A 144,179-nucleotide genomic window follows, 5' to 3' on the forward strand; every position below is an offset into this window, starting at 1 on the left:
TGGCACGCTTCTTGTTCCATCTTCTACAGGACTCATGCTTTTCTGCACTAGTGGTCAGCAGTCTCCAGGGGTGGAGAACACAGGAGTTCAGGTAGAGAAAAGTTTAAAACACCTCTTTTTCTATTATTTTTTTATTTGTTTGTTTGTTTGGCCACTAACACAGTCTAAGACAGTCTGTACCAATATCAATTCAAAACAATGCTACAAAAACAAGGAATTAGGGAAAAATACACATGGATATTGAGGTGGAATATCTGTACAAATGTTTGGAGCTTCTGATGTGCATTGAACAGGAATTGTTTTTCTCAGTGGCACAAATATAATTTGTGTGGCATCTTATTGCATGTAATAGCCACAAAAACACCTGAAGCATTTTCTGCATTTTAATGTGAATTGTTGTATATAACTTTGTTTATGCTACATTTTTATATATTTTTGAAGTTTACAATTTATATTTGCATTCTAAGTTATGAAAATGGTTCGTTAAAAATATTTATGGTTTTCACAGTAAAAGAACTAACTTTTTTCTGATTCGGATATTATGTTTTGGGGTGAATTTGGGGTCACTGTTTTAACGCAGTATGTCAGAATGAAATAAAAACTGCAAAGTCACACAGGTGAGGTTGTGATGAAAAAAAAAAGACCAAAAAAGGCCAGGTAAACAGTTTTTTAAGGTAAATTATGAAAGTAAAACCAAAAGTAGTCAAAAACGCCAAAGACTCCAGAGGGTTAATTACTGCCCTTTTTAGTGGATATGCCTGATCAATCTCTTCCATAACCATAACCTTTTATAACAGTGTGAAGGAAGAGATAGATGGAAGTTTGAGTTCATCTATATAAAATGTTGATTGAAGCACCATCAGATGACAAACAATGTTTTCCCATTTTTTTGTTTGAGACAGAAATGGAACGTGGTGATGATATGGTGTTAAATGTGTTTCGCATCAGGGACAATCCTTTGACCGGTCTGGCTTTTGAAAGATAAGTTTATTGGTGGAGACGTGGACGAAACTATGCAGTGTAGTCTATAGATATGTAGCGGAGGCCTGGTGTATGTGGTGAAGGCTGTTGGTATGCAGTGGAGGCCATATGTATGGGGTGGAGTCTGTACGTAAACAATGGAAGCAGGAATCACTGGTGTGTAAATGTACATCTGAGCTTTCCACATGTGTATGAGCTTTGCATGTATATAAATATGTGCAAGTTGTGAAGAAGGCTAAGGTTCTGAGGAAAAAGCCGCTCCTCAGTCTGTTTGTTAGAGGTCTGATTTGCCCTGTACTATCGTCAGGGTTGGGTACGATTACTTTGAAATTTAATCCAAAAGTAATCAGATTACAAGTAATCCAAATGTATTTACATACATACATGCAGTGGTGGGCACACTTCCGATAATCCGATAACAGATAATTATCGAAGATAATGTTTTCATTATCGGATTATCTTTTTAGATAACTTTAAAAACCATTATCGGACTAATTATCTTCAGATGAATTGTTGTCCGATAACTTTTAGACCGATAACATAGTAAACCAAGCTGAACAGCAGCAAACATTTTTGAAATTTAAAATCAGCTGAGACCTACCTATTGAAAGTTTCCTAAGAGATGTATAGTTCTACTCTCTGCAAAAAGAAGCAAGCTAGTTTCAGGAGAAATCACTCTATCCTCTGTAGGCAAAGAAGAACTGGTCACAAAAAAAATAAAATAATTTCCTTTAACACCATACTGATACGCTGGCAATATCACCCAAGTCATCCAGAGGCATCCATTTTTAACTTATGGTTCAAATTTTAACCAAACTAATTTTGGACAAGTTATTTAAAATTACTGTCATGCCTGAAGTTTTATAAAGTGAAAACATCAGATATATGTTTTAGTTTTAAAGTAATGTGCTAATTTCTAAGGTTTTGTGAGCACATGCTGTGCCCAGCAGTGCATTATGAGTAATCTCAGTATGTTCACGACAGGACAAATGCATTTCAGACACTCTGTTCAGGCTCCACGGACAGCAGCATTAAACTCTACTGCCTAAAACGCTCGTGAATATATTCTCTGGGTTTATAGATGTTGTATTTGCGTTTGTTAAATTCCACACATCTTAAATCAATGTAGCAGACACGGATTATCTGGAATTTTGTTTTGGCAAGTTTTCAAGGCCTCTACTGCCATCTACTGGCCAGTAGTGTTCATGGAAGTATTCGCCCTAAGTACTAAGCATCTGGGCACCAGTAGATGGCAGTGTTCTATTTATTTGGACCCCAGTTATATCAGATGGTTGTGATATCAACTTTTTGGCTTTGCAAATGGCTTTTTTTTTTTCTTTTTTTTTTATCTTTATCAAAGATAACTTTTCAGTTATCTGATTGTTATCGAAGTTAATTTTTTGGTTATCTGTGCCCACCACTGCATACATGTAATCCACATGTATTCTTTCAAAGTAATCCTACCCAACCTTGACTATCGTCCGGATGTTGGCAGGTCAAAGCACCATTGGTTTGGGTGTGAAGTGTCCCTGATGATGCGCCAAGCCTTCTTCTTTTATCGACCAGCAAAGACATTTTCAGTGCTTGTGAGGTCAGCCCCAATGAGCGGCCTTCACCACATACTATTGGTCTTTCCATTCTGCAGCTGCCAGACTGTAGAAGAGAATTGTCTTCATTACACTTTAATAGTACCTCCTAAGGATGTCTTTTGTACAATTACATTTACTTGTACCTCAGTGGCATGACTACTTTTTTCTAGTCCCTCATCAGAGTGCCTCCCTGTATTTTGTTTTTCCATCTCTGTGCATTTGCTAGACTCATCCCCCAGTCTGTGAAACCTCCTCCACGGGAGTCAGAAACAACAGACTGCCTGACATACAGGCATTTTTGAATTATAGCCATTAGAGAGTGCTGTAGAAATTGTGATGTAATGGTTGCATGCAGCAAAGTAATTAATCAGCTTTGCTGAGTACTCAATCTTAAAAATAACCAAGTTAGATTACTAGTTACAGCACAGAAATGATCTGAGATAGCAAGTACAGTTCATCTGCCTGGAGTTAAATGACTATTTCTGACTTGTTGAACTGTGAGGAAGTGCTCTAATTGCACTCAGGGGGATAGCTGCTTGGGAAAATACAATGGATGATGTGTGCTTTTACTTGGCCTGTTAAGGTAAACTCGTACATTAGCAATAGCAAATAAGTTCATATTGACTGACTTACTTTATAAGCAGACATTTTAAAGACTGGAAAAACAAACATTTCATCATCATGGTGTTTTAATTTTTTTTTCAATTTATTTTCTTTTATATAGTGCTAAATCATAATAATGTTGCCTCAAGGCACTTCACACAAGTAAGGTCTAACCTTACCAACCCCCAGAGCAACAGTGGTAAGGAAAAACTCCCTCTGAGGAAGAAACCTCAAGCAGACCAGACTCAAAGGGGTGACCCTCTGCTTGGGCCATGCTAAAGACACAAATTACAAAACAATTCACAAAATTCACCCTCTCTACTTTTAAGATTAGGCTTAAAACTTTCCTTTTTGCTAAAGCTTATAGTTAGGGCTGGATCAGGTGACCCTGAACCATCCCTTAGTTATGCTGCTATAGACGTAGACTGCTGGGGGGTTCCCATGATGCACTGTTTCTTTCTCTTTTTGCTCTGTATGCACCACTCTGCATTTAATCATTAGTGATCGATCTCTGCTCCCCTCCACAGCATGTCTTTTTCCTGGTTCTCTCCCTCAGCCCCAACCAGTCCCAGCAGAAGACTGCCCCTCCCTGAGCCTGGTTCTGCTGGAGGTTTCTTCCTGTTAAAAGGGAGTTTTTCCTTCCCACTGTAGCCAAGTGCTTGCTCACAGGGGGTCGTTTTGACCGTTGGGGTTTTACATAATTATTGTATGGCCTTGCCTTACAATATAAAGCACCTTGGGGCAACTGTTTGTTGTGATTTTGCGCTATATAAAAAAATTGATTGATTGATTGAAAACGAACACACAGATAATGTTGCCCGTGCACAGGACGGTTTCCGGAACAGATACCACAACCATCTCTGGATGATGTCGCATCTCAAACAGAGACCAAGAAAAAAAAGCAGATTCAAGCATCAGAAAGACAAAAAGCATTAAGCAACAAGAAAAACAGAAGAAATACTAAGGTGATTGCCGGCCACTAGCCCTAAGCTTCACGAACAAACCCAGAATTTAGATAAAGTTGAGGGCGTGGCACGCTCCATTTCCTAATAAAATGAATTCAAAGAGTAAAAAGCATAGAAACATACTATACCAGTATGCTAGCCATACGAAAGGGAAAATAAGTGCGTCTTAAGTCTGGACTTGAAAGTCCAGATCTCATTGGGACAGGAAGCGAGTGAAGAGATGTCAAAATGGGTGTAATGTGGTCAAACTTTCTGCTTCATGTCAAAAGTCTGGCAGCAGCATTTTGAACCAATCAGAGACCCCTCATGCTGGACTGCAGTAAACCAGAAAATAGAGCATTGCAGTAGTCCTATCTAGAAGAGACAAATGCATGAATCAGGGTCTCAGCATCAGCCATAGACAGGATGGGATGAATCTTTGCTATATTTTGCAGGTAGAAGAAAGCACTCCTCATAATATCTCTAATGTGGAGGTCAAAGGACAACGTAGGATCAAACATTACTCCAAGGTTCCTCACTTTGTCAGTGTGATGTATGACACACAAGCTAAGCATTAACTGGTCAAATTGATGCCGATGTCTGACTGGAACAATAGGTTCACTTTTTAGCCAGTAATGCATGCTTATAGTCTAAGATAGCATCACACCACACAAAGTGGAATACTTCTAATTTTGAACTATGCCATTTCCATTCTGGATCTCGAGCCTTATGCTTGAGGTCACGAAAGTAGTCAGTGAACCAACATGAATGTGTTTTGGGGGGTATGGTTTTAACACAGGTGGTGCAATCATGTTGAGTGTAGTTTTGAGCACTGAGTTTAAACTATCCACAAGACTGTCTACTGATTGGGCATTTGCCAAATGTGAAGCTAAGATATCAGTCAGTCTAGCTTCGAGTTCAGTCGTAGTTGAGGAGTTGATGCATCGCCGTAGTGATAAATAAGGTTGTTGTTCCACTAAACATGGCAGCAAAACTGTAAACTTAATAAGTGAGTGATCAGAGACCACCGAAGTAACAGGCATGATGTCAATATTCGTATTTCCACGAATGTGCATCGAGTCCTGAATGCAGTGCTGAAATCCTAATGCATCCACAATTTCCATAAATGCAGAGGGGATCAGAAGGCTTATTTATATGAATATTATTTAAAGTCACCAATAATCAGAATGTTATCTGCACTTGTTGACAAGTTTGAGATGAACGCACCAAATTCATCTAAGAATCCAAAATATGGGCCAGAGGGCCCATATACAGTGATAAAGTGACAAAGTAATGCGTGATTTTTATTCTTCTGACCTTGGCAATACGTAGCATTGTGGGCAGAGCGGAGAATCAGATGCTCAAATAAGTTATATTTGTGACTCCGAACAGCTAATAAGCTAAACCTAGATTTATAAATAAGAGCAACACCCCCGCCTTGCTTTGCATCCTTAGGGACATGACTAAATGTGTACGCCAGTGGGCAGGCCTCATTTAAGGGCAGGACAGCTGTAGGTTTAAGCCAGGTTTCACAACCCAATAATATCTAAGTGATGATCCATAATTAGATTATCATTCAACAATGATTTTGAGGATAGTGATCTTATGTCAATCTTATGTCAATTTTTATGGACACGTCTATGGAGGCAGGCCACAGTCTCAACTTGTTGAATTTCCCTCCCTGGCAGATAAACTGCACTATCACCATAGTGGATTTTCGGCACTAATTTCCCTGCCAAGCTAATGGATTTCACGTCCACATTTGTCATAAACCTTGCAGGGTCTCTAATCACCTCCGTGGCCTGCTGTAAAATCCTAATGTCTCCCTCCCTGTAGAGCTCTATATATGTTCGCTGACAAGATGGCGGTGCCTTCCCCAGTAGGGTGAAGGCTGTCCGGCATCAGCAAGCCACGGCAGCCCCAGAACAAAGGCCAGTTATCAATAAAACTAAAGCCTTGCTGTCTACAAAATTGCACCAACCACCTATTCAACAATGTCAGCCTCCTAAATGCCTCATCATTACCCCGGGAGGAGAGGGGACCAGAGACTATTAATCAATGCTGACACATCTTTCTGGCAAGGTCACAAGTCCTCTGTATGTCCATTTTTGTGACCTCTGAGTGCTTCATCCTGACATCATTGGCACCGACGTGAATATCTATGTGACTGTATCTTGTGTCATGTTCCTTTGTCTGTCTACCCTTCTGCAACATCAACACCCTAAGATGGGAAGCCAGCTGACATCTGTAACCTGACTTTGCGAGTGATAGAATCCCCTATCACTAAAGGCTGGCATTTCAGCCTGGAGATAGGAGTGGAAGTCATCCACGGGCTCAAAGAACTCACATCAGGCATATTACCTCCTTCTTTATGGTCTCACGTTTCATCAGAGGGCAACGATATGCATGCTGTTTGATAGGAGCAGTGGAACCAACATCTATGTCATGCTGAAGTACAGTAGTGCGAGAAGGAATGTCACCAAATAAAGAAGGGTAAGACTGTAACAGAGCCAAGATATCACAAAACTGATACTCACTGAGATATGACAGATTGACACCTATACTGGACATAAACTCAGAGTTGGACAGCCGACCACATTGCTGGGCCACACTAGGTTCTTCCAAGTCTCCCTGAAATGGCACATCTGAGAGCATAGGAGAAAGACAAGGCACAGCTAGTAAGGACTGCGCTGGTTTCTCATCCCGCACAAAAAAAAGGCTTTAACATGTTTACATGACATAGGCGGTAGGTTTTCTCCTCCTCTCAGGAGTAAGAATGAGATAGTTCGTATCTGATACCTTTTTGTCAATGACATAAGGTCCTGCAAAACAAGCTGAGAGAGCAGAACCAAACGTAGGAAGCAGCACCAACACTTTATCACCAGGCTGGAAAGGTTGAACCACAGCCTTTTTATCAAAATGCTCCTTCATATCAGCTTGAGAAGAAGAAAGAGCTTCTTGAGCTAGTTTAGCGGCCCGCTGTAACCATTCCTTAGTCTTAAAGACAAATTCTGACAAATTCCCCTTTGGTATTTTCCCAGTCAAAAATTTTTCCTTGACCATTTTCAAGGGGCCACGAAGGTTATGACCGAACACAAGCTCGGTTGGGCTAAAACCAGTGGATTCTTGAGTGGCATCCCTAATAGCAAACAACATGAAGGGAAGGCCCTCATCCCAATCTTTTCCAGTCTCAAAACAAAACTTACTCAACATAGACTTGAGAGTTTGGTGCCATCTTTCTAGTGCACCCTGTGACTCTGGATGGTAAGCACTAGACACGGAGTGGGCTACACCAAATGACTATAATGTCTGCCCAAATGCTCGAGACAAAAAGTTTGTTCCTTGATCATTCTGAACATTCTTTGGGAGACCAAATGTAGTAAAAAAATTAATGTGCTTTTATAATAGAACGAGTAGTAACACACATCATAGTCAACAGAAATTGGTTACCAGATTTGGTTTTCTGTAAGGGGCCAACACAATCCACAAGTACATGCTCAAAAGGCTCACCGACAGCAGGCACAGGGCGAAGTGATGCCGGCGGTACCACCTGGTTTGGTTTTCCACAATCTGGCAGGTACTACAGGATTTACAAAAATGAGCCACATCAGTTTTCAGACCAGGCCAAAAGAAATACTGTAAATCAAATTAAATCAATCAAATCAATTTTATTTATATAGCGCCAAATCACAACAAACAGTTGCCCCAAGGCGCTTTATATTGTAAGGCAAAGCCATACAATAATTACGGAAAAACCCTAACGGTCAAAACGACACCCTGTGAGCAAGCACTTGGCGACAGTGGGAAGGAAAAACTCCCTTTTAACAGGAAGAAACCGCCAGCAGAACCAGGCTCAGGGAGGGGCAGTCTTCTGCTGGGACTGGTTGGGGCTGAGGGAGAGAACCACGAAAAAGACATGCTGTGGAGGGCAGCAGAGATCAATCACTAATGATTAAATGCAGAGTGGTGCATACAGAGCAAAAAGAGAAGGAAACACTCAGTGCATCATGGGAACCCCCCAGCAGTCTAAGTCTATAGCAGCATAACTAAGGGATGGTTCAGGGTCACCTGATCCAGCCCTAACTATAAGCTTTAGCAAAAAGGAAAGTTTTAAGCCTAATCTTAAAAGTAGAGAGGGTGTCTGTCTCCCTGATCCGAATTGGGAGCTGGTTCCAGAGGAGAGAAGCCTGAAAGCTGAAGGCTCTGCCTCCCATTCTACTCTTACAAACCCTAGGAACTACAAGTAAGCCTGCAGTCTGAGAGCGAAGCACTGTATTGGGGTGATATGGTACTATGAGGTCCCTAAGATAAGATGGGACCTGATTATTCAAAACCTTATAAGTAAGAAGAAGAATTTTAAATTCTATTCTAGAATTAACAGGAAGCCAATGAAGCACAAGTTGTTGTTTCCATTTTAGGACATCACAATCAGCCATAAGGTGACCAATTTTATGGCAATAAAAACACTGCCTTTGCATTTCAGGCCTGGCACTGACTGAAAAATTAGTCTGTGAAGGTTTGTCAATTGGTTTAGAAACAGACTCGCGTGTAAAAGTTGCTTTGTGTGTAAGCGCAAACTCATCTGCCAAAACAGCAGCCTGCTGGAGCATAGTTACTTTCTGTTCATTAAGATAAATTATAATATGCTCAGGTAGAGAGTTTTTAAAGTCTTCAATCAAAAGCAACTCACACAATAACACATAAGTGGACACTTTACTGGCGGAACACCACCTGTCAAATAACAAGCTTTTTCCACGGGCAAAATCCACAAAACTTTGGGTAGACGATTTCCTTAGCCTCCTAAAACGCTGTCGGTACACCTCTGGGACCAACTCGTATGCGTGAAGAATAGCGCCCTTCAGTTTATCATAATTAAGGCTATCTGAAACCGACAATGACACACACGCCTCTACCGCTTTACCACTCAATTTGCCTTGCAGTAAAATAGCCCACACATCCCGCGGCCAGTGTAAGGCGACCGCAATGCGCTCAAAAGCTCCAAAATGCAACTCCATCGTCGCAGAAAACTGGAACAAGCGGAATGTTTTTAGTGACATAAAACGCATCACGCGGACTGACCGGGGGAGGTTCCATAACCGAACCCCGGACCTGTAGCTCCAACTGCTGCATTTTAAAAACAGACTCTGCTTCCAACTTTCTCAACTCCACTTCTCTAGTGGTGGCAGCTTCTACCTCAATGCGCTTCAACTCTAGCTCACGTCGGAGCTGAAACTCGTTCTTTTTCCTCTCTTTCACTTTTAAGACGCACCATGCGCACGTCCACACGCACATCACGAGCAGACGTTTCCGCACCAACTCCCCCAGGAGAAGGACTAAACTTATCCTGCACCTCAGACACACCCACGCCTGAGCTCACCTGCGGCAGCGGTGTGCTATCCTGACCGAGACGCACCGGGGGCGCCACTGCTCCCCCCGCAGTCACTTCAACACTCACAGAATCATCACACTCCGCCAAAACAAAAACTCCTCTGCTCACCAACACGGACAGCACAGCTTCCCTCACCTCACTCACACGCAAACCAGAGGAGACGGGAACATCATAATGCTGGGCAATTTCAAGTAAATCACACTTTCTACAGGCGTTAAACATAGAAATTGACGGTTGTGCCACAAACTCCTCCAAATTAAACGTAGCCATCACTCACCAAACCACAAAACCGTCTCCAAACAAGCCACAGCTAATCACTACACAGCTGATCCCACTCACAGCCGATTACACACACAGCTGACCCACCAAAACGCTAAGCACAAAACCACGAAGTCATCCAATCACGCCAATTATGCGCACCCACGCTCCACTCACACAGGGCCACAAAAGACAAAAACAGCACACTATAACCACTCGGCAGCCCACACAATTATAAAGGAATCCCAGAACCCCAGAAAAAGAAAAAAAAACCTAGTCTATCTTCTGGAGCTTGCCGGGCTTGAGGCCACTGTGAAGCCCCCGCCAGTGAATACACACCGCCCAGGATTTGCCCCAAAAATAACAAACTAAAACAAAAAACGGGCGCCCGATGGAATGGCGAACAAAAATCCACCAAGCTGGACACCCCCCTAGTCTAAACTGGGATTCACAGCAAAAAACAAAGCCACAAAAGCACAAACACGCCCACACAGAGCGTACACACAGACAGAAAAAACGCCGTACAAACCAGCCCTCAATCCGATCCAACCTGACGGTAATCCCAGACGAGCCCCCAAATCTGTTACGTGCCACAGTCTAGGGCACTGGCAACGCAACTGACAAATACAAAAAAAGGAAAAAGAAGGCATGAGTGGAAGGTGCTCAAAAAAGTGTGACACTTTATTATTAACAAAACATAACAGAAGAAAAGAAAATACGACAAAAAGTTAAAAACATGCTGCAGCAAAAGGAAAACCCAGACACCCTGGGGCATGTGGCACGCTGGACTTTTATACTCCCAGGTGGGCATCAGCTGGCAGGTGCTGCTGATCAGCTGGGCGGATCTGAGATGTGGAGGCAAGGCAAAATCAACATGCGTAACAGGGGAGAACCAGTTCGCAGTGGCGAGTGTGATCGGGGTACCACAACCAGGCACCAAGCCCTACGTGGCTTCCTCTGCCTAACCACAGTCCGAAAACCATCCTCCACAGCCAGCATTTCTAGGCTGATGCTAATGGACATGCTAGCTGGCCCAACACTAACCTCATCATAAGGATATGTTTCCTTCTTTATGTTCCCTAATGCCATATACCAACACAGTGCAGAGTAGCTACCTAAACTCTGTAAGTGAGATAGAGTATCTCGTCAATAGTTTTACGTCCTCATTGAAGACAACTTTGGATGCTGTAGCTCCTCTGAAAAAGAGAGCTTTAAATCAGAAGTGCCTGACTCCGTGGTATAACTCTCAAACTCGCAGCTTAAAGCAGATAACCCGTAAGTTGGAGAGGAAATGTCATCTCACTAATTTAGAAGATCTTCACTTAGCCTGGAAAAAGAGTCTGTTGCTCTATAAAAAAAAGCCCTCCGTAAAGCTAGGACATCTTACTACTCATCACTAATTGAAGAAAATAAGAACAACCCCAGGTTTCTTTTCAGCACTGTAGCCAGGCTGACAAAGAGTCAGAGCTCTATTGAGCCAAGTATTCCTTTAACTTTAACTAGTAATGACTTCATGACTTTCTTTGCTAATAAAATTTTAACTATTAGAGAAAAAATTACTCATAACCATCCCAAAGACGTATCGTTATCTTTGGCTGCTTTCAGTGATGCCGGTATTTGGTTAGACTCTTTCTCTCAGATTGTTCTGTCTGAGTTATTTTCATTAGTTACTTCATCCAAACCATCAACATGTCTATTAGACCCCATTCCTACCAGGCTGCTCAAGGAAGCCCTACCATTATTTAATGCTTCGATCTTAAATATGATCAATCTATCTTTATTAGTTGGCTATGTACCACAGGCTTTTAAGGTGGCAGTAATTAAACCATTACTTAAAAAGCCATCACTTGACCCAGCTATCTTAGCTAATTATAGGCCAATCTCCAACCTTCCTTTTCTCTCAAAAATTCTTGAAAGGGTAGTTGTTAAACAGCTAACTGATCATCTGCAGAGGAATGGTCTATTTGAAGAGTTTCAGATAAAACTGAAGTTATTGTACTTGGCCCCACAAATCTTAGAAACATGGTGTCTAACCAGATCCTTACTCTGGATGGCATTACCCTGACCTCTAGTAATACTGTGAGAAATCTTGGAGTCATTTTTGATCAGGATATGTCATTCAAAGCGCATATTAAACAAATATGTAAGACTGCTTTTTTGCATTTACGCAATATCTCTAAAATTAGAAAGGTCTTGTCTCAGAGTGATGCTGAAAAACTAATTCATGCATTTATTTCCTCTAGGCTGGACTATTGTAATTCATTATTATCAGGTTGTCCTAAAAGTTCCCTGAAAAGCCTTCAGTTAATTCAAAATGCTGCAGCTAGCGTACTGACGGGGACTAGAAGGAGAGAACATATCTCACCCATATTGGCCTCTCTTCATTGGCTTTGAATAGTCAGGTCCCTTCTTATCTTAGGGACCTCATAGTACCATATCACCCCAATAGAGCGCTTCGCTCAGACTGCAGGCTTACTTGTAGTTCCTAGGGTTTGTAAGAGTAGAATGGAAGGCAGAGCCTTCAGCTTTCAGGCTCCTCTCCTGTGGAACCAGCTCCCAATTCAGATCAGGGAGACAGACACCCTACTTTTAAGATTAGGCTTAAAACTTTCCTTTTTGCTAAAGCTTATAGTTAGGGCTGGATCAGGTGACCCTGAACCATCCCTTAGTTATGCTGCTATAGACTTAGACTGCTGGGGGGTTCCCATAATGCACTGAGTGTTTCTTTCTCTTTTTGCTCTGTATGCACCACTCTGCATTTAATCATTAGTGATTGATCTCTGCTCCCCTCCACAGCATGTCTTTTTCCTGGTTCTCTCCATCAGCCCCAACCAGTCCCAGCAGAAGACTGCACCTCCCTGAGCCTGGTTCTGCTGGAGGTTTCTTCCTGTTAAAAGGGAGTTTTTCCTTCCCACTGTCGCCAAGTGCTTGCTCACAGGGGGTCGTTTTGACCATTGGGGTTTTTATGTAATTATTGTATGGCCTTGCCTTACAATATAAAGCGCCTTGGGGCAACTGTTTGTTGTGATTTGGCGCTATATCAATAAAATTGATTGATCTGGAACGTGCGTAACATCTGTCTCCACTGAGCTGAGAAGCTGTTCTAACTTACGGACACAGCTCTCCAAAAGAGCCACCCTATCTTCCAGCATCACGCAGGATTTACATAAAGTGTAAAGTAGTGTACTTTGTGCACCAGAAAATTCAGGAGTATAGCCAAGCAAGCTCGAGCTAACCACTAATGAATATGCTAACCACTCCTAAGGTTCACATGGGAGTAAATTAATGACCAAAAAGTTACAGTGAAAAAATAACAGTAACAGTATTAGACTGACAGGAAAAGTAGTTTAAAAAAAAAACCTAAGCATAAACCACTCCTAAGATGAACAGAAGAGTAATGTAATGAACTAAAATTCATATCAGTTACACTGAAAAACTAACAGAAGTATTAGACTGGTAAAAACAGTTATAAAGTAATGGCGGGCGGGTGACCTAGCTAATGCAAGCTAACCGCTAGCAAAAGCTAACCACTAGCAAAAGCTAACCGCTAGCAAAAGCTAACTGCTAGCGATTCACAAAGGGACTGTAGTTAAATAAGATGCAGGGTAAATACACTTCAAAACCGAAAAAAGTATTCAACAGAAATAAAAGAAATGTATACAACCATGTAAAGATTGGAAGAGTGTCCCAACAGCAAACAACCCGCCGGAAGCAAGTTGCCAGATCTGTGAGCCAGCGTCAGCGTTTTACTGTAGGAATTGCGATTTTCCAATTAAATTGACATCACCCAAACCTACTGGCACCTACAGTATCTCTGCTGTTTCAGGCACTGCCTGGTGTCCACATGCAAGAATTAAAAGCCTGTCCAGTCTGGTATGGAAATGGAAACAGGTGAGTGCATAAATACAGAGTGACCGATGAGGACATTCAGGTCAGGTGTGTGCTGAATTGTCGCGTCTGGAATGATAGAGTGAACGTTGGTGAGAAAGCAAAATACAAAATGTGGAGATTACTTATTTTTCTTTTGTGCTTAGGTCAATAATTGTTTTGTGCACAAATTAGCAGTGATTTCTTGTTTGTGGACACACACCCACACACATGACTATTTTCTGTTTTGAAGAGCTGAAATTAATCTCAGGCATCTGTAGAGTAGCTGTGCATGAGGAGATGAAAACAGGATTGAGAAGACGGATGCAAGGAGATATTCTGTAATTCTAAGAAAACCCCTGGAAACTTGGAGGAAGTGAAAGATGAAATGGATTGGAAAAAGATGAAGAGAGGGGGTCTAAACAGTGATAACAGCAGGAGGGAAGTAAGAGTGAAAGGGGGCGAGTGAGAGAGGGAGAACACAAAAACCCGCTTTGGAGGGATGAAGGCGGCAGTTTAGAGATTAGCATGACTATTAACTGTTGTCTGACTGCGGAATTCATTAAAGTCCACTGCAGTCTTTAATCTGCAAGCTTTGCTTTTGTGCTGCAACTGTGTAGTAAACCTTTTGTGGTTGTTTTTTCAGATGGGCGTCCAGCTAACATGCGCAAGTACTGTATTTAATATGTGATTTTTGTGGAGAAATTTGAAGACATTGATGTTATCTGATGTGGTGTTAATTCTAGAAGCTCACAGTGAGGAAGGTGACACCATGTGCCAAAAACACCAGCGCCCAAACTGGCCTCTGCAGCTTGGGTGGTCGAGGTTAGAAGGGTCTGTATGTTCAGCAGAAATAAGACAGGCACCAAAGTGTCCAACACTCAGCTGCTCTAAATCCTGCCTTTTCTCCTTTCCTCACGGCCTTACACCCCATACTGACTGGGATTGACAATCCCTGTTGAGCGAGATAAGTTTTTTCTGTATCTGAATGGCAGAAATAGGATTTAAACTGGATTTGAGGGGAATTCGCTGAGGTCTGAACACAAATGTGTCTAGAATTTGGCTATCATCTGAGCATCATGACATCATTACTTCCTCACTACAATCCATGTGTCCACAGCGTCCTTTACACATTGGCAGCGCTCAGTGTGGCTGCAATGCGAGGTCATCAAATGACCTTCTTTCTGTGCAGAGCCTTCTGGCCAAGAAATTCCACTGGGTACACTCCCTTTTATTTGTCACATATGTCCAGATCACACAACCTCCCTGCGGTTTTGCAAGTTCTCCTACTTAGAAATCATGGAGGGGTCTGAAATTTTCATCTTAGGTGCATGTCCAATGTGAGAGACATAATCTAAAAAAAAAAATCTGGAAATCACAATGTATGATTTTTTAATAATTTATTTGTATGTTACTGTTGCAAATAAGTATTTGATCCCCTACCAACCAGCAAGAATTCTGGCTCTCACAGACCTGTTAATTTTTCTTTAAGAAGCCCTCTTATTCTGCACTCTTTACCTGTATTTATTGCACCTGTTTGAACTTGTTACATGTATAAAAGACACCTGTTCACACACTCAGTCAATCACACTCCAACCTGCCCACCATAGCCAAGACCAAAGAGCTGTCTAAGGACACCAGGGACAAAACTGTAAACCTGCACAAGGCTGGGATGGACTATGGGACAACAGGCAAGCAGCTTGGTAGAAGACAACAACTGTTATGATTATTTATTAGAAAGTGGAAGAAACACAAGACGACTGTCAGTCTCCCTCGGTCTGGGATTCCATGCAAGATCTCACTTTGTGGGGTAAGGATGATTCTGAGAAAGCTCAGAACTACACAGGAGGACCTGGTCAATGACCTGAAGAGAGCTGGGACCACAGTCACAAAGATTACATTAGTAACACATGATGCTGTCATGGTTTAAAATCCTGCAGGGCAACAAGGTCACCCTGCTCAAGCCAGCACATGTCCAGGCCCATTTGAAGTTCACCAGTGACCATCTGGATGATCCAGAGGAGGCATGGGAGAAGGTCATGTGGTCAGATGAGACCAGAATAGAGCTTTTTGGAATCAACTCCACCCAAAACCATCCCAGCCGTGAAGCATGGGGGTGGAAACATCATACTCTGGGGGTGCTCTTCTGCAAAGGTGACAGGATGAATGCACTGTATTGAAGGGAGGATGGATGGGGTCATGTATTGTGAGATTTTGGCAAGCAACCTCCTTCCCTTAGTAAGAGCATTGAAGATGGGTCATGGCTGGGTCTTCCAGCATGACAATGACCCCAAACACACAGCCAGGGCAACTAAGGAGGGGCTCCGTAAGAAGCATTTCAAGGTCCTGGAGTGGCCTGGCCAGTCTCCAGACCTGAACTCAACAGAAAATCTTTGGAGGGAGCTGAAACTCCAAACCTGAAAGATCTAGAGAAGATCTGTATGGAGGAGTGGACCAAAATCCCTGCTGCAGTATGTGCAAACCTGGTGAAAAACTACAGGAAACATTTGACCTCTGTAATTGCAAACAAAGGCTACTGTACCTGTTAAAGATTTTGTATATATGTTATCACTGTTAAACGTTTGTACATTTGTCTTCTTTCTCATGAGAACGGTGTTGTGCTGTTTTGCACTTCACCCTGAGAATGTATGTGTTATTCAACCTTGTTTAGCTTTGTCTTCTTTCTCATGAGAACGGTGTTGTGCTGTTTTGCACTTCACCCTGAGAACGTACGTGTTATTCAACCTTGTTTTAGCTTTGTCTTCTTTCTCATGAGAACGGAGATGTGCTGTTTTGCACCTGTCTTAATGCAATCCTGAGAATTCAATTTTGTTTTAGCACTCTGGGGTCAATCTGAGCTGGGAATGAAGGACTGGATGTACTTATTGTTATAACATAACTTTGTTTTCGCAGCCTCTAACGACTGGGAGCAAGAGAACGTTTTGACTATTGTGATGTGGTGTTTAGTGTGAAGGAGTGTGGAAGACAGGACACTTCAGGCAGATGCAGAACAGCTGATACCTGCAACAGACGAACGAGATGTGCTGACCTGAAGTGTTCTTCCTTACAGCTGCACTTGATGTATGCGTTTATGTTATGGGAAGAAACTTGTCTTGCGTCATTACCCCCACCCTTAGGACAAGTTTCTTGTTTATGTGATGAGGGCGTCTCTTAATAAAAAGAGCGGAAAAGCAGGCCAGACTTTAGTGTAGCCTTGGTGTACAGCCTGGCCGCACTCCGCGCGTAATATTTGATTTTCTGTCTCACTGGTGTTTCTTGACTCTGTTTGTCTTGTTAAAGGTTTTAAAAATGTTTGGAGGAGAAAATACCCAACAGTACCAAATATTAACATTGATTTTAAACTTGATCCTCACCTGATTAGTTGGATAACTGACTTTTTAACTCACAGGTCACAGTGTGTGAGAGTTAACTATGTTGTTTCTCGTATGCTCTCCTCTTCTACTGGCGCTCCTCGGGGTTGTTGCTTGTCACCCCTGCTCCTTATTTTGTACACTGAGTGCCGTAGCAGCGTCAATAACAGACACATCTTAAAGTCTGCTGATGATACAGTTATTGTTAGTCTTCTTCAGGGAGATGAGCAGAACCATGGGCCTACTGTTGATGACTTTGTCTCTTGGTGTAAGGAGTCTTTTCTGGAGTTGAATGTGTCAAAAACTAAAGATATGATTATTGATTTTAGGAAGTCTACCTCTTTTCCATCACCAACTGTTATTAAAGATGCTGATGTTGAGATGGTGGAGAGCTACAAATATTTGGGTGTGGTCTTTGATAATAAACTTTGCTTCGAACCTCATGTTGATGTTATCTCCAAAAAGGTTCAACAAAGATTGTTCTTTTTGAGGAAGATGAGAACCTTCCAGGTTTCTTCTGAGATGATGACTCTCTTTTATGGAAGTTTTATTGAATCTGTTTTGACTTTTTGTATTGTTGCATCGTTTGGAAATTTGAATTGTTCCAATAACAGTCATCTATAGCAGTCTTGACAAAACTGCTGGAAAAATCTCAGGAAGTCAGCTTTTGCCCTCAGGCTGTCGTTTTAGGGCTCCTATGAGGAGGACTAAAAGATTTCAGGTCTCGTTTATCCCCAGTGCAATTTCATTATTTAATGGCAATTAGCCTTTGATGCTCTTGTTTATTTTGCACTACTATTGCTTATTTGCACATCCACATATTGCACTTTTGCAATACTTTGTTTTGGCATGGATTCTGGATTGAATATTTGACTGTTGTGTGGGCCGCTGAAGAGGAGGTACTGCTGGCCCACCACCACAAGATAGCGCCCTGCTTGAAGTGCGGGCTTCAAGCACGAGAGGGCGTCGGAGCGACCAGGAGTGACAGCTGTCACTCATCATCCGTACCAACTGTCACTCATCCACTACTCATCACCACCACCATAAAGGCCGGACTGCAACTCCACCTCCCCGCCGAGAAATCAACCAATCAGGTAATTTTCTCTGCTGACTAAAATTCGAGTATTAGTCTGATCTCTTTTTGCAGCCGTTTTCCTGGGACGGATACCCTGTCTGTGGAGTTGGCGTTTGGTGTGGACTGCAACGGCTTCGCCTCACACCCCACCCAGATAAGTGGTTATCTCAGGAGCTGCACGAGTGTGTGATTGGAGGTGGAAGTTCTCCCTCCTTTACTGAATACAGACTGTGGGATTACTGAGTGTGCGACCTCACACTCATCTGGACTGTCTCTGTTCTCTGCCAGCAGTACCGGGTCTGACTGCTGAAGACGCAGCCCGATCCCAAGCGCCAGTTTGTTGTTGAAGTGGATGCCTCTGACTCAGGGATAGGAGCCGAGCTGTCCCAGAGCGGGGAGTCCGACAAGGTTCTCCATCCATGTGCCTACTTTTCCCGCAGGTTGACCCCAGCTGAATGGAACTATGACGTCGGCAATCAGGAACTTCTTGCGGTGAAGGAGGCTTTTGAGGAGTGGAGACACCTGTTGGAGGGAGCATCGGTACCATTTACGGTTTTCACGGACCATCGGAACCTGGAGTACATCCGGGCCGCGAAGCGTCTGAACCCCAGGCAAGCCCGCTGGTCGCTGTTCTTCGGGCGTTTTGACTTCCGGATCACCTACCGCCCCGGGACAAAGAACCAACGATCTGACGCCCTGTCCCGGGTGCACGAAGAGGAGGTGAAGACCGAGCTGTCAGACCCCCCTGAAACCATCATCCCCGAGTCCACTGCCGTGGCCGCCCTTACCTGGGACGTGGAGAAGACCGTCCGGGAGGCCCTGACACGGAGCCCGGACCCGGGGACAGGTCCGAAGAACAAACTGTACGTCCCACCAGAGGCCAGGGCTGCGGTCCTTGACTTCTGTCACGGTTCCAAGCTCTCCTGTCACCCAGGGGTGCGAAGGACCGTGGCAGTGGTCCGGCAGCGCTTCTGGTGGGCGTCTATGGAAGCCGACGTCCGGGAGTATGTCCAGGCCTGCACCACCTGTGCCAGGGGCAAAGCCGACCATCACAAGGCCCAAGGCCTCCTCCAGCCTCTGCCTGTGCCTCGTCGCCCCTGGTCTCATATCGGCCTAACGATAGTGGACCGGTTCTCCAAGGCGGCCCACTTCGTGGCCCTCCCGAAGCTCCCGACAGCCCAGGAGACTGCAGACCTCCTGGTCCACCACGTCGTGCGTCTGCATGAGATTCCATCAGACATTGTCTCGGATCGTGGTCCTCAGTTCTCCTCCCAGGTCTGGGGGAGTTTCTGCAGGGAACTGGGGGCCACCGTCAGTCTCTCGTCTGGGTACCAGCCCCAGACGAATGGGCAGGCAGAGCGGACTAACCAGGAACTGGAGCAGGCCCTCTGCTGCGTGACCTCCACGCACCCGACGGCCTGGAGTGACCATCTGGCCTGGATCGAGTACGCTCATAATAGCCAAGTCTCATCTGCCACCGGCCTCTCCCCGTTTGAGGTGTGTTTGGGGTACCAGCCCCCGCTGTTTCCACTGGTGGAGGGAGAGGTTGGGGTGCCCTCGGTCCAGGCCCATCTGAGGAAGTGCCGTCGGGTGTGGCGTACCGCCCGCTCTGCCCTGCTCAGAGCCCGGACGAGGGCTAAGGCCCATGCAGACCACCGGCGTTCCCTGGCCCCTGCATACCAGCCCGGGCAGGAGGTCTGGCTATCCACTAAGGACATCCCCCTGCAGGTGGAATCCCACAAACTAAAGGACAGGTACATCGGACCATTTCCCATACTCAAAGTCCTCAGTCCGGCCGCAGTGAAGCTGAAGCTGCCAGCTTCACTGCGGATACACCCCGTGTTTCATGTGTCAAGACTCAAGCCCTGCCATACCTCACCACTGTGTGCCCCGGGACCAGCGCCGCCTCCTGCCCGGATCATTGACGGGGAGCCCGCGTGGACGGTACGCCGGCTCCTGGACGTCCGTCGAAAGGGCCGGGGGTTCCAGTATCTGGTGGACTGGGAGGGTTATGGCCCCGAAGAGCGCTCCTGGGTGAAGAGGAGCTTCATCCTGGACCCGGCCCTCCTGGCCGACTTCTACACCCGTCACCCGGACAAGCCTGGTCGGGCGCCAGGAGGCGCCCGTTGAGGGGGGGGTCCTCTTGTGTGGGCCGCTGAAGAGGAGGTACTGCTGGCCCACCACCACAAGATGGCGCCCTGCTTGAAGTGCGGGCTTCAAGCACGAGAGGGCGTCGGAGCGACCAGGAATGACAGCTGTCACTCATCATCCGTACCAGCTGTCTCATCACCACCACCATAAAGGCCGGACTGCAACTCCACCTCCCCGCCGAGAAATCAACTACCAATCAGGTAATTTTCTCTGCTGACTAAAATTCGAGTATTAGTCTGATCTCTTTTTGCAGCCGTTTTCCTGGGACGGATACCCTGTCTGTGGAGTTGGCGTTTGGTGTGGACTGCGACGGCTTCGCCTCACACCCCACCCAGATAAGTGGTTATCTCAGGAGCTGCACTAGTGTGTGATTGGAGGTGGTGGTTCTCCCTCCTTTACTGAATACAGACTGTGGGATTACTGAGTGTGCGACCTCACACTCATCTGGACTGTCTCTGTTCTCTGCCAGCAATACCGGGTCTGACTGCTGAAGACAGCGGCCACCTGGGGCGCAGGGCTTGGCGGCTCCGGTGTTCTTCAGCTCCGTTGGCGGTGGAAGCTGTGTGGATCCGGCTTTTCTCTCACCAGGCGTCTTCTATCGTCGAGCCTGCCCACACGTCACCTGGTGTATGATTGACAGTCACTGTATTGTTACTGTCTGTACATCGTTGTGTGATTCACAACATTAAATTGTTACTTCTTGGCTTATCCATTGTCCGTTCATTAACGCCCCCTGTTGTGGATCCATGTCATGACACTTTCACAACATTTGACATTGTATAGGTATTGTTTTTATTGTTTTTATTATTTTTATTCTGTTTGATTTTAGACTTTTAATTGGGTCTTATTTTCACTGTTAATATTGTTATCTTTGTGTACCTTGTCTTTTGTGTGCTCCTGCTGCAACACTAATTTCCCTTTACGGAACAATAAAGAAATTCTGATTCTGAAAAGCGGGGTATGTTTGACACATTTAACAGAGCCATCTTTAATTACTGTGGAAAAAAACACTGCAATGGATGAAAGCAGACAAACGTCATAAGCATTTTGAACGGAAGTCTGTGTTATATGGCTGGGGGGGCCTGGCTGCCGGTTTGTTTGTCTTTTGGTTTCCTCCCAGGTGGCGTGCATTTGGGACTGAGTGGCTGTGTTGCTGAGGCTGTCAGGACCTCACCCTGATCACCTGCGACTCGTCAGGACTCACAGCTGTGGTGCATCTGGATGGATTGGAACATGTTGGCATTTAAGACTGGAGTGCACAGTGTGTATTTGCCAGAGACTCGACCTTGTGACCAGACGGGTGAGATCGTCGTCTCGGGAGCCATCTCATCAGCAGCGGATGCTGAGAACGTCCAGGTTTGATGCACAGTCTGTGAAAGAGGAGGGGGTGAGGTCTCACGCTCGTCAGCACACTTCCTGAGGTACGTTAGATTTTGTGACTAACTGTTATACAGTCAGTAAATGTGGTGTCCCTCACACCTTATTGTATTGAGCTGTTTGTTAGTCATGTATCAGCTTCCACTGCAGTGGAGTTTTGTGAACGGGATGTTCCATGCCTGCAGGTTGGGAAGCTGATCAGTAATCAAGCCAGGAAGTGTTTGCTGTTTGTACACCTTTAAGTGTTCTGTGTGTAGAGTGTGGACTCACATAATGGTTCCTTCTTTCACAGACTCGGTTGTTGCGGCCACCTGGGGGGTGTCGGCGGGGTCCTTGGGTCCGAAACAGCTTCTGGCTCCGGACCGTTAGCGCTGCTGGGAGCGCACCACGCCAGGCCGCACCTTTTTGTTATTATATTATCACTGTTATGTATTAAATTCAGTTATCCTTTGAACCGTGCTCTGCTTATTTCATACTGGGTCCTTCAAACGCTGGTCGGTTCTCCGAGCTGCGTCCGACACATAACAGTCTGTTAACAATGAGAAAACAGTTTTTGAACAAAATGCCGCTTGCTGCCTGTAAGATGGTGTTAGTTTGACACAGTTCCCTGGGTGTAATGAGCTAAACAGAACCGCTTTAGATCACAGCCCCTCCGTGGGCTGCGAACCCTTCAACAGCCGACGAGAAAATATCTGCCTTTTTTGCACGTGTTGACACCGGAAGTGAATTTACAAGCACACTCATTGGTCGGTTGTGGTTGGGCATATACGAGGTCTGTTAGAAAAGTATCGTACATTTTTATTTTTTTCAAAAACTATGTGGATTTGATTCTCTATGTTTTTACGTCAGCCAAGCTTGAACCTTTGTGCGCATGCATGAGTTTTTCCACGCCTGTCGGCAGGGCTGGACTGGGGAAATTTTTCAGGCCGGGCATTTTTAACCAAGACCAGGCCACCACCAGGTATCGCAGGGGAAAAAAATTAAGCCTGCTGTAACAATGTGTTTTTTGTTTTTTTTTGGTCCCTTAACCGATCAATGTGCACCAGGAGACACATACATTTTAACACTATAAGAAGCATTATGAAAAGTTCTCCCAAAATACAGTTATCATAGGCTTATCAAAAGTACGATCTATTGACAGTAGGTCACATTACTTTTTAGATATAATAAGCCGTCATTTCATTCAGCCTTGTTACTTAAATTTAGAAATAGAAATTATATAAAAACATTTGTTATAGAAATACTGTAGGCTATACTATAAATAATAAATCATTACTTGTGTGATACAATTCATCATATAAAGCAAGAAATGACTGGATGACTGAACCAATGATGGATACAAAGGTTGAACTACACAAAAAGGCCACAAGATGGAGACAGTTGTCTATCTCACTACAAGCTACAAGTAACATCAAGGATTTCTTTTATTACCAATTTGTGTTGCTAATCAACTTAGAGAATGACTCTCAATTTAAAGTAAAATGTTAGGTATGTGAAATTATGCCAGGACTTGGGAAAATACATTTTAGACAGGGACACCGTTATACCACGCCACCGCAGACTGTGCAAAACAGCATACTTCGTATGACCGACGCACGACCGTCACACAAATAGAATAAAGAATAAAGAAACAACCTGGCGGCGACAGCATGGTAGCTAGCCATGCACACCATTTGCACAGATTACATTGCTAGGCTAGGTTACGTGACTGGCAGAGTTAGCACGAATGGAAATAATATCCAACCTTAATTCATATCTGAGTGACCCAGTTAGACAGCAGTTTACTTCGGACCAGAAGATCAGAATGTCTCTCTCACACACAGATGTCTGATTTATGAACAAGTTAGGTTGCTGTTCATCAATTAATAGCTGAAGTTAAGCTTCACTTACCGTCATGGCCGTAGTGGTCCCCGCCTCACTTTATAGTCACCCTTTCTTGACTTCAATGAAAGTATATACTTGTTTTATAAAAAGTAAAATAAAGACCTCTTTCTTGACCTCATATTTAACTGTTGACAGCACTGTAACAATAAAACTTGTAATTTCTAACCTACATTGTTAATAAATGTAACTATTAAATTCTTTCTAACATTTTTCTAACATTTAAATTTTCTCTAAACATTTTACTTGTCGAAATTATTATTTTAAGTAGTATTAGTAGTTGTAGTAACAAAGGCTTCAAAACTGAACCTTTAATCTAGGGGTGTTGTGAGGGGGGGACATCCTTGCCCCACGCCCCCATTCCATCTGGATTCGCCCGCTTTGGTGTTTGAGCACAAAGAATAGATAACATTTATTTATGCAGAAAACATGACCAGATTTACAGGTCAGAAAGTTTTATTGCATTTTCACATTATATGCTCCCCAGAAAGAGAGTTTAGGTGCATTTGAGTGGAAAATAGTGTTAGTTGTTGACGCTTCGTGGAAGATCAGCTGTTTTAACGTGCAGATACGGAGCGGCTCAGCTCAGCTCTAAATAAAGGAGGAAAAAAAGCATAAAAATGTCTTTGTAAAGCTCAGTACAGGTGTGCTGTTATCACCGCGCTTTAAGAGGCGAGGACGAGTCGTAGCTGCTACAAAAAAAAAAAAAAAAAATGCGGATGAAAAGCTCACAGCTCGCTTTACTTCGTAAAAAAAAAAAAAAAAAAATCTGCAGGCCAGTAGACCATCAGGCCACCGGGCAAATGCCCGGTGTGCAATACTATCAGTCCAGCGGTGCCTGTCGGTTGCGTCATTCGCCTGTGGGCAGGCTTTGAGTGAGCACTGGTCCGCCCCTCTCGTCGTCGTTTCATTGCGAGGAAATGGCGGAATGATTTGGGCCTTTTTTCCATTAGAATTTTTTCAGAAACTGTTAGAGACAGGCAGCTGGAAACCATTCGAAAAATTTATCTGGCTTTCTGTGAAAATTTTACGGGCTTCACAAAGAATAAGGAGTGTTACTACAGCTTTAAGGACGACCCACAATGGCGCATGGCGCGCCGCGCTCTGAGCCGCCATCGAGAGGGTCATTCTCTGTGAAGCCCATAAAATTTTCACCGAAAGCCAGATAAATTTTTCGAATGGTTTCCAGGTGCCAGTCTCTAACAGTTTCTGAAAAAATTCTGATGGAAAAAAACCCCAAATCATTCCGCCATTTCCTGACAATGAAAATCCACCGAGGGGGTGGACCACTCCTCACTCAAAGCCTGCTCACAGGCGAATGAGGCAACCGACAGGCGTGGAAAAACTCAGGCATGTGCACGAGGGTTCAAGCTTGTCTGACGCAATCACACATGATTCAAATCCATATGGTTTTTGAAAAAAATAATAAGGTCGGATACTTTTCTAATAGACCTTGTGTATATATATATTTTACATATCATGCTCATCTCAACTTTTTTCCCTTGCACTTAATAGTCAAATCTAAGATGGCCATCTATCCATGTAGCACCTCGGGGAAATTTTTGTTGCAATTTGTGTCCACACCCCTTTTTTGTGTGCGTTTGTCTGTGCATGTGTTGTACAGTTTACTGTTCAGTGCACCACGTACTGTCGCTCTGTCTGCTCTTCAACTCCTACAGTGGCACCAGCCGGCTGCTCCTCTTACTGTGGTTCTAATCATACTTGCATGTATGCTGCTGCTAAAGCAGCCAGCCGGTCAACATATTAGGGAAGGGCCGAGTAACTTCAGACTGGCAGATCGGCAGCTGCTGGCTGTATGCTTCAGGTTACAGATAAGCTAAAAAACAGAAGAAATGTAAAAATAAACATCTCCAAGGGACCACAATGCTGAGCGACCCTGAGAAGTATAAAGTCAGTACATTTGGATAAAAAGAACAGTGATTACACCGACCACCGAACCTGCAGAGTCTTATCAGCTAATTCAACACATGCATCAATCATCATCAACATGCACACTGGAACTATGACAACATGCTTGTTCACAGACCTTCTGTGTAATTCTGAATTAGTATTGATGGTCTGTGTAGCTTCTGTTCATGAGATCTTTTACCAAAATCCAAAGTGCCTCACAAAGATAAGGTCAATAAAAGCAACACAAGGAGAAAAAAAAGGCATACCCTCAATGAGCATGAGCCATCAAGAACATATGACTCTTCAGGTTGGACTTAAAGACCTCTACTGAAGTCGACCACCTTATCTCAATCGGTAGACTATTCCATAGCAACAGTGTATGAACATAAAATGCTCTCCCACCCACTGTTTTCTGTGTTTTATTTGGGACACACAGCAAACCAGTCTCCTGTAAATGCAATGCTCGAGCTGGTACATATGAGTCAACCACCTTAATCATGCAGACCAGCGCACATCCATTCAGTATGTTGTAAGTCAATAACAGGACTTTGAAGTCCACCCTCACCCAAACAGGCAGCCAATGAAGACAGGTCATTTTGGTAAAATCTTTGTTTCCCAGTTATCAATTGAGCAGCTGTATTCTGAACCATCTGAAGGGTTTTAAGCTTTCCAGGTTCAGGCCTGAAAGCAAAACATTGCACTAGTCCATCTGAGAAGTCACAAAAGCACAAAACTGTAATTCAGCATTGAATTTAGGCAAAACTGGTCAAATGGAATTCTTGTCATCTTCTTTCTGTGTGCCATGAAGCTCAATGATACAAAATCACCCCAAGATTCCAAACGGTCTCAGTGGTTTCAGTTGAGGACAGCCAATTCCTTAAAGAAACCAGGCAAGACAAAATGTTGCAATATTTGGTTTATCTCCTGTATGCACCACCATATATAACTGTAAATCATCTGCATAGCAGTTAAAACTAAGCCAAACCTACATAGGTTGTCCTAAAGGTGCCAAATACAGTGAGAAAATAATGGGCCAAGAAGTGACCCTGGAGGAACCCCATGCATCACAGCAGAGTATGCAGAAGAACCGCTGTTGAAAACAACACATTGATGAGTTTACTGTTTGCTTTGCTGAGTTTACTCAGCTTGTCTTCAACCATGAAAGGACCTTACCAAAAATATGAAAAGGTCCTCTCAAGTCTACCAAAAATCTCTGATCCACTGTGTTCAAAGCTGCACTAAATCCCTGTGACAGCAGCAAAGGTGCAGGTTACATCCCACAGATGCAGAATGCAACCTGCAGCAGTGTGGTGTAACCCCCCCGCCGCCCCCACCCACGAGACATAAACTCACACATTTTGCACAACAGTATTTGGGGATATACATTGACACCAATGGGCCTCAGAGCCCAAATTAGAAATCTTGCAGTTTGTGTTGACTACCATATCTATATTCATTTGTGTAGTTTGAGCACAGCATTGCTTCACTAAACAGGAATACGCGCGTAATCTTGCACGTCAGTGTCACTGAAGATGCTTTTCATCTGCCATTCAACAACGGTCTGGGACACACTGTGCAGACAGAACTGATCCTGTCCAGTATCCCCTTCTCTTCCCTCATTTGTTTCCTTTCTTGGCCTGCTCCCCACAGATTTACTTTACCTTTTCCAGTTCATTAATAGTTGATTTTAACTGAACTCCACCGGATATGTAAGACTCGAAACCAATTCTACACCTTTTATCTGCTGACTTTTCAATGAAATAATGAGGGACTAACACAAACCTGGCTATGAAGCAGCTCAGCAGCAAATTGGCCAATTATGAATGAGAGCTCACAAACAAACTGTTCATCCCGCTTGGATGTAACTGAGTCAAGTTAAAGCAAACAGTCTGTACTACAAACTCAAATTCATTATTTGCTTTGAATTCTGATATACTTGATTTTACAGCTGAAATAATTCAACAATCATCAATTCTGAAAACATTTAAACTGCGGCTACATATGGTTCAAAAACTGTGACATTCACTGAAAAAAAATGATACTTTAGAACAACTTAAAAAAATTGATGTAATTTGTTACAGCTAATTTTTTTAGTTTCTCACAATGTATATTTATGATTTTTTTTAAAGTGATTCCAGCAGATTTAAACTGGAAACCACAATTTTCCATTAGACCAATGTAAATAAGTACTTTGAATGAAGTGCACTGTGTTTCACTTTTTTCAGTGTTCATAGATATGTACATGACACCTAAAGCACACAGACTCATCCACAAATTTTTCAACATGTTGATTTGAAAGAACTAAACGCATGAAAAAAGGAAATGTTTGCTTTTTGAACACTGGTGTGTTCTGATTCATGATGTAAGATGACCAGCCACCAGCTGGCCTTTACCCATGTCAGGTAAAGCTTTAACATGTTTATTTTTGTAGTTCTTTTCATTCACTTTATTCATTACGGTCTTATTTCCATGTGTCTCTTATCATGCCCCTGTTCTGTGGAATGATCTCCCTGCATCAATAAAACAGTTAGATTCTGTGGAGACGTTTAAGTCCAGACTTAAGATGCACTTATTTTCCCTTTCATATGGCTAGCATACTGGTACAGTTTTGTTTTACACTTTTTACTCTTTTAATTAATTTATTAGTAATTGGAGAGGGCTGCGGCCTCAACTTTACCTAAATTCTGGGTCTTTTAGTGAAGTTTAGGGCTAGTGGCCGGCAATCACCTTAGTGTTTCTTCTGTTTTTCTTGTTGTTTCATGCTGGCAAATTATACAGTATTTCTTGTCTTTCTGTTGCCTGATTCTGTTTTTTCTCTCTGTTTAAGGTGCAGCTCCATCCAGAGATGGGAGTTGTGTTTGTGTTGGCGACCCTCCTGTCCTGTGCGCCAATAGAATTTCTTGTATATTTGTCCATGAATTGTTCTGTGAATTGTTCTGTAATTTATGTCTGTAGCATGTGTCACGTGCCCGTGGCTCAGAGGACAGTGACAAGGAGGAGACACAAATGAGAGGATTAGAAAAATAGAAGTATTTATTTACAATAGTTTAAGTCAATAAATTAAAAGGTGCAAAGATGTGCAGCTGTGCAAAAAGGCGCTCTGTTACCGGTCGGGGCAGCGAGACGTCCTAGAAAGAGAGAGGGAGAGAACCAAATGAATTAGTTGGGCCCACTTAAATAAGAGACAGGGACACCGGGCCCAGGTGCCCCTGATTATGGGCCCGCCCCGCTACAAGACGGCAGGGACCGTCACACCCTCCCCCTTCAAAAGGGAAGTCCACCTAAGGACTTTCCAAACCAATTGCAAACAGCACAATTCTCTCTTTTTTTTTTAGTAGTACTACATTATATTTTTTTGTTGCACCAAAATTACAATTACAGCTTACCTACATTCAGCTATACATTTTTCTCTTTACAAACTACTTTAAAATCTGACAGGATTAAGTTTTTTCTTCTATTTTCCATTATCAAACAAAAATTCTACCATTTACAAGGAATCAAATTAGACTTAGCTATACAAGGCTAAAGATGACACCAATTGGTAAAGTCACAAGCTTAGCACACATCCTCTGCTGCACCTCCAAAGTTCCGGCGCGTGAAACTGAGGAGAGGCAGAAGAGAGACAGGCACAAAAATTAAGGAACTTTGCTTTTTCCTTTTTTTTTTTTTAAACTGGCGCACGTGGCAAAGCATCAGCCAACAAGTTATCAGAACCTTTAATATGACGAATGTCTAAATTGAACGCCTGTAGAAACAGCGCCCATCAAATTAGACGTTGATTTGGACTTTCCAGAGTACTTAAGAATGTGAGTGGATTATGGTCGGTATAGATGATTAAAGGACCATCACCGCAAGTCACATAAATCTCAAAATGTTGAAGAGCCAAGATAAGTGCGAGAGTTTCCTTCTCAATTGTCGAATAATTCAACTGATACGAATTAAACTTTTTAGAAAAGTAACAAACTGGTTTGTCAACTCCATCATGCTCTTGGAGCAAAACAGCACCAGCTCCAACTTGACTAGCATTTACTTGAATTTTGAACTGCCGATCCATTATGGGAGCAACAAGAACTGGCTCAACACATAACAGCAACTTGACATTCTTGAAAGCGGTATGACAGGTGGTAGACCACTGAAAACCAACAGTACTTTTCAACAAATTTGTAAGCGGAGCAACAACTGTTGAAAAATTTGGACAAAAACTTCTATAATAGCCAACCAACCCTAAGAAACGCATCAACTCCTTCTTAGTAGTCGGAGGTGGATAATCCAAAATTGCTTGTACCTTTGCATCAACTGGTCGCACTTCCCCCTGCCCCACTACACGCCCCAAATAAGTAACAGTTGCACGAGCGAACTCACACTTCGCCAGATTGACTGTCAAACGCGCAGAGGAAAGGCGATCAAATAAGGCACGAATATGCTGGACATGGTCATTCCGAGTGTCACTAAACACTACTACGTCATCAAGATAGACCGCACAACCTTCCAGCCCAGATGTCACCATGTTCATTAACCTTTGAAACGTTGCTGGTGCATTTCGCAGGCCAAAACTCATCACAGTGTATTCAAATAAACCAAATGGAGTAACAAAAGCGGAAATCTCTCTTGCACGGGCAGACAACCCAACTTGCCAATATCCCTTTAATAAAACAAATTTGCTCACAAATTTAGCAGACCCAATTTGGTCAATGCAATCTTCCATTCGTGGTAATGGATACGAATCTGATTTTGTCACTTTATTTACTTTTCGATAGTCCGTACAAAAACGTGGCGATTTGTCTGACTTATTCACCAACAGGCTTGGAGAGGCCCAACTGGAGGATGAGGGGACAGCTATGCCCTTATCCAACATATACTGGACCTCAGCCTCCATTACCTTACGTTTCTGAGGAGCACACCTATAGAACCGCTGTTTGATTGGAGTGCTCTCACCAACATCTATGTCATGCTCTATCAGGTGTGTTCTTGAAGGTGTATCTCTAAACAACTCTGGATAGGAGTCGATCACTTCTGTCAGTTCAGCACGTTGCTCCAGATTCAAGTGACTGAACAGCGACTGCAACTTACTCAAGGTCTCAGAGTTCTTAAGTCGACCACACAACATAGAATCATCAGGCCACTTCACACCCACCTCCTCCTGAGCAGGAGCCTGCTGACCTGAGGAAAAGGAGTGGACAGTGAGAGCTGCAGAAGCAACACTACTCTGCGGAACCCCATCACCGCGAGAATAGTATGGCTTAAGTAAATTAAGATGACATAATCGTGATGCCTTTCTGCGATTAGGTGTAGCGATCATGTAATTATCCAAATCCCTGCTCTCAACAACATAAGGGCCAGAAAACAGCCTGGAATGGTGAATTAGTTAAAGGGGTCAAGGCCAAGACCAGATCCCCTGGGCTGAACTCTTGACGTTCAGTTTTCCAATCAAATACTTTCTTCATTTTTCCCTGTGCACCCTTCAAGTTTTCCTGTCTTTCTTTTTCTACAGCCACATACAAATGATGGCGAAAACCATTGACATAGTCAATCACATTTTTAGGGGGATCAGAGTCCACCACCAACCATCCTTTAGTATGGCCATTGGACCCTGCACTGCATGTCCAAACACCAAATCATTTGGACTAAATCCAGTGCTCTCTTGCACCACCTCCCGAGCTGACAAAATAAGCCATGGCAACCCTTCCTCTCAGTCACCCCTCAATTCGGTACAGTAAGCTCTTAACAAGGACTTCAAAGTCTGGTGAAACCTCTCTAGCGCTCCCTGGCTCTGTGCATGATAGGCGGACGCAACATTGTGTTTTACCCTCAACTGTTTCAAAACTTGGGCAAAAACACGAGACATAAAATTTGAGCCCTGGTCAGACTGTACAACACGTGGGATGCCAAAAATTGACATAAAATTAGACAAAGCTTTAATGACTGACCGAGCTGTAATTTTACGTAATGGAAATGCAGCAGGATATCGTGTTGCTTGGCACATCACTGTTAACAAATAAGAGGAGCCAGACTTTGAGGGAGGAAGTGGACCCACACAATCTATGATAATATGCTCAAAAGGCTTGCTTATGGCTGGAATGGGACACAGGGGTGCAGGCTTAAGTATCTGGTTTGGCTTTGCCATTAACTTACAAACGTGACAAGTTTTAATGTATTTTGACACATCACGTTTTAACCTAGGCCAGAAAAAATAACGCAGCACTCTATCACACGTTTTCTTCACACCTAAGTGACCAGAGTCATCATGGGCAACTCTGAGCACATCATCACGAAACATCTCAGGAACAACAATCTGAAAAATGGGCTCACCAACAAAGTCACCATGACATGGGACCCACTTGCGCACCAACAGACCCTCCTGCATGAAGTACCCATGAGCAGCACTCTGTACCTTGTCACCTGGAAGAACATTTTCAAACAAAACTGAAAGAGTTGGATCAGACTTTTGATGCTGACTCCATTCCTTCACAGAGACAGATGCGAGGAGCTCGGGCAACAAGACCGAGCTCTCAAGCACATCCGACTCAGACGCACGAAATTGAGTGCGCGTCACGACACAAGCTGGAAACACCTCTGAACACTGCTCTTCAAGCAGAGATGATGAGTGTGGCTCAGGGGTCACCACAGGCAAAGGAGACCTCGGCCACACCGCACTACCAACCAAATCATTGCCTAAAATCAATGAAACCCCAGGAAGCGGCAGAGCGGGGCGCACGCCTGCAATCACCAGACCATTAATAAACCCACATTCTAACATAATTGTGTGCCTTGGCACGGAGACCACACCCAGCTCCATCCCATGCATAAGGACTGAGTCACCCGTTTCTGTAGCAGAGGAGAATGGAAGCACAGAAGCCACTATAAACAAGTGTTTAGCCCCTGTATCACGCAGCATCTTAATATGAACACGCTGCTCACTCCCCACAATGGACACATACGCATCATGGATGAAAGGAGCAAAAGCTTTATTGAACTTTTCCCTGGACTTATTGTTTGAAGCTGACAGAGCAGGAGCTGAAGGGACGAACATTTTACGCCTGCTTTTAGACTTGAGCACAGGACACTGAGACTTCCAGTGGCCCGTTGCCTGACAGTAATTACACCTGCTAGAGTGCCCTCTGAATGAAGCAGAGCGACCCTGCGCAAAGGTCTGCGAGTAGGAGCGACTTTCACTGACTATAGGCTTGGTCCTAGATGAAAGAATTTCACCCACAGCCCCCTTGTGAGTCAGGACAAAGTCATCTGCCAGCTCCGCTGCCTTCAGAGCGGTGCTGGGTTTCTGTTCAGTAACATAAGTAGCTACGTGCTGAGGAATACAGTTCTTAAACTGCTCCAAGATCATCAACTCTGACAAACCCTCAAACACCAACGATTAAATTGACAGGTTAAATCTCTAACGAATTCCACGTGAGTTTGACGTTCATTTTTCTCAAAATTCCTGAATTTCTGGCGATAAGATTCTGGGACTAATTCGTAGGATTTTAGAACCGCAGCCTTTATTTTGGCATAATCCAGACACTCTGCAGCGCTCAACGCAGAATAAGCCTCCTGGGCATGACCAGTAAACACGGACTGCAACAACAAAGCTCTATCATAATCCGCCCAATTTTTAACATCTGCAATGCGCTCAAACAGAACGAAAAAAGTATCTGGATCTTTTTTATTAAACTTTGGCATTAGGTGCAGACTAGCACCCACGTCAAACGCGTTAGGAGCAGGCCTACAAACAGCAGAGGAGAAAGATTCTTCACTCACCTCGCCTATAACCTTACCATCCCTAATCAAATTCAATTTATAGTGTTCCAATTCCAATCTCATTTTTTCAGTCTCTTGTCTGACACGTTCCAATTGAACCTCTTTTTCAGCTTCAGTTCTCAGTCTCATTTGTTCCAATTGAAGTTCAGCATCTTTTCTGCTTTTCTCTTGTTCAATTTGCAGCAACATTAATTCCTTACGCTGCTCAAAACTCAGTCCATCAAACAAAACAGACAGCTCGGGTTTAGAATTGACATATAAACCGACTGTTGCTCTCCCCCTCTCAGGACGCCTTTATTAAAGAGCGCAGCAGTGATTATATCTCTAACATCATCCTTGCATGTATTATTTCCCACTGTAATGCCATAGTGTTTAACTATCTGCAATAAATGTTTCTTTTGACAATTTTCCAAAAAACGTTCAGAAGGAGTGGAAAAAAAAATGTGAAACAGAAATCATGGTTACAAAAAAAGTAATGTGAATCGAACTGAATACAAACTGTCAATCTCACATAACCGAGGCTGAGGACCAGCACGTCCCTCGGAGTCCCCCGCCCTGAACTACTTAACCCAAATCTACCTGCTTAACCTAGTCTTCTTGCAGTCTCATATGGTGGGTATTTATGCGCTAAAACCCGATGGGTCTGAGCAGCGACCAGCAAGCTGACAACCCCCAGAACACCACGGACGCGCTCCCAAGCCGAAGCTTGTAACCACGTTCACTGCTGCCCTCACAAAATAAAAGCAGGCAAATCTCATGAGAAAAGCCACTAAAGCCTAACGAAGGACTCCAAAACACCATGCAGCACGAGACAGCACTTACCTTCACCTCGGATAAAAAAAAACAACAATTTGGCTTCAAACCTCTCGCGTGTCCCCACAAACAAACAAACAAACGCGCAATCAGCAGGTGCGCACCAGATTCTAATCATGTAATCAGCGCGCGGCAAAGCCCCAACACAAAAATCAGGCTAAAAACAAACTTTAACCAAATAAATTTACAAAAACTAAACGCGCTGACTACAAAAATTAAATTTAAAGGACGAGCCCCCACTCTTGTCACGTGTCCGTGGCTCAGAGGACAGTGACAAGGAGGAGACACAAACGAGAGGATTAGAAAAATAGAAGTATTTATTTACAATAGTTTAAGTCAATAAATTAAAAGGTGCAAAGATGTGCAGCTGTGCAAAAAGGCGCTCTGTTACCGGTCGGCGCAGCGAGACGTCCTAAAAAGAGAGAGGGAGAGAACCAAATGAATTAGTTGGGCACACTTAAATAAGATACAGGGACACCGGGCCCAGGTGCCCCTGATTATGGGCCCACCCCGCTACAGGACGGCGGGGACCGTCACACATGGCCCAAGCAGAGGGTCACCCCTTTGAGTCTGGTCTGCTTGACGTTTCTTCCTCAGAGGGAGTTTTTCCTTACCTCTGTTGCTCTGGGGGTTGGTAAGGTTAGACCTCACCTGTGTGAAGCGCCTTGAGGCAACTCTGTTGTGATTTGGCGCTATATAAATGAAAATAAATTGAAATGTTTGGCCTGATGCTCTTAAAAGGACATGGACAATTAATAGCCTTTCTTGGTTCTTCTCAGAACATTTTTTTTTTTTTTTTTTTTCAAATGCAACTAGCCAGTAACTAACTTCACTTGGCTTTGTTGAAGTGCAGGCTGAATGGAAATGGATGTTGACCAAAAAAAGGGGTTTGGTAGGGGTGCAATGTGTAGCACATTTTCTGAAGTTCATATCACAACTGTATGTCAATTTCAACATTGCTACATGCAATAAAGTGAGGTCCAGGGCACAAAAAGGTTGTATTTCCACATGGGTGTGGTTGGAGCGTAACATGAATTGCACCAATTGCAGCGTCATCTGTCAGTCCCTTTTAGAGCTGGACTGTGCTGCACTTGAACTTGGCATACTGGTATTCAGACAGTGGCCTCAACTGAAAGGTTTTCTGGCAAGTTAACAGATCTTCACACAAGTCATCACGGTGCACAGGCCATCAAAACTCCTTGGCTTGAAGCATTAAGATGAAGTTACACATCACTGTTATTTAATCGGTGATTTCAATTAAATACCACAAATAAACTGCTCTCAGCTTTCGGTCAGGTTTTTGTGGTCTATGGTCCAACTGTTTTCTGCTGCCACATGATGGTAATCCAATTGCGCTGTGCTTGACCATGCCTCATTTTAAGATAAATGTCCCCACAGGCACAGCGATGAGCAAAGTGCAAATGCTATTTAAAGAATATGGGTACAGGCCAAAAAAAAAAAAAAAACAATAACTCTACCAGTTTGAAACTAGTAATGACACGTTTTGTTCTGGGGCTTTTGGATGCGCTTATCTGTTTGGTTTCATCACTGTGGGCCCAGAACAGATACACATATCACTTTGGCATATGTTTTACATCAGATGTCCTTCCTGAAGCAACTGCAGATCTATAAGGAGAAAGAACCAAATACGCATGTTTTGATGGTGGGAGGCAACTCTGACATGCTTTATTCACCACTTTAGGGCAACACTCTAGATTCAGAATGGCAACTCCCCAGCCAGCTTAACTTTTCATCCCTAGCTCTTGAAAGTACATATCTGTCTGCTGCAGCCAGGTGATACCTGGGCATCCCCTTGTCTTTTTCCCCTTGGTCCTCAGAACTGAGACACCTGCATTTCGGCTCATGTTCAGGGCAACACACCACATGACTGCAGTGTCATAACTGACATTCCATGATAATAGAGTAGTAAAGTAGTACACCTCATCTGTGCTGTTTCACCCACAGAGGCATAAATTGGTCTTGGTGTCAAGGGTCAGTGCTTTCATTACCTCCGGTTGTCAAGGTTTCTCCCCTTGCATGAATAGAACCTACATAGATATGTAGAACTTCTCAAACCTGCTCTTCTGGAACCACCAGCAAACCACAAGTTATCAGTCAATTCTCTTGAGGAAGACAAGATCAATATCGGAGACAGACATAACTAATCAGGTGATGAGAGCCTGTAGAGTTTGAGAGTGCAGTAATGGGGATCCTTGAGGACCGAGGATGAGAAACACAGATTCGAAGGAGTCTCATTTGGATCACTGGCATGAACATTCATTCTTTATGGCAGTCAGGTGGAAATCCCTTACTGCCAACAGCCAATCACCAAAACATAGTTCAGTTTATCCTCACCTGTGAATGAACATTGAGATGCTTGAACACATAATTCTTTCACAAATCTCTTGACAGATTAAACAAAGTCAAGCTCAGTGGTGGGCACAGCTAACCCAAAAGTTAGCTTCTATAACCCATAATCCGCTAGATGAAAAGTTAACTTTTATAACACAAAACCGATAAACCACTAAAAAAAATTAGCAGAAGCTACAGCTAACCACTAACTGCCAACTTTCAGTATTGTCTCCGGTACACTCACAGCTACTGAGAAGCCCGTTTTGAATTTAAACGCCGCCAACAATTCTGATTAGAAAGACGATCACAAACCCAACACAACCAACGGGTCAGCGCTTCTGTCTTTGTGCGCCCTGCCCACTGCTGTATGGAAGAGTCATTTACATTCAACATACAGTGCTCCAGACTTGAGGCAGAAGTCATGAAAAGCCAAGCAGGTGTGACTTATGGCTCCTGTTTAATAACTGCATTGATTTGTCATGACACTACGTCAAATACTCTACATGTGAAGTAAGTGTTGTGAAAGTGTAGTGACACGGACCCACAACAGCGGGCGCAAATGAACGGTCAATGGATGAGCCAAAAAGTAACAATTTAATGTTGTGAAATGTGCACAACGAAATACAGACAATCTCAGAATATAATTACAGTCAAATCACAAAGGTGACGTGTGGGCAGGCTCGAGGATAGAAGACGTCTGTCCTGAGAAGAGCCGGAACCACACGATTTCCGCCACCACCAAACCTGGTGAATACTGGAGCCGCCAAGTCCCGAATTCCCAGGTGATCACCGTCCCCGACTGTCGGATCTGGTACTGCTGGCGAGAACAAAGACAGTCAAGTTTAGGTGTGTGCACACCCAGTAACAATAACGGTGGGAATGCCACCTCCACCTCTCACTCTATAACTTGCAGAGTACTGTAGTGATTCCTCAGGGGAAAAGAGTGTCTTCTAGCGCTCTCTCAGCTTCCACCGACAGAGGTACCGGTACTCCTGCAAACACTCACAATATACAAATAATATTGTAACACAACGGCTGAGGATATTACCTCCAATGAAGTATGATATCTCGATGAGGTGGAGATGATGTCTGGGTTTTATGGAGTGAGATGATGAAGAATGAGTGACAGCTGTCAGGAAGTAATGAGTAACAGCTGTCACTCCCGGCTGTGTCCGTGGCGGCAGCGCCCTCTCGTGCCTGAAGCCCGCACTTCAGGCAGGGCGCCCTTTGGTGGTGGGCCAGCAGTACCTCCTCTTCTGGCGGCCCACACAACAGGACCCCCCTCAACGGGCGCCTCCTGGTGCCCGACCAGGTTTATCGGGGTGTCGGCGGTAGAAGTCGGCCAGGAGGGCCGGATCCAGGATGAAGCTCCTTTTCACCCAGGAGCGTTCTTCGGGTCCATACCCCTGCCAGTCCACCAGATATTGGAACCCCCGGCCCATTCGACGGACGTCCAGGAGCCGGCGCACTGTCCAAGCCGGCTCCCCATCAATGATCCGGGCAGGAGGCGGCGCCAGACCGGGAGCACAGAGGGGTGAGGTGTGGTGAGGTTTGATCCTTGAAACATGGGAGCTTCACTGCGGCAGGGCTGAGGACCTTGAGGATATGAAATGGGCCGATGAACCTGTCCATCAGTTTGGGAGACTGTACTTGGAGGGGGATGTCCTTCGTCGACAACCACACCTCCTGCCCGGGCTGGTATGCAGGGGCCGGGGACCGCCGGCGGTCTGCATGGGTCTTGGCCCTCGTCCGGGCTTTCAACAAGGCAGAACGAGCGGTGCGCCACACCCGGCGGCACCTCCGAAGATGGGTCCGGACCGAGGGCACACCGACCTCTCCCTCCACCACGGGAAATAATGGGGGCTGGTACCCCAAACACACCTCAAACGGGGAGAGGCCAGTGGCAGAAGACACCTGGCTGTTATGCGCATACTCGATCCAGGCCAGATGGTTACTCCAGGCCATCGGGTGCGTGGATGTTACGCAGCGGAGGGTCTGTTCCAGCTCCTGGTTGGCCCGCTCTGCCTGTCCGTTCGTCTGTGGATGGTACCCGGACGAGAGGCTCACGGTGGCCCCCAGTTCCCTGCAGAAGCTCCTCCAGACGTGTGAGGAGAACTGGGGACCACGATCAGAGACGATGTCGGTGGGTATCCCATGCAGACGGACGACATGGTGGACCAGGAGGTCTGCTGTCTCCTGGGCTGTTGGGAGCTTCGGGAGGGCCACGAAGTGGGCCGCCTTGGAGAATCGGTCCACTATCGTGAAGATGGTGGTGTTGCCCTGGGACGGCAGGAAGCCCGTGACGAAATCCAGGCCGATGTGGGACCAGGGGCGATGAGGCACAGGTAACGGCTGGAGTAGTCCTTGGGACCTTTTATGGTCTGCCTTGCCCCTGGCACAGGTGGTGCAGGCCTGGATATACTCACGGACGTCGGCCTCCATAGACGCCCACCAGAAGCGCTGCCGGACAACTGCCACGGTCCTTCGCACCCCTGGATGACAGGAGAGCTTGGAACCGTGACAGAAGTCCAAGACTGCAGCTCTGGCCTCTGGTGGGACGTATAAATGGTTCTTCGGACCTGTTCCTGGGTCCGGGCTCCGTGCCAGGGCCTCCCGGACGATCTTCTCCACGTCCCAGGTGAGGGTGGCCACGATAGTGGACTCCGGCAGGATGGGCTCCGGTGGATCCGACAGTGCAGTTTTGACCTCCTCTTCGTGTACCCGGGACAAGGCATCCGACCTCTGGTTCTTGGTCCCGGGGCGATAGGTGATCCGGAAATCAAAACGCCCGAAGAACAGTGACCAGTGGGCTTGCCTGGGGTTCAGCCGCTTGGCGGTCCTGATATACTCCAGGTTCCGATGGTCAGTGAAAACCGTGAACGGAACAGACGCTCCCTCCAACAGGTGTCTCCACTCCTCAAAAGCCTCTTTCACCGCAAGGAGTTCTCGATTGCTGACGTCATAGTTCCGTTCAGCCGGGGTCAACCTGCGTGAAAAGTAGGCACACGGGTGAAGAACCTTATCGGTCTCTCCGCTCTGGGACAGCACGGCTCCTATCCCTGAGTCAGACGCATCCACTTCAATCACGAACTGGCGGCTAGGGTCGGGCTGCACCAAAACTGGTGCAGTAGAGAACCGTCGTTTCAACTCCTTGAACGCGGCTTCGCACCGATCCGACCAGGTGAAGGGGACTTTTGGAGAGGTCAGGGCTGTCAAGGGGGCTAACTACCTGACTGTAGCCCTTAATGAACCTCCTATAGAAATTAGCGAAGCCGAGGAACTGTTGCAGCTTCCTACGGCTTGTTGGTTGGGGCCAATCTCTCACCGCCGCAACCTTGGCCGGATCAGGGGCGACGGAGTTAGAGGAGATGATAAACCCCAGGAAGGACAAAGACGTGCGGTGAAACTCGCACTTCTCGCCCTTCACAAACAGTCGGTTCTCTAACAACCGCTGCAGGACCTGACGTACATGCTGGACATGGGTCTCAGGATCCGGAGAAAAGATGAGAATATCGTCCAGATATACGAAGACGAATCGGTGCAGGAAGTCCCGCAAGACGACGTTAACCAAGGCTTGGAACGTCGCGGGGGCGTTGGTGAGGCCGAACGGCATGACCAGGTACTCAAAGTGACCTAACGGGGTGTTAAATGCCGTCTTCCATTCGTCTCCCTTCCGGATCTGAACCAGGTGATACACATTTCTAAGATCCAGCTTAGTAAAGATTTTGGCTCCATGCAGGGGGGTGAACACGGAATCCAACAATGGCAACGGGTATCGATTGCGAACCATAATCTCATTCAGCCCCCTGTAATCAATGCATGGACGGAGTCCGCCATCTTTCTTGCCCACAAAAAAGAAACCTGCCCCCATCGGGGAGGTGGAGTTCCGGATCAGCCCGGCAGCTAATGAGTCCCGGATGTAGGTCTCCATTGATCCGCGCTCAGGTCGTGAGAGGTTGTACAGCCTGCTGGACGGGAACTCAGCGCCTGGAACCAAATCAATGGCACAATCGTACGGACGGTGCGGGGGAAGGGTGAGTGCCAGATCCTTGCTGAAGACGTCAGCAAGATCGTGGTACTCAACCGGCACTGCCGTCAGATTGGGAGGAACTTTGACCTCCTCCTTAGCCTGTAAACCGGGAGGAACCGAGGATCCTAAACACACCCGATGGCAGGTTTCGCTCCACTGAACCACCACCCCAGACGGCCAATCAATCCGGGGATTGTGCTTCAACATCCATGGGAAGCCCAAAATCACGCGGGAGGTAGAAGGAGTTACAAAAAACTCAATCTCCTCCCGATGGTTTCCAGACACCACCAGAGTTACTGGTTGTGTCTTGTGTGTGATTAAAGGGAGGAGGGTGCCATCTAGTGCCCGAACCTGCAATGGCGAAGGAAGCGCCACCAGAGGGAGCCCTACCTCCCTTGCCCATCTGCTGTCTAGCAAATTCCCTTCTGACCCCGTGTCCACCAGTGCTGGGGCTTGAAGGGTTAAATCCCCGCTCAGGATTGTAACTGGGAGTCGTGTGGCAATCTGTGTGTGTCTCACGTGAATGTTTTGACCCCCCCTTAGCCCAGTCTCTGAGGGCGGTTGTGGTTGTGGCCGTTTGGGGCAGTTTTTCTGTGTGTGCTCTTTTGAGCTGCAGAGAAAACACTCCCCGCGGATCAGCCTCCTCATTTTGGCCCTGTGCGTTTCCCTAACAACGTCAGCAGGGGGAGCTGTTGCCCCACAGAGCGCTGCGATTGTGGAGCGTGGGGAGGGCGGCCCCTTTTCGAAACCGGAAGGGAGAGGGGCGGCGCATATCTGGCCACGTCCTTCGCCTCGCTCCCGACGGCGTTCCTCCAACCGATTGTCTAACCGTATAACGAGATCGATAAGCCCATCTAAATCCCGCGGTTCCTCCTTAGCAACCAGATGCTCCTTCAGGACTAACGACAGTCCGTTTATGAAGGCGGCGCGGAGCGCAACGTCATTCCAGCCGGACCTCGCAGCCGCGATGCGGAAGTCGACTGCATATTCGGCTGCACATCGGCGCCCCTGTCGCATTGACAGCAGCATTGTTGAAGCGGTCTCTCCTCTGTTAGGGTGATCAAACACTGTTCTGAACTCCCCCACAAACCCAGTGTATGCTGATAACAACCGTGAGTTCTGTTCCCAGAGCGCCGTAGCCCAGGCGCGTGCCTTACCCCGAAGCAGAGCAATCACATAAGCTATTTTACTAGCATCTGACGCGTACATGACGGGACGTTGTGCAAAGACGAGCGAACACTGCATCAGAAAGTCCGCGCACGTCTCCACACAACCTCCGTATGGCTCAGGAGGGCTTATGTATGCTTCAGGGGATGGTGGGAGGGGTTGTTGAACCACCACTGGAACGTTCATATCCTGCACAGGGTCGGCAGGAGGAGGAGCTGCAGCAGCGCCCTGAGCGCTCGCCGCCATCTGCGCGGAGAGAGCCTCCACCCTGCCGTTCAGGAGGATGTTTTGCTCGGTCATTTGATCCAACCGAGCCGTAAAGGCGGTGAGAATGTGCTGCAGCTCACCAATCACGCTTCCTGCAGACGCCTGCGCTCCCTGCTCTCCCATTGGTCGTTCAACAGCCGGGTGACGCCCCTCGGAGTCCATGACGCTGGCCGAGATATCCTGTTGTGAAAGTGTAGTGACATGGACCCACAACAGGGGGCGCAAATGAACAGTCAATGGATGAGCCAAAAAGTAACAATTTAATGTTGTGAAATGTGCACAACGAAATACAATCTCAGAATATAATTACAGTCAAATCACAAAGGTGACGTGTGGGCAGGCTCGAGGATAGAAGACGTCTGTCCTGAGAAGAGCCGGAACCACACGATTTCCGCCACCACCAAACCTGGTGAATACTGGAGCCGCCAAGTCCCGAATTCCCAGGTGATCACCGTCCCCGACTGTCGGATCTGGTACTGCTGGCGAGAACAAAGACAGTCAAGTTTAAGTGTGTGCACACCCAGTAACAATAATGGTGGGAATGCCACCTCCACCTCTCACTCTATAACTTGCAGAGTACTGTAGTGATTCCTCAGGGGAAAAGAGTGCCTTCTAGCGCTCTCTCAGCTTCCACCGACAGAGGTACCGGTACTCCTGCAAACACTCACAATATACAAATAATATTGTAACACAACGGCTGAGGATATTACCTCCAATGAAGTATGATATCTCGGCGATGAGGTGGAGATGACGTCTGGGTTTTATGGAGTGAGATGATGAAGAATGAGTGACAGCTGTCAGGAAGTAATGAGTAACAGCTGTCACTCCCGGCTGTGTCCGTGGCGGCAGCGCCCTCTCGTGCCTGAAGCCCGCACTTCAGGCAGGGCGCCCTTTGGTGGTGGGCCGGCAGTACCTCCTCTTCTGGCGGCCCACACAACAGTAAGTTTAACTATTGGAGGCAGCTACCTGATACGTACAGACACGCGGACCCCAGGGGCTTACCAGAAAGATAATGGAGTCAGTATGTGCGAGCTGTTTTTCATATGTGTGGGTTATGTCAACACTGATCGGTATGCTGGGAATGTTTACATAGATATGCCACAATTTACTGGAAAAAGCTGACATTTATAAACCTGGTGAGCCCATCCAGTGTGTGCTGCAGGTTACCTACATCACAGCAATGAAAGGAAGAATCTAAGAGACCAAAAACATATTATGTTCAGCAAAATCATAATTATACATGCCATCACGAGGGAAAAACTACCATTTCATGAGAACATTCCAGATGTCCAGTATGTTTCTATTTTCATCAGCTGAGGTATTTCTTGTGTATGTTAGCCACATCAATAAGCTCTCTGTTGAGGGCATTGGGACACATGGGTTCAGCACGGCCACCAAGGTGATTTACAACTCAACACATCAAACAGCATTTACAAACATCTCTTAATTTAATGTATTTTATTTTATTCAGTAATTTTTTTGTCTCCTTCAGGTTGTTCCAGCAAAGTTTCCCAAAAATTGCTTCCCTGCTCATTTTTTTCACTCCTTTTGCCTTCATATCCTCTGCTGAGGGGGCTCAGATTTTTGCCTGTATCCATTTGTTGGCTTAATGGTTTATACATTTATTCAAAAACTAATGAATCAATCATCGGGAAACCAGTTTGCCTGACCTGGAATAAAAGTCATTATATGTGGCTCTGTCATTATGGTGGCTCGGCTGAAAAGGGGCCTGGAAATTTAAATATATATTTCCAAGAATGTAAAATTGATTATTTTGGGTCTTGGCAGAGGTGTGCATGGTAATGATAGCTTTTTGGGAGGTGTTATGGTCATATCTGCTCAGCAGCATTGCTGCTGTCCTCTAGCATTTCCGTATGAGATAATACTATAGTACCTAGCAGTATTGGAATATTTTACTGGAGCTTATCACTATTTAATTTGCTCAAACATGCATTCAAGCTGGTGCAGCAAACCTGTCCATAAATACCGAGCTATAGTACTTCAAATTAACTATTTATAATTGGGCCATGGTGGTCATTAAACTGCAGCACACCTTAATAACATGTTAATGTTTGAAAGTTAGTTCACGTTAGCTAGTTACGATTGTTATTTATAAGTGTGCTTTTTAAAAAGCTGAACTAAACGTTTGCTGAAATACATTATTTGAAAGATAATTATGACACCACATTTTGATAATCTACAATGCCACAGTATTTTGTTTTAATTACCTGTTTTAAGATTTGAAAGCTAACTATGTGATTAGCTACTTACAGTCAGCATAGCCATGCTCCTCACATATCTGAAGAAATGTTTCATTAGGCCTTTTAAGTTTTCCAAATGTGAACTTCATACAGTTGCAGTAAACATTTCCTCAAATGCCTTGGTAATGTTTGCAAGTTAACTGTGTTAACATGTTAGCTCGGTGTAATCACGGCTTATAATTGTGCTTCTCACATAGCCTGAAACAGCCAAACATATGCACTGGTACTATTTGAAGGATAACAATGATACGTCACATAAACTAGATGCAACTGTGCTGTTCGTGTAGTCACAGAAAACATTTCCTTAAATATCTAGCTAAAGTTTGAAAGCTATGTTAGAATAATAATAATAATAATAATAATAATAATAATAATAATAATGGCTTTATTCCAGACTCAAGAGTACATTATACAAATAATGGATGGTAAGGAGTCCAACATAGAGAAATATTGGATGAAGAAAAGTTATTTTACTTATATATATAACTTTTCTGCATCCAATATTTCTCTATGTTGGACGCCTTGCCATCCATCAGTTGTTATGTTCGCCACCCCCCCCCCCTCCCAAATTAAGCAAACAACAAAGAGTCAAGTAAATTAGATCAATTTATTTTGTTGTGAACAGCATATGATTGATTCTGATGCGATGAATGTTTCTAAAACGTCAGTAGCATGCTTGTCTACCTTAGTGTTTTTGGAATCCTTCAGTAGGCGGCACGGTGGCTTAGTGGTTAGCACTGTTGCCTCACAGCGAGTAGGTCGTGGGTTCAATTCCCGTGGCCTTTCTGTGTGCAGTTTGCATGTTCTCCCCCGTGTTTGCGTGGGTTTCGTCCGGGTGCTCCGGTTTCCTCCCACATCCAAAGACATGCGGGTTGGGTGTATTGGAATCTTTAACAAAATTGTCCTTAGGTGTGCGTGTGGGTGTGTCTGTGTTTGTTTGTCTGTTTGTGGCCCTGCGACAGACTGGCGTCCTGTCCTGGGTGTACCCCGCCTCATGCCCTATGACTGCTGGGATAGGCTCCAGCCCCCCGCGACCCTTGATTGGACTAAGCGGTAGAAGATGGATGGATAGATGGATGGATGGAGTTCAATATTTCCACCAGTTCCTCCTCTGTGAACTTAGCAAACCTCGCTGGCAGACGATTTTCTGCTGTTGTTGACATGTTTGTTGCCATTTTTTCAACCAGCGTCTGTCAGCAAGTTTCTGACCTCCGCTACGTCATTAGTGATGTCATCTCATGAATAATTGTATGCCGCTCTCTGATTGGCTAGCTGTTGGCAGTAAGCTCTAACGCTATTGGTCAGTGGGAACCGATCCAATATAACTTTTGGTCCTAGCCTTTTTGGATCCCTTTGGATCCAACATAACTGTCTGGCACCAAGCATGCCAAAATACAGGTAAATGATGGACAGAAAGGCTAATCTGTGATTGGCTATTGCAATCTGAGTGGAGAACATAGATAAATTATATGTACATAGGTCCATATCTGGGCAGTTACAAACTTATTCAGAGAAGTTCGTAAGTAACATCTGTAACCAATGGGTCCTAATCCTGGACCTATATTTTAAGATGGTGTCAAGAATTGCGCAGATGATGGGATTCACAGACTTGTCTAAATGCTGCATAAACCAATACACCAAATTCCTGATCACAGCCTGACAACAATCTATATCAAAGACAGTGCAGAGTGTATTTGTACTCTCATATGTGGAAATTCCAATGAATAATTTAAAAATGTTGTGATCGGACACATACAGTTTGTTTATAGATGATTTCTTGTAGTTCCACCAAAGGTGAGCTGTGTACATAGGAGAGCAGTATGAACGAAACAAAGTTAATTTAACATCGATATTCCACATATGAAATTTGCGTAAGATCATATTCCCTTGAGCATTTAGCTGCCTGCATTAGCTATATCACGGTCATCACTTAGGTCATTACTGATTAAGTGTCCAAGGTATTTACATGAGTCAGGTTCTTTCAGTACTTCACGGTTCAGTTTAAACACTGGCAAATCCACCCCTTTTAGATAACTGGCACTAAATGGTTAGGGCTGGATCGGGTGACCCTGAACCATCCCTTAGTTATGCTGCTATAGACGTAGACTGCTGGGGGGTTCCCATGATGCACTGTTTCTTTCTCTTTTTGCTCTGTATGCACCACTCTGCATTTAATCATTAGTGATCGATCTCTGCTCCCCTCCACAGCATGTCTTTTTCCTGGTTCTCTCCCTCAGCCCCAACCAGTCCCAGCAGAAGACTGCCCCTCCCTGAGCCTGGTTCTGCTGGAGGTTTCTTCCTGTTAAAAGGGAGTTTTTCCTTCCCACTGTAGCCAAGTGCTTGCTCACAGGGGGTCGTTTTGACCGTTGGGGTTTTACATAATTATTGTATGGCCTTGCCTTACAATATAAAGCGCCTTAGGGCAACTGTTTGTTGTGATTTGGCGCTATATAAAAAAAAAATTGATTGAATTGAATTGAATTCTTGAGGTTGTATAGTACACACTACCCTAACCCTAACCCTTGTCACCAAACAGATCAAATACTTTCAACAGTTTGTTGAGCCCTGCCACTGAGGGTGCAGTTAACATCAGGTCATCTGCATACAAAATGTGTTTAATTAGTATGTCACTACAATAGCAGCCAACATGACAAATATGTTATGGTTTGGACGCGGATTGAGGAGCGATCCAGCGTCTGACTGAACCCAGCGTCAAATAACCAGAAGCAGTTCCAAAAGAAACAAGTTTTTTTTTTTTTTCCCCTAGTGCTGTACATGAAATACTAAACAAAACTGGTGAGGTGAAGAGGCGGCACGCTTTCTCAGCGTCTCAATAGATCGGAGCCCGAACGTTTTGGACTCCCGTTTTGGAATTCCGCCGACACCCCCCCAGGTGGCTTTTCCCAGGACTGTACTCTGTGAAGGAGGAACAGAGGTGAGGTTATTCAACACTGTTACCACAAAATATTATTTAGAGGCACACTTATCAGCTACACGTTCAGGTCTGCTTTTGGATTTAGTTCAAAAAGGCTGCTGCGCACAGCTAGTGGAGGATAGTCAATCCGCGCGCCACTGCCGTGATGAGCAAACCAGACATTTTTCACCAATATTTAATTATAGCTGTGCAAAAACACCAAATTACAATTACACTTACAAGATAAGCCTTGCAGAATAATCACCTCTGACGTGTGCTGACGGCGTTTGCCTCTCACCCTCGTCCTCCTTCACAGGCGCAATGTCAGAATCTGGAGCAGCCCTCAGCGTCCCCAAACGATCGTCACATGGTCGTATTCTCCGGCAATTCAGCCCTGATCACTGCTGGCTTAAATGCAGCTCTTCATTTCTTCATTGGCACCAGCTGAGAGTCCTTAGATCTGCAAGTGAATGCCACAGGTGTCGTAGATCGTCCTGATAGAGAGCCGCACGTGAGTGCAACAGGTGCAGCAGATCACCATAACAGAGGTGAGAGACTCTTCTGCAGCACACTCTCCCCAGAGATCAGCCCCAAACCACCTGGGAGGAAAATAAACACAAAAACAGCAAACCAATGCCCAGCCAAACCCCCCAACACACAACAAAATATTTAGCCTGTGTTTCAGGTCATCCATGTAGATATTAAATAAATGAGGGGACAAAATGCCACTCTGTCTGACATGATTAAATACTCTAAAGAACCCTGAGAGATCATCCCCCGCCTGGTACATGTTGTGTAGTTAGCATACCAGACCACAAGTAATCTGACAATATAAACAGGAACTCCTCTCCTAAGGATGGCTTTATGTGATACTGAATGAATTACCATATCAAAAACTTTAATGTTATTGAGGAAACATGCAAACATACCACCATTAAGCCCTCTATAGGCATCTATTATTTCTTTCATCACATATATACACTGATCTGTGCCATGCTTCTTTTTGAAGCCAGATTGATTGGGGTGGGTCACCATGTACAACCCCAATTCCAATGTAGTTGGGACATTGTGTGAAAGGTAAATAAAAACAAAATACAATGATTTGCAAATCCTCTTCAACCTATATTCAATTGAATACACTACAAAGGCAAGATATTTAATGTTCAAACTGATAAACTTTATTGGTTTTGTGCAAATATTTGCTCATTTTGAAATGGATGCCTGCAACACATTACATCACCTTTCCTTCTAACAACACTCAATAAGCATTTGGGAACTGAGGACACTAATTGTGAATGTCATGATTGGGTATAAAAGGAGCATTCCCAAAAGGCTCAGCCATTCACAAGCAAAGATGGGGAGAGGATCACCACTTTGTGAACAACTGCATGAAAAAATAGTCCAACAGTTTAAGAACAATGTTTCTCAATGTTTAATTGCAAGGACTTTAGGGATTCCATCATCTACAGTCCATAATATAATCAGACGATTCAGAGAATCTGGAAAACTTTCTACATGTAAGCAGCAAGGCCGAAAACCAACATTGAATGCCCGTGACCTTTGATCCCTCAGGTGGCACTGCATTAAAAATGGACATCGTTGTGTAAAGGATCTTACTGCGTGGGCTCAGGAACACTTCATAAAACCATTGCCAGTTAACACAGTTCTTAGCTACATCAAGAAGTGCAAGTTAAAACTCTACCATGCAAAGCAAAATCCATACATCAACAACATCCAGAAACGCTGCCACCTTCTCTGGGCCCGAGCTCATTTGAAATGGACAAACGCAAAGTAGAAAAGTGTGCTGTGGTCTGATAAGTGCACATTTCAAATTGTTTTTGGAAATCATGGACGTCGTGTCCTCCGGACAAAAGAGGAAAAAGACCATCCAGATTGTTACCAGCGCAAAGTTCAAAAGCCAGCATCTGTGATGGTATGGGGGGGTGTTAATGCTCATGGCATGGGCAACTTACACATCTGTGATGGCACCATCAATGCTGAAATGTACATCCAGGTTTTGGATCAACACATGCTGCCATCCAAGCAGTTCCCAAATGCTTATTGAGTGTTGTTAGAAGGAAAGGTGATGTAACACAGTGGTAAACTGTCCCAGCTTTTTTGAAACATGTTGCCAGTATCCATTTCAAAATGAGCAAATATTTGCACAAAAACAATAAAGTTTATCAGTTTGAACATTAAATATCTTGTATTTGTGGTGTATTCAATTGAATATAGGTTGAAGAGGATTTGCAAATCATTTTATTCTGTTTTTATTTGCATTTTAAACAACGTCCCAACTTCATTGGAATTGGGGTTGTATTCAGACATGCGATTTAGTAATATAATTTCCAGAACTTTGCAGAACAAAGATATAGTATAGTGATATTACCTTACTGTATCCTTAATGACAGGCACTAATACCACTGAAATAATAGGATCTGGCAGCAGACCATGTACTAACAGACAAGAAAAACAACAACTAAGAAGGTCTATCAAAGGATGAGAATGCATATTTAAGGTGCTCGGCATAGATACCATCAAGATTTTTTCTTTGATGGCTATCCCGATCTCCTCCCTAAACACAAAAATGTCTTCATATCTGCTATTTACCTTGTCATTATAGTTATCGTGTGTTTGCTTATGAGAGTTGATAAGGTCCTCAAAGTGTTTCTTTCAAATTGCAGCTATGGCACCACCTACACCCCCCTGCCGACCACCAGGTGGTCGGCAGGGGGGTGTTGCTTTGATTAATTATTTTAACCTCCTTCCAAAAAGATTTTACATCCAAATTAGAAAGATTTTTGGCCAGTGACTGTTTACATAATGTTGTCATTAAGTTTAATAAACCTTATGGTGTACTTTTGTCACTTTGGCTTTTTTGTGACGATCAAAGTTTAGGCCCTGTTTATGCATGCCTACAACAAACCACACTGGTTTACTGCAGTCCAGCATTAGGGGTCTCCAATTGGTTCAAAATGCTGCTGACAAACCTTTGACAGGAAGCAGAAAGTTTGACCACATTACACCCATTTTGGCATTTCTTCACTGGCTTCCTGTACCAGTGAGGTCAGATTTTAAGGTTCTGCTACTAACCTATGAAATTATTCATGGACTAGCCCCTCCCTACTTAGCTGACCAACTTAAACCCTGCGTTCCTGCCTGGGCTTTGCGTTCTTAGGGTGCAGGACTACTTTGTGTCCCTAGAGTGAAAAAAAAGTTGGCAGGTCACAGAGCTTTCTCAACTTTATATAAAGTCTGGGTCTTTTAGTGAAGCTTAGGGCTAGTGGCCGGCAATCACCTTGTTATTTCTTTGTTTTTTCTTGTTGCTAAATGCTGATAAATTATATTTATATTTGTTATTTTCATAATGGGGTTTAGCTTTGCTAAACAAAAGTAAGACATATGATCATGTGCTACAGTTCTGGTATTCTGACATGTTATCTGTCCAAAAAGCAAAAAAAAAAAAAGAAAAAAAGTCTTTCTTTTTAGGAGCTTGACCTTGGAATTACACAATGACCTTGACCTCTAATTTCAGTTATCCAGGTGGTTTCCATAGTAGAGAAGCTTGAATCTTCGACTGGACTGGGTTGCTTGACGCGAGGACGTTTCGCTTCAAATCGCAGAAGCTTCATCAGCTAAAATTCTTCCTCTGGTAGTCTGACTTCTGTCTTGACTCTTGTAGAGAAGAATAATTGAAGCCACAAAAGCTGGAGTTTTAAACCTAACCAGACCCGTCCTACCGAGAGGCAGACTGCTATAGGCTAGTGACTAAACAATAGCTCTAATTAGCACATATTGTGCTCTAGTTAGCACCCTCCTAATGACAGGGCAGCTGTCCCTCCTAATGATGGGACAGAAGCCTCTCCTGATGGCTCCCTTGACAACTCTCCTGATGACGTGAATGACTCATTACCATGAACAAAAGACTGAAACTGCTTTGACCTGATTACCCCATTGTAAACAGGGGACAAAACGTGTCTCAGACACCCTCCCTGGTTAAGGCTGGGTTTCAACTGTTTCACATAGAATGCCTCCTTGACCCCTCTCTCAAACCATTTCTTCTCTCTGGCTAAGATTTTAACTTCCTTGTCCTCAAACGTGTGGTTAGTGTCTTTAAGGTGGGGATGAACTGCAGACTGAGGTCCAATGGCGCCCTCTCTGCGGTGCTGGTATAGCCTTTTGAGGTAAAGGTTGCTTAGTCTCACCTATGTAGTGTTCATTACAGTTTTCCTGACATCTGATAGAATACACTACATTGCTCTGTTTGTAACTAGGGATCCTGTCCTTAGGGTGAACTAATTTCAGTCTCAAGGTAACAGGTTTAAAGTAAACTGGGATTTTGTTCTGTCTGAAGATCCTCTATAGTTTTCCCCTACTCCTGCTACATAAGGGAGAGACACTCCTCTTCTTCTTGTTTCCGTTTCCTGGCTGAAGAGACCAAACAGACAGCTTCTCTACTTGACCTCTGATCATAAAACGAACCCCATAATTCCACTCCCTATATTTGAAAACATATAAATTGATACTTTGGTTGTTGAAATAGGTAAAGTATTGACTGGAATAATGAGGAGATTCAAATTTGATGAATAGAGCGAGATTTCAAAGAACCTTACTTTGCCGACCTTAAAGACCTGAAATCTGTTAAACACTAGTCATATTGCATATCAGTATAAAAGAAATAATCTCTTCTATTATGGTGATTCATTAAAAGCTCAATATTATAAATTCTGGTGGTAATACATACTGCTGAATATGAAACAATCCAATCCAATCCACTTTATTTATATAGCACATTTAAACAACAGAACAGTTTCCAAACTGCTGCACATAAAAATAATTATACAAACTATACAAAACAATAAACCAACTCAGATACTAATAAATAAACATAAAAACAATAAAACAATAAATAAATAAAACACTGGGCCAAAGACAACAGAGGACCATACAACTCATGCAGAGCTAAAAGCCAGAGAATAAAAGTGGGTCTTCAGACGAGACTTAAAACACTCCACTGTGGGGGTTGTTCGAACGTGGAGAGGCAGAGCGTTCCAGAGTCTGGGCCCAGCCACAGAGAAGGCTCTGTTCCCCCTGGTCTCAAGTCTCGTCCTAGGCACCACAAGCTGGAGCTGGCCCTCAGACCTCAGAGCACACGCTGGGGAGTAAATGTGGAGGAGGTCTACAATATATTGTGGGGCCAGTCCATTTAAAGCTTTAAAAACAAATAATAAAATTTTAAAATCAATTCTAAAATTAACAGGGAGCCAGTGCAAAGACGCGAGAATGGGTGTAATATGTTCTTGTTTTTTGCTCCCAGTTAAGAGGCGTGCAGCAGCGTTCTGGACTAACTGCAATCTGTGAAGTGTATTTTGATTAATTCCAAAAAAAGTGAATTGCAGTAGTCCAGGCGTGAAGAAATAAAAGCATGCATGACGCGTTCCAAGTCAGAAAATGATGAAATTGATTTAATTTTCGTTAAAATACGAAGCTGATAAAAGCTGGATTTAACAACCGCCTTGACCTGCCTATCCAGTTTAAAATCAGAGTCCATAATGATGCCAAACATTGGCAACAAAAATTGCAGAATCTTGACCTTGACCTTTGTCAATGTCCTTGACCTCTGATTTTAAAACTAATTGCATAAATGAACTCCCCATATTGGAAAACGTATGAAATGATACCTTATTTACTGAAATAGGCAAAATATTGACTAATATATGAGGAATTTAAAATTTCCCGCTCACCAGGAGTTGGCCCTAAAAGCATGTGCCTATAAAATTCAAAAAGTGATGATTATAGAAATATAAGGAAAAGTTCCACTGAACGCACAATGGTTTACAGAGGTTCTGGACATCCCTGAGGATGGCTCATGCTCAGTTTTTCTAACCACGTGCTGAGATTTGAAAATTGCTTTGTCAAAGTATTGGGCGGTATTGTATCACTTCCTGTTCCGGAGCACAGTGGTGTTTTTCTGTATCTGTTAGCTGTTTAATCTGCGCAGTTAGATTGATCTAGTTACCTAGATAACAATTTGTTTCACAGTGTAATCTTCACGTGCCTTAACTAAGGCACTCCCTCTGCTGAATCACCTCTAAATTATTTACACATTATTCACTTTGTGTGTTTTTAGGAATCCGCTAGCTTAGCGCAGCTACTAGCTCTTAGCCGGTTTAGCATGGCGGCTTCTCCTGGCTCTCCCGCACTTTTCTGCTCTGGGTGTGAAATGTTTAGTTATTCCTCGGCCTCCTTTAGCAGTAATGGTACTTGTAATAAGTGTAGCTTATTCGTAGCTTTGGAGGCCAGGCTGGGCGAATTGGAGACTCGGCTCCGCACCGTGGAAAATTCTACAGCTAGCCAGGCCCCTGTAGTCGGTGCAGACCAAGGTAGCTTAGCCGCCGTTAGTTTCCCTCTGGCAGATCCCGAGCAGCCGGGAAAGCAGGCCGACTGGGTGACTGTGAGGAGGAAGTGTAGCCCTAAACAGAAGCCCCGTGTACACCGCCAACCCGTTCACATTTCTAACCGTTTTTCCCCACTCGGCGACACACCCGCCGAGGATCAAACTCTGGTTATTGGCGACTCTGTTTTGAGAAATGTGAAGTTAGCGATACCAGCAACCATAGTCAATTGTCTTCCGGGGGCAAGAGCAGGCGACATTGAAGGAAATTTGAAACTGCTGGCTAAGGCTAAGCGTAAATTTGGTAAGATTGTAATTCACGTCGGCAGTAATGACACCCGGTTACGCCAATCGGAGGTCACTAAAATTAACATTGAATCGGTGTGTAACTTTGCAAAAACAATGTCGGACTCTGTAGTTTTCTCTGGGCCCCTCCCAAATCGGACCAGGAGTGACATGTTTAGCCGCATGTTCTCCCTGAATTGCTGGCTGTCTGAGTGGTGTCCAAAAAATGAGGTGGGCTTCATAGATAATTGGCAAAGCTTCTGGGGAAAACCTGGTCTTGTTAGGAGAGACAGCATCCATCCCACTTTGGATGGAGCAGCTCTAGTAAGCTCTAGACCACCAATAACCAGCAAAAATCTATTTAAGCATAAAAATTCAAAAAGAAAAAATAATATAGCACCTTCAACTGCACCACAGACTAAAACAGTTAAATGTGGTCTATTAAACATTAGGTCTCTCTCTTCTAAGTCCCTGTTAGTAAATGATATAATAATTGATCAACATATTGATTTATTCTGCCTTACAGAAACCTGGTTACAGCAGGATGAATATGTTAGTTTAAATGAGTCAACACCCCCGAGTCACACTAACTGCCAGAACGCTCGTAGCACGGGCCGAGGCGGAGGATTAGCAGCAATCTTCCATTCCAGCTTATTAATTAATCAAAAACCCAGACAGAGCTTTAATTCATTTGAAAGCTTGACTCTTAGTCTTGTCCATCCAAATTGGAAGTCCCACAAACCAGTTTTATTTGTTGTTATCTATCGTCCTCCTGGTCGTTACTGTGAGTTTCTCTGTGAATTTTCAGAACTTTTGTCTGACTTAGTGCTTAGCTCAGATAAGATAATTATAGTGGGCGATTTTAACATCCACACAGATGCTGAGAATGACAGCCTCAACACTGCATTTAATCTATTATTAGACTCAATTGGCTTTGCTCAAAATGTAAATGAGTCCACCCACCACTTTAATCATATCTTAGATCTTGTTCTGACTTATGGTATGGAAATTGAAGACTTAACAGTATTCCATGAAAACTCCCTTCTGTCTGATCATTTCTTAATAACATTTACATTTACTCTGATGGACTACCCAGCAGTGGGGAATAAGTTTCATTACACTAGAAGTCTTTCAGAAAGCGCTGTAACTAGGTTTAAGGATATGATTCCTTCTTTATGTTCTCTAATGCCATATACCAACACAGTGCAGAGTAGCTACCTAAACTCTGTAAGTGAGATAGAGTATCTCGTCAATAGTTTTACATCCTCATTGAAGACAACTTTGGATGCTGTAGCTCCTCTGAAAAAGAGAGCTTTAAATCAGAAGTGCCTGACTCCGTGGTATAACTCACAAACTCGCAGCTTAAAGCAGATAACCCGTAAGTTGGAGAGGAAATGGCGTCTCACTAATTTAGAAGATCTTCATTTACCCTGGAAAAAGAGTCTGTTGCTCTATAAAAAAGCCCTCTGTAAAGCTAGGACATCTTACTACTCATCACTAATTGAAGAAAATAAGAACAACCCCAGGTTTCTTTTCAGCACTGTAGCCAGGCTGACAAAGAGTCAGAGCTCTATTGAGCTGAGTATTCCTTTAACTTTAACTAGTAATGACTTCATGACTTTCTTTGCTAATAAAATTTTAACTATTAGAGAAAAAATTACTTATAACCATCCCAAAGACGTATCGTTATCTTTGGCTGCTTTCAGTGATGCCGGTATTTGGTTAGACTCTTTCTCTCAGATTGTTCTGTCTGAGTTATTTTCATTAGTTACTTCATCCAAACCATCAACATGTCTATTAGACCCCATTCCTAGCAGGCTGCTCAAGGAAGCCCTACCATTATTTAATGCTTCGATCTTAAATATGATCAATCTATCTTTATTAGTTGGCTATGTACCACAGGCTTTTAAGGTGGCAGTAATTAAACCATTACTTAAAAAGCCATCACTTGACCCAGCTATCTTAGCTAATTATAGACCAATCTCCAACCTTCCTTTTCTCTCAAAAATTCTTGAAAGGGTAGTTGTAAAACAGCTAACTGATCATCTGCAGAGGAATGGTCTATTTGAAGAGTTTCAGTCAGGTTTTAGAATTCATCATAGTACAGAAACAGCATTAGTGAAGGTTACAAATGATCTTCTTATGGCCTCAGACAGTGGACTCATCTCTGTGCTTGTTCTGTTAGACCTCAGTGCTGCTTTTGATACTGTTGACCATAAAATTTTATTACAGAGATTAGAGCATGCCATAGGTATTAAAGGCACTGCGCTGCGGTGGTTTGAATCATATTTATCTAATAGATTACAATTTGTTCATGTAAATGGGGAATCTTCTTCACAGACTAAGATTAATTATGGAGTTCCACAAGGTTCTGTGCTAGGACCAATTTTATTCACTTTATACATGCTTCCCTTAGGCAGTATTATTAGACGGCATTGCTTAAATTTTCATTGTTACGCAGATGATACCCAGCTTTATCTATCCATGAAGCCAGAGGACACACTCCAATTAGCTAAACTGCAGGATTGTCTTACAGACATAAGGACATGGATGACCTCTAATTTCCTGCTTTTAAACTCAGATAAAACTGAAGTTATTGTACTTGGCCCCACAAATCTTAGAAACATGGTGTCTAACCAGATCCTTACTCTGGATGGCATTACCCTGACCTCTAGTAATACTGTGAGAAATCTTGGAGTCATTTTTGATCAGGATATGTCATTCAAAGTGCATATTAAACAAATATGTAAGACTGCTTTTTTGCATTTCTGCAATATCTCTAAAATTAGAAAGGTCTTGTCTCAGAGTGATGCTGTACTCTGTACTGCACTGAGGTCTAACAGAACAAGCACAGAGATGAGTCCACTGTCTGAGGCCATAAGAAGATCATTTGTAACCTTCACTAATGCTGTTTCTGTACTATGATGAATTCTAAACCCTGACTGAAACTCTTCAAATAGACCATTCCTCTGCAGATGATCAGTTAGCTGTTTTACAACTACCCTTTCAAGAATTTTTGAGAGAAAAGGAAGGTTGGAGATTGGCCTATAATTAGCTAAAATAGCTGGGTCAAGTAATGGCTTTTTAAGTAATGGTTTAATTACTGCCACCTTAAAAGCCTGTGGTACATAGCCAACTAATAAAGATAGATTGATCATATTTAAGATCGAAGCATTAATTAATGATCATATTTAAGATCGAAGCATTAATTAATGGTAGGGCTTCCTTGAGCAGCCTGGTAGGAATGTGGTCTAATAGACATGTTGATGGTTTGGAGGAAGTAACTAATGAAAATAACTCAGACAGAACAATCGGAGAGAAAGAGTCTAACCAAATACCGGTATCACTGAAAGCATCCAAAGATAACGATATGTCTTTTGGATGGTTATGAGTAATTTTTTCTCTAATAGTTAAAATTTTATTAGCAAAGAAAGTCATGAAGTCATTACTAGTTAAAGTTAAAGGAATACTCGGCTCAATAGAGCTCTGACTCTTTGTCAGCCTGGCTACAGTGCTGAAAAGAAACCTGGGGTTGTTCTTATTTTCTTCAATTAGTGATGAGTAGTAAGATGTCCTAGCTTTACGGAGGGCTTTTTTATAGAGCAACAGACTCTTTTTCCAGGCTAAGTGAAGATCTTCTAAATTAGTGAGACGCCATTTCCTCTCCAACTTACGGGTTATCTGCTTTAAGCTGCGAGTTTGTGAGTTATACCACAGAGTCAGGCACTTCTGATTTAAGGCTCTCTTTTTCAGAGGAGCTACAGCATCCAAAGTTGTCTTCAATGAGGATGTAAAACTATTGACTAGATACTCTATCTCACTCACAGAGTTTAGGTAGGTACTCTGCACTGTGTTGGTATATGGCATTGGAGAACATAAAGAAGGAATCATATCCTTAAACCTAGTGTCCTAATGTCATGTCCATGATGGAACAGCTGACAGCTGTGGAACACCATCGCATATCCAGCACGTCCCAGTGGAGGTGGATTCAGCGGCCAGCAGCTATCCCACACCACCACAACAGGGATAAAAATAAAAACCCAGCCCAGCTGTGTGTCACAGTGCCAGCTCACTATCCCACCAGACAGGCATGCCACGTGACACACAATTGCAACGTCCACATGGTCCAACTGTCATGTGACAGCCTGAGTGACAGCCTCAGCCTGGAGCGGTGAACCCATTTATGTGAGTGCATTGCTGCACAGGACAGGTGGGTGTGTCACCTGTTGATGATGTTATGTCCGTATTGACATGACTACATGCACAGACACCCACTGAAGTTATGTGTTTGTCAGGAGACCATGGTTGACATGTAATCAATTCATGGGATGGATGTTATTTGAAATCAAGCAGGGAGGGAGCTGACCAATGGCCACAGCTAGTGCTGCCTTCCTGCAGCTTGCGTTGTTCCACATGGCAGCTGCCGTGTTAGCATATTGCCACATGTGCTCCGACTCCCCATGTGCATGGCACGCTGGTGCACGTGTCTGCAAATGATGATGACATGGGGAAAAATAAAAACAAACTGGATCACCTTTGGAGCCCCTCCCAACCACATCTTGACCTCTGATTTTAAAACTAATTGCATAAATGAACTCCCCATATTGGAAAACGTATGAAATGATACCTTATTTACTGAAATAGGCAAAATATTGACTAATATATGAGGAATTTAAAATTTCCCGCTCACCAGGAGTTGGCCCTAAAAGCATGTGCCTATAAAATTCAAAAAGTGATGATTATAGAAATATAAGGAAAAGTTCCACTGAACGCACAATGGTTTACAGAGGTTCTGGACATCCCTGATGATGGCTCATGCTCAGTTTTTCTAACCACGTGCTGAGATTTGAAAATTGCTTTGTCAAAGTATTGGGCGGTATTGTATCACTTCCTGTTCCGGAGCACAGTGGTGTTTTTCTGTATCTGTTAGCTGTTTAATCTGCGCAGTTAGATTGATCTAGTTACCTAGATAACAATTTGTTTCACAGTGTAATCTTCACGTGCCTTAACTAAGGCACTCCCTCTGCTGAATCACCTCTAAATTATTTACACATTATTCACTTTGTGTGTTTTTAGGAATCCGCTAGCTTAGCGCAGCTACTAGCTCTTAGCCGGTTTAGCATGGCGGCTTCTCCTGTCTCTCCCGCACTTTTCTGCTCTGGGTGTGAAATGTTTAGTTATTCCTCGGCCTCCTTTAGCAGTAATGGTACTTGTAATAAGTGTAGCTTATTCGTAGCTTTGGAGGCCAGGCTGGGCAAATTGGAGACTCGGCTCCGCACCGTGGAAAATTCTACAGCTAGCCAGGCCCCTGTAGTCGGTGTAGACCAAGGTAGCTTAGCCGCCGTTAGTTTCCCTCTGGCAGATCCCGAGCAGCCGGGAAAGCAGGCCGACTGGGTGACTGTGAGGAGGAAGCGTAGCCCTAAACAGAAGGCCCCGTGTATCTATCCCACACCACCACAACAGGGATAAAAATAAAAACCCAGCCCAGCTGTGTGTCACAGTGCCAGCTCACTATCCCACCAGACAGGCATGCCACGTGACACACAATTGCAACGTCCACATGGTCCAACTGTCATGTGACAGCCTGAGTGACAGCCTCAGCCTGGAGCGGTGAACCCATTTATGTGAGTGCATTGCTGCACAGGACAGGTGGGTGTGTCACCTGTTGATGATGTTATGTCCGTATTGACATGACTACATGCACAGACACCCACTGAAGTTATGTGTTGTCAGGAGACCATGGTTGACATGTAATCAATTCATGGATGGATGTTATTTGAAATCAAGCAGGGAGGGAGCTGACCAATGGCCACAGCTAGTGCTGCCTTCCTGCAGCTTGCGTTGTTCCACATGGCAGCTGCCGTGTTAGCATATTGCCACATGTGCTCCGACTCCCCATGTGCATGGCACGCTGGTGCACGTGTCTGCAAATGATGATGACATGGGGAAAAATAAAAACAAACTGGATCACCTTTGGAGCCCCTCCCAACCACATCTCAGCGCATATGGCGCCTTATCTACCTAAGGCGCACCATGGCTATGCACAGCTGGCGAACACATATCGTGCCATGCAGAACATCACCTCTCAACACACCACCGTGATGCATGTGTATCGGCAGGCTGTCCTCACAAGGTAATAAATAAAAGCACATATCACATTTGTAATGCGGTCACCAGCATGTCAGTGTGCACTGGACACCATTATCCAGGCTGCCCTATGTGAAAATATCCATCTGGTCATGTGAACGGCCACCGAGTCAAGTGTCACATCCAAAACGTGAGTGATAGTCCACATGACGTGGTGTCTTTCAGCGTGCTGCATCCTGGACACAAGGAGCCAGCTGATGTGTTCATGATAGGAGGGCATGGCTTCAGTCATGTCTAGGGATGGATATTGATAAGATTTTATCAATATCAATGCCATTATTAATTCTGTTTATCGATACCTCTTCTGAATTTTCTGTGTACTAAAAGTCGGCTTTACAGGTTTTCTATGTCAACAACATTTTAAATTGGTCACTGGATCCTTGAACTCTGGACATAAATAAAAAGCTGTAGTTTTTGTCAAAAGCATTTCCTCTCAGACATTTTGGCATGAATGTCTCTCCATACCACTGAGCTGAGCTCAGCTGGCTGCTGCACGTCAGCGCAGGACGTCTCATTTTGGAAAGAAAAAAACATTTTGATCGATTGGAAAGAGGTGTCAATTGATTTAAACTGCATTTCACTTTGAATTTATTCATTCCGACTGGACTCTATCATTCTAACTTGACTCGGCAGAGAGCCGCGCAGCATTTGGAGGACGAATCTCCTGTCTTTCTCGCAACAAGACAGGAGTCCCAATTAGTGACTTTAATCTGCAGAAAAGTGGCTCATACTTGACATATTCAGAAATGAAAGTGGTGAAAAACAAAAGTAACAAAAAATTACCCCCCACCACCCACAAGAAAATGTATGAATTCTGGAAGCTCTGAAATGCAATCTGGGACTATTACAGACAATAAACTGCAGTGAGTGCAGCATCCATTTTGGTGAGAAAAACCCAACTTTCCTTATTCAAATTAATTCCAGTAGTATTCTGTTCTTACTAGGATGCAGCAGTTTTCTAGCTTGGCAGATAGTTCTGGAGGAAATCACAGAAGAAATTTAAAAAAATTGAAAATATGGTTTGACCAAAACAAATTGTCATTAAACTTAAATGCAACAGGGATGAAGTGGAGGTGTAAGAGTCACTAGGTGTTCACAGGAAACACCTATTTATTTATTTATCTATGCTCACTGTTAGTTGGTTTTATATTTTCTGTTGTGTTTTTAATCAGGTTCTTTTTGTCTCTATCTAAAATTGTATTGTAGCATTATTAGTTATTATTCCTATTATTGTGTTGCTATTATTATTAATATATAAACAAAAATCAAATTTAAAAATATTACAATTTTTAATACATTTGAATCTTTTACAACAAAACGCTGAGCCATTAATTATTATACAGAAAACAAATGCACACAAACGTGCTGAGATGCGAACAGCTTAATGCTAACTTTAACATTGAAAATGCCATAGACATGCTAACGTGTTAGCATTGATCCCGTTTTTAAGTTATAAAATACATCTATCAACTGTTTCAGAAGACCATAACAGGTCGGTTTAACATATAAAAGATAAATATTACTCACAGACATATGCTCTTTGGGGTTTTAGCAGGGAAAAATTCTGATAAAGTGAAATAAAACAAAGAACGAAGCAGCGGGTCAGATCAATGCTTCATTGCTTCAAGCTTCAAAGAAGAGCCACGCTGCAGAAATGGTTGATTACAGACCCTGCAGGGGTTCTGTAATCAATGTAGAGATATGATCATTTTCCTGACAAACATCCCCAAAAACAATGGCCGCTCTGAAGGGCCGATAAGGGAATCGTTAAGCAAAAAGGCTGTTGATATTGATGTCGGTGGATTGAATCATTTCTTAACAATACCCGAAAAGAACCAGTTCTCGATACCCAACTCTAGTCATGTCAGTACATTACTTCCTTGTTCATGACCATGGCCATGCTTCATGTACGTTATATATGAAGGAAAAGGAGGAGGATAATTCTTGTATTGTCCGCTCTTTATAACAGGAATTAAATACGAGGTCTGTCCATAAAGTATCGTACCTTTTTATTTTTTTCAAAAACTATATGGATTTCATTCATATGTTTTTACGTCAGACATGCTTGAACCCTCGTGCGCATGCGTGAGTTTTTCCACGCCTGTCGGTGACGTCATTCGCCTGTGAGCACGCCTTGTGGAAGGAGTGGTCCCGCCCCCTCGTCGGATTTTCATTGTCTGGAAATGGCGGAATGAAAAGGACTTTTTTTCCATCAGAATTTTTTCAGAAGCTGTTAGAGACTGGCACCTGGAAACCATTCGAAAAATTTATCTGGCTTTCAGTGAAAATTTTACGGGCTTCACAGAGAATAAGGACTTTAACTACAGGTTTAAGGACCCCTTTAAAGGACGGTCGGTGCGCCGCGCTGCGAGCTGCGACGATGCGCACAAACCACTGGATCATTTCTAAGCTGATGGCTCTGTGGATACCGAGACCGTCGTGTGCTCTTTCTCTGGTTATCACAAGACCTGGACATCAGCCATTTTCCGGCAGATTTCACTTTTAACAAGAGATTTTGTCATGGAAAGCCGCGCGGAGGCTTCGCGCGTCACGACCGATTCGCTGATGAAGCGAGACAAAGGAACACCTCCGTTTCGGAGTGTTAGAGGACAAGTGGGACATGTCCAGCTCTCCAAAAGTTCTTTTATACTCACTCGACTGGTAAGCACTAAAGGCCGAGATAGACATGTTTACTGCTTGGTTGGATCTAATGACCGAGCAGAACGTCATCCTCAACCGCAGGATGGAGGCTCTCACCGCGCAGGTGGAAGTGCGCGCTCAGGGCGCTGCTGCAGCTTCTCCTCCTGCTGACCCGGTGCCAAATATAGACGTTCCAATGGTCATTCAACGACCCCCCCCCCCCCCCCCCACCATCCCCTGAAGCATACATAAGTCCCCCAGAGCTGTACGGCGGTTGTGTGGAGACGTGCGCTGACTTTTTAATGCAGTGTTCGCTCGTCTTTGCATAGCGTCCCGTGATGTACGCGTCAGACGCCAGTAGGGTGGCTTATGTAATTAATTTGCTTCGAGGTGAGGCACGCGCTTGGGCTACAGTGCTTTGGGAGCAGAATTCACGGCTCCTTACCACTTATACTGGGTTTGTGAGGGAGTTCAGAACGGTTTTTGATCACCCTAACAGAGGCGAGACCGCGTCTACCGTGCCGTACCGTCTATGAGACAGGGGCGTCGGAGCGCAGCTGAATAAGCAGTCAACTTCCACATCGCGGCAGCGAGGTCCGGCTGGAATACGACTGCGCTCCGCGCCGCCTTCATAAACGGACTGTCGTCAGTCCTGAAGGAGCACCTGGTGGCCAAGGAGGAACCGCGGGATTTGGACGGACTTAACATTCTAGTTATATATTTAGACAATTGATTAGAAGAACGCCATCAGGAGCGAGACGAAGGACGTGGCTGGGCACGCGCCGTCCCTCTCCCTTCCGGGTCTGAAAAGGTTCCGCCCTCCCCACGCTCCACAGCCCCGGCGCTCCGTGTGGCAACAGCTCCCCCTGCTGACGATGCTATGGGCACGAGCAGGGCCAAATTAAGATCATCTAACAGACAGAGGAGACTGGCCCGCGGGGAGTGCTTTTTCTGCGGCTCACGTGAGCGGTTAAACACGAACGCCTGCCCTTAGAAACTGGGTTAAGGGTGGGCCAAAACATTCACGTGGGTCATACACGTATTTCCACACGTCTCCCAGTTATGATCCTGAGCAGGGATTTAACCCTTCAAGCCCCAGCACTGGTGGACACAGGGTCAGAAGGGAATCTGCTGGACAGCAGATGGGCAAGGGAGGTAGGGCTCCCTCTGGTGGCGCTTCCTTCACCTTTGAAGGTTCGGGCACTAGATGGCACCCTTCTTCCTTTAATCACACACAAGACACAACCAGTAGTTCTGGTGGTGTCTGGGAATCATCGGGAGGAGATTAAGTTTTTTGTTACTCCTTCTACCTCCCGCGTGATTTTGGGCTTCCCGTGGATGGTAAAACACAATCCCCGGATTGATTGGCCGTCTGGGGTTGTGGCTCAGTGGAGCGAAACCTGCCACCGGGAGTGTTTAGGATCCTCGGTTCCCCCCGGTTTAATTGCTAATGAGGAGGTTAAAGTTCCCCCCAGTCTGATGGCGGTGCTGGTTGAGTACCACAACCTTGCGGACATCTTCAGCAAAGATGTGGCACTCGCCCTTCCCCCGCACCGTCCGTACAATTGTGCCATTGATTTGATACCGGGCTCTGAGTACCCGTCCAGCAGGCTGTACAACCTCTCACGTCCTGAGTGCGAATCAATGGAGACCTACATCCGGGGCTCATTAGCTGCCGGGCTGATCCGGAACTCCACCTCCCCGATGGGTGCTGGTTTCTTTTTTGTGGGCAAGAAAGACGGCGGACTCCATCCATGCATTGACTACAGAGGGCTGAACGAGATCACGGTTCGCAACCGATACCCGTTACCTCTGTTGGATTCAGTGTTCACGCCCCTGCATGGAGCCAAAATATTCACCAAATTAGATCTTAGGAATGCGTATCACCTGGTTCGGATCTGGAAGAGAGACGAGTGGAAGACAGCATTTAACACCCTGTTAGGTCACTTTGAGTACCTGGTCATGCCGTTCGGCCTCACTAACGCCCCTGCAACATTCCAAGCTTTGATAAATGACGTCTTAAGGGACTTCCTGCACTGATTTGTCTTCGTATATCTGGACGATATACTCATCTTTTCCCCGGACCCTGAGACTCATGTCCAGCATGTACGTCAGGTCCTACAGCGGTTGTTGGAGAACCGGCTGTTTGTGAAGGGCGAGAAGTGCGAGTTCCACCGCACTTCTTTGTCTTTCCTGGGGTTCATAATCTCCTCCAACTCCGTCATCCCTGATCTGGCCAAGGTTGCGGCGGTGAGAGACTGGCCCCAACCGACAAGCCGTAGGAAGCTGCAACAGTTCCTCGGCTTTGCGAATTTCTACAGGAGGTTCATTAAGGGCTACAGTCAGGTAGTTAGCCCCCTGACAGCCCTGACCTCCCCAAAAGTCCCCTTCACCTGGTCGGATCGGTGCAAAGCCGTGTTTAGGGAGTTGAAACGTCGGTTTTCGACTGCACCAGTTCTGGTGCAGCCCGGTCCTTGCCGCCAGTTTGTGGTTGAAGTGGACGCCTCTGACTCAGGGATAGGAGCCGTGTTATCCCAGAGCGGCGAGTCCGACAAGGTTCTTCACCCTTGTGCCTACTTTTCTCGCAGGTTGACCCCGGCAGAGCGGAACTATGATGTCGGCAATCGGGAACTTCTTGCGGTGAAAGAGGCTCTTGAGGAGTGGAGACACCTGTTGGAGGGAGCTTCGGAGCCGTTCATGGTTTTCACGGACCATCGGAACCTGGAGTATATCAGGACCGCCAAGGGGCTGAACCCCAGGCAAGCCCGCTGGTCATTGTTCTTCAGGCGTTTTGACTTCCGGATTACCTATTGTCCCGGGACTAAGAACCAAAGGTCGGATGCCCTGTCCCGGGTGCATGAAGATGAAGTCAAAACAGAGCTGTCGGATCCGCCAGTATCCATCATTCCTGAGTCCACTATCATGGCCACCCTCACCTGGGACGTGGAGAAGACAGTCCGGGAGGCCCTGGCACGGAGCCCGGACCCAGGCACAGGCCCGAAGAACCGCCTCTACGTCCCACCAGAGGCCAGAGCTGCAGTCCGGGACTTCTGTCACGGTTCCAAGCTCTCCTGTCACCCAGGGGTGCGAAGAACCGTGGTAGTGGTCCGGCAGCGCTTCTGGTGGGCGTCCATGAAGTCCTGTACCACCTGTGCCAGGGGCAAGGCAGACCACTCCAAAACTCAAGGACTTCTGCAACCGCTCCCGGAGCCTCATCGCCCCTGGTCCCACATTGGCCTGGACTTTGTCACGGGCCTCCCACCGCCCCAGGGCATGACGACCATCCTCACGGTAGTGGACCGTTTCTCCAAGGCAGCCCACTTCGTGGCCCTCCCAAAGCTCCCAACGGCCCAGGAGACAGCCGACCTCCAGGTCCACCACGTCGTGCGTCTGCATGGGATACCGTTGTTGTGCACATTCACAACAGTAAAGTGTTGTATTTTGGCTCATTCATTTGTCCATTCATTTACGCCCCCTGTTGTGGGTCCGTGTTACTACACTTTCACAACAGACAGAGAGATAAAGGCAGAACAACTAAGAGGTTAGGAAGGTGTGAGGGGGTGCCGAGGATTCATTGAGGGAGAATGCTGGTCAAGAGTGACTTCAGAGAAAGAAAATGGACAACAGTGGGAAGACCAGGGAGTCAGCGTTTCACTGAAATGGAAAAATGAAGAAGCACTAGGTGGAGGAGAAAGGCATTGTGGGGTGTGTCAAGTGTGAGATGCTTGACCTGCAGCTGCTTGTGGAGGTGGATTCAGCGGCCAGCAGCTATCCCACACCACCACAACAGGGATAAAAATAAAAACCCAGCCCAGCTGTGTGTCACAGTGCCAGCTCACTATCCCACCAGACAGGCATGCCACGTGACACACAATTGCAACGTCCACATGGTCCAACTGTCATGTGACAGCCTGAGTGACAGCCTCAGCCTGGAGCGGTGAACCCATTTATGTGAGTGCATTGCTGCACAGGACAGGTGGGTGTGTCACCTGTTGATGATGTTATGTCCGTATTGACATGACTACATGCACAGACACCCACTGAAGTTATGTGTTTGTCAGGAGACCATGGTTGACATGTAATCAATTCATGGGATGGATGTTATTTGAAATCAAGCAGGGAGGGAGCTGACCAATGGCCACAGCTAGTGCTGCCTTCCTGCAGCTTGCGTTGTTCCACATGGCAGCTGCCGTGTTAGCATATTGCCACATGTGCTCCGACTCCCCATGTGCATGGCACGCTGGTGCACGTGTCTGCAAATGATGATGACATGGGGAAAAATAAAAACAAACTGGATCACCTTTGGAGCCCCTCCCAACCACATCTTGACCTCTGATTTTAAAACTAATTGCATAAATGAACTCCCCATATTGGAAAACGTATGAAATGATACCTTATTTACTGAAATAGGCAAAATATTGACTAATATATGAGGAATTTAAAATTTCCCGCTCACCAGGAGTTGGCCCTAAAAGCATGTGCCTATAAAATTCAAAAAGTGATGATTATAGAAATATAAGGAAAAGTTCCACTGAACGCACAATGGTTTACAGAGGTTCTGGACATCCCTGATGATGGCTCATGCTCAGTTTTTCTAACCACGTGCTGAGATTTGAAAATTGCTTTGTCAAAGTATTGGGCGGTATTGTATCACTTCCTGTTCCGGAGCACAGTGGTGTTTTTCTGTATCTGTTAGCTGTTTAATCTGCGCAGTTAGATTGATCTAGTTACCTAGATAACAATTTGTTTCACAGTGTAATCTTCACGTGCCTTAACTAAGGCACTCCCTCTGCTGAATCACCTCTAAATTATTTACACATTATTCACTTTGTGTGTTTTTAGGAATCCGCTAGCTTAGCGCAGCTACTAGCTCTTAGCCGGTTTAGCATGGCGGCTTCTCCTGTCTCTCCCGCACTTTTCTGCTCTGGGTGTGAAATGTTTAGTTATTCCTCGGCCTCCTTTAGCAGTAATGGTACTTGTAATAAGTGTAGCTTATTCGTAGCTTTGGAGGCCAGGCTGGGCAAATTGGAGACTCGGCTCCGCACCGTGGAAAATTCTACAGCTAGCCAGGCCCCTGTAGTCGGTGTAGACCAAGGTAGCTTAGCCGCCGTTAGTTTCCCTCTGGCAGATCCCGAGCAGCCGGGAAAGCAGGCCGACTGGGTGACTGTGAGGAGGAAGCGTAGCCCTAAACAGAAGCCCCGTGTATCTATCCCACACCACCACAACAGGGATAAAAATAAAAACCCAGCCCAGCTGTGTGTCACAGTGCCAGCTCACTATCCCACCAGACAGGCATGCCACGTGACACACAATTGCAACGTCCACATGGTCCAACTGTCATGTGACAGCCTGAGTGACAGCCTCAGCCTGGAGCGGTGAACCCATTATGTGAGTGCATTGCTGCACAGGACAGGTGGGTGTGTCACCTGTTGATGATGTTATGTCCGTATTGACATGACTACATGCACAGACACCCACTGAAGTTATGTGTTTGTCAGGAGACCATGGTTGACATGTAATCAATTCATGGGATGGATGTTATTTGAAATCAAGCAGGGAGGGAGCTGACCAATGGCCACAGCTAGTGCTGCCTTCCTGCAGCTTGCGTTGTTCCACATGGCAGCTGCCGTGTTAGCATATTGCCACATGTGCTCCGACTCCCCATGTGCATGGCACGCTGGTGCACGTGTCTGCAAATGATGATGACATGGGGAAAAATAAAACAAACTGGATCACCTTTGGAGCCCCTCCCAACCACATCTCAGCGCATATGGCGCCTTATCTACCTAAGGCGCACCATGGCTATGCACAGCTGGCGAACACATATCGTGCCATGCAGAACATCACCTCTCAACACACCACCGTGATGCATGTGTATCGGCAGGCTGTCCTCACAAGGTAATAAATAAAAGCACATATCACATTTGTAATGCGGTCACCAGCATGTCAGTGTGCACTGGACACCATTATCCAGGCTGCCCTATGTGAAAATATCCATCTGGTCATGTGAACGGCCACCGAGTCAAGTGTCACATCCAAAACGTGAGTGATAGTCCACATGACGTGGTGTCTTTCAGCGTGCTGCATCCTGGACACAAGGAGCCAGCTGATGTGTTCATGATAGGAGGGCATGGCTTCAGTCATGTCTAGGGATGGATATTGATAAGATTTTATCAATATCAATGCCATTATTAATTCTGTTTATCGATACCTCTTCTGAATTTTCTGTGTACTAAAAGTCGGCTTTACAGGTTTTCTATGTCAACAACATTTAAATTGGTCACTGGATCCTTGAACTCTGGACATAAATAAAAAGCTGTAGTTTTTGTCAAAAGCATTTCCTCTCAGACATTTTGGCATGAATGTCTCTCCATACCACTGAGCTGAGCTCAGCTGGCTGCTGCACGTCAGCGCAGGACGTCTCATTTTGGAAAGAAAAAAACATTTTGATCGATTGGAAAGAGGTGTCAATTGATTTAAACTGCATTTCACTTTGAATTTATTCATTCCGACTGGACTCTATCATTCTAACTTGACTCGGCAGAGAGCCGCGCAGCATTTGGAGGACGAATCTCCTGTCTTTCTCGCAACAGACAGGAGTCCCAATTAGTGACTTTAATCTGCAGAAAAGTGGCTCATACTTGACATATTCAGAAATGAAAGTGGTGAAAAACAAAGTAACAAAAAATTACCCCCCACCACCCACAAGAAAATGTATGAATTCTGGAAGCTCTGAAATGCAATCTGGGACTATTACAGACAATAAACTGCAGTGAGTGCAGCATCCATTTTGGTGAGAAAAACCCAACTTTCCTTATTCAAATTAATTCCAGTAGTATTCTGTTCTTACTAGGATGCAGCAGTTTTCTAGCTTGGCAGATAGTTCTGGAGGAAATCACAGAAGAAATTTAAAAAAATTGAAAATATGGTTTGACCAAAACAAATTGTCATTAAACTTAAATGCAACAGGGATGAAGTGGAGGTGTAAGAGTCACTAGGTGTTCACAGGAAACACCTATTTATTTATTTATCTATGCTCACTGTTAGTTGGTTTTATATTTTCTGTTGTGTTTTTAATCAGGTTCTTTTTGTCTCTATCTAAAATTGTATTGTAGCATTATTAGTTATTATTCCTATTATTGTGTTGCTATTATTATTAATATATAAACAAAAATAAAATTTAAAAATATTACAATTTTTAATACATTTGAATCTTTTACAACAAAACGCTGAGCCATTAATTATTATACAGAAAACAAATGCACACAAACGTGCTGAGATGCGAACAGCTTAATGCTAACTTTAACATTGAAAATGCCATAGACATGCTAACGTGTTAGCATTGATCCCATTTTAAGTTATAAAATACATCTATCAACTGTTTCAGAAGACCATAACAGGTCGGTTTAACATATAAAAGATAAATATTACTCACAGACATATGCTCTTGGGGTTTTAGCAGGGAAAAATTCTGATAAAGTGAAATAAACAAAGAACGAAGCAGCGGGTCAGATCAATGCTTCATTGCTTCAAGCTTCAAAGAAGAGCCACGCTGCAGAAATGGTTGATTACAGACCCTGCAGGGGTTCTGTAATCAATGTAGAGATATGATCATTTTCCTGACAAACATCCCCAAAAACAATGGCCGCTCTGAAGGGCCGATAAGGGAATCGTTAAGCAAAAAGGCTGTTGATATTGATGTCGGTGGATTGAATCATTTCTTAACAATACCCGAAAAGAACCAGTTCTCGATACCCAACTCTAGTCATGTCAGTACATTACTTCCTTGTTCATGACCATGGCCATGCTTCATGTACGTTATATATGAAGGAAAAGGAGGAGGATAATTCTTGTATTGTCCGCTCTTTATAACAGGAATTAAATACGAGGTCTGTCCATAAAGTATCGTACCTTTTTATTTTTTTCAAAAACTATATGGATTTCATTCATATGTTTTTACGTCAGACATGCTTGAACCCTCGTGCGCATGCGTGAGTTTTTCCACGCCTGTCGGTGACGTCATTCGCCTGTGAGCACGCCTTGTGGAAGGAGTGGTCCCGCCCCCTCGTCGGATTTTCATTGTCTGGAAATGGCGGAATGAAAAGGACTTTTTTTCCATCAGAATTTTTTCAGAAGCTGTTAGAGACTGGCACCTGGAAACCATTCGAAAAATTTATCTGGCTTTCAGTGAAAATTTTACGGGCTTCACAGAGAATAAGGACTTTAACTACAGGTTTAAGGACCCCTTTAAAGGACGGTCGGTGCGCCGCGCTGCGAGCTGCGACGATGCGGCACAAACCACTGGATCATTTCTAAGCTGATGGCTCTGTGGATACCGAGACCGTCGTGTGCTCTTTCTCTGGTTATCACAAGACCTGGACATCAGCCATTTTCCGGCAGATTTCACTTTTAACAAGAGATTTTGTCATGGAAAGCCGCACGGAGGCTTCGCGCGTCACGACCGATTCGCTGATGAAGCGAGACAAAGGAACACCTCCGTTTCGGAGTGTTAGAGGACAAGTTGGGACATGTCCAGCTCTCCAAAAGTTCTTTTATACTCACTCGACTGGTAAGCACTAAAGGCCGAGATAGACATGTTTACTGCTTGGTTGGATCTAATGACCGAGCAGAACGTCATCCTCAACCGCAGGATGGAGGCTCTCACCGCGCAGGTGGAAGTGCGCGCTCAGGGCGCTGCTGCAGCTTCTCCTCCTGCTGACCCGGTGCCAATATAGACGTTCCAATGGTCATTCAACGCCCCCCCCCCCCCCCCCCACCATCCCCTGAAGCATACATAAGTCCCCCAGAGCTGTACGGCGGTTGTGTGGAGACGTGCGCTGACTTTTTAATGCAGTGTTCGCTCGTCTCTGCATAGCGTCCCGTGATGTACGCGTCAGACCGCCAGTAGGGTGGCTTATGTAATTAATTTGCTTCGAGGTGAGGCACGCGCTTGGGCTACAGTGCTTTGGGAGCAGAATTCACGGCTCCTTACCACTTATACTGGGTTTGTGAGGGAGTTCAGAACGGTTTTTGATCACCCTAACAGAGGCGAGACCGCGTCTACCGTGCCGTACCGTCTATGAGACAGGGGCGTCGGAGCGCAGCTGAATAAGCAGTCAACTTCCACATCGCGGCAGCGAGGTCCGGCTGGAATACGACTGCGCTCCGCGCCGCCTTCATAAACGGACTGTCGTCAGTCCTGAAGGAGCACCTGGTGGCCAAGGAGGAACCGCGGGATTTGGACGGACTTAACATTCTAGTTATATATTTAGACAATTGATTAGAAGAACGCCATCAGGAGCGAGACGAAGGACGTGGCTGGGCACGCGCCGTCCCTCTCCCTTCCGGGTCTGAAAAGGTTCCGCCCTCCCCACGCTCCACAGCCCCGGCGCTCCGTGTGGCAACAGCTCCCCCTGCTGACGATGCTATGGGCACGAGCAGGGCCAAATTAAGATCATCTAACAGACAGAGGAGACTGGCCCGCGGGGAGTGCTTTTTTCTGCGGCTCACGTGAGCGGTTAAACACGAACGCCTGCCCTTAGAAACTGGGTTAAGGGTGGGCCAAAACATTCACGTGGGTCATACACGTATTTCCACACGTCTCCCAGTTATGATCCTGAGCAGGGATTTAACCCTTCAAGCCCCAGCACTGGTGGACACAGGGTCAGAAGGGAATCTGCTGGACAGCAGATGGGCAAGGGAGGTAGGGCTCCCTCTGGTGGCGCTTCCTTCACCTTTGAAGGTTCGGGCACTAGATGGCACCCTTCTTCCTTTAATCACACACAAGACACAACCAGTAGTTCTGGTGGTGTCTGGGAATCATCGGGAGGAGATTAAGTTTTTTGTTACTCCTTCTACCTCCCGCGTGATTTGGGCTTCCCGTGGATGGTAAAACACAATCCCCGGATTGATTGGCCGTCTGGGGTTGTGGCTCAGTGGAGCGAAACCTGCCACCGGGAGTGTTTAGGATCCTCGGTTCCCCCCGGTTTAATTGCTAATGAGGAGGTTAAAGTTCCCCCCAGTCTGATGGCGGTGCTGGTTGAGTACCACAACCTTGCGGACATCTTCAGCAAAGATGTGGCACTCGCCCTTCCCCCGCACCGTCCGTACAATTGTGCCATTGATTTGATACCGGGCTCTGAGTACCCGTCCAGCAGGCTGTACAACCTCTCACGTCCTGAGTGCGAATCAATGGAGACCTACATCCGGGGCTCATTAGCTGCCGGGCTGATCCGGAACTCCACCTCCCCGATGGGTGCTGGTTTCTTTTTTGTGGGCAAGAAAGACGGCGGACTCCATCCATGCATTGACTACAGAGGGCTGAACGAGATCACGGTTCGCAACCGATACCCGTTACCTCTGTTGGATTCAGTGTTCACGCCCCTGCATGGAGCCAAAATATTCACCAAATTAGATCTTAGGAATGCGTATCACCTGGTTCGGATCTGGAAGAGAGACGAGTGGAAGACAGCATTTAACACCCTGTTAGGTCACTTTGAGTACCTGGTCATGCCGTTCGGCCTCACTAACGCCCCTGCAACATTCCAAGCTTTGATAAATGACGTCTTAAGGGACTTCCTGCACTGATTTGTCTTCGTATATCTGGACGATATACTCATCTTTTCCCCGGACCCTGAGACTCATGTCCAGCATGTACGTCAGGTCCTACAGCGGTTGTTGGAGAACCGGCTGTTTGTGAAGGGCGAGAAGTGCGAGTTCCACCGCACTTCTTTGTCTTTCCTGGGGTTCATAATCTCCTCCAACTCCGTCATCCCTGATCTGGCCAAGGTTGCGGCGGTGAGAGACTGGCCCCAACCGACAAGCCGTAGGAAGCTGCAACAGTTCCTCGGCTTTGCGAATTTCTACAGGAGGTTCATTAAGGGCTACAGTCAGGTAGTTAGCCCCCTGACAGCCCTGACCTCCCCAAAAGTCCCCTTCACCTGGTCGGATCGGTGCAAAGCCGTGTTTAGGGAGTTGAAACGTCGGTTTTCGACTGCACCAGTTCTGGTGCAGCCCGGTCCTTGCCGCCAGTTTGTGGTTGAAGTGGACGCCTCTGACTCAGGGATAGGAGCCGTGTTATCCCAGAGCGGCGAGTCCGACAAGGTTCTTCACCCTTGTGCCTACTTTTCTCGCAGGTTGACCCCGGCAGAGCGGAACTATGATGTCGGCAATCGGGAACTTCTTGCGGTGAAAGAGGCTCTTGAGGAGTGGAGACACCTGTTGGAGGGAGCTTCGGAGCCGTTCATGGTTTTCACGGACCATCGGAACCTGGAGTATATCAGGACCGCCAAGGGGCTGAACCCCAGGCAAGCCCGCTGGTCATTGTTCTTCAGGCGTTTTGACTTCCGGATTACCTATTGTCCCGGGACTAAGAACCAAAGGTCGGATGCCCTGTCCCGGGTGCATGAAGATGAAGTCAAAACAGAGCTGTCGGATCCGCCAGTATCCATCATTCCTGAGTCCACTATCATGGCCACCCTCACCTGGGACGTGGAGAAGACAGTCCGGGAGGCCCTGGCACGGAGCCCGGACCCAGGCACAGGCCCGAAGAAACCGCCTCTACGTCCCACCAGAGGCCAGAGCTGCAGTCCGGGACTTCTGTCACGGTTCCAAGCTCTCCTGTCACCCAGGGGTGCGAAGAACCGTGGTAGTGGTCCGGCAGCGCTTCTGGTGGGCGTCCATGAAGTCCTGTACCACCTGTGCCAGGGGCAAGGCAGACCACTCCAAAACTCAAGGACTTCTGCAACCGCTCCCGGAGCCTCATCGCCCCTGGTCCCACATTGGCCTGGACTTTGTCACGGGCCTCCCACCGCCCCAGGGCATGACGACCATCCTCACGGTAGTGGACCGTTTCTCCAAGGCAGCCCACTTCGTGGCCCTCCCAAAGCTCCCAACGGCCCAGGAGACAGCCGACCTCCAGGTCCACCACGTCGTGCGTCTGCATGGGATACCGTTGTTGTGCACATTCACAACAGTAAAGTGTTGTATTTTGGCTCATTCATTTGTCCATTCATTTACGCCCCCTGTTGTGGGTCCGTGTTACTACACTTTCACAACAGACAGAGAGATAAAGGCAGAACAACTAAGAGGTTAGGAAGGTGTGAGGGGGTGCCGAGGATTCATTGAGGGAGAATGCTGGTCAAGAGTGACTTCAGAGAAAGAAAATGGACAACAGTGGGAAGACCAGGGAGTCAGCGTTTCACTGAAATGGAAAAATGAAGAAGCACTAGGTGGAGGAGAAAGGCATTGTGGGGTGTGTCAAGTGTGAGATGCTTGACCTGCAGCTGCTTGTGATTGTGAAACAGTTTCAATCTGCTGTCACTTTCTGGCTGATGTTACCACATCTCTCGTATGGCGTTCATTCAGGTCAGATCTGGGATGATGCACTGGTGCTATGCATCACAGCATCCACTACACTATGCCCAGAGAAATGTGCCATGTGGGCAGAATGACGTAGCTGATTCTTCTTTGCAATGCAGTGACACTCTCACTCAGTCTCACAAAGTAACCATTCATTTGGCACAAAGTCATTCCAACGGTAACCAAAGAGCCTCCCAAGAGACAAAGTACATCTCCTTAGTCATCATCAGCTCCTTACGTCACCAGTTAGTGCCAAAGACAACCATACAGACATTCAGCATCAAGATGCATGACTTGGACCTTTATTTTCAGCATTAACTTGTGGTCTGTCCAATCACCTCACAAAGCTAAAGCTTTGTGAGGTCATAAGCTTTTCCCTGTTTTGTCTCAAAGGTCAAGGACACAGACACATGAAAGTCACTGTCAAGATAAGGAGGAGGAGGTTTACACTGCATCTGTCCATCTCTCACACAACATGAATTCAAACAATCATTTATCTGAGCTCAGACTGGGTGAGCACCGCTGATGTCTACCTGATGCCTGGCGGCACCACCTCATTATGGGCCTATGACATATTTTTGAAGTATGATTTATACAGCCACTGAGGCTCATCAATGCAACTGCTTATCTCCAAATACTGCCATCTGACATGGATGCACATCTATGACTCCCCTTGCATGTGACACCAATCCATCGCAGGTTACGTCCCCAGCCAAGGTAGGTTGCTTTTAAGGATGGGTGGACTGGGATGATGCAGAGGAAATGTCTTGTCCAGGGATATCGACAGGTACCGTGATGGGGAATCAAACTCAGGCCAACATATTTGGAGTCCAGCACCTATCCCATAGAGCTACCTGCTCTATGCCCCAAATGAACAGTCTCCCTTGGTTCTAAACCTAGACCTCGGCACAAGCAACATGTTTGGGTATGAGGACCTCAGTGACCTGCTTGGAGCATAAGGGTGTAGGAGTTCACTGATGTAGGGTAGCATCTGTCCGCGTGGAGCTCTGAAAGTCATCACCAATACTTTAAACTGCAGCCTAAACTGAATGGGGGGCCAAAGCAGGGAGGACAGAATTGTTGTTACGCGGGACCTCTTGGAAGGCCTAGTAAGAAGCCTTGCAGCCGCATTCTGGACCATTTGTAAGTGGTCCAGAGAGGACTTGCTGTGGGTTACAATAGTCCGGGTGCAAGAAAACAAAGGCATGGATAATCATCTCCAGTTCAGCTCTGAACATAATGTAATGGTATGTCTTGTTCATATTCTCTCAGTTATATGAGAACATCTTGCTGAGTAATAAGTATTGTTGGTGTTACAAGGAAAATAAATAGTCAGAAAGCAGCAACCAGAACGCCAAGGGGGCGCCCACGTTTCACTTATCTGTGTCAAATAGGTGGTTACTTTAGAGATGTGGGAATGAACTGATTGTCTGCCTGAATGGTTACATCGAGGACCCAATGTGGTTCTGTGGTGTTGTTGATGCAGTGAAGGGCAGTATCAGTGCATGCTCCCAGACATGACTTGGCTTGACTTGAATTTAACCAGCACGAAAGACTGGTCTTTCCAAACATGTTGTCCAAATGCTTGTGCAGAGAGAGCACAGATTAACGGGCAATGTTGAGGGTGCACTGGTCAGCCAAAGAAATATTTCTGCAGGATAATCATTATTCAATTTCCATGACCAAAGGCAAGATTATCAGCTACACCATCACCTCCAAGCTCGTAGAAACCTAATCTGTGGTACCTGATCTGTATGTGATCAGAAGGGCCTGAGTGGACTTTTAATGACATCACATGAATCCTGAGGCTACTTAAGACTTTTGCAGGGGTTTATATTGTAACATTTAACATTTAACTGTCTGTCCAATTAAACCACCAATGTGTTAATTCTGACATGCCTTCAGCCATCTCCCTGGATCCTGAACAGCTACATTCTGATCTGTCATCCTAGCTGTCCACCAGCGCATCCCCACATTCTTCTCACATTCCAATTGTTGAAGACCTTTAAAGGAAGTAAGACTGTCGAGTCGTTCACTAATCTAAGGGTTAATAGAGACACAGTACCTTGCCTGAGGGGTTCTGTCAGAAATCTCTCACATCTGAGCTGACAAAAAAAAAAATACTTCATATGTAGAAGTGCCAGTAAAACATAATTTGATAATTTAGCAGTTAATATGACTAAAGAGTTGGAGCCAGAAGCTGGCATGTTGGACAAGGTCTTCAGGTGAAAATTCAAGATCTTTTAAATTTTAATCAAGTGGTCCAACACTGATCTTTTTCTGGCATGGGACTATTCATCACTGTGCTCAAGTGCAGGTACCAGAGCTGCTTCAGAAATGCACAAATAACGTAGAACACAGTCAGTCGTAGGGCAGGGTGACCTTAGGTCAGTCTGTACAGCCGGTTTTCTGTGAATAGAAAGGTTGGTGTGCTTGATCTCTAAATGTGGCTGAATGTCCATGTGACCTTGTGCATGGCATCAAACCACTAACTTGCTGCTCAACCACTGATCCCTCACACACGTGGTGTTTACAGTAGTGTTCAGAATAATAGTAGTGCTATGTGACTAAAAAGATTAATCCAGGTTTTGAGTATATTTCTTATTGTTACATGGGAAACAAGGTACCAGTAGATCCAGTAGATTCTCACAAATCCAACAAGACCAAGCATTCATGATATGCACACTCTTAAGGCTATGAAATTAGGCTATTAGTAAAAAAAAAAAGTAGAAAAGTAAAAAACCTGGATTGATCTTTTTAGTCACATAGCACTACTATTATTCTGAACACTACTGTATGTAGTGTTTAGTATTTCTTAGTATTTCTTTTGTTTTTCTTGTTACTTAAAGCTGACAAATTATACTGTATTTGCTGTCTTTCTGATGCCTGATACTGTTTTTTGTTTCTCTGTGAGGTGCGGCTCCATCCAGAGATGGGTGTTGTGTCTGTTTCTAAAACCCTCCTGTCCTGTGCACCTGCAACATTTCCTCTATATTGTTTTGTGAATTGTTTTGTAATTTGTGTCGGTAGCATGGCCCAAGCAGAGGGTCACCCCCTTTGAGTCTGGTCTGCTTGAGGTTTACCTCAGAGGGAGTTTTTTCCTTACCACTGTCACCTGTGTGCTTGCTCTGGGGGTTGGTAAGGTTAGACCTTACTTGTGTGATGTTCCTTGAGGCAACTTTTTTTTTTGTGATTTGGCGCTATATTAATGAAAATAAACTGAAATTGAAATAGAACCTTGAGGGGCAGCCAGTAGAATGCATACCTCTGCCAAGGAACATTAAGCCCTTCAAACATTTTAACATCCATTCAGGCAGCTCAGTGGGCAAAGAGTTGTATTGCCACACATGTGGGTTCATTTCCCACTCAAACTCTGTCTGTGTGCTTGGACAAGACAGTCCATGTGCCTTGTCCAGCTTTGGCTTAGGAAGTAACCTGTGAGCTACTGGTGTTCCATGCAGAGATAGTGGTATGCGCTGTTCAAGGAGCTGGTTAGCTTTGGTAGAAATGTAAAAAGTAATTCCTGTCAATAGATGGTCAGTTTAGGAAGATAGGCATTGATCCTGGGAGTCTGCTAGGATGACCTGAATTGATGAGACTTGTGTGCTGTACTGGATCTACACCAAAAATGTAATGGCTTCTTTCTAGGTCCTTTGGAGCAGGTAGGTCAGTGGGATAGCAGTGAGACTACCAGTGTATAGAACCAGGCACAATTCTCACTCACACTTCCTGTCAGTGTTCTTGGACAAAACACATCATTTGCACTGTTTCAGTACACCCAGCTGGAGAAGTGACCTACGATGGACAGGTGTTCCATTCAGGGGGAGTCTTACACCCTCATCCACTTCACACTACGGTATCAGGGAATAAACACAAGCATAATGGACCTCAATACTTATGTAAGAAAACTGTCTTTCTTGGTCCACACTACGCCCATCCACCACATTTAATAAAACTCTATCCTACGTTTTTGGCTAATGCTGGTGGCAACGCAACCAAAAGACATGGTAAAAACATTACCTCCTTTACAGTGGTAACAATGACCGTGGATCAATACCTGCCTCAAAACCTAAGCAGATCGTCCTTGACCTACAGTCCGCATTGACAACAAATATGCCTGAAATGCTTTTATGTCAACATTCATCATGCATAAACAATTGCAAAAACATATTATCAATACCGGCTGACTACCTCTATTTGTATGACTGTTCACCCGACAGTCTATTTTTCAAGTCTTCTCCCTCTGTTTCTAATTAAACATGATCTCAGCACTTTCAGGTGAGCTTTGTGTTTTAACACATCTCCAGATAATGTGTTGGAGCAGTGAAGTCTTCTCTTTTGTCCATGATGGTCTCTGGGGGAAACTCTGATCCAAGCAGAGACCAAAAAAAAACAACTTGACACGAGAGAAAAATGAAGGCAAATGCCCTTCACTCAATCCTTCCCCGTGTTTTTGTTTTGTTTTTCCCCCCGTTTCTTTTATTCCATCAGCACTTTGATCAATACACCTCAGGAGCTGTCAATTAATTACATAAATTATTTTGAAACACCACTGGGAATGCGGCCTACATTCTTACCTTACTAAGGGCTGTTGTGAAAAGTACGGTGTGTTAGAATTAGCACAAATCTTTGATGACAGCTGAAACCTTGCTTGCTTTCATAGGTTTATAAGATTTCCATGTATACTGAAGTGCCACGCTGCTCTGATATTGGAAGCGAAGCACCAACCTTTCATTATGATGCGACATAAGGTGCCGTTTCACTCTTTTGACCCTGTTCACACTTTCACAGATAGAGGTACTATGGTAACAGAATTCCAACGACAACAAAATCTGGTCATATTTTTGTTCACCATTAAAAATTTGCTGATTGTAATTTTGTTACCATAGAATTACCCAGAGGAAGCATGGTGACTTGGTGGTTAGCACTGTTGCCTCACAGCAAGACGGTCATGGGTTTGATTCCCACCAGTGGCCTTTCTGTGTGGAGTTTGAGCCCATTGCGGTATGAAGCAACGCATGTTAGATTTACAAATCCCTTGTAATTTTTCCACCTCTGTAAAACAATGTCTTTGTACATCTTTTTAAACAGTCAGCAATTCTTACTTTAATTTCTTCCCCCCACCAATTCCGCAAGATCACCCCACAAGTTGATGTGTACCTACTTTTAACTTAAAAGATGCCCCCTTCTCATTCGCTCAGTCTTATTTTTGATGTCATCATCATCACATCTAAAGATGTCTTTGAGTTCTTAAATCCTCACGGTCAAATGCATATAACTGAATTTATAAATTCTGTGTTTTGTTTGGGAATGTATCCAGTAATTACTCATCCAGCTAGGATAACTGCAAACACAACGACACTTATTGACAATATACTTACAAATGTTACCATGGGAAATGTAGAGGGGGGATTACTTATTAGTGATATCAGTGATCATTTGCTGGTTTTTGTAGTTTTGAATTCTTTAATTGACAAAATTGACCATACTGAAAGTACAAATTTCAAGAGGAAAATAACAGAGGACACTTTGGAAAATCTTAGAATGGACTTAAGGGATTAAAACTGGAGTAACATTTACATTGAGGATATTGATTAATCCTATGAGTCATTTATTTCTATTATCTCTAATTTATATGATAAACGTGTTGTGTGGGCCGCTGAAGAGGAGGTACTGCTGGCCCACCACCAGAGGGCGTCCTGCCTGAAGTGCAGGCTTCAGGCACGTGAGGGCGCCGGAGCACCGGGAGTGGCAGCTGTCACTCATCAACAACGCCAGCTGTCACTCATCACCATCATCCACACCTCCATAAGAGCCGGGCAGCATCTTCACCTCACTGCCGAGAAATCGTCTACCGACAAGTAAACGTCTCAGCCTTTTGGTGTCATACAGTGGTAACGTTTTTACTTCTGTGCTGACTGAGATAATTCTGAGTTTGCAGACTCTGTTTAAGTGTGACTTCAGGATCTGTACAAGCTCCGTGTGCATTGTGATTGAGAGGTGGAGGTGCTTTCCACCTTTATGTTGAACTGTTTGCTGGGTGTTCACGCACCCACCATCACCTGTCTGTTCTTCCTGCCAGCAGTACCCAATCTGACAGCCGGAGGCAGTGGCCACCTGGGGACCCAGTGCTTGGTGGCTCCAGATTGCTTGAGGTCCGGTGGAGTGGAAGGCGTGTGGGATCCGGCTCTTTTCTGGATGGGTGTCTCCTATCCTCGAGCCTGCTCACACATCACCGTAACTTATTTGACTGTTGATCTCAATTGTGTTGTCTGTTGCTCTGTTGTGCACATTCACAACATTAAATTGTTATATTTGGCTTATTTCATTGTCCGTTCATTTGCGCCCCCTGTTGTGGGTCCGTGTTCCTACACTTTTCACAACACATTGCCCTTTGGTATCAATTGTTGGAAATAAGCAAAATGTTGACAAACCGTGGATTACTAAGGGACTGCAAAATGCATGTAAAAAGAAAAATTTTCTGTACAAGCAATTCTTAAAACTAAGAACATTTGATGCTGAGAAAAGATATAAGACATATAAAAATAATCTAATATTATGTGATCTTGTAAAAGGCAGGATTATAGTGATTTATTGGGAAAAAATAAAACAAACATTAAGGGTACTTGGAAGATTTTAAATGAAGTCATAAATAAGAGAAAAGGTGTTAAAGAATATCCTGCCCTTTTTTACACAAGTACTAGTACAGTTGTTAAGCAAAATAAAGCTATAGCAGATCATTTTAATGATTATTTTGTAAATGTGGGTAAACATTTAGCTGATTCAATTGTGTCCTCTGGACTGCATTCTTTGGATTACTGTAAAACAATTACAATAAAAAAAACAATAAAATTCAGGATTCAATGTTCATTAAAGAAACTGATGAATATGAAATGATTGACATTGTTCATAACCTCAAGGGGAAAAGATCAGTTGATAGTGATAGTTTTGCTATGTATTTGATTAAAAATATTACTGATTGTATTGTTAGACCCTTTATGTATATTTGTAACCTGTCACTAATGACTGGGAAATTTCCTTTCAGAATGAAATTGGCTAAAGTGATACTGCTGTTTAAATCTGGAGACAAACATGTCTTCTCAAATTATAGACCAATCTCACTCCTGCCACAATTTTCCAAAATTTTGGAAAAGGTATTTTTAAAGAGGTTATATGATTTTATAACTAAACATCACATACGTAGTGAACAGCAATAATCAATCAATCAATCAATCAATTTTTTTATATAGCGCCAAATCACAACAAACAGTTGCCCCAAGGCGCTTTATATTGTAAGGCAAGGCCATACAATAATTATGTAAAACCCCAACGGTCAAAACGACCCCCTGTGAGCAAGCACTTGGCTACAGTGGGAAGGAAAAACTCCCTTTTAACAGGAAGAAACCTCCAGCAGAACCAGGCTCAGGGAGGGGCAGTCTTCTGCTGGGACTGGTTGGGGCTGAGGGAGAGAACCAGGAAAAAGACATGCTGTGGAGGGGAGCAGAGATCGATCACTAATGATTAAATGCAGAGTGGTGCATACAGAGCAAAAAGAGAAAGAAACAGTGCATCATGGGAACCCCCCAGCAGTCTACGTCTATAGCAGCATAACTAAGGGATGGTTCAGGGTCACCTGATCCAGCACTAACTATAAGCTTTAGCAAAAAGGAAAGTTTTAAGCCTAATCTTAAAAGTAGAGAGGGTGTCTGTCAATAAGGTTTTAGAAAGAAAAAAATCACACTACTTCACTGGCTGTAATTGAGTTTGTTGAACAGATTACAAATGCAGTTGAAAATAAGCAATATACTGTTTTTTGTTTTTTTTACAGAAAGCATTTGATACTATAGACCACACTGTGCTATTGGACAAACTACAGAGGTATGGTTGTTATTTTTTAGTATAAGGAGTGGGTATTTATAAGCTCTGCTTCTACCCTCACCCTTTCGGCCACGCAGGACTTTTGTAAAGTTGCTTTGTTATGAGTTTTTTTTGTTGTTTGTTTGTTTGTTTGGTTGGTTTTGTTGTTGAATTGTGTGCCAAATAAACTCATTCATTCATTAATTCATTCATTCATTCATCATTATGTCTAATGGTTTATTTGTGTGTTTGCCCCTTAGTTTACAGAGGCAACATGGAGACAGCAAATTACTGCTGGAATATTAAAATTGCATGTATTCTTAATGGTATGAGCGAGATGTGATTCATACTAGAGGGATTATATAGTATATTTAGATGGAAAAAAAACAGTTGTGCCGGACGCTACGTATATATAAAATGATTATTTCATAGTGGATTAATCATTTTTTGTTGGAGTTGGGTCTTGAAAATGGCTCTTTTCGCTTCCAGAATCACAGCAGACTGCTAACACATTAACATTTCAAAATTGCCTTTGCTCACGTGCACGAAGCCGCGCATAGTTTTCAACGGTTTACAACAAGTTTGAGATGTGTTTCCTCTCATGCACGGCAGAGTGCACGCAAGTGCATGGATCAAAGTCTCAAAGTCGTGCAAGTGTCAGGGGGCTTTTATATGTGTGATAGAATGGGGTTAAGTCCAGGGTGTGCCCCGCCTTCAGCACTCTGACTGCTGAAATAGGCTCCAGCACCCCCATGACCTTTGACTGGAGTAAGCGGGTGAAGAAAGTGAATGAAATTTCATGTAGCTCGTGATGCTGGACATGCTCGGCATCTTGAGGTGGTTTTGTGAAAGCACAAAAGTCTTACAGGGGGAAAAAAGTGTTGCTCTTGTGTCATACCCCATATTTTTTTCAAGTTTGTGATTAACGGTGACTCAAAAGTACGCAGCTGCACTCTATCTAAAAGCAACTATCCTGAAATATTACCACACAAAAAGCTGATAATCCTGGAACAAAAACAAAAATCTAACAGTGTGTGTCAAAGCAAAATGTTACGTAAATAAAAAGTAGAGTGGGTGAAAGAGTAGAGAGACGAGGGGAAGGAGGTTGGGGGAATGATCACTGTAGCAGGTTCCACAATTTGACATTATTTCCATCTCTGTGAGCTGCTAAAAACGTGCGTATGTATCACCCCTCCCTGCTGAGCCTCAAGAATGCAAATAGAGCAGAAGCAGCATATGCTCTGATTTGAAATGTGCATGACTAATGAGCCTGAGCAGCGAGGGCCGTCAAACAAGAACAGCTCAACTTTTGGCCTCTCCGTCTCCTGAAGCCGTGTGTGTTCAGGTCAGATCCAGTGAGGGAGCTGCTGACCTTCCTCCTTGCCACCCACAGACTTGCCGACTTGTTCGGTTTTCTGTCGTCGTGACAGTACGTGCACGTTCTTACTGTTAGTCCACATTACTTCCAAACAAGGATTCCCTGGATTCCTTTGTGGGATCCTCATCAAAGCGCAGCGCTCCTCTGGGTGCTCTTTGTTGGTTGGTTTGGTTTGTGTGAGCAAGACAAACAAACAGCAGGGACATTTTAATTTTTTATGTGACACACAAACACTTTGCCAAGACAAATAAAGAGCCTAAAACCATGAAAGGTGGTGTAAAGTGTCACTTTTTTCACATTTTGTTATGTTATAGCCTTATAGTGCAGCAGATAACTGAAACAATCCTTCACTTGGTGATACAAGCATCAGATTTGGCATGAATGTTCTATATAAATCAGTGTTTTAGAAAAACACTTGAAAATCCAATATGTTGGCCAGGTAGGGGTCAATGAGGAGTGGTCAAAATTTAAAAATGCTCCAATCATATTAGAAGCTATACTACATTATGGTCAATTTCAGTTTGTACAGGAGTCAAAAGTTAAACTTGCTCCAATTTTGGTAAAACGTGGTGCAAATTATTGGTTGAGCTAATAGGATTAATAAATGGAATAGTTTTGACTGTACTGAATGCTTGGTTTGCAAAGTACATGTCAAACAATGTCGACGTCCATTGGATTCTATGGCATGTGACATATGTTACCCTGTAATGTGACAACTGAACATGACACATGATGCAAACTATTCCTTTTTAAAACCCTATTAACTCAACCAATAATTTGCATCACATTTTACAAAGATTGGAGCAACTTTAACTTTTGACGCCTGTACAAACTGAAATTGACCTTTGTCACCATTCCTGCTGTTTTTACCCCATAACTCCATAACATTCAATCATAGATAGTCCAAACTATACCTTTTTGGAATCCTTGTGATCAGACACGTAATGTAGTATAGCTTTCAATATGATTGGAGCATTTTTAAATTTTGACCCCAGTGTAATTCTTCACTGACCCCTACCTGGCTGCCATATTGGATTTTCAAGTGGCCCGGCTGCACTTTTTTCTCAAACACTGATTTATGAAGAACATTCATGCCAAATCTGATGCTTATATCATCAAGTGAACAATTCTGGCCAAAAATCAAACTTATCTGCTCCACTATTATTCCAAAATGCAGTAAATCCAGCCTCGTCTCACACTATTAGATTGTGATACCATCATGACGTGTTGTAAATTTTCATGATGGGGTTGTCTAACACTAACCATAACCACAACTGTAAACCAAATGCCACACAGGGGGTCCGCAAAACCCCACCGCTCATGAAGTATTATTTTGTGACAAAATCATGTAAATCTACTACATTTTGTGATGATATTATGAAATAATAGATCAAATTACTTGTCGTGATGGCATTATGAAATGCTGTGAGATATGGTTGGAATTTTGCTTGCAGTTTTAATAAACTGGGCACCAGTTCCTCAATTTTGGAATAGGACCAGAAATTAGAGCCAAAAGCCGGCAATGGAAGTCCACTTTAAGCAGACTAGCACCAAGAGCTTGCAATATTTTACACCTTCTATGGTATAATGGTATAAAGCCACAACTCCCCTGTCAGATTGGAAAATCAACCAAGACCATTGGGCGAGGTCCTTAATTGCAAAGGTGCTCCGGGTGTGTAGTGAGCACCTTGCATAGCAGCACCCTGACATCAGCGTGTGAATGGATGAATGTGAGACATCACTGTAGAGCAGTTTGACCATAAAAGCGCTATATGGATGCCGTCCGTTTACCATCTATAAACGTTTCTCCATGTGTTTATGCAAATTATTTAGTAGCATATTATATCATTAATTTTTATTTAGCATTAGCGGGTAACACAAACTCACTGTCGTAAATCAGTGCAGCAGTTTGTCTTTTATTCTTCTGGGTCATATTTAAAAGTGAGTATCCTGCCACCTGAATCAGACTGGTAGAAATGGTAAGCAGGATCTGAACCACTCGTACCCGGATAGTTTAGTGCTTATGACTGAGTTGCTCCAGTAGAAAAGTATGTCCTGATGCCAAGTGACACTGACAGCGTGACAAAGCATTTATGTTTACATCTTTATGTGAGCACCTTCTGCTGTTGTCTGTGGCCGTGAAATGCCACACCCCGAGCCAGTTGCTCAGGATGATTAACGTGGGTTCAATCCACAACACCGCATCTTCAGCAAAAATCAGTGTCTTCATGCTGTGCTGCTTATTTTAATTTTTGCAGAAGAATCATGTGGGTAAACTACTGAAACACAGCCAATAAAAGAAGAGAAAGCTGTGCAAGGATGCAGGATTCTCAGTGTGCAAGGTTCTCTCCTTTAAATGGAAATGGAAAAAAGATTCTGAATTTCTTAGATGCATAATACTTAACCAGATATCCTGATATGTTGAGCAGGCGTTTTGTGCAGGTTGTTTTTCTGGCAGTGTACTTGAGTTACCTGCTAAAAATAGTGAGGCAGTGAAACACCCCCATCTGCTCTCTGCCCATTCCGTTTTTATGACAGGAAGGGCGAGTCTTCTGCAGACAAAGAGCCAAGCAATAATCATAAATACCTCGGCCAAGCAATGTCTTTGGTACAGTGAGATCAGTAGTGTCATGTCTCATTACAGAAAAACATAAATAAGGGCTTTGTTGTTTGTCAGGAAAATTTGGGCAGCATGGTCAAGATCACCTGTGGCCCATTCATTCACCATGTACATCTGCAGTTGTGTAAGGAAGGACATCTATTGGAAACGCTGTGCCAAATCAACAGTCGGATCCCCTGTGGTGACCCCATGCACTGCTGTTATTTGTAAGGCATTATTTTAAGGAATAATATACACAAACAATCCCCAAGGATAAATCCACTCTGATAGAGTAAAAACTAAATGATTAAATTTATTAATTGAATGAAGTGTAAAATATAATGCAATGTAAAAATACCCTCGGCCGTATGAGCATTTTTTTTTTATATAATTTGCAGTTGTTCAATTAATTATTAAGAGCTTATTGTCTTACGTAGAATTTGTACATGCACAAATCAAATCATCATTTGTTCATGTTGTGCAAATCAAGAAATATTTGTAGATCTCCCTCTGTGGATTTGCAGGCATTAATGAGACAAATTTAACTCCACAGGATGTTAGTGAAAATTAGTGTGCAAGCTAACGTCTGCAAAATGTCTTGTAATAATTGATTCTAGATTTACAAAAACAGCATTTTTAGTTTTACAAGTGTTTATTTCTCACTAGCTTTTACATAATATACCAGAAACAAAGTTGTTAGCAAGAAGCTGCACCAGGAAGTGATGTCACCATGCTAACCTCCACAAAATATCTTGTAATTGATTCTAGAGGTTACAAAAACAGCATTTTTAGTTTTACAAGTGTTTATTTCTCACTAGCTTTTACATAATATACCAGAAACAAAGCTGTTAGCAAGAAGCTACACCAGGAAGTGATGTCAAATCAAATCAATTTTTTTTTTTTACACAAATAGCATGCGAGTGTGCGGTGTGTGTGTGTGTCCCCGCAACACAGATGGCATGTGAGTGTGTTGTTCCCTCCCCCCCACACCATGGCCAACGGTCGAGGTGCAGGTGAGGTTGCGAAGACTCGAACAGTGGCTGCAGTGCAGTGTGATCACTGTCAGCACAGCACACACAGCTGGATGGATGTCACCAAATCAAATCAAATCAATTTTTTTTATATAGCGCCAAATCACAACAAACAGTTGCCCCAAGGAGCTTTATATTGTAAGGCAAGGCCATACAATAATTACAGAAAAACCCCAATGGTCAAAACGACCTCCGGTGAGCAAGAACTTGGCGACAGTGGGAAGGAAAAAACTCCCTTTTAACAGGAAGAAACCTCCAGCAGAACCAGGCTCAGGGAGGGGCAGTCCTCTGCCGGGACTGGTTGGGGCTGAGGGAGAGAACCAGGAAAAAGACATGCTGTGGAGGGGAGCAGAGATCAATCACTAATGATTAAATGCAGAGTGGTGCATACAGAGCAAAAAGAGGAAGAAACACTCAGTGCATCATGGGAACCCCCCAGCAGTCTAAGTCTATAGCAGCATAACTAAGGGATGGTTCAGGGTCACCTGATCCAGCCCTAACTATAAGCTTTAGCAAAAAGGAAAGTTTTAAGCCTAATCTTAAAAGTAGAGAGGGTGTCTGTCTCCCTGATCTGAATTGGGAGCTGGTTCCACAGGAGAGGAGCCTGAAAGCTGAAGGCACTGCCTCCCATTCTACTCTTACAAACGCTAGGAACTACAAGTAAGCCTGCAGTCTGAGAGCGAAGCGCTCTATTGGGGTGATATGGTACTATGAGGTCCATAAGATAAGATGGGACCTGATTATTCAAAACCTTATAAGTAAGAAGAAGAATTTTAAATTCTATTCTAGAATTAACAGGAAGCCAATGAAGAGAGGCCAATATGGGTGAGATATGCTCTCTCCTTCTAGTCCCTGTCAGTACTCTAGCTGCAGGGAACTTTTAGGACAACCTGATAATAATGAATTACAATAGTCCAGCCTAGAGGAAATAAATGCATGAATTAGTTTTTCAGCATCACTCTGAGACAAGACCTTTCTAATTTTAGAGATATTGCGCAAATGCAAAAAAGCAGTCCTATATATTTGTTTAATGTGCGCATTGAATGACATATCCTGATCAAAAATGACTCCAAGATTTCTCACAGTATTACTAGAGGTCAGGGTAATGCCATCCAGAGTAAGGATCTGGTTAGACACCATGTTTCTAAGATTTGTGGGGCCAAGTACAATAACTTCAGTTTTATCTGAGTTTAAAAGCAGGAAATTAGAGGTCATCCATGTCCTTATGTCTGTAAGACAATCCTGCAGGGTTTTCATGTATCCCATAATACCTTGAAGGCCAGAGAGTCGCTGCAGTCAAAACAACATAGAGAATCCACACGATGACAATTGTAAATGATTATTATACTACAAAAATGTATTTTTTATGCTTTTCATCACGTTAATAAGAGACTGCATGCATGATACCCTGAAAACGTGCTAAAACAATTATAACGAATAATCCGTGTCTGCTACATTTAATCTGCGTGGAATTTAATAAACGCAAACCGAATTTCAGACATATTATATATATTAGTCTGGAACAAAGAGGACAAACGGTGTTGTAAAGAACAATAATCAAGATGTTAAAGAGCAAACTTCACTTTCTCCCAGAACGACATGATCAGGAAGTGAGCGTAGCTCACAGCAGCTCCTATTGAAAATAACAGAGAGACAGCCTGTGATTCTCACATGTTTACATAAAACAAACGCAACTTCTATAAACCCAGAGAATATATTCATGAGAGTTTTAGGCACAATATAAAAATTGTTTTATGTTGCAATGTCAATGCTGTTGTCCGTGTGCAGCGTGATCAGAGCGTCTCAATGTTACTGAGATCTCGTAGTGCGGTGACCTCTCCGAGCTTTTGCGGGATTTGAAACCTGAAAAGGGTGGATGGACGAAAAGCCTTCACAATAGCTGATAGCCATTTTTGATGGCCTCAGGTAAAAAGCTCACAAATAGGATGAGTTGATAAGTAAAATTAATCAAGAGGAAATGGGAATCTGGCGGACTGTTGTTAGGGAATGACGGGCGTAATAAATGAATGATGAATTATAAGTAAAATGTACTTCATTACCACAGCCAATACATTTGGCTGTAATCTGTTGAATCAATAGTCTGTTTAATGGAAGACCATCTACACAGCAGTGGATCTGGGGGTTGGTGGAGAGGCTTACAACACAATACAGTTCAAGGAATCCAAGTTCCTTCAACACAAAGTCAATGTGAAACTCATCTAAAAGGATCTTGTGAAGATGTTGGTGCTGTAGCTAATAAAATGTCCAGAGATACAGGTCAAAGACATTCAGCCATGTGTGTTGTTGAATAAAGCACATTGTCAGAAGACATTCATTCATTCATTTTCTCTCATTTATTTGAGTCCAGGTTGCAGTGGCAATAGAGCAAGCACATCTTTCCACACTTCCCTAACCTCTGCCAAGTCCTCTAACTGCTCCTGGGGGATCGTGAGGTGTTCCCAAGCCATCTTGGAAACATAATCCCTATAGTGTGTCCTGGATGTTCCCCAGGGTCTCCTCCCAGTTGGATGTGCTTTGACGACCAGGGAGCATCCTCACCAGATGCCCAAACCACCTCAGCTGCCTGCTGTCCTGCTTTCGATGCTAAAAGTGGCTCTACTCAGAGCCCCTCTCAGATAGTCAAGCTTCTCACCCCGAGTGTAAGCCCAGATAACCACTGGAGGAATCTAATTTACACTGCTTCTAACTGCAAACTTGTTCTTTTGGTCATTACCCAAAGTTCATGATCATAGGTGAGGATAGCAGCATAAATCGAGAGTCTTGCCTTCTGTTTCAACTCTTTCTTCACCACAATGATCCACGACAGCATCCGTAAAATATCAGATGATATCATCAACCAATCAACTTGTTCAAGACTCCAAGATACTTACACTCCGCTTGGTGCAATAACTCTCCCATGACCCAGAGGGGATAATCCACCCTTTTCCAACAGGGGACCATGATTTCAGATTTGGAAATGCTTATTCTCATTCCAGTCATTTCACACTCTGCCTCAAACCTGCCCAAAACACATTGGAGGTCACTGTTTGATGACGCCCACAGCAAAAAGCGGCGATGCAGCTCTGAGGTTGTTGAACTAGACACCCTCTATTCCCTGGCTGCGCCTTGAAATCCCATTCATGAACATCACGAACAAGACTGGTGACAAGGTGCAGCCCTCATGGAGTCCTACACCCACTGGAAACAGGGCCGATGTGATGACAAGAATGCCGACAAGCCCCTACTTTGGTTGTATAGAGAACAACTTGTGTTCTGCACTTGTTCTGCTGGTACCCCATAGTACCACAGCACACACACCCCCCAAGACACCTCGAGGGACCCCATCATACACCTATCACAAGGAAGTACAGTGGGGGAAATAAGTATTTGATCCCCTGTCAATTTTGCAGGTTTTCCCATCTACAAAGAATGGAGAGGTCTGTATTTTTTACTGTAGGTAAACTTCAACTGTGAGAGACAGAATCTCAAAAAAAAAAAATAAATAAATAAATAATCCAGAAAATCACATTGCATGATTTTTAAATTATTAATTTGCATTTTATTGCATGAAATAAGTATTTGATCCCCTACAAAAAACAGACCTTAACAATTGGTACAGAAACATTTGTCTGCCACTACAGAGGTCAGAAGTTTCCTGTAGTTCTTGACCAAGTTTTCACACACTGCAGCAAGGATTTTACACCAGTCCTCCATACAGATCTACTCCAGATCTTTCAGGTTTGGAGTTTCAGCTCAATCCAAATATTTTCTATTGAGTTCAGGTCTGGAGACTGGCTAGGCCACTCCAGGACCTTGAACTGCTTCTTATGGAGCCCCTTAGTTGACTTGGCTGTGTGTTTTGGGTCACTGTCATGTTGGAAGACCCAGCCACGACCCATATTCAATGCTCTTACTGATGGAAGGAGGTTGTTTGCCAAAATCTCACAATACATGACCCCATCTATCCTCCCTTCAATACAGAGCAGTCGTCCTGTCCCCTTTGCAGAAGAGCACCCCCAGAATATGATGTTTCCACCCCCATGCTTCATGGTTGGGATGGTTTTCTTGGGGTTGTTCTCATCCTCTAAACACGGTAAGTGGAGTTGATTCCAAAAAGCTCTATTCTGGTCTCATCTGACCACATGATCTTCTGCCATGCCTCCTCTGGATCATCCAGATGGTCAATGGTGAACTTCAAACAGGTCTGAACATGTGCTGGCTTGAGCAGGGGAACCTTGCTGCCCTGCAGGATTTTAAACCATGATGGCATCGTGTGTTACTAATGTAATTTTTGTGACTGTGGTCCCAGCTCTCTTCAGGTCATTAACCAGGTCCTCCTGTGTAGTTCTGAGCTTTCTCAGAATCATCCTTACCCCACGAAGTGAGATCTTGCATGGAGCCCCAGACCGAGGGAGATTGACAGTCGTCTTGTGTTTCTTCCACTTTCTAATAAATAATCATAACAGTTGTTGTCTTCAGGTGCAATTAATACAGGTAAAGAGTGCAGAATAGGAGGACTTCTTAAAGAAAAATTAACAGGTCTGTGAAAGCCAGAATTCTTGCTGGTTGGTAGGGCATCAAATACTTATTTCATGCAATAAAATGCAAATTAATTATTTAAAAATCATGCACTGTGATTTTCTTGATTTTTTTTTTTTTTTTTAGATTCTGTCTCTCACAGTTGAAGTTTACCTACGATAAAAATTACAGACCTCTCAATTCTTTGTAGGTGGGAAAACCTGCAAAACTGACAGGGGATCAAATCTACTTCAAAAATTTAAAACTAATTGTTATGTGTCGGACGCAGCTCGGAGAACCGACCAGCGTTTGAAGGACCCAGTATGAAATAAGCAGAGCACGGTACAAAGGCTAACTGAATTTAATACATAACAGTGATAATACAAAAAGGTGCGGTCTGGCGTGGTGCGCTCCCAGCAGCGCTAACGGTCCGGAGCCAGAAGCTGTTTCGGACCCAAGGACCCCGCCGACACCCCCCAGGTGGCCGCAACAACCGAGTCTGTGAAAGAAGGAACCATTATGTGAGTCCACACTCTACACACAGAACACTTAAAGGTGTACAAACAGCAAACACTTCCTGGCTTGATTGCTGATCAGCTTCCAACCTGCGGGCATGGAACATCCAGTTCACAAAACTCCACCGCAGTGGAAGCTGATACATGACTAACAAACAGCTCAATACAATAAGGTGTGAGGGACACCACATTTACTGACTGTATAACTGTTAGTCACAAAATCTAACGTACCTCAGGAAGTGTGCTGACGAGCGTGAGACCTCACCCCCTCCTCTTTCACAGACCGTGCATCAAACCTGGACGTTTCTCAGCATCCACTGCTGATGAGATGGCTCCCAAGACGACGATCTCACCCGTCTGGTCACAAGGTCGAGTCTCTGGCAAATACACACTGTGCACTCCAGTCTTAAATGCCAACATGCTCCAATCCAGCCAGATGCACCTCAGCTGTGAGTCCTGACGAGTCGCAGGTGATCAGGGTGAGGTCCTGACAGCCTCAGCAACACAGCCACTCAGTCCCAAATGCACGCCACCTGGGAGGAAAACAAACAGACAAACAAACCGGCAGCCAGGCCCCCCCCAGCCATATAACAGTACCCCACCCTCACGGGAAGCCTCCCGGCGACCACACACACCTGGCCCAGGAGAAACACCCCCCTCCAGGGACCATGGCTGGAAACCGCGTCTGCGTTCGTCCTCCAACAGACTGGTTGAACTGGCTGCATCTTTGCCCTTGTTTGACAGTCTCAGCACAGGTGTGGCCAGGAGTTCCTACACCTGTGCGGTCAGCCTTTAACCAAACATGTGTGATTAGTCATAACACAAAACAACCAAAACACCCCCCCCCCCCCCCGCCCCAGGGGACCGTCCCATCAAACCCCAGGGAAGGGGAGAAAAGAAAAACAACCCACATGTAAACTCACAAACAAAAATGCCAAAATACCCCCCCTCCTCCCCCCCAAACGACACGCAGGGACCAACACCCCCCAGAGGGCCACCCGCCAGCTCCAGGAGTAATAACCACGGCCGAGGTCCCTCTGGGATCCACCGTCACCCACGGGGACTACCAGCGCCCCCCAGAGGACCACTCGTCAACCCCAGGAGACGCCTCCCCTCACGACCAATGGACCCAGCCCCGGCCGTCCACGGCTAGATGGACCCAACGCCTTTTCCCCCCCAGAGGACACCACAGTCAAACCCTGAGGGCGGAAACTGGGGGAGGGAAAACAAAAAAAACCCCAAACCCCCCCCCCTCCCCTCCCGGGTGCAGAGGCCACCTGGGAAACACCCAGCACAACCTAACTGCACCCCTCCAGCAATGCCGACACTACGGCACACCCGGCTGGAGTCAGAGGAGAAGAGAGGGCACAACAAAAAACAAAGAAAAAACAACCCAAATACCACCCCATCACCCCCCCAGGGGACCGCTCCATCTAACCCTGGGGATGTGAAACAAAAAGAAACAAAAGAAAAAAAAAAAACAGACCAACACACAGTTGTTTGGGTCCCCGTTTTTCTTTTTTTTTTTTTTTTTTTTGTTCTTGGTTAGCAAAGGCTACAGGGTCACACCCCCAGACAAATAGTGGACAACAAAAAAGAAAAGCCCACACAAACACCAACTCAAAAAACACCCACACAAAATGAACTAACACAAAACAAATCAGTGAGTTATACCGTCAAGCTCAACCAAATGGAACACACCTGTTCCTACTCAAGAGCTTGACGGTAACGTGATTCAGTCACCACAAGGGGGAACCAGAGTGCTAAAAATGAAAAAACCCCTTGGGCGACAGAAAAAAACAAACGAGCTGCTTTTGTGTGCGCAGCTGAGTGCAACACAACCAAAATGTGCTCAACTAAATAACGCCGGAGCTGATACAACAGACGCAGTAGTTACCTTTGTCCGGGGAAACGGGGCTACGACTGTAACACAGGAAGCCCAGCGACCCGTGCTAACAGAGCTCCGCCGTGCGCGTGAACCCATTACAAACGCACTCTTGCAGCTCCCGTTTACACCTCTTATCCGGTCGGAGTGTGACGCGAAGCCGTCGCCAGTCACACTCCACCACGACCCACGGATAAGGCACAACCCAGGAACACGGCTGCAAGAGAGCACAAATTAGTATCCAGTAATGGGTTTCAAACACGCACCTTCCGGGCGGAGAGCCCCGCAACTGATCCGGATAACCACTGAACGTCTGCTGCCGCCTTCCCGGCGCGTTACCGTCTCTGCTACCGCTGGGTCCGTGATGTTTGGCCAGAGACTACTGTTATGTGTCGGACGCAGCTCGGAGAACCGACCAGCGTTTGAAGGACCCAGTATGAAATAAGCAGAGCACGGTACAAAGGCTAACTGAATTTAATACATAACAGTGATAATACAAAAAGGTGCGGTCTGGCGTGGTGCGCTCCCAGCAGCGCTAACGGTCCGGAGCCAGAAGCTGTTTCGGACCCAAGGACCCCGCCGACACCCCCCAGGTGGCCGCAACAACCGAGTCTGTGAAAGAAGGAACCATTATGTGAGTCCACACTCTACACACAGAACACTTAAAGGTGTACAAACAGCAAACACTTCCTGGCTTGATTGCTGATCAGCTTCCAACCTGCGGGCATGGAACATCCAGTTCACAAAACTCCACCGCAGTGGAAGCTGATACATGACTAACAAACAGCTCAATACAATAAGGTGTGAGGGACACCACATTTACTGACTGTATAACTGTTAGTCACAAAATCTAACGTACCTCAGGAAGTGTGCTGACGAGCGTGAGACCTCACCCCCTCCTCTTTCACAGACCGTGCATCAAATCTGGACGTTTCTCAGCATCCACTGCTGATGAGATGGCTCCCAAGACGACGATCTCACCCGTCTGGTCACAAGGTCGAGTCTCTGGCAAATACACACTGTGCACTCCAGTCTTAAATGCCAACATGCTCCAATCCAGCCAGATGCACCTCAGCTGTGAGTCCTGACGAGTCGCAGGTGATCAGGGTGAGGTCCTGACAGCCTCAGCAACACAGCCACTCAGTCCCAAATGCACGCCACCTGGGAGGAAAACAAACAGACAAACAAACCGGCAGCCAGGCCCCCCCCAGCCATATAACACTAATAACATGTTCATGCCAACTTGACACAGGTTGTTGTTTTGATTCTTATCTTGAAATCTTAATCCTACTCATGCAGTTCTTGCCAAATGTTACCACGTTATGTCTTTTTTCATGATGTCTCTTGGGACACATCTTCCTGCTGTAAGACTCATCCAGTGCAGACTTCTGATCTGTGAGATTTCTGACATCACCTGGTAGCAATTGCCAATACAATGGGTATTGATTTGACTCCAGACACGGAGCAGATATTTGTCTGTAGTTTTATCAAAAACAGGCTGGTATGTTCAAAAGAGAAGAGGAACGTAACTGCTTTTTATGTCTTCGGTGAAGACATCTCCCTTTATATTTCTTTATACTGTCAGTTTGTGTTGCCAAACAAAATAAATGTTTCTGCCAAAAGCCAAAGCTTAAAGGGAAGAGGACACAACCATTAAAACCTGGAATGAAATTTAACAAGGAAACATTATAGCCCTCATAAGGTGACTTACGTTGTTGAAGACATATAATATAGAGCTGTTTCACCAGATATACGGTTTCATATTCCGGTACATTGTCCAGAGCTGTTGCTGCCACCATGCACTTTGTGTAAGACACCAAGTGTTGGAGGGGGCACAAACATAGCCAAATGAATCATCATCATAATCATAATTATTAGGATGACACTGTTAATAACCCTGGAATTGGCTCTGTGCACTCAAAAAACCGACATTGGTGTCTGTTACATGAACCTAAGTCTAACTTGCAGTTTCTATGATATAAAATCAAGTTTTCTGGTTGAACACATTCAAATCATGTAGTTTTTGACATAACATGCAACAACTTAAAATTTAACTTGCTCAGTGAACAAAATAAAATTATGGAAAGTATTTCCATCCAAGTAAAATGAGTTGACTTGGCAAGAAGCAATTTTGCTGAGTGACCAAAATGTAAATTTGGTGGGTCAACATGATGAATTTGCATTACTGTTACTTAATTACCATGGTTCAGGTCAATTGGATTTGTAAGGGTAATTGTAGAACTAAATGTAAATTAGTTGCATCTACATTTACCCTTACAAATCCAGTTAGCCTGAACCATGGTAATTAAGTAACAGTAATGCAAATTAATCATGTTGACCTAACAAATTTATATTTATATCTACATTTACCCTTACAAATCCAGTTGGCCTGAACCATAGTAATTAAGTATCACTAACGCAAATTCATCATGTTTACCCAACAAATTTATATTTGTGTCTACATTTACCCTTACAAATCCAGTTGGCCTGAACCATAGTAATTAAGTATCACTAACGCAAATTCATCATGTTTACCCAACAAATTTATATTTGTGTCTACATTTACCCTTACAAATCCAGTTAGCCTGAACCATGGTAATTAAGTAACAGGAATGCAAATTCATCATGTTGACCCAACAAATTTATATTTGTGTCTACATTTACCCTTACAAATCCAGTTAGCCGGAACCATGGTAATTAAGTAACAGGAACGCAAATTCATCATGTTGACCCAACAAATTTATATTTATGTCTACATTTACCCTTACAAATCCAGTTAGCGTGAACTATGGTAATTAAGTAACAGTAATGCAAATTCATCATGTTGACCCAACAAATTTATATTTCTGTCTACATTTACCCTTACAAATCCAGTTAGCCTGTACTATGATAATTAAGTAACAGTAATGCAAATTCATCATGTTGACCCAACAAATTTACATTTAGGTCACTCAGCAAAATTGTTTCTTGCCAAGTTATCTAATTTTACTTGGGTGGAAATACTTTCCATAATTTTATTATGTTCAGTGATCAAGTTATTTTTTGGAGTGTGTGATGATCCCAAAAGGCTGTGTTTTAAATAAATAATCCTCACACACACTGTTGGTCTCTGTGTGCTGTGTTCTGCCACTTAAATGCTGTTTTCCATTAGATGCTCCCTTCTGCATTTTTAATTGGGCTGCACACATGCATGTATGAGAGAAGTCATTTCCACACTGGTCGAGATGCTTATATATTAAACACACAAAGCTATGGAAATCTAGAGTTTCTTAAAATAGCAAAAAAAAAAAAAAAAAAAAAAGTGCTGTAGCTGTGAATGAAGTAAAATTTGGATGAGTCAATAACCACGATTAATGCATGGACGTACACAGACTGAAGAGTTATGCTACTCCGAATCTGCAACTCCTTTTTCAAAAGGTGTTTGCAGTGCGCCCGGCAATTACATTTCAATCATGAATCAAACAGAGGAGCATCTGGCAGAAGAAGTCCACCAATATGAGCACCTTTACAACACAGCTTCGAAAAATAACAAAGGCGCTCAAATGACCAGCAATTCCTGGAGGGAAATTGCACACAACATTGGTTTAGAGGTCGATGATTGTATAAAGAAGTGAAGGTCCTTGAGGGACAAATTTCCGTCTCAAGAAAAATATGACCTGCAATAGTGGTGATGTAGGCAACAACAAAGTCCCTGCCTTGCACATAATGTCCTTCATGCCGCGCCACCTACTGTTCTGGTGGTAAATTGCATTGCGGCACCCACCAACGTGATGGAAAACTTCAAAAAGGTCATGCCCACATTGATGCGACTGCATGGCCATGAAGTTGCGGAGACCGCACCTCTACATCAATAAATTAAAATTTCCACGTGTCACATGATGCATCAGGAGCTGCAGAGTTCATCACCAGGTCATATGTCTTTACATTGATTCTAGTTCACCATTTCAATGATAATGAAAATTATTAAGCAGTGGACTTAATAAAGGCTCCAGAAAAGCACTCAGAATCCTTGGGCAAAGTCCATAATTCTCAAGCTGCTCCCAGTGTGTAGTGAGTGCTTTGCATAGGAACACCTTGACATCAGCATATGTGTATATGTGCGTATGTGTGTGAATGGGTGAATGTGAGGCTTTGGTGGTGGTACTTTGGTGGTACTTTGACCACCAATGTGCCGTCCATTTGCCATTTAATTAATTCAATTTTAAATTAAAATTTACCTCAGAAGCAACATCACTAAGTAAAAAGCGCTTTTATTTGAATTATCTCAGGATCACATGGTCACAAACCGTTGTGCCTGAGCTCATTTTGTTCAGAAGTTAAACTTTCCATAGACATTCTCATGTTGCAGGTTTGTTCAACAGCGACTTTAAAAAGCTGTCATCATACTCAGAGAGTGCTGGAGCCACCAGTTGGGCCACTGCACGCACCTGTATGGTGTTAAATGTGCATTTAGCAATTTTTAGTAGAACAGGTAATAAAAATAATATTAAAATCAATGCATATGTTTGGGCTGCCTGAAAGACTGGCAGTCTGTCCATGGTGTACCCTGATTTTTGCACAGTGCCCTTTGGGATAGGCTCCAGCCCAACTGTGACCCTTCAGAAAATAAATCAATGAATGAATCTATTTGCATACATACTGTAGATACAATAGTGAATACTGTAGTTGTGCAGAGGTCCCGATTCACTCGTCTGTTAGGATGCAGCTGTGGTGCAGCGCTAACCTCATATGCACCCACGAGGAACATTAAGTTGAATAAATCCTGTGTACACTCATTGGGAGGCTGGAGCAGACGTTCCACACCTGGGATGACAAGCAGACAGAAACTCCAGAACTGACAGAGAGCAGCAGGCTCCCATTCAGATTCCTGGCTGAACTGAAGAGACGACCAGAGACAAAGAAGGCGCTTCCGCTTGGACAGTTTTGTTCACAAGAATGTGCAGGAACCGGCCAGACACGGCAAATATTGCCATAATCCAACTGAGTCGGGAGGAAAAGAGGTATCGTCAGCAGTGTCAGAACGCATCCAGATTACCTCGTCCACACCTGCTCGATGGCATCCAAAGCGCATGTGGACAGCAGGTAGATGACACAGACTGCTGTCAGAAGGCCATATAAAACCCGGAAGACTGCCCGATGTCCAAACATCTGGATGGCAAACATGGGACCAGAGTGAGAGGCAGCTCTGTGTTCCTCATGTGCATGTGTGCACGAGTGCGCAGTGTGCGCGGCGCATGTGGGCCCCGCGCGCACGCGTGGGGCTGAAATTATCACTCATCAGTGTGTGTGTGTGTGTGTGTGTGCATAACGCTGCATGAGCCACTAAGTGGCACGAGCGCATGTGCGTGCCACTGGACAGCTTCGCTGAAAGTTTGCTGGCAGTGGGCCAAGCAGTCCCATGCGTCAGACGCAGCCTTTCCAGAGAACTTTAATTTCTTTGTGTGCTTTGGCTCACTTCAGCAACATAGCGCAACTCTGGACACCGCGATGGTTAGATTATCACATGGGATTTATTTTTTATTTTGGGTGAGAGAATTTTAACCACAGGCTGCAGTCCCGGCTCCACGTCCACATCCACACTGTGAAACACTCCTGGGCCGCTGTTGGAGGTGAGATTCATGTTTATTAATGCTGTCATGGCCTGGCACAACAGTTACCCATGTCATATCTCCAACAGAGTTAGAAGGTGATCATATATGAGATCCGTTCAGCTTCGAGCCTGACGCGTGCAATGATGCATTAGTACGCACCACAGAGAGGCAGGGCTGCAAGTGTTATACACAGATATGATGGAGACAATATTCACATTATTTACATTGCCCATGGGAAGGAATTGACAAATATCTGTACTGTAAGGTCTATTGTGGATATGACAGCCTGTTCAGATTTGTGGCGGCATGCGCACACTAGCGCACAGTGCTTTCCGGTTTGATGGCCACTGTTCACATTCACTGTACATGATAATAATTCGGGGGGGGGGGGGGTGGTGGACATTATTATATGTGGCACAGGTCAAACCGACAGGCTTTGCCGTGCCAGATCCATCTCGAGGTTCCCTCATATGTGCTCAAATTATTTTGGATCCCATTTTGCCGGTCTCGTAATATGTAAATTGTGGTCAGATGGTCCTCAAAATGCACATGGACCACCGTCGGATAGGTGTCCCATCTCAATGGCGGAGGGTTTTGAACATTTGCATCACACTCAGGGCCGCTGGCTGATTTTGACCAACTGTGTGGACTCTTGCAGATGGCTTCCAGAAAGTTTTGGAACTGAAACCCGACACTTTTCGCATGTGCACCGATTCGTCATTCTGATGCCATTCTGCGTGATTCTGGCTCTGTGTGATGGGGTATTTTGCACCGCAGGCCGTTTGTACATCTGGGTCATTCTCTCTCGCCATAATGCAGTATTAGCAAGATAATACAATCGAGTCTCCTGACAGCACTCCCGGTGCCCAAGCTTTAATTTACATCTTGATTTATGAGCTCCAGAGATAAAAAAGGCAAAACAAAAAACAAAACAACTATAATATATAAACCTTTACTGAATAATTGAATGTACAATAGGAAAAGTACATATTAATGTGATTACTTGGAAAAATGCGTTGTGTTTGCATTTGCCCTAAGCAATTTTCTTGTGTCATTTAGTTTAATAAGCACAAGCAGATCACCTCTTTGGTTTAGTGGGCTGACACACAAGCCACAAAGTGACTGCTTGCTCTGTGGCAAAATTTAGCGACTTTCACTGCCTGCTTTTCATCTGCTCTGTATCTGGAAACACTGAGATAAGGATTCTCGGGAGGAAAAGAAATTATATGATACAGTCTGCAGGAAAGGACACTGTGAGAAAGAGGAATGAAGAGACAAAGAGGGGAAAAGAATAGAAAAGTAAGTTCTGGTAACTTTTATCTCCGATAGACATGACAGTCAGATGGGGGTAGGATGGGGAAAGTACACAAGGAGACATTTTTCAAGCAGTTTGACTCAGAATCATCACCTCTAAATCTGAGGTGTTCTGGTGGAAAACGTTGAATGTACCACCTCTGGGTGGAGACTGAGTGCCTACCCCAAGCAAGACAATGCAAGAATATTTAAGAGTGGAAAAATGGATGGTGAGATTGAAGGACAGGTTTGGCTATGTCTCATGGGTCTCAGCATCTCTCTGTTGGTAGTTCTTGATGTCATCCACCCCTTAGATCTGATGATGGCACATGATCACATGGTCTACCATGACATCTAGTTTTCCTCATCATCACCCTCTGTCCTCTGTTGTTGAGGGTACTCTCTTTGTTATTTGTCTCTGGGGATGAGCTTCATCTTGGATCTTTGATGTTTGTTTCATCCTGTATAGTGGCTTTGACACTTATGAGGGTCAGCTGAAAGGTTCTGCCTCCAGTGTTATTATTCCAACTAGCTTGTTGCCCGTGGGGATCAACGGGTTCCAGATTGGGCAGTGTTTATAAAATAGAGAGCTGACATTTTTCAAAGGTGGTAATAAATTATGTAAAGTTTCAATAATGAATTTAACTGAAAGTGTAGAAAATTAAAATGAAAAGGTTTTGTGAATAATTGTATTTATTATTTGGCACATTTAGTTGATGTCATGTTTTACAGCTGGCAAGGTTGAGATATTTCCTTTGTTTAGAGCTTGTCTGGTTACCAGGGACTGAATGTGATCTCATGGTCCATTGGTCACTGTTGTTAGTCCTATCAAGTTTTAATTTTTGTTTTCTCTGTGTTCATCCTTGACTCAAAAATACATAAATATACAAAATGGCAAATGTCAGCTCTCACCAGTTTCTCTGTGATCGAAGTCATTTACACATACACACACACACACACACACACACACACACACACACACACACACACACACACACACACACACACACACACACACACACACACACACACACACACACACACACACACACACACACCCATACACATGCATATATCCACATACACAGAGGACACTTAGCTTTTGCTATATAGATACCAAACAGCAAATGTCCCCATTTTTTTTGAAGGTACACAAACATACACAAACATACACACACATACAACAGCCACTTTGCTTTTAATATATTATGGCAAGCTACATGGAAGAACAAAGACCAAGCCAGAGCTTTTTGTCTTTTCTGCATTCTGCCATAAGCAGGTGCTTTTATTTTTACACACCCACATAGAGAGACAGCGGTGGAAGAAATCAAACGCACTACACTTCCCACTAATGGTAACGGCAACATGATACAACGAAACTGACAAAGCCAATTGAACTACAAAAACACAATGAATCAATAACAGTAAACAACACTGTTAAACTAACATGAACCACAGTAACAACATTTAAAACCCCAAAATCCTGAGCTCCCATAGTGCATTGCAGTGCAACATCCATTGTTCACTGTTGTTCGCTAATATCCCTAATTTCTTCTAAAATATTAGTCCTATCAACTTTCCATTTTTGCTGTGTTCATCCTTGACCCAAAATACATAAGCATAGCAAACAGCAAATCAATCAATCAATCAACTTTTTTCTTGTATAGCGCCAAATCACAACAAACAGTTGCCCCAAGGCGCTCCACATTGCAAGGCAAGGCCATACAATAATTATGAAACACAGTCTACGTCTAAAGCAACATAACCAAGGGATGGTCCAGGGTCACCCGATCCAGCCCTAACTATAAGCCTTAGCGAAAAGGAAAGTTTTAAGCCTAATCTTAAAAGTAGAGAGGGTATCTGTCTCCCTGATCTGAATTGGGAGCTGGTTCCACAGGAGAGGAGCCTGAAAGCTGAAGGCTCTGCCTCCCATTCTACTCTTACAAACCCTAGGAACTACAAGTAAGCCCGCAGTCTGAGAGCGAAGCGCTCTAATGGGGTAATATGGTACTACGAGGTCCCTAAGATAAGATGGGACCTGATTATTCAAAACCTTATAAGTAAGAAGAAGAATTTTAAATTCTATTCTAGCATTAACAGGAAGCCAATGAAGGGAGGCCAACACGGGTGAGATATGCTCTCTCCTGCTAGTCCCCGTCAGTACTCTAGCTGCAGCATTCTGAACCAACTGAAGGCTTTTTAGGGAACTTTTAGGACAACCTGATAATAATGAATTACAATAGTCCAGCCTAGAGGAAATAAATGCATGAATTAGTTTTTCAGCATCACTCTGAGACAAGACCTTTCTGATTTTAGAGATATTGCGTAAATGCAAAAAGGCAGTCCTACATATTTGTTTAATATGCGCTTTGAATGACATATCCTGATCAAAAATAACTCCAAGATTTCTCACAGTATTACTAGAGATCAGGGAAATGCCATCCAGAGTAACGATCTGGTTAGACACCATGCTTCTAAGATTTGTGGGGCCAAGTACAATAACTTCAGTTTTATCTGAGTTTAAAAGCAGGAAATTAGAGGTCATCCATGTCTTTATGTCTGTAAGACAATCCTGCAGTTTAGCTAATTGGTGCGTATCCTCTGGCTTCATGGATAGATAAAGCTGGGTATCATCTGCGTAACAATGAAAATTTAAGCAATACCGTCTAATAATACTGCCCAAGGGAAGCATGTATAAAGTGAATAAAATTGGTCCTAGCACAGAACCTTGTGGAACTCCATAATTAACTTTAGTCTGTGAAGAAGATTCCCCATTTACATGAACAAACTGTAATCTATTAGACAAATATGATTCAAACCACCGCAGCGCAATGCCTTTAATACCTATGACATGCTCTAATCTCTGTAATAAAATTTTATGGTCAACAGTATCAAAAGCAGCACTGAGGTCCAACAGAACAAGCACAGAGATAAGTCCACTGTCCGAAGCCATAAGAAGATCATTTGTAACCTTCACTAATGCTGTTTCTGTACTATGATGAATTCTAAAACCTGACTGAAACTCTTCAAATAGACCATTCCTCTGCAGGTGATCAGTTAGCTGTTTTACAACTACCCTCTCAAGAATCTTTGAGAGAAAAGGAAGGTTGGAGATTGGCCTATAATTAGCTAAGATAGCTGGGTCAAGTGATGGCTTTTTAAGTAATGGTTTAATTACTGCCACCTTAAAGGCCTGTGGTACATAACCAACTAACAAAGATAGATTGATCATATTTAAGATTGAAGCATTAAATAATGGTAGGACTTCCTTGAGCAGCCTGGCAGGAATGGGGTCTAATAAGCATGTTGATGGTTTGGATGAAGTAACTAATGAAAATAACTCAGACAGAACAATCGGAGAGAAAGAGTCTAACCAAATACCGGCATCACTGAAAGCAGCCAAAGATAACGATACATCTTTGGGATGGTTATGAGTAATTTTTTCTCTAATAGTCAAAATTTTGTTAGCAAAGAAAGTCATGAAGTCATTACTAGTTAAAGTTAATGGAATACTCAGCTCAATAGAGCTCTGACTCTTTGTCAGCCTGGCTACAGTGCTGAAAAGAAACCTGGGGTTGTTCTTATTTTCTTCAATTAGTGATGAGTAGAAAGATGTCCTAGCTTCACGAAGGGCTTTCTTATAGAGCAACAAACTCTTTTTCCAGGCTAAGTGAAGATCTTCTAAATTAGTGAGACGCCATTTCCTCTCCAACTTACGGGTTATCAGCTTTAAGCTACGAGTTTGTGAGTTATACCACGGAGTCAGACACTTCTGATTTAAAGCTCTCTTTTTCAGAGGAGCTACAGCATCCAAAGTTGTCTTCAATGAGGATGTAAAACTATTGACAAGATACTCTAACTCCCTTACAGAGTTTAGGTAGCTACTCTGCTCTGTGTTGGTATATGACATTAGAGAACATAAAGAAGGAATCATATCCTTAAACCTAGTTACAGCGCTTTCTGAAAGACTTCTAGTGTAATGAAACTTATTCCCCACTGCAGGGTAGTCCATCAGGGTAAATGTAAATGTTATTAAAAAATGATCAGACAAAAGGGAGTTTTCAGGGAATACTGTTAAGTCTTCTATTTCCATACCATAAGTCAGAACAAGATCTAAAATATGATTAAAGTGGTGGGTGGACTCATTTACTTTTTGAGCAAAGCCGATAGAGTCTAATAATAGATTAAATGCAGTGTTGAGGCTGTCATTCTCAGCATCTGTGTGGATGTTAAAATCGCCCACTATAATTATCTTATCTGAGCTAAGCACTAAGTCAGACAAAAGGTCTGAAAATTCACAGAGAAACTCACAGTAACGACCAGGTGGACGATAGATAATAACAAATAAAACTGGTTTTTGGGACTTCCAATTTGGATGGACAAGACTAAGAGACAAGCTTTCAAATGAATTAAAGCTCTGTCTAGGTTTTTGATTAATTAATAAGCTGGAATGGAAGATTGCTGCTAATCCTCCGCCCCGGCCCATGCTACGAGCATTCTGACAGTTAGTGTGACTCGGGGGTGTTGACTCATTTAAACTAACATATTCATCCTGCTGTAACCAAGTTTCTGTTAGGCAGAATAAATCAATACGTTGATCAATTATTATATCATTTACCAACAGAGACTTAGAAGAAAGAGACCTAATGTTTAATAGACCACATTTAACTGTTTTAGTCTGTGGTGCAGTTGAAGGTGCTATATTATTTTTTCTTTTTGAATTTTTATGCTTAAATAGATTTTTGCTAGTTATTGGTGGTCTGGGAGCAGGCACCGTCTCTACGGGGATGGGGTAATAGGGGGATGGCAGGGGGAGAGAAGCTGCAGAGAGGTGTATAAGACCACAGCTCTGCCTCCTGGTCCCAACGCTAAATGTCAGCTCTCCCCAGTTTCTCCATGATCAAAGCCACACCCAGGCACAATACATGCACACAGAGGTCACTTGGCTATTAATATACAGACAAAAGGTAAGATATCAAAGTGAAACTGGTACAAGAATAATCCTCTACTTATTGACTATCGCTACACCAGACAGCTATTGCCTGCAGTTTCAGGCATATGCAGAATCACCTTCGACATAACACGTGTACAGTAGTTGGGGAAAAAAATGTAGTAAAAGTACATGGACACTCATTTGAAACAATATGCTGTTATTTAATTGGATCATGCACATGTGGAGATTAATCAATGAATGAGTGTTTTCTGTGGCAACACCCGTGTGGATGTCAGCACAGTTAGGAGGTGAGCAAGGAGTGTGAAGGGCAAAAATCCAGCCATGACAACGCTACATGACCAGACCCATACTGTGCATTCCATAACAGCCACACATACATAGCATCAAGTGTGGGTGCCATGGAATAGTTCTCACATGTGGACACTGCAAAAGCTTTGCAGTGGGTTCATCTGGGAAAACATGACAATGCTTAACAATGCATAAGTTAACAAACACATGATGCATTGCAGTGGCTCGAATCTTGCCACACCTGCTGTACAGTCTGGATCTCATGGTGTCCAAATTTTTCCTTTTTCCCAAGCTGAAAGGACAACTGAAGGGACACAATTACATTAACAATACAGAGGTGTAATCAGCTGTGCATCACTGGTGCTGAGAGAAGAAACCCATTTTGTTCACTGGCAAGATGAAAAAACTTGTCTGGCATTCATGTTGTATGTGTGAAAAGGGAAGGTGACTTTGAGAAAAAGTAATGACACTGGCTGATGGAGAACATTCCATCTTTAATCACACATGCAATTCATGTATTTCATATTTGGTAATAAGCCCAGGAATAGAAATCTGTTATTACATGATACTGAAATTGAAATTATAACAAATACAAAATTTCTTGGTGTTTATATTAATGATACATTAAGCTGGAAAATGCATATTAACTATGTTAAATCTAAAATGTCAAAAGTCATTGCAATTCTGCAAAAAGTACAAGACTTCCTCTCCCAACATTCTTTGGCTATTTTGTATGATGCATTACTTGTTCCATATATGACATACTGTGTTGAGGTTTGGGAAAACACATACAGAACTAATACTAATCCAATATTTCTATTGCAAAAGAAAGTGATAAGAATTATCAGTAATAAGCCAGAAGCCATCAAATCCGTTATTTGTTGGTTTGCAAATTTTAAAATTCTGGGAGTTTGTTGATTATATCGCAATACAAATTATGTATAAAGTCAAAAATAAACTCTTGCCTAAACATGTCCAGGACCTGTTTAAAATGAGGGATTCCTGCTACAATTTGAGAGGGACATTAATATTTGAGAAATTAAGGATCAGAACTACTGCAAAAAGTCATTGTGTTTCCATTAAAGGTGTTAATATTTGGAATAAGTGTCCTGATAATATTGTTACTTGGTACCTTAGACAGCTTTAATAGACTTTACAAAAATAATATACTTACTCGTTATAGTTTGGAAAATTAGGTTTACCATTTTGTTGTTATGTTTGGGTTTATGTACTGTTGCTCATTTGGTTATGTTTTAAAATTATGGTGCACTGAGTTGTTTTGTTTGTGCACATTTCTTTTGTATTGTTGTTATGAGTATATATGTTTATATGTGGGGAGTTCAGATGCAAAATCCAGTATCTTCAAAACCGTAAATTTCCTCATATGTATATGTATACATTCTTTACTTTCTTTCTTTTTTTATGGTATAAGGGGAGGGTGTCTATAAGCTACATATAACATGGATTCATTTGTATGTTGTTCCTTTTATGAGTGTGTTATTGTCTGTGTTGTTCTGCACTGAAAAAAGAGAATTACAATTTGTATTACAAATTGAGAAGAGTGTTACAATTTGTAAAAACCCAAATGAATTAAGTTGTTTGAACTTAAGTTTGTAAGTTAGAGTTGATTTAACTTTCAAGCTTAAGTTCAAACAACTTAATTCATTCAGGTTTTTACAAATTATAACACTTTTTTAAGTTGGTTCAAACATTCTTTTTTCAGTGTGTGTGCTGAATAAATTCATTCATTCATTCATTCATTCATGTGAATATCTTGCTTGATACTGAAATAATTGCACAGGAGGCAGAACTTTTCAGCAGGCACTTGTGTATATTTACTTGTACTGCTCCTGCATGTGTGTGGAAATATTCAAGCAAAATGGAACTTTTATGTATTTACATAATTTCTCCAAAACTTTTCTTTTCAATCACAAACAATAAAAATGTAAAGATCTTTAACTGTGTTTTCTGCCATTGGAGCATTGTGGAACAGTGGTTTGTATTCTTGCCTCCTAGCAACCGGGTCTGGGATTCGATTCCACGCTTGCCCAGTCCCTTTCTGTGTGGAGTTTGCATGGTCTCTCCATGTCTATGTGGGTTTCCTCTAGCTATTACAGGTTCCTCCCTCCATCAAAAACATGCACATTACGATCTGCTCTGTTCTGTCCCCCTGACCACCTCAGTGGCTACGTTTACATTCCGTTAATATTCGGGATAAGGTCAATATTCCGGTTTCTGAATCATTAGGAATAACCCGTTTACATACTTAAGCAGACAGAGTTACTCCTGTATACATGGTCATTGGTATCATTTGGAATATCCCCATCTAAACAGCGACGCACGTCTTCCACCGGTGCTTGATTTCGTCTGGCGTTCCTGCAAATCCTGCTTCGCGTAACTTTTCGGCCACCTTCTTGTAAATGTCACTATCTCTGTACTTTCTACCATCAATAAAAGACATTATATTCATGTCTTTCACGATACTAATGAAGTACTCGGTTTCCTCCTCACTCCAAAAGTGTGGTGCTGTGCTGCTGCATGTGGATTTCCCCATGCTTGTTTACCTCTGCTTCTGTGGTGTCCGGGGGGTTGCGCGCGCCGCATACAAGTAGTTGCCGTACTCAAAACACCAAGATTCCTTGCAGATAGGACATGCGCAGAACTCAAAATAATGTTCCTTTCTATGGGGATATCCCAATGCGCGTTTGTATGACTTGATATTCAGGTTAGAAAAGGAGTAACCCAGGGGTCTTATTCGGGTTTTTGCGGGTTGTTTACATGGCTGTGTGCAACCGGGTTATTGCTAATATTTTGGTTATGAAAGGGTTATGAAAGGGTTACTGGCTGCATGTAAACATAGTCAGTGTCTACATCTGGAGTTTTTTCAAAGGCTCCAGACTGTGGCTTCACACTGCCCCTAGTGGTTAGACTATCTAACTGCAATTAGGATGGGTTAAATGCAGAGGACAAATTTCATGCTATGTGCAATGACAAGAAGGGCTCTTCTTCTTCTTCTTAATATAAGATGGGTATTGAAAAGTTTTGAGCCCGACCATGAAGAAACCACAACTGAATTAATGTAATGCTTTATTTTTAAACATAATACTCATGTGAGTCCACACACTTTGTCCAGCATCGCTGCAGTTCCTAAATACCATTCTCACAGAAAGTCTTATTGTGGAGCTCAAGGAAGTCATCCATTGCAGATATGACATCATTATTAAAATGAGTTCCAGCAAGATGACTTTTCACATCTGGAAATAGATGGAAGTCCAAAGGAACCAAATCAGGGGAATAACATGCGTGCAGAACAGGTTTGAAGCCACATTCTTCAATGGCAGCCATTGTGATGACCGATGTTTGGACCAGAGCATTGTCCTGGTGAAACAGAACACCTCACTGGAGCATTCCATGCTGCTTCTGCGTTATTTTCTCCTACACTCTTCACAGAAGGGAAGCATAATAGGCCCCATTGATGGTCTGTCCCTTCTGGAGATAGTCCACCATGATGATGCCTTCAGCCATGACCTTTCCAGTAGATGAAACAGCTTTGGTGAAGAACCCACGTTTCCATTACTTTGGCTGTTGTTTGAAGTGATGGATCAAGGTCTCATCCTTGGTCACAAATTGTCACATAAAGTTATCCAAATCTGCCTCAAAATCTGCCTGTCATTTCAGTCAAGGCGACAATTCTTCCTGATCTTGCTCCATCTTTAGCACTTGTTCTGCCCCTCTTGAATTCAGCTGACCAGCATTTAACTGGAGCAGAAGAGAGGGCATCCTCTCCTAATGTCATTACTATGTCCTCCTCATGGATTTCCTTCAGAGACATTTCCTTTTTGTGAGATCCTGAATCACAACACACCCACCAGTGTTGCCAGTGTTGCACACCCCTACTTACTTCACTGAAATATTGTGTCTGCAGCATTGCACCCAGCGAGTCAAAATTTCACACATTCTCAACAGAAATGTTGATGTTTCAGAATGCAAAAGATGGAGAGCCACACATTACTCAAAACGTTTCAATCACCCTTCATACTTGACAATACTTTAAGAATGACAAAAAACAATAATTAGGGTCTGTGGTTGCTAAATATGTAAGTAGTTGTTTAAATTCAGTGTCTTATGAACATGAATAAACAGGTGTTCTTGTAATCAGAATGTTATCTATGCAAACTAATTGTCTTTCAGTGACTCTTTGAACCATAACTTATTCACTACAAGGTTAAAGTTTTCAGCCTCAAGCAAAGTGTTGGTGCTTTTCAGGAGATTATCACAGTGAAGAAAATGACATAAACAGCAGGTAAACCTTTTGTAATATCAGGTCGACTTCTGTGTTTTGCATATATTGCTGCACCGCCGTGTGAATCAGTAATTGAAGCTTCTTCTTTTGCTCCATATGTGTTTAAGTGAGGAAGGTTTTGCTCAGTGGTAATAGACAGGAAGGAGTTTATTATACTAAACCCATATGACACCATTAAATCTCACATGAAAAGCTTTTAGCAAAAAAACAGAAAATGAGATCTAAATGTTGCACTGTTCCCAAATTGGTCTTCAAGAATGGAGACATATGAGTCACAATGACACCATCGAAAATAAAATTTTTATCTAATTTGAGTCATTTTCCATTTGTGGAAATGGAAACTATTTCTCACAATGGAAATGAAAACAAAATAAAGAGACGTGTGCTTTTCGTCTGGGAGGCGGTGATGCATCATGGACACCAGGATGACATATGAACCGAGAGCATTAAGTCATCTTTTACTTATTATTATGGTCAACCTAACCCTAACCCCCCCAAAAAAAACAAAAAAAACATGCATTTGTGAACACTAAATGTGAAATATGCATTGATCATGTGTATGTGAATTTCGTAATGCACAAAATATAGCATTTTTCAATTTAGATGAAATGTGTCACAGGAATATGTTGGTCACTACTACATAAGTTGTTTTACTTGTTTAAATTCATATTTAGTCCTCATTAGTACACAAGAGGTCTAAGGGTTATATTTTTTGAAATACTTTCTGAACCACGAAAGTTATTCTGTTATGTGGGCCGCTGAAGAGGAGGTACTGCTGGCCCACCACCACTAGAGGGCGCCCTGCTTGGAGTGCGGGCTCCAAGCACGAGAGGGCACCAGACCCAGAAGAAGTGACAGCTGTCACTCATCGCACCAGCTGTCACTCATCATCATCACCATAAAGGCCGGACTGCAACTCCACCTCCTCGCCGAGAAATCGACTACCATTGAAAAGGTAATTTCTCTGCTGACAGACACTTTGTGTGTATAACTTGAACTTCTGTTGCAGCCGTTTTCCTGGAGTGTTTCCTTGTCTGAGGGATTGGCGTTTGGTGTGACAGCGACGGCTTCGCCTCACATCCCAACCCAGATAAGTGGTTAAACCAGGAGCTGTACGAGTGTGTGATTGGAGGTGGAGGTGCTCCCTCCTAACTGTGTATGGACTGTGGATTACTGAGTGTGCGGACTCACACTCATACATCTTATCTCTGCTTTCTGCCAGCAGTACCAGGGTCGACAGCCGAAGACAGAGGCCACCTGGGGACTCGGGACTTGGCGGCTCCGGTGTTCTTCAGACCATTGGTGGTGGGAGCCGTGTGGGACGCGGCTTCTCTCTCATCGGGGGTCTTCTATCTTCGAGCCTGCCCAGACGTCACCTGGTGTTTATTGACTGTGCAAATTTCTGTAAATTTAGTTATGTATTATCACAACATTAAATTGTTACTTTTTGGCTTACTCATTGTCCGTTCATTTGCGCCCCCTGTTGTGGGTCCGTGCTACGACACCTTCCCAACAGGATTTCTCGGCCATCGTCATGGATTCCGAGGGGCGTCAACCCGAGCTTGAACGGCCAATGGAAGAGCCAGGAGCGCAGGCGTCAGCGGGAGGCGTGTTGAGTGAGCTGCAGCAGATCTTAACCGCCTTCACGGCTCGGTTAGATTTAGAGACCGAGCAGAATGTCCTCCTTAACCGGAGGGTGGAGGCTCTCACCGCCAGGGTGGAAGCGCGCGATCAGGGCGCTGCTGCAGCCACTCCTCTGGCTGGTCCTGGGCCTGTATCAGACGTTCCACTGGTCGTTCAACGACCCCCCCCCCCCCCACGTCCCCTGAAGCATACATAAGCCCTCCGGAACCGTACGGGGGCTGTGTTGAGATGTGCGCAGACTTCCTCATGCAGTGTTCACTCGTCGTGGCTTATGTTATAAATCTGCTTCGAGGAGAGGCACGCGCCTGGGCTACGGCGCTTTGGGTGCAGAATTCACGGCTCCTAACGTCTTATACTGGGTTTGTACGGGAGTTCAAACAAGTGTTTGACCATCCCAACAGAGGCGAGACCGCTTCGAACGTGCTGCTGTCTATGAGACAGGGGCGCCATAGCGCAGCCAAGTATGCAGTCGACTTCCGCATCGTGGCAGTGAGGTCCGGCTGGAATAACGTTGCGCTCCGCACCGCCTTCGTAAATGGACTGTCCCCGGTCCTGAAGGAGCACCTACTGGCTAAGGAGGAACCGCGGGATTTTGACGGGCTTGTCGATTTAGTTATACGCTTAGACAACCGTTTAAACGAGCATCGTCGGGAGCAGGCCGGGGGGCGTGACAGGGCACGAGCCGTCCCTCCCCCTTCCGGTTCTGAAAAGGTGACGTCGTCCCCACGCTTCACTGCCAGAGAGCTCCGTGTGGCTACAGCTCCCCCTGCTGAGGAGGCTATGGACACGAGCAGGGCCAAAGTGAAAACAAACATTAGACAAAGGAGGCTGGCCCGCGGGGAGTGTTTTATCTGCGGCTCTTGTGAGCACCGGCAGAAGGACTGCCCCAAACGGTCAAACTACAACGCCCGTCCTTAGAAACTGGGCTAAGGGTGGGCCATAACACGCATGCGGGGAAACCCCGCAAATCTGCACGAATCCCAGTAACGATCCTTTGTGGGGATTTAACCCTTCACGCCCCAGCACTGGTAGACACGGGGTCGGAAGGGAATCTGCTAGATAGCAGATGGGCAAAGGAAGTAGGGCTCCCCCTGGTGGCTCTGCCGGCACCATTGCAGGTGCGAGCACTAGATGGCACCCTGCTTCCATTAATCACACATCAGACACAACCAGTGACTTTGGTTGTGTCTGGGACTCACAGGGAGGAGATCGTGTTCCATGTAACACCATCTACCTCCCGAGTGATTTTGGGATTTCCATGGATGGTGAAGCACAATCCCCGGATAGATTGGCCGTCCGGGGTTGTGACGCAGTGGAGCGAAACCTGCCACCGGGAGTGTTTAGGATCCTCGGTTCCTCCCGGCACGACGGCTAATGAGGAGGTCAAAGTCCCCCCCAATCTATCGGCGGTGCCAAAGGAGTACCATGATCTTGCTGACGTTTTCAGCAAAGATCTGGCGATCACTCTTCCCCCGCACCGACCATACGATTGTGCCATCGATTTGGTCCCGGGCGCTGAGTACCCGTCCAGTAGGTTGTACAACCTCTCACGTCCGGAACGCGAATCAATGGAGACCTACATCCGGGACTCTTTAGCTGCCGGGCTGATCCGGAACTCGACCTCCCCGATGGGTGCTGGTTTCTTTTTTGTGGGTAAAAAGGACGGCGGACTCCGTCCATGCATTGATTACAGAGGGCTGAACGAGATCACGGTTCGCAACCGATACCCGTTAACTCTGTTGGATTCAGTGTTCACGCCCCTGCATGGAGCCCAAATTTTCACGAAATTGGATCTTAGAAACGCGTACCACCTGGTTCGGATCCGGAAGGGAGACGAATGGAAGACAGCATTCAACACCCCGTTAGGTCACTTTGAGTACCTGGTCATGCCGTTCGGCCTCATTAACGCCCCCGCGACGTTCCAAGCTTTGGTAAATGATGTCTTGCGGGACCTGCATCGGTTCGTCTTCGTATATCTGGACGATATACTCATCTTTTCCCCGGACCCTGAGACCCATGTCCAGCATGTACGTCAGGTCCTACAGCGGTTGTTGGAGAACCGGCTGTTTGTGAAGGGCGAGAAGTGTGAGTTCCACCGCACTTCTTTGTCCTTCCTGGGGTTCATCATCTCCTCCAACTCCGTCGCTCCTGATCCGGCCAAGGTTGCGGCGGTGTGAGATTGGCCCCAACCAATAAGCCGCAGGAAACTACAGCAGTTCCTCGGCTTTGCAAATTTCTACAAGAGGTTCATTAAAGCTTACAGTCAGGTAGTTAGCCCCCTGACTGCCCTGACCTCCACCAAGGTCCCCTTTGCCTGGTCGGATCGGTGCGAAGCCGCGTTCCAGGAGTTGAAACGCCGGTTCTCGACTGCACCAGTTCTGGTGCAGCCTGATCCTGATCACCAGTACAAAGTGGAAGTGGACGCCTCTGACTCAGAGATAGGAGCCGTGCTGTCCCAGAGCGTGGAGGCTGATAAAGTTCTCCATCCTTGTGCCTTTTTTTCCCGCAGGTTGACCCCAGCTGAACGGAACTATGACGTCGGCAATCGGGAGCTCCTCGCGGTGAAGGAGGCTCTTGAAGAGTGGAGACACCTGCTGGAGGGGGCGTCGTTGCCCTTCACGGTTTTCACGGACCATCAGAACCTGGAGTACATCCAGGCCGCCAAGCGGCTGAACCCCAGGCAAGCCCGCTGGTCTCTGTTCTTTCGGGTGCTTTGACTTCCAGATCACGTACCGCCCCGGGACCAAGAACCAAAAATCAGATGCATTGTCCCGGGTGCACGAAGAAGAAGCCAAAGCGGGGCTGTCGAACCCCACCGAGACCATCATCCCCGAGTCCACTGTCGTGGCCACCCCCACCTGGGACGTGGAGAAGACCGTCCGGGAGGCCCTGACAAGGAGCCCGGACCCGGGGACCGGCCCCAAGAACAGACTGTATGTCCCACCAGAGGCAAGAGCTGCCGTATTGGACTTCTGTCACGGGTCCAAGCTCTCCTGTCATCCCGGAGTGCGTAGGACCGTGGCAGTAGTCCAGCAGCGCTTCTTGTGGGCGTCCCTGGAAACCGACATCCGGGACTACGTCCAGGCCTATACCATCTGCGCCAGGGGCAAGGCAGACCATCGGAGGACTTCGGGACTCCTCCAACCCCTGCCGGTGCCTCATCGCCCCTGGTCTCACATCGGCCTGGACTTCATCATGGGCCTCCCGCCGTCTCAGGGCAACACCGTAATTCTCACGATAGTGGACCGGTTCTCCAAGGCGGCCCACTTCGTGGCCTTCCCGAAGCTCCCGACGGCCCAGGAGACGGCAGACCTCCTGGTCCACCACGTCATGCGGCTGCATGGGATACCATCGGACATCGTTTCAGATCGTGGTCCCCAGTTCTATTCGCAGGTGTGGAAGAGTTTCTGTAAGGAGCTGGGGGCCACCGTGAGTCTCTCGTCCGGGTACCACCCCCAGACAAACGGCCAGGCAGAGCGGGCCAACCAGGAGCTGGAGCAGGCCCTTCGATGCGTCACCTCCGCGCACCCGGAGGCCTGGAGTCACCATCTGGCCTGGATCGAGTATGCCCATAACAGCCAAGTTTCGTCTGCTACCGGCCTCTCCCCTTTTGAGGCATGTTTGGGGTACCAGCCCCCATTGTTCCCGCTGGTGGAGGGAGAGGTCGGTGTGCCCTCGGTCCAGGCCCACCTCAGGAGGTGCAGCCGGGTGTGGCGGGCCGCCCGCTCTGCCCTGTTAAAGGCCCGGACGAGGGCCAAGGCCCATGCGTACCGCCGGCGTTCCCCGGCCCTTACATACCAGCCCGGGCAGGAGGTGTGGCTCTCGACCAAGGACATCCCTTTGTGTGTCGATTCCCCAAAGCTGAAAGACAGATTCATTGGACCTTTCAAAATCCTCAAGATCATCAACCCGGCCGCAGTGAAGCTTCAACTCCCGGCTTCACCGCGGATTCACCCTGTCTTTCATGTTTCCTGTCTCAAACCACACCACACCTCGCCCCTCTGTACTCCGGGACCTACGCCGCCTCCTGCCCGGCTCATTGACGGGGAGCCTGCCTGGACAGTCCGCAGGCTCCTGGACGTCCGTCGTAAGGGCCGGGGTTTCCAATATCTGGTGGACTGGGAGGGGTATGGACCTGAAGAACGCCAGACCCAGAAGAAGTGACAGCTGTCACTCATCCTCTGCACCACCATAAAAGCCGGACTGCAACTCCACCTCCTCGCCGAGAAATCGACTACCATTACCAAGGTAATTTCTCTGCTGAATTTAAACTGTGACTTACGTCTGATCTGTTTGCAGCCGTTGTCCTGTGGTGCCCTTTCAGCTGGGTTGGCGGTCAGTGAGAGAAGCGATGTCTTCGCCTCTCACTCCATCCAGATAAGTGGTTACAGGAGCTGCTAATGTGTTCCTAGTTTGGAGGTGGAGGTGCTCCCTCCTCACTGTGTTTGGACTGAGAATTACTGAGTGTGCGAACTCACACTCACTCATCATATTTCTGCTTTCTGCCAGCAGTACCAGGGTCGACAGCCGAAGACAGAGGCCACCTGGGGACTCGGGACTTGGCGGCTCCGGTGTTCTTCAGACCGTTGGTGGTGGAAGCCGTGTGGGACGTGGCTTCTCTCTCGTCGGGGGTCTTCTATCTTCGAGCCTGCCCACACGTCACCTGGTGTTAAATTGACTGTGCAAATTACTGTACGTTTCGTTGTGTATTATCACAACATTAAATTACCTTTTTGGCTTATTCATTGTCCGTTCATTTGCGCCCCCTGTTGTGGGTCCGTGCTACGACACCTTCCCAACAATAGCAGTTTTAAGTGCAGTCAGTCGGGGTCGTGATTAAATTTTTGTATTGGAAAGTTCTGTTTGAAGATGAAAAAAATTTTCTTTCAAAAAAGTTATTTCAAGTTATTTCAAAGACAGCCTATCTAGTTAGAAATCTATAAGAATAGCCCCAAAACAAAAAAATGTTAGCATTATTAAAAAGCTAAAAGTTCATGTGGAGTCCGCATGGATCCAAGGTATACAGATTTGGATGTTTCATGAAGTGTACTGATGAGGGTTGATATTTTTGTTGTATTATATGAGTGAAGCATCGCACAGCGCCGCGAAGCTCACTCATGGTACAGGGCGTCCTAAACAGAAAGTGCCAATTTTCAAATCCACAGTAAAACAGGAAATGTTCAAATGTCAAACACTTCCTGGCATGGGTGGAGCTACAGCGAAGGCCGGGGTTTCACTGGGCTCAACTGAACTCTGATTGGACACAGATGATTGACATGTCACAGCACCACACGTCTGGTTGAAAGAGCTGCATTTTCAAATCAGTGAGTCACATTGACTGCTAGGTTCCTCCTATCCAGTAGTTTGTGCTGTGTACCACAAAAACTTCTAATCCACCTTAGTAGAAGAAGAAAAATGTTTGCTCCAGATTTGAACTGAACATGTCGTTTTTAACTATGGACTTCTAATCACAACAAACTTATATTGGTGAGTAAACGACCGTATTTTATGCCAGAAATGAGGTCCAGGTTGTTAAAAGCAGCATTTCTCCTTTAATTTGGGTTGCTGAAAAGCAAAACAAGAAAAAGAAAAATGCTTAAAAAGGTGGAGTATGGGGAGCAGAGCTCCTCTAGAAGCTGAAAGGCAAAATAAGGAAAATGCTTAAAAAGGCGGGGGGTCTGGGGGGTAGCCCCCCCGAAGCTGAAAGGTTTTAGTCATGCTCATTCTCCCAAGAACCACTCTACTTAAAAAAGTCTGAAGGACATAAAGGACATGGTGAGATGCTGATGAGCTTCACTCATTCATGTCCGCTACATATGCATATTATTTACTGTAGTGATGTTGCAAAGTATGTTGTTATCAAATCAAGCTACTGTATTTTTTTTTTATTTCTAACAAAATGGCAAATATATACTTTCTATGGGTACACGATATAATCATGATATAATCACACAGTTTCTTATTAGATATATATAGATCTGGGAGCATGGACTGATGCTGCATGTTTGCTACATACATCCACCACACCAGGTATCCATCTTAGGTCCTGGATGCCACCCACCCAAGCAGAAAAGAGGTCCATCACATGATAGCCTCATGAACACTTTCTCTTGTTCATGCCAAGGACCTCAATGGACCCACTAGCAACAATGTTTCACAAGCTTTTATGTCTTTATTACCCGAGGCCAAAATATGGTCATCAGGTATTGCAAAGGCCATGCATCCATCTGTCCATCTGTCTGTGCTCAGCATAGGTCCAGTCCTCTTACTGCCAGGGTCTTCAAATTCACAGGGAACGTTCTTGGGACACAGACCTTGGACAAGTTCAAAGATGGCTAACCTTGACCTATTTTAAGAGGTCAAAATGTCATGTTCTGTATCCTATTGTTATGCTCATACGGCTGAGGGTATTTTAGCATTGCCTTATATTTTTATGTTATGTTCATTGTGCGTACTGAGAGATGTCAATGAAGCCCAAAATAAGTGGTTGGATAGTCTTCCCCTTTGTTTGTCAGAATCCAAAATTTCAGTAGTTTTAACGAGTTGCCCTGTGAATCAGAGAGTGTAACAAAGTAGAACAAACACCAATGTGGGTTGAAAGACACTCAATTGCACAACAGCACGCCAAAACCACAATGTTCCATCTCTCTGTTTTGAAAAGAAAGCAGAAGCCATGAAGTGGATTTTACTGTCAAGATTATCACTCTCTTTACATAAACAAAACCTTTTTAAGTCTGTAGATTTTAAACCACAAACTCTTCTTGTTCCCTTGTGAATGTATGCATTCCATATTAAAACCCACACTGAGTGGTTCCAAACTCGCTGTCATTTCTGCTGAGGCTCTGAACATCTCTTATTAATGAGGCCTTCAGCCGTGGGGAGAAACCACAAACACCTCGAGGATGGGAGGGGGGGAGGAAGGGAGGACAGACAGATAACCTCTGTAATGAAGAAGCAGCAGGTGGAGAAAAGGACAGAGACAAATGCAGGGCTGAGACAGAAGAAGAGAGTAGAGGCAAAGAAACAAGCGTCATTGAACGAAGGAGAAACAGCATCATGGAGAGAACAAAAGAGTGTGACTCCAAACGTCTTCATGAACACAATATGACAAAAAGACTCATCTGGAGTCGCTGTACGTCCCACAGGTTACGAGGCTTACTCACCCTTGTATCTCGTCATGCCACAAAGGGGATTATAACGGCAAAGCTGAGCCAAACCCAAGCAGCACGCACATAACGCCGTTCAACACTAACACGTATGAAAAGGTGTTTGGAAACGCAGCACACTCCGAACTTTGATACATCAGGTCCATGTGTTTTGCAAGGAGATGAACCGGCGCATCATTGGCACAGTCAGCCACCAAAATAAAAGTAAGATCAAAGTGAATTATCATTTCACTAAAAAAAGTGTTAATAGGATTTGGTTCTGTAACAAAAAAAAACTGCATTGGTGAAATACATTCACTTTACTTTACATACCTAACTCTTTATGAATTGCTCATTGAAGGACTCAGTTCATTTGGCTCTTTGTTTATTGACATTTCCTGACTAAACAGTGGGTGGTTTGGCTCCTCTGGTGCATTTGTGGCCAATCTATGAAGAGCAATGTCTGGTTCTCAGAATACTTCATGGCGGTCAGTAGGACTTCGACCATGGCTTAGAATTTACCAGTCTTCCAGCCAGAACTCATTTAGTTTACTCACACTTTGCTCAACTTGAATGAATGAATGAATGAATGAAAACTGTTTATTTCGAACATTTGATACAACAACAATTACAAGATAGATCAGTAAAGACAACAACAAAAAAGTTCCTACTGTGTACCCAACATGTCCGAAAAGGGGTAGGGTGAAGCATCAGCTTATTTATCCCTACCCCTTCTTCCCCACAGCCAGTAATACCCTTTGCCACATATACACATAGATTCCTACACACCTAAACTGATATCAATATATATATATATATATATATATATATATATACGTATATATATATATATATATATATATATATATATATATATATACACACATATACATATATACATACACATATATATATATATATATATATAATATATATATATATATATATATATATATATATATATATATATATATACACACATATATACACAAACATAAATATACACCTACACATACCTACTTACATACAAAATACTATATATTTACAAGCCGAAGCAAAAAACAAAAACACCCTAAACCCTCATTACCCTTCCTCCTCCCTATACCTAGAAAAAAACTATTTTGTACCGCTGTTTGAAACTGGTTCATGCTTGGACATTGCTTGAGCCCCACTCCCAATCTGTTCCACATCCTCACCCCACAGACAGAAATACAGAAACCTTTTAATGTTGTTCGTGCCCACTGATGCTTTAAATTAAATTTCCCCCTCAGACTGCAATCCCCTGATCTGTTAAAAAACATATTTTTATTATTTGCTGGAAGTAAATTGTTTATTGCTTTATACACAATTTGTACTGTTTGAAAATGAACCAAGTCTGTGAATTTTAAGAATTTGGATTGTAAAAATAGTGGATTTGTATGATCTCTATAGCCAGTATTATGAATAATTCTTATAGCTCTTTTCTGCATTACTGATAGTGATTGTGTTGTACCTTATAAGTATTACCCCATACCTCTGCACAGTACTGTAAATATGGTAAAACCAGTGAGCAGTAAAGAATGCGGAGTGAGTTGTGGTCCAGAATATGTTTTGCTTTGTTTAGAACTGAAATGCTTCTTGACAGTTTACTTTGTATATGTTTTATATGAGTCTTCCAGTTTATCTTATCATCTATTATCACCCCCAGAAACTTATTTTCATGTACCCTTTCAATAGCTACCCCCTCGACTTGTAACTGAACCTGTATGTCTGTATTACAATAGCCAAATAACATGTATTTTGTTTTACTTAAGTTTAATGATAATTTGTTTCTGTCAAACCATATTTTCAATTTTCCCATTTCTATACTGATCCTCCTCAGTAACTCCTGCAAATCCCCCCCTGAACAAAAAATGTTCAGGGGGGGATTTGTGTCATCTGCAAATAATACTAATTTTAATATTTTGGAAACATTGACAATATCATTTATATAAATTAGAAACAGTTTTGGACCCAATACTGACCCCTGTGGGACGCCACAAGCATTGTCCAAGCATGATGATGTATATTCCCCCAACTTCACAAACTGTTTTCTGTTACTTAAGTAGCTTCTCACCCAGTGCAACACCAACCCCCTAATCCCGTACTGTTCAAGTTTACTGATTAATATGTCATGATTGATTGTATCAAAAGCCTTTTAAGGTCTATAAATATTCCAACTGAATGTAATTTGTGGTCTATGGCGTTTGTAATCTCCTCACTGATTCTATTAATGCAAGTGATGTTGTACTGTGTGCTCTGAATCCATATTGACTATCAGTAAGTAATTTATGTTTATTTATGAATTTTTTCTAATCTATTACTGAATAACTTTTCTAATAATTTGGAAAATTGTGGAAGCAAAGAAACAGGTCTATAATTTGTGAAGTGGTGTCTATCCCCAGTCTTATACAGCGGCACAACCTTAGCTATTTTCATTTGATTGGGAAATTTACCGGTTTGAAATGATAAGTTACACATGTATGTTAATGGTTCTACAATCCATTCAATGACCTGTTTTACCACCACCATATCAATTTCATTTAAATCGGTAGATGTTTTATATTTACAATTATTCACAATGTCTATAATTTTTCCATCCACTGCTGTGAGGAACATTGAACAGGGATTTCTTTCTATGAGATTATTATCCCAATCCTCAGGTTGGGAATTGGGAATTTTTTCTGCCAAGCTTGGTCCAATATTTACAAAAAAAATTATTAAAACCGTTGACTACCTCATCCTTATTTTCCTTCTTGGCATTATTATCAATGAAATACTGAGGGTAACTCTGTTTTTTATTACCATTTTTGATAATGCTATTTAATATATCCCATATTCCTTTAATATTGTTTTTGTTATTATATAATATGTTACTATAATATTCCTTCCTACATACTCGTATAATATTAGTTAATCTATTTTTGTATTTCTTATATCTATTTTCTGCCTCTTTAGTCTTTAGTTTTATGAATTCTCTATACAGTGTATTTTTCTTATTACATGCATTTCGTAACCCTTTCGTCATCCATGGTCGATCTTGGATTTTTTGTTTTCTGTAGTCTTGTTTAATTGGACAATTTTTATCATATAATGATGTAAATATTTGTAAAAAAGTTTCATATGCACTATCAACATCACTTTCACTGTATACCTTTTCCCAGTTTTGCTCCTGTAAATCCTTCTTAGTGTGTTCATGTTTTCCTCTGTCCGCACTCGCCTGTATTTTATTTTCTCCTCTGGCTGATTCCGCCGATGGTTTCTATTATAAACGATGAAAATTGGTAGATGATCACTAATGTCATTGATTAATAATCCACTCACAGTGTTATTCTCAATATCATTGCTGAATATATTATCAATTAAGGTGGCACTATGGGATGTATTCTGCTTGGCCTGGTGATTTTGGATATAAACTCATACTGTACATTATACTGATAAATTCATCTATTATTTTATGCTTATTTGAATTGAGCAGATCAATATTTAAGTCACCACAAATGAACACAGTTTTTTGATTAGTTTTTGAGAACATTTTCCCATACAGTCAGTGAATGTTTCAATACTAGATCCTGGTGCTCTATATATACAGCTGACTAATACATTTTTGCTTTTTTCTTCACATATTTCAATAGTTATACATTCTAATAAGTTATCAATCACAGTTGTCATATTGTCTACTATTTTATAATCCATGTTTTTATCCACATACACAGCCACTCCTCCTCCACTCTTATTCTTTCTGTTTACACAATTAAATTCATATCCATCCAGTTCAAAATCCATTCCTTTATCTTCATTGATCCATGTTTCTGATATAGCAATTATGTTAAATATTTTTTTAAATTGACTTAAATATTCTTTAATGTTGTTAAAGTTTGCATATAGACTTCTGCTGTTGAAATGGATTATTGATAATTTGTTATCTGTTTTAATGATCCGATTAAACTGTTCATCTGTATAATAGCAACAACTGTCATTGATATTTGAGAAGAAATTATTGTCCGGGTCTATATCGTGCTCCAAGTCCAGTACATTGTGGTCTGTGTATTTAAATGTTCTCAGTTCTACTTTTCCATGATCAGCAATCCTTTGAGTTATATCCTTCTTGTCTCCAGCTGTAGATGATGTAGTAGATGAATAGGTTCCTTTGGTCTGTGTCATGGTGTTGTGATGTGTTTGTGTCCTCATACCTTATTGGTCGTATTTGTCCAGATCCTCGATGTTCCTGATTACCATAACTTTCGCTTGTTCTGGTGTTCCATTCAATTTGATAAATGTTTTGCAGTTGGATGTCCATGTCTGTTGAATTTTTCCCTGCTTTTTTAAGAAACGAGCTTTCCTGGCGATGTCTGCGTTTCTTTTGGTCAGATGTTCATTGATGAATACGTTTGTTCCTTTAAGTTTCTGTCCCTGTTTTAACAATGCCATTTTATGTTTTCTGTTGACAAACCTCATTATAACTGCTCGCTTGTCTCCATCCTCTCTCCTGGGCAGGGGTGGCACGCTTCAATGTTATTACAGTCCATTTGAATACCTTTAGATTGCAGGAAGTCAGCCACTTGTTGTTCCACTGAGCTGACCTCCTGCTCACTGGCCTCCCCTCCGCTGTCTTCTGACACCACCCGTGCGTAGGATCGAGGTTTAATATGAATTCCTGTAATAATAACGTCGTTCATCCTTGTGTACTGTTCCAACTCCGCAACACGGTTCTCCAGCCAGGTACACCAGACGCCGGTCTTTCTCGGCATTCTGGATCCGGAGAGCCTTCACTTCTTCCACCAGCTCCATAATGGATTTCTGCTGCATTTTAACAACAGAGATTTCCTCAGACAAAAAGTCCAGGGACTTTTTGATATCGTCTCCCTCCTCCGCCGTCAGTGCCTTCTTCGGACCCATGGTCAGATAACTCCGCGCTGGCACCTCGGGCCTCGGTAAAGCCGCGCCGGTGGAACTGCGCTGACGCCTCAGGCTTCAGGTGGAGCCGCGCCGCGTAACTTCATTGGTTACCAGGTACAGAAACGTAATGTTCATCAAATTGTTCATGGTAACTGCCACAAATATTTCCAGAACTATTTGTTTTGTGTCTGAGATACACAACAACACAACTAGATCTAGTCACTCATCATTATTCATTCCACAATACATCACAAATGGTAAAAAATTCTTTAAAATATATTGGTGTTTTAGTTGGACTCAGGTGTTCAAATTTGTGATAATCTTAACAGTTTCAAGAGAATACTAAAGTCATTTTTTGTTCAATGGCGTTTTAGAAAGTCAGTCTAGCCAGTTTGTGTGAATTTGTATTATTTTAACTGCTTCTCTGTTTTGTTTTTAATTGAGTTAATAGGATGAGTAAATGGAATAGTTTTGACTGTGTTGAATGCTTGTTCTCCAAAATAAAGGTTAAACAAGGTCAACGTCCATTGACTTCTATGACACATCATGTGTCAACCCGTAACGTGATAACTAAGCATGACACATGGTGCAAACTATTCCTTTTTAAAACTCCATTAATTCAAATAATAATTGGCATCATTTATTATCAAAATTGGGGTAACTTTAACTTTTAACCCCTGTACAAACTGACCTTTGTCACCTTTCCTGCTGTTTTTACCCCATAACTCCTTAACATTCAGTCACAGATAGTCCAAACTATACCTTTTTGCAATCGTTATGATCAGGAAAATAGTGTGATATAATTTTCAATATGATTACAGCATCTTTTAATTTTGACCCCTGTGTAATTCTTCAATTGACCCTGACCTGGCTGCCTATTGAAAATTCAGGTGGCTAATCGGTTATTTCAAAAGAGGAGTATTTGTGCCGAATTTGATGCTTGTATCAACATTTGCAAGATTCCGCTCTAAATATTCTCTTATCTGCTGCACTAAAAGGACAGGCACAAAAGACAACATTCTTTTCAAGCATTCTCTCATAAAAAAAAAAAAAAACATACCATTGTGGTATGCAGCTGCTGCTCCCACAGTTCACAGTGGTGGAATTTGTGGCATCTTTTCATTGGAAATATTTGAAAGATTCCAACATGGCTACAGTATCAAAAGTTGTTGTCCTGTCGGCTGCTCCCATGTTTGTTCAGGGTCACCACGGTGAATACAGCCAGATCTACATCAGGATTTGGCAAAAGTTTTACACCAGGTACCCTTCCTGATGTAACTCCAGTTTCACCTGACAAAACACACACGCACAGCCCCTGATGTTCCGAAAAGATGTTTCTCCCATCCAAGTACTAACCACAACCCACTCTGTTTAGATTGTGAGATCATAGTATCAAAAGTATTTTTTAAATGTCTCTCATATTCAAAGAAACTACTTCAATGATGTAGCTTAGACAGCAATGACCTTGAGCAGGACAGAAGTGGAGCTGGAATAGGTTGCACCATATGGAGGCCATTTAATTTCCATTGGTAGCAGTTTATTATTTATTTTTTTATTATTTTTACCTTTATTTCAACCCACTAGAGAGCTCTCAGAACAGTCTAATTGTTGTTAATACTATTTCAATGACACAATATTTACAAGGGAGTATCATGGCCCTACTGTCCTGAAAGAACTTCATAGTTGCTGGTAAAGTCCCGTGGCCACTTCTTGGGGTGCATGGAGATCACACACATGTGTTTACAGCCCATTAATAGTCAGCAAGTGAAAGTTTGCTACTGCCACTGGCTCCACCTGGATGCTCAGCTCCTGGTTTCAGTCCAGACCGCTGGTGTCTCCTCTATCTGTGCTTCAGTGACGGCTCCAGTGATCCACCATCTACTCTACATTATTAATAAGTCATTTTACATTTTATCCAGCTGTCTCATTGCAACTTAGTCCACCTCACTGGATCCCAGGCAGGTCTGGAACCAGGAGTTCAGAGATGAAGGGTAATGCTGACTGTTGCATTTGTTGAATGGACTCGGTCTATATGTATACAGGCTCATAGCAGACAAATTCAAATAGTGATCATTTATCCAAATGAGCTAAAGAATTTGTTCATTTTTCTCCATTCAAACAGAATTGTAACAAAACTGATAACCAGGGTCAGGCCAAACCACCTCAAGTATGGGGGGACACAACTTACACAGATGGTGGCGTGAGGTCCATAAGTACATCATGAGGAGTTCTTCAGTTCGGCTGCAGTATTGCAGAGTGAAACCAAACTAACTAGACCAAACATATACTAGTATGAACTTTGGTTCAGACCTTATCCTGGACTTCCATGTGTGAAAACTTACTGAGTCTATCTGGTATCCATGAAAGCATGAAATTACAGAAGGTTTCATGACTTTAACAATGATTTTTTTCATGACACCTTTCAAACTGACCATCTTCAGCTGATGGGTGGTTAATAATATAGTTGAATAAATATTTGTGGCCCTCACTACTCCAGCTGGAACTGATGCTTTTCTCGATGGAGAGCATCTTGACCTGACTCAGCATACTTGGATCCCATGACCTGGATGTCCGAGACTCTCCAAAGATGAGTACAAATCGATGCATTATTGACTTAAAGATCCGCTGCAGTGGAAAAATAGATCAGTACTGGTAAGACATGAACAAATTTGCTGTTTGTAAAACGTTGCGCTTCAGACATGCAATAATGTTGTTGAACACAACACAGTTTAAAGGATGGCTCCACCATCTTGGACACAATGTACTTTGACCTATTTATTTTCCATTTGTACTATTTCATAAATGCCTTTGAGTACAAACATATTTTTATTAAAAAGAGAAAAGATGTTTGAGGTTATTTTTTTTTTATGAAATATGTGCTTTTTCAGCAGATGTTATCAGTTTTTTTGTTTGTTTTTGTTGCACTGAGTAAAAGTCTGGTGGAAGCAGAAATGTCATCAGAAGTGACTTTGTTATTCTCACACCAATTAATTCTGTCCACTTTAGTCCTCTGACTGTAATTGCTCTCTCCACATGACTGTTTTATGACCACAGTAATAATGCAAAGTCACGGAGGCCCTGACCTTTTGTTCCCTTTGTTTCTGGAATTTGCTCTTTGTGACTGTGAGTTCTCAGCCTGTGCTACCTCAGATACGGTACACGGTGTTCTGTTAGCTAGACATAACCTTTTAGAGATACACAAATACGGCATTTTGGCATAACAATAAATATGATAGCAGTGCGTACTGTGTCACAGTCATACAGCAGCCATCGGGTCACCACACAGTCTGCCTTTTTAAAAAGGTTTCATGGTTGGTTTGGTTCATGCTCTCCAAATGATGCCTCATTAAACCGGTCTGTCTGGGGACTAATAAAGATATTTAGTCTATGAGCCAGTCATCAATTTTGACCTAATCGGTACCACGTAAGGTAACGAAACGACACTTAGAATACAATTATTGGTTGAAATAAAAGGATTAATAAATGAAATAGCTGTGACTGTGTTGAATGTTTGGTCTCCAAAGTAAAGGCGAAACAAGGTCAATGTCCATTGGATTCTATGACTTGTGACATAATTACCCTGTAATGTGATAACTAAGCATGACAGATAGTGCAAAGTATTCCTTTTTAGAACCCTATTAACACAAACAATAATTTGCATCATTGTTTACTGAAATTGGAGCAACTTTAACTTTTGACCCTTGTACTGACATTTGTCACCATTTGTGTTGATTTTACCCCATAACGTCAGAACATTCATATATAGATAGTCCAAACTATACCTTTTTGGAATCGTGACAATCAAACAAATAATGTAATATAATTTTTTAACATGACTGGAGCATTTTTACATTTTGACCTTTGTGTAATTCTTCACTGACCCCTACCTGGCGTCGGCTGTCACCCTGGATTAGCTGTAAAACATTTTTGCACAGGCCATGGTACACTGGATCGCACAGGCCATGGTACACTGGATTCTAAGTTTACATTTTTGAGCTGTTTCAAAGAAATCAAAACGTTTCAAAGCAGTATTCACAGTACTGAAGAAAACTTTGGCATCATCCCGAGCCAAGTGTTTTATCTATGTATTTCATTCTGGTTTTACTGTCTTATTGTGTTGTATATTTCTGCTCATATCGTGATCTTTCTTTTCATGCAGGATCTAGAACAATGATGAAAATATGGGTATATCAAGCCAGTATTGCTAACATGAGGGCCAAAGCAGATGTCTATGAGATATACTTACATAAGCAAAACAAAGTTCCTTTTGGGCAATAAAAAAAAAGTAAGGGCCCCTTCACACATAACATAATTGAGGCAGAATGGTGCACAAAGTAGGAGTCAAATGCCACTCGTGAAAAATCGGAGCCGCCTCTAACACCTCGTTCACCTGTCGCTACAACCATTCGCGACAGTACCCTGTAAGTGCCCATTTGAATCCTCTCTTGACAGGTGTCGGGCAAATTCCTGGTACCACACACGAACAGTACCACTCGCGGAGCACTTAGAAAATGTAGGGCCATTTGCACAGCCAGTACGAAAATAGAGAGCAGGTGACCACTGTCGAGCTGGCTGTGAAAACTGTCTAAGTGCCCCACAAGTGTGGTGTTGTCAAGCTCGTGGGGCATGCCAGAGTGTCAGCTCCCCCCTCAACACATGTGGCATGCATGTACACATGTGCATGTGTCACTCTCCCCTGCAACACGTGGCGTGCAGGGGAGGGGGAGCACACTTGCATGAAATGCTTATATGTATGTACAGACATGAACGCATGGGGACCAGCCAGCCATGTGCACACAGCACGGCAAGGCACCTCTCAGATGATCAGAGACACACTGACAACTGGAAAGGATGGCTCAGTGCACACTACATGTTACATTAAAAACAGAGACCACTGCCAGGGCAGGTATATAAATAATTACTACAATAACTACATACACAATTACATGACAGATAACTAAAATAAATAATTACAGAGCACAGAAACAGAGAGTGACTGTTCTGTGGGCTGAATGGACAGGTGGGCGTGTCTGAAAACAGCAGCAACTGCTGAGATCTCTGGATCCACGAGTCACAGCTGGAGAACACATACCGTGTTTTGAAGGACATGACATTACAACAGTACGTCATGAGGCGCATGTGTGTGCTTGCTGTCCTCACGTGGAAATACATTAAAACATATATCACCTTTGCGACGGGCTGCAGCGAGTACACATAGCGTGCATTGGCAGGCTGTGCCATGTGAAACGGACCGTCAGATCATGTGAACACTCAGCTGGTGATGTGAATGTCGCATCACCCACGTGAGCTATGGTCCACATGATGTGGCGTCTGTCCTTCAGCGCACCACTTGCTGAACATGCATGCCGCTTGCTGGACACACACACAGGGCCAGCTGGACACACCAGACCAGCAGATGTAGACATAATAAACATATACTGCTTCATTCATGTCATTTCATGACTTGACGTCTGTGACCATGGGTCCTCTACAGAGGAACAGAAGGTTCATACTTGTATTGTCCACTTGATAATAGAGATTCAATAAATTGTGTTGTTTTTTTATGGTGTGTGCTTTTTTTCCCACAGCAGCAGCACAATGTGGTGTCACATGTTCCAGCTGCATGCACTGTTTGTGCACACACATGAACATACACAAAACTGCCGCCACTGTATCATGCATGCCAGTCCGACATTGTGTCCCTCCCGACATCAGGTGGAATGTTTCATTGTTCCCTATTTCATTTTTGTTCAAGGATTTTCTTCCGGTTTCTGCATCTTTCACCCAACGTCGTGCTATGTGTGAAGGGGCCCTTAAGAGTGTTCTGGAGGTAAAGCAAATGCCTGACAGTATGAAATTGGAAATAGAAGGGATCATGATTAATGTCACCAGTACATATGCCCCAAGGGTAGGTTGTGAGATGAAGGGGAAAGGTCTCTGGAGTGAGTTACATGTGGTGGTGGAGAATGTATCCAAGCATAAAAGACATAAAGACATCGAGTCATTGCCTTATGTCACTGCTATGCAAGGCTTACAGCCATACTGTAAGACAGGAAACACCACGATACGAAGGGCCCCTTCACACATACTGTGAATTTGGTCGATTTGCATGTAACACCGCTTGTTTGGTATTTAGAAAATGTGTGGCCATCATCCTATCATCATGAAAACAGTCTGCAGACAATCATTGCTGAGCTGGATGTGAAATTTGTCTAAGTTCCCCATGAATGTGGCTTTGCAAACACACGCACTGACACATTGGTGTGTGCACTGAACTGACAGGGGGTGTGTCTGCTGACAAAAGCAGCTGTAGGGAGCTGTGGATCTGGACATCCCAGCCAGACAACACATACTGTTTGGACAGGCATGAACTAACAAGTACCCACTGTGACGCACATGTGTCTGCTTGCTGTCCTTACATGGATATAAATAAAAACATATATCGGTGTGGTGGCAGGCTGCAGCGAGTGAGCGCATGCAGTGCACGGGCATTGACAGGCTGCTCCCAGGTTGAAATGGACCGTCAAATTAGAACACGCAGCAGCCGATCTGACTGTCACACCACCCATGTGAGTTCTGTTCGACATGACGTGGTGCCAGTCCTGTGGTGCGGCGTTCTCAAGAAACACGTCAGGCAAAACACTTGCGTGTGGCCGACTGGACACACCACCAGTAGATGTGGACATGAGAAGAGCGAACTGCTTCATCATTCATGTCATTTCATGACTGTATGTCTGTGACCATGGATCATCTACAGAGGAACAGACAGATAATATTTGTATTGTCTGCTTGATAAGAGGGATTCAATACAATGCAGTGCATTTATATGGTGTGTGGTTTTACACATCGCGCAGCTGTTGTGAAAAGCTGCTGTGTTCCTGCGTGCAAAAAAAAAAAAAAAAAAACCGTTGCAGCATGTATTTTTTATTTATTTTTTCTTCACAGCAGCCCACTTCAAGCAGCTAGTGGCACTGTGTTCCCGCATGCACGAACTGTTGCACCGGCATTGTGCACACCTGCTCGTCAACACAAAGTTTCGTGGTTTGCTCATACGAGTTGCTCCGACGGGTGTCACCCTGAGTTATACATATTCGCACTATGTGTGAAGGGGCCCTAAAGGCTTGGACTTTCATTGTATTGCAAAGATGTGAGCTTTGCCAAGCATCTCTGTCCCATGCAGCCCAGTCTCACTTTTTTTGTCGTGCTCCCGTCACGAAATGAGTCAAAATTTCGTGACTTTTTTTAACTCACTTTTAATAACCCTATTCCTACCCACAAGCCCAAACATAACGACCCCAACCCCCCCAGCTTTACCTTTAATTTCGTGCAGCCATCACAAAATGAATTAGAATGAATTTGTGCTGCAGTGATGAAAATGAGACGCTTTTCGTCACAATATCACAAACCAATAGATTAATGTATATTTCGTGTTGCTGAATCACGACTTGCCATGAGACCAGGTTGGTCCAGTGACATCATAACCTAATAAACTCTTGCCATGTGCCTCTTGGATCTCAAAGTGCATGGACCCAGAGACTGGAGTAGATGGCTTTCCATTCCATATTGTATTAAAGCTAACAATACTGTGCATTTGTGTTTATTGTTTGAACCTTTTTGTTGTACAGTCTTTCACACAAGACCTCAAATTACCTTTATAAAGTGTCAAAACAGTTGTTTATTATAGTTTGCTGTGTGTTTTGAATAAATGTGTGTGGAAAATTATTTTTCGCTTTATTTTTTCCTTGCCTATTTTTGATTGTAAACCTTTATTACACTTTAAAACACAACAAAAACATATATATTCTGAAAGCACAGGTTGTCATGAAAAAAGAGACATAAAACTTGATTGTGGGATGCAGGGAGAGCTGTTAACAGCAATAATAAAACATTTATGCCAGGCGAGTGAACTGTCCAAAAAATGCCCTCTTACCCCAGAGGGTTAACAAGCTCTCTGTGTCTTTTTCTGTCCACACGTACCACGCCACAGATTTTAGAATGTCATGTGACTCCTTCTGTACATCATGTGAGCTGTAATAGCAGAAAAATATATTTCTATTGCAATTTCTGAAATATGGCTTTTCACATCATAGGAAAACCACTTCATACATGTAAATGCATATTTTCACTTCACGGCTCCAATCTGTATAGTTTGGAGAGTAATGGAAACCTGCTTTGTGTCACAATCAAGACTTAAATGTCTCGACAAATTCAGCATAAGTTGTCCACTTGTCTAAGACGATAAAGAAAACAAAAAGTACAGGCTGAGAGAAAGGAAGAACCTACAGTTTGTCACTCTGAAAGGAAGAATCTTATTTTAGACAGCCTTATTGATTGAACATGTTGAGTTTGATCAGAACGAGATCGAACCACATGAAGGATGTGTGCAGGTGGCATATAAGATTGGACAAATGTTGTATTTTGTCATGATAAATGAATTTACCCTCATCTTTATAAATTCTCTCCTTTTCATTTTGCCCATCATCTCTTTAATCTTCCTCTCCTTCCTCCCATCACGTTCTGTCGGCGCCTCTCCATTCTCCATCTTTAAATCTTTGTTTTTGTCCGCGGCACCAGCTGAACGTTAGACTCATCTCTCACTAACAATTTGTTTTTGTGTCCCTCACTCAGCCTCCTATTTCCCCTCATTCTATTCTCCTCAATTGTCATTCATCCACTCATCACCTGCCCCCACATTCTTTCCTGTGATGGATCATTCAACATCTCGTCCATTCAGCCGTGATTTACGCACACTCACTGATGTGTTTCATCCATGTGTCAGTATTAATAATGCTTCTATAAATGCATCCGTACATGTCGAGACAGTAATGACCGCAGCATCCATTTAGAAAACTGTCAAAATCAACCAGGGTTTATAATGTTCACAGGATAATGTCTGAAAAAAGACAATAATTGGATAAATATCAGTTTAGGAACATTACTGGAGAATTTCAAATTTGACTTTCAATAAAGAAGAAAACACACTCACTAAATGCACTTTGCTAGTACTGGTTGGATTCACTTTGGCTTGAGATTCAACAAAGTGCTGGAACCATTCTAGCTTGATACATATTCACGTGACAGCATCACACAGATGTATTGATTTGTTTTATTCATCATGTTGCACACCATAATTATACAGGGAAAAATGAAAGTAAAGTATTTTTCAGTGTATAAGTTGGACCTGTCAAAAAATATCTCCTTAAAGAGAAAAGATCCAAGTTGCACTGGAGTAGACAGTGCATCCAGAAAGTATTCACAGCACTTCAGTTTTTCCACATTTTGTTATGTTACGTATATCCTTATTTCAGAATTGAGCAAATTCATTTTTCACCTCAGAATTCTACTCACAACACCCCATAATGACAACATCAATCAATCAATTTTATTTATATAGCGCCAAATCACAACAAACAGTTGCCCCAAGGCGCGTTATATTGTAAGGCAAGGCCATACAATAATTACGTAAAAACCCCAACGGTCAAAACGACCCCCTGTGAGCAAGCACTTGGTGACAGTGGGAAGGAAAAATTCCCTTTTAACAGGAAGAAACCTCCAGCAGAACCAGGCTCAGGGAGGTGCAGTCTTCTGCTGGGACTGGTTGGGGCTGAGGGAGAGAACCAGGAAAAAGACATGCTGTGGAGGGGAGCAGAGATCAATCACTAATGATTAAATGCAGAGTGGTGCATACAGAGCAAAAAGAGAAAGAAACACTCAGTGCATCATGGGAACCCCCCAGCAGTCTAAGTCTATAGCAGCATAACTAAGGGATGGTTCAGGGTCACCTGATCCAGCCCTAACTATAAGCTTTAGCAAAAAGGAAAGTTTTAAGCCTAATCTTAAAAGTAGAGAGGGTGTCTGTCTCCCTGATCTGAATTGGGAGCTGGTTCCACAGGAGAGGAGCCCGAAAGCTGAAGGCTCTGCCTCCCATTCTACTCTTACAAACCCTAGGAACTACAAGTAAGCCTGCAGTCTGAGAGCGAAGCGCTCTATTGGGGTGATATGGTACTATGAGGTCCATAAGATAAGATGGGACCTGATTATTCAAAACCTTATAAGTAAGAAGAAGAATTTTAAATTCTATTCTAGAATTAACAGGAAGCCAATGAAGAGAGGCCAATATGGGTGAGATATGCTCTCTCCTTCTAGTCCCCGTCAGTACTCTAGCTGCAGCATTTTGAATTAACTGAAGGCTTTTTAGGGAACTTTTAGGACAACCTGATGATAATGAATTACAATAGTCCAGCCTAGAGGAAATAAATGCATGAATTAGTTTTTCAGCATCACTCTGAGACCTTTCTAATTTTAGAGATATTGCGTAAATGCAAAAAAGCAGTCCTACATATTTGTTTAATATGCGCATTGAATGACATATCCTGATCAAAAATGACTCCAAGATTTCTCACAGTATTACTAGAGGTCAGGGTAATGCCATCCAGAGTAAGGATCTGGTTAGACACCATGTTTCTAAGATTTGTGGGGCCAAGTACAATAACTTCAGTTTTATCTGAGTTTAAAAGCAGGAAATTAGAGGTCATCCATGTCTTTATGTCTGTAAGACAATCCTGCAGTTTAGCTAATTGGTGTGAATAAAGTTTTTTTTTTCCCAAATGTATTTAAAAAAAAAACTAAGAAATCACTTGTACATTAGTATTCACACCCTTTGCTCAATACAGCCTCAAGTCTTCTTGAATATGATGCACCAGTCTTTGGGCAGTTTTGTCTCAAGTTCCATCAGGTTGAATGGGCAGCGTCGGTGCACAGCCGTTTTCAGATCTCTCCAGAGATGTTCAATCGGATGCAGGTCTGGGCTCTGGCTGGGCAACTCAAGGACATTCACAGAGTTGTCCTGAAGCCACTCCTTTGATATCTTGGCTGTGTGCTGAGGGTCATTGTCCTGCTGAAAGATGAACCGTCACCCCAGTCTGAGGTCAAGAGTGCTCTGGAGCAGGTTTTTATCCAGGATGTCTCTGTACATTGTTCCATTCTCAATCCTGACTAGTCTACCAGTTCCTGCTGCTGAAAAAAATCCCCACAGCATGATGCTGCCACCACCATGCTTCACTGTAGGGATGGTGCCTGGTTTCCTCCAAACATGACACCTGGCATTCACACCAAAGAGTACAATCTTTTCATCAGACCAGAGAATTTTCTTTCTCATGGTCTGAGAGTCCTTCGGGTGTCTTTTGGCAAATTCCAGGTGGGCTGCCATGTGCCTTTTACTAAAGAGTGGCTTCCGTCTGGCCACTCTACCATGCAGGATTGCTGCAGAGATGGTTGTCTTTCTGGAAGGTTCTCCTCTCTCCTCAAAGGAATGCTTGAGCTCTGACAGTGATGATCGGGTTCTTGGTCACCTCCCTGACTGACAGGGTTTTCTATATATTATCAGTATTGGTGTTCAATATATATTATCAAATCTTAATGTCTTCACTTTGATGTACTCTCTGTGATCATGTCTGTGATGCTGTTCTCTCTTTTTCATATATACGTATATATGTATGTGTGAGAGTTCACGTACCATTATTCCTTTAAATAATTACTTATTGTCAAAGCAATCATATACGCTGAACTGCTCAAGTGATCATTAAAACTGTCAAACGAGAAAGAGAGCGGATGATCTTTGGCTTAGTCAATGTGCAGACTGACTAGAGTTATGTTTTTGCTAAGCGCAGATGTACATCTTTAATCAACGTTCAGCCTTGAGGGAAGAGCAGTGTGACCGGAACGCTGGTTTAGGGCTGGACATTATTATGAGAAGCCTAGGAGACTGTGGGCTCAAAGCCATAACAGTTTTCATATCAATGTGAGACCAGACTTTGTGTATTTCCATTGTTTTGTGATATTGTCACTCCTATATGCTTGTATGTAACGATATTCAATAAAAAGATAGGTCCTTCTCCCCCAATTGCTCAGTTTAGACAGGTGGCCAACTCTAGGAAGAGTCCTGGTGGATCTGAACTTTATTAGGACCTTCAAAGCAGAAGAAATGTTTCTGTACCCTTCCCCAAACTTGGGTCTACAGACAATTCCTTTGACTTGATGCTTGCTTTGTACTCTGACATGCACTGTCAATAATGAGACCATATCATCATCTCATCATCGAAACGTGAGTGATGATGAGATGAGTGATGACTCCACTTAAGCTGTAGAAACATCTTGAGCTTCATGGCAAATGCTGTGAATACTTATTGTGCATTTACACATAAGCAAGATGCGTTACGAATGTCATTTTTCTGTCATTCGTGACACATTCCTGACATTCTTAATGATCTTAGTGATTTAACGCATCTGAATAGGTTTCTTAATGCTGCGTTTACACATAACGACGATAAGTCACGAATGCCACGAAGTACACATTCTTGGCCGCTGATCACGAATGTGATTATTCAGGGCAGAGGCGTCAGGTGTCCTCAGCAACTGCTTCAACCTGTTACCACATGTTACGATTAATGGCACATGTTGCTGGAGAATTATCAGGAACCATTACGCACGGTCAAGAATAGTGTTCCGTGTTGTTGCGCGATATTGCGCGTAACAGCGCATCGTTAAGTTCTGTCACATTGTGAACAAGGTGAATCGTCTCCACACACACCCATATTCATCCAACCGAATTCAGATCGCTCCAGTTTTTCAGAAGAACTTTGTGACTGCATGTGTAGTTGGGCTCTGTGCCATGAGTGGCGCAGAGAGGAGGAGGAGGAGACAGACAGAGCCAGATGTGTGGCTTCATGCGACTCTCGTCTCGAGCATTTTCCCAAACATCAGGCACATGCAGCAGGTGGAACACCTGCAGGAGCGCGCTAAGGAGCACTGAAATGAGACTTTTAGCCAACTCGGTGTCAGCAATCAAACTGAATGCGGTGCATCAGGGTTTAATTGTGCGTGCGCTTCTTCCTCTGCCGGATTGGAGGAGGTGCAGAGATGTCTGGCTGCACGTGAGTCTCCTCTCGCTCCTCTGGTTCATCTCTAGCTCAGACTCGTTCTCCCGCTCATCGGTTACAACAGCAGGTGGAACACCTGCAGGAGCGTCCTGAGGAGCTTCAGCAGGAACTGTGGAACGACATTTGGAGCCGAGTTTAATTGTGCGCATGTGACAGAAAACTGATTCGTCCTGGCGCGCAGTGAAACGTGACGCCGCGTTACAAGTCGTGTCAAAACTTGACAGTTTCCGTGTCACTTCGTAATAACGCGTGACAGTTTGAGCTCCAAGAACCATCACAGGAACCACTACGAACGTTGTCATCTTCTATTAAGGATCAATACTCATCAAGACGGATCAATATGCTCAGTTGCGACCTCCACGACGTGAGACAAGATGAGGGTGGTGTGTGACATTCGTGGAAGGTTTTTTTGACAGGCAAAAAAAAGCTCCACAAATATCAAGAATATCACGCACCAACACGCACTATTAAGAAACCTATTCAGATGTGTTAAGTCACATTAAGAATGTCAGGAATGTGTCACGAATGACAGAAAAATGACATTCGTAACGCGTCTTGCTTATGTGTAAACGCACCTTACCCCGTTTAAAGATATTTGAACATGATTGAAACTGTTACGTCTACGAACACACTTAAAGTGGATATGACACTTAAAGACAACATAGTCTTATTACATGTAACAAAGGTTATATAATTCGGTCAACCTAAGCGTTTTGGGAAAATGGACGCGATTCTTTTGTTATATACAACATTTGAACATCCTGCCATTGAGAAATGTGCACGACCGGTGACCAGCTTCCCGCTAAGCACCAAACCTGAAATACGTCACTGCCTGTAGACCATATCAGCTTGCGCGCTTGGTGGCCATTGTTTACACTTTTTTTAGCAGCAGAAACTTTGATTAAACACAGCTCTCAGGGACTTGTTTGTCAATATGCCTGTCCAGTGAGTCACAGCATATTGCACAAACACAAGGGCGAAAAGTTTTAGTCTTTTCAAGTTTCCACAGGACGAAAATCTCCACAAAAAGTGGGTCCAGCAAGTTCGTCATACAAGATTAAGCCTGACGAAGGGGACGCTATGGAGGCCAACCGCGTATTCTTTGTTGTGCTGTGCACATTTTGAACATGGGTGTTGTGACGCCATCCCAGCTTTGAAGGAGCAGCTTGGGATAAATGTACATCACAAGAAGGTTTTGTTGCCTGGGGCTGTTTTAAGCATCTTTCCCCACGGCACATTGACGTCCACGGCAAAGCCTATGAAGCACAGAAAATCTGCTACATTAGAGAAGTGACAGAGATTGGAGGTAGGTTTCTAGAATTTTGTGTTTTCTGCAATCTTTTTCGAAACTTTCGCTGTTTATTTCCTATTCTTTTGTGAAAATAATGTAACTAAACACAGATGAATGCAATGCCTGGCACTCGAAAATGGCAAAAACCAGAAGGTAATGACGGTGGTCCGCAAGTAGTAGCTACACTATCGCGGGTCCGGAAAAATAACAAAGGTGGTAAACAAACGCTAGAATCGAAAATGCTATAATTATAGTGTTATAAACAGCAGCAACAAAAATCAAAGCCTCCCTTACCATTCCATATTCTGCAGCCTTTCAAAATCCATCAGAATTGGCACATCTCTTGCCTCTGCTTTGGCTCTGCCAGAAGCACGGTCTGCATTATTTTCACTGCCAGAATGATCCTGGTTTGAATGTTAGTCCAAAAGATATGGCTCAAATCTATAGATATTTAATGTTCAAAGTGATAAACGTTATTATTTTTGTGCAAATATTTGCTTATTTTGAAATGGATGCCTGCAACATGTTTCAAAAAAGCTGGGACAGTGGTATGTTTACCACTGTGTTACATCACCTTTCCTTCTAACAATACTCAATAAGTGTTTGGGAACTGAGGACACTAATTGTGAGTGTCATGATTGGGTATAAGGGGCATTCCCAAAAGGCCAGCCATTCACAAGCAAAGATGGGGCGAGGATCACCACTTTGTGAACAACTGCGTGAAAAAATAGTCCAACAGTTTAACAACAATGTTTCTCAACTTTCAATTGCAAGGAATTTAGGGATTCCATCATCTACAGTCCGCAATATAATCAGAAGATTCAGAGAATCTGGAGAACTTTCTACACGTAAGCGGCAAGGCTGGAAACCAACATTGATTGCCCATCACCTTCGATCCCTGAGGCGGCACTGCATTAAAAACCAACATCACTGTGTAAAGGATCTTACCACGTGGGCTCAGGAACACTTCAGAAAACCATTGTCAGTTAACACAGTTTGTCATTACATCTACAAGTGCAAGTTAAAACTCTCCCATGCAAAGCAAAAGCCATACATCAACAACATCCAGAAATGCAGCCACCTTCTCTGGGCCCAAGCTCATTTGAAATGGACACATGCAAAGTGGAAAAGTGCGCTGTGGTCTGATGAGTCCACATTTCAAATTGTTTTTGGAAATCATGGACGTTGTGTCCTCTGGACAAAAGAGAAAAAAGACCATCCAGATTCTTACCAGTGGAAAGTTCAAAAGCCAGCATCTGTGATGGTATGGGGGTGTGTTAGTGCCCATGGCATGGGCAACTTACACATCTGTGATGGCACCATCAAAAAGGTACATCCAGGTTTTGGAGCAACACATGCTGCCATCCAAGCAATTCAGGGATGTCCCTGCTTATTTCATCAAGACAATGCCAAGCCACATTCTGCACGTTACAACAGCATGACTTCATAGTAAAAGAGTGCGGGTACTAGACTGGCCTGCCTACAGTCGAGACCTGTCGCCCATTGAAAATGTGTGGCACATTATGAAGCGCAAAATATGACAACGGAGACCCCGGACTGTTGAACAACTGAAGTCGTAGTTCAAGCAAGAATGGGAAAGAATTCCACCTACAAAGCTTCAACAATTAGTGTCCTCAGTTCTCAAACGCTTATTGAGTGTTGTTAGAAGGAAAGGTGATGTAACACAGTGGTAAACATACCACTGTCCCAGCTTTTTTGAAACATGTTGCAGGCATCCATTTCAAAATGAGCAAATATTTGCACAAAAACAATAAAGTTTATCAGTTTGAACATTAAATATCTTGTCTTTGTGGTGTATTCAGTTGACGATAGGTTGAAGAGGATTTGCAAATCATTGTATTCTGTTTTATTTACATTTTACACAACGTCCCAACTTCACTGGAATTGGGGTTGTATTTACATTTTGCAAATTGTTTCTTACTTTTACTTTGGATACTCTGTGTGATCTTACCCCATGGGCTGCTATCCAATGCTGCTGCAATCTCAATTTCACTGAGGAAGACTTTTCAAGGGATTAATAAAGTTATATCTAATCTAATCTGGTATGGATCAGATATGGGTCAAACTTAGTCTGGTTATTGAGAGTGTCAATTTGCACCTCATTGTCACAAATGAGTGTGATTGAGCCACTTTGGATTGAGATATAATGCAAAATGTACACCAAATGGGCTTTTCAATATTACATTCAAATGTCCACAAAATCCACAGTCCGGATCAGATCCGGATCAAACTTTGTCAGGTGATAGTGAGTGCCAGTCTGCACCTCAGTTTCAAATATGAGAGTGATTGGGGACATTTTTTAAACATTTCATGTAAAATATACATTAAATGGGGTTTTCAATGTTAAATGTAAGTGGCCAAAAAAAACTGTAATCTGAATCAGATCCAGATCAAAATTTGTCAGTCGATAAAGGATACCATGCTATGTACATAATGCACTCAAAGATGAAAGAAATTTGATTTTTTTAAGAGACCTATGAATTTTTAAATTTTTCCAAGATTTTTCCTGACTTTGCCCTTTGACCTTGAAATTGAATCACTTCTTGTCTATCAGGATCTGAAATTTCAGTAAATATTTCATAATGAACAATGAAAAATTGTGGGCTCCTGCTGTTACCAAACAAACAGACAAACAAACAAACAAATAGAGGTGATTTGGTGGCGGAGGTAAGCTTATCACCCCTATTTGTTTGTCTGTAAAAAAAATTCACATAGTATTTAATAAATATCAAATAGCCTCTGTATACAACTGAAACATAGTAGCTTTGCACTTTTTAAAATGAAATATATTTTTTTATCCTTACTTATCACATGTAAAACCTTTCATGTGATCTTCACAGTTTTTAAAGTTTAGCTTTGCCCATAGATCATATTGTCCATCTCTGTTGGTAAACAGTATTTCAATGTTACCAGAAAGAAGATTATTTTGTGATTTACAGAGAATCTGTGCAGTTTAGAATTCATACAGGTCCATAAATGCCATAGATTGTGATTGAAAAAATTAGACTGTTGGTATGTTGCTGGTATGCAACATTAGCATAACTCTTTGTATGCGGTACACATATTGGTTGTAGATTCTTGTATGTCTTTCCCCAAATGTCAGCATAGTACTCTATATATGACAGAATAAGGGAAAAAAATTCTGCACCTTTCCCTGTATCCCAATGCTCTTTGCTAACTTTGTGATTTCCAGCAGATTGTGTCATCCAGTGTCACACGCAGTAATCTGTGGTTTCACTGGGAAGCTTTTCATTTTCATGCACTTCCATGAATCACAATACTGTGCAATACTGTGACTACAACACGCCCATGCTTAGCGAACACGCAGTAAATCCAAAAAATTTCTGTTCAGCTCCACACTGGTGTTTCCTGCTACTTTAAATATCAATTTGTGCTTGCACATCCTAAATTGATTTGGATACCCTGTGCAATTGGTTTTTGAATCCACCATTAAGGTGCCACCACTGGTTGCCGTTAAGGATGGCTTGATATAAACTGCTTATCGTCACAACTGTTGTGTGGGCCGCTGAAGAGGAGGTACTGCTGGCCCACCACCACCAGAGGGCGCCCCGCCTGGAGTGCGGGCTCCAGGCACCAGAGGGCGCTGCCGCCTCACAGGAGCAGCCCAGGTGACAGCCGTCACCCATCACCTGAAACAGCTGACATCCATCAGCTGAGGGGTATATCAGCTGGACGTCATCTCCATCTCATTGCCGAGATATCGTTCTACCAGGAAGGTAACGCACTCAGCCAGTCATCTCATTTCTGAGGAATAACCTTTTTGCTTGTGCTTAAGACAGCTGAAGACTGAACTAGATTCATATCGGATAAGTACCCTACACTGCAGTATTGTTTGTGACTAGAGGTGGAGGTGGTGTTTCCACCCTACGTGTTGCTGGGTGCAGCCGCACCCACATCTGACTGTTTCTGTTCCTCGCCAGCAGTACCGGATCCGACGAGCGGAGGCAGTGGCCACCTGGGAGTTCGGGACTTGGCGGCTCCAGTATTCCCGGGGTTCGGTGGCAGAGGAAATCGGGTGGTTCCGGTTCGACTCGGACGGACGTCTCCTATCGTCGAGCCTGCCCACACGACACCAGTGGAATTGGTTTATTTTTACAATTGTGATCTGTTGTGTTTGTTGTGCGACTTCACAACAGTAAAACCTTGTTATTTGACTTCTTCATTGTCCGTTCATTTGCGCCCCCTGTTGTGGGTCCGTGTTCCTCACTTTCCCCAACAACAACTTCCTCATCTACTGTAAAAGTGCCAAAAAATGCATAGGATCACAGAGGGTGAACAAGAACTATGTTCCATTACTGGGGAGGTGATGGTCTAGTGGTTAAGCATTGGGCTTCAGACCCAATGGATACTGGGTTCAGATCCCTTGGGCAAGGTCCTTAATCCCCTAGTTGCACCCGGTGTGTAGTGAGCTTCTTGCATGGCAGCACCCTGACATTGGTATGTGAGTGTGTGTGTGTGTTGATGGGTGAATGAGACGCATTACTGTAAAATGCTTTGAGCGTCTGATATAGATGGAAAAGTGCAATATAAATGCAGTCCATTTCCCATTTACCAATCCATTTCAGTGCAAGGAAGGCTTGGTGCAGATTTCTCATCTTTGGTTTCCATAGGTACGTGCCCGATAGCAAATTGTAAATTCAACTAATGTCTCTATGTCCTAGTCCAAGTGAGCCAACCAATCAGTTATAATCAAGTAGTCAATCAGAGCACAGGTACACCAATTAGACTGTGTGAGAGATCCTGAGAATATCAATTAGATGACCTGATTTGGCTCTAATTTAGAGCAGCTGCTCCTGGGCTCTCCAGGTGACAGCAAGTATTCCCCTTCTTTGGACTGTAGTGTGTGTGTGTGTGTGTGTGTGTGTGTGTGTGTGTGTGTGTGTGCGCACCTGACACAATTCTACACACGTATTTACACACTGTGCTAAAAATCCATGCAGTCGCTGCGCCTGTGGAATTCATTGGAAGTGTGAATACACGCGCACAGAGAAACAGTACGTGAACTCTGTCACATATACACAATAAATTCCTCTGAGTTCCTTTCCTGTGGGGCTGACACACACACACACACACACACAGTGTGGGATAATAATTCTAACTATTTGCTCAGAGCAGTGGTGCAGAACCGCTCTGAGCTCCTGAGGATAAAGTCAGTTACGGTCACCTTCTCACTCCTCTCTGCTCCTCTCTTATTTTCTTTCCTCTTCT

Source organism: Thalassophryne amazonica, chromosome 3, assembly GCF_902500255.1.
Source record: "Thalassophryne amazonica chromosome 3, fThaAma1.1, whole genome shotgun sequence".
NCBI classification, from domain to species: Eukaryota; Metazoa; Chordata; class Actinopteri; order Batrachoidiformes; family Batrachoididae; genus Thalassophryne; species Thalassophryne amazonica.